This window comes from Esox lucius, chromosome 3 (assembly GCF_011004845.1).
Source record: "Esox lucius isolate fEsoLuc1 chromosome 3, fEsoLuc1.pri, whole genome shotgun sequence".
In the NCBI taxonomy this organism is placed as follows: Eukaryota; Metazoa; Chordata; class Actinopteri; order Esociformes; family Esocidae; genus Esox; species Esox lucius.
This window is the reverse complement of record NC_047571.1, coordinates 35,381,372-35,503,267: the sequence shown is the minus strand read 5'-3', so window position 1 is coordinate 35,503,267 and position 121,896 is coordinate 35,381,372. Positions and strand designations below refer to the sequence as shown.

Sequence of the window (121,896 nt, the reverse complement as noted above, 5' to 3'; positions counted from 1 at the left end):
TCCACACCCTCTTTTTCCACAATGTAACTTAATGGATATGAAATACATATTGACTCATACAGAAAAAACTATTCTACACGCCGCGGTGAATCTCAAATTGCATAGGCCCTAAGACACTAACCAACCACCTCAGACTCCCCCTTGTCATATGGTTTAGTCCGACGCCTCAGCCCATCGGTTTTGACGGAAAAATAATTGAAAATTTGAATTTTCAACTCACTTTTTTTATTATCTTTTTACGGATGTTAATTAGATTAATAAAAGCGTTACACTGACCCATATCGATCAAAAAAACTTGGCATCGAAGCTTGGCATCTCTCGTTTTGGTTTGATTATCAGTTCTTAAGCCAAGCTTATTTATACCATTTATAGTGCGAAATTACATATAGCCTACATTTTTTGAAGTAGCCAAACCGACAGTTAATTTAATTTGGCTAAATCGAAATCTGCTATAACAAATATACACACCGATTTCACTCCGTAATAACTTTACATTTAAATGTATTCAAATTACATTTCAGGTGAATTAGACAAAATGTATTTCACCCTTTATTTCCCGAAATGTATGTAAACATTATTAATACATTTCAATTTTCAATTCATTATGAAAGAACTATAAATTCTGAGCGTAAAGTTGAAAAGCTGACGAGGCGAAATACTAGCCATGTACATTTTCAGTAGCCTACTAGGGGTATGGGGATCTATCTATGCTATTTTTCTTTTTAATAAAATCGTTGTTTTACATTTAAAGTTATTTCATACTGAAGCTAAAGTATAGTCCATAACAAAATAAGATGGAAATATTATATTTGTGTTTCCTTTTACCGGGAATATTTCACAACCAGAATGCAGAGAACTATTGTTTTAACAATTTGAACATTAATAAATAGTTGTTTCACATTTAAAGGTAGTACATATATTTAACAGGATAGTCCATAACGAAATAGGATGGAAATAGTAAATTTGTCTTCCCACTTACCTGGAATAATACACAAAGAAAAGCAGGAACTAGGCAGATGATCTTTCAAACGGATTAGTAAATTTGACTTTCACTTCGAGGTAAAGATGAATTCGTATCATGCTGGCAGAGATTCCGTTGCAACAATAAGACTTCCGGTTTTCGGATTTTGCCCGCGGTAAAACGCGATTTTAATAATATTAAATGTATCTATTTTGACACTTTGCTTAGTATATATTGTAAAAATGTACTCTAGGAAATGTTCAGGAGACTCTATAGAAAAATTATATGCAAAGAAATCAAGGGGCACTGTGTATTTGCAATTGTTGCTGGCATTTTACTCCACCCATCCTACATCCTATTGGCCACAATGTAACTCAATGGATATGAAATATATATTGGCCTATAAAAAAAAACTGTTCTATACGCCGCGGTGAATGTATTGTAGGAAATGTTCAGGAGACTCTATAGAATGATTATATGCAAAGAAATCAAGGGGCACTGTGTATTTGCAATTGTTGCTGGTGTTTTACTCCGGCCACCCCATTGGCCACAATGCAACTCAATGGATATGAAATACATATTGGCCTATAAAAAAAAAAGCTATTCTACACGCCGCGGTGAATGTATTGTAGGAAATGTTCAGGAGACTCTATAGAATGATTATATGCAAAGAAATCAAGGGGCACTCTGTATTTGCAATTGTTGCTGGTGTTTTACTCCGCCCACCCCATTGGCCACAATGCAACTCAATGGATATGAAATACATATTGGCCTATAAAAAAAAAACTATTCTACACGCCGCGGTGAATGTATTGTAGGAAATGTTCAGGAGACTCTATAGAATGATTATATGCAAAGAAATCAAGGGGCACTGTGTATTTGCAATTGTTGCTGGTGTTTTACTCCGGCCACCCCATTGGCCACAATGCAACTCAATGGATATGAAATACATATTGGCCTATAAAAAAAAAAGCTATTCTACACGCCGCGGTGAATGTATTGTAGGAAATGTTCAGGAGACTCTATAGAATGATTATATGCAAAGAAATCAAGGGGCACTCTGTATTTGCAATTGTTGCTGGTGTTTTACTCCGCCCACCCCATTGGCCACAATGCAACTCAATGGATATGAAATACATATTGGCCTATAAAAAAAAAACTATTCTACACGCCGCGGTGAATGTATTGTAGGAAATGTTCAGGAGACTCTATAGAATAATTATATGCAAAGAAATCAAGGGGCACTCTGTATTTGCAATTGTTGCTGGTGTTTTACTCCGCCCACCCCATTGGCCACAATGCAACTCAATGGATATGAAATACATATTGGCCTATAAAAAAAAAACTATTCTACACGCCGCGGTGAATGTATTGTAGGAAATGTTCAGGAGACTCTATAGAATGATTATATGCAAAGAAATCAAGGGGCACTCTGTATTTGCAATTGTTGCTGGTGTTTTACTCCGCCCACCCCATTGGCCACAATGCAACTCAATGGATATGAAATACATATTGGCCTATAAAAAAAAAACTATTCTACACGCCGCGGTGAATGTATTGTAGGAAATGTTCAGGAGACTCTATAGAATGATTATATGCAAAGAAATCAAGGGGCACTCTGTATTTGCAATTGTTGCTGGTGTTTTACTCCGCCCACCCCATTGGCCACAATGCAACTCAATGGATATGAAATACATATTGGCCTATAAAAAAAAAAACTATTCTACACGCGGCGGTGAATGTATTGTAGGAAATGTTCAGGAGACTCTATAGAATGATTATATGCAAAGAAATCAAGGGGCACTCTGTATTTGCAATTGTTGCTGGTGTTTTACTCCGCCCACCCACATTCCAAATTGCTGAACAGCCTTTAGATCCATTATTCCTTTTGTTAATGGAGGTGATTATCACCACTTGCTGATTACTTAACAATTCAGCCAATGATCTAATGTTGTTGTCAATTACTTATATTAACTGGCCATTACCCTGCTGTATCACCTTTAGAGATGTAGATGTAGGATTTTATCTGTAAAAATATAAAATTAATGTTTAATGTGTGAATGTGATACTGAAAAGAAAGAGTATGTTTGCATACTTTCTCTGTAAGAAGTTTTTGTTCCAGTTTTTAGCTCCATCAGAACATTTTACTACTGAAAACACCAACATGTAATTACAGTGGGGCAGAAAAGTATTTAGTCAGCCACCAATTGTGCAAGTTTTCCCACTTAAAAAGATGAGAGACCTGTAATTTTCATCATAGGTACACTTCAACTATGAGAGACAGAATGAGAAAAAGAAATCCCGAAAATCACATTGTAGGATTTTTAATGAAATTATTGGTAAATTCCTCTGTAAAATAGGTTTTTGGTCTCCTACAAACAAGCAAGATTTCTGGCTCTCACAGACCTGTAACTTCTTCTTTAAGAGGCTTCTCTGTCTTCCACTCGTTACCTGTATTAATGGCACCTGTTTGAACTTGTTATCAGTATAAAAGACACCTGTCCACAACCTCAAACTGTCACACTCCAAACTCCACTATGTCCAAGACCAAAGAGCGTTCAAAGGACACCAGAAACAAAATTGTAGACCTGCACCAGGCTGGGAAGACTGAATCTGCAATAGGTAAGCAGCTTGGTGTGAGGAAATCAACTGTGGGAGCAATTATAAGAAAATGGAAGACATACAAGACCACTGATAATCTCCCTCGATCCGGGGCTCCACACACGATCTCACCCCGTGGGGTCAAAATGATCACAAGAACGGTGAGCAAAAATCCCAGAACCACACGGGGGGACCTAGTGAATGACCTGCAGAGAGCTGGGACCAAAGTAACAAAGGCTACCATCAGTAACACACTACGCCGCCAGGGACTCAAATTCTGCAGTGCCAGATGTGTCCCCCTGCTTAAGGCAGTACATGTCCAGGCCCGTCTGAGGTTTGCTAGAGAGCATGTGGATGATCCAGAAGAGGATCATACCTACTGTGAAGCATGGGGGTGGAAACATCATGCTTTTTTGGGGCTGTTTATCTGCAAAGGGACCAGGACGACTGATCCGTGTAAAGGAAAGAATGAATGGGGCCATGTATCGTGAGATTTTGAGTGAAAACCTCCTTCCATCAGCAAGGGCATTGAAGATGAAACGTGGCTGGATCTTTCAGCATGACAATGATCCCAAACACACCACCCAGGCAACGAAGGAGTGGTTTGTAAGAAGCATTTCAAGGTCCTGGAGTGGCCTAGCCAGTCACCAGATCTCAACCCCATAGAAAGTCTTTGGAGGGAGTTGAAAGTCTGTGTTGTCCAGCGACTTTAAAATGAACTTATCCCAATCGTTCTTTCAGTTGCCAGGTAGCATCTCGTTCACAAATCTCTTATTTAATACGCCAGGCAATTACCAAGAACTGCTGGCCCTGGAGTATGACACCCAAGCATGGGATCTGGATGTGACTTACGGATGGGAGACGTCCAGGGCCTTCCAGGCCCTATGAGCAGTGGCTAAAAAGATTCATTTGAGCAATGATTTTGAGACGCCAATTATGGCTACTCTGATCAAGGACACTTTGTTTAAGGAAATACAGGTAATCGATACAACTAGACCTCGTTGTGCTGGGATTAAAACTCCTCTTTGCAGATCTTCTCCAAGTCATTAAGGTTTCGAGGCTGATGTTTGGCAACTCAAACCTTCAGCTCCTTTCACAGATTTTCTATGGGATTAAGGTCTGGAGACTGGCTAGGTCACTTTGTTGCCTTGGCCATGTGTTTTGAGTAATTGTCATGCTGGAATACCCAGCCAAGACCAATTTTCAATGCCCTGGCTGAGAGAAGGAGGTTCTCACCCATGATTTGACGGTACATGGCCCCATCCATCGTCCCTTTGATGCGGTGGACAGTTGTCCTGTCCCCTTAGCAGAAAAACACCCCCAAAACATAAGGTTTCCACCTCCATGTTTGACGATGGGGATGGTGTTTTGGGGTCATAGGCAACATTCCTCCTCCAAACACGGCAAGTTGAGTTGATGCCAAAGAGCTCGATTTTGGTCTCATCTGACCACAACACTTTCACCCAGTTCTCCTCTGAATCATTCAGATGTTCATTGGCACACTTCAGACAGGCCTGTACACATGCTTTCTTGAGCAGGGGGACCTTGGGGTCGCTGCAGGATTTCAGTTCTACACGGCGTGGTGTGTTACCAATTGTTTTCTTGGTGACTATGGTCCCAGCTGCCTTGAGATCATCGACAAGAACCTCCCGTATAGTTCTGGGCTGATTCCTCACTGTTCTCCTGATCATTGCAACTACACGAGGTGAGATCTTGCATGGAGCCCTAGACCGAGGGAGATTGACAGTTCTTTTGTGTTTCTTCCATTTGCGAAAAATCGCATCAACTGTTGTCACCTTCCCCACCAACCTGCTTGGTGATGGTCTTGTAGCCCATTCCAGCTTTTTGTAGGTCTACAATCTTGTCCCTGACATCCTTGGACAGCTCTTTGGTCTTGGCCATGGTGGAGAGTTTGGAATCTGATTGATTGATTGCTTCTGTGGACATGTGTCATTTGTACAAAATCAGCAGGGGATGAATTTTTTTTTTCCTCACTGTACAATACAAGCCTTCATACGTCTCAATTAAAACATGTATCTTTCAATATAAGGACAAATACATATTCTTTTCACAAATTAAGCTAAGGCTGGAATGTAGTTGCAATAAAATATGTCCTTCTAATAGACTTGATGAAGTTGAACTTATTCAAATATGTAATAGTTGGATATTGGTTATGATTTGACTCTGTTGTAAAAATGTGTTTGTTAATCTAATAGGTATAAAACTGTAAATGGTCTTTTGGACTCCCCTACATCTCTAAAGGTGGTACAACAGGTTAATGACCAGTTAATATATGTCGTTGACAACTACATTAGATCGTTGGCTGAATTGTTAGGTAATCAGCAAGTGGTGATAATCACCTCCATTAACAAAAGGAATAATGGATCTAAAGGCTGTTCAGCAATTTGGAATGTGGCCAATGGGGTGGGCGGAGTAAAACACCAGCAACAATTGCAAATACAGAGTGCCCCTTGATTTCTTTGCATATAATCATTCTATAGAGTCTCCTGAACATTTCCTACAATACATTCACCGCGGCGTGTAGAATAGTTTTTTTTTTATAGGCCAATATGTATTTCATATCCATTGAGTTGCATTGTGGCCAATGGGGTGGGCGGAGTAAAACACCAGCAACAATTGCAAATACAGAGTGCCCCTTGATTTCTTTGCATATAATCATTCTATAGAGTCTCCTGAACATTTCCTACAATACATTCACCGCGGCGTGTAGAATAGCTTTTTTTTTTATAGGCCAATATGTATTTCATATCCATTGAGTTGCATTGTGGCCAATGGGGTGGCCGGAGTAAAACACCAGCAACAATTGCAAATACACAGTGCCCCTTGATTTCTTTGCATATAATCATTCTATAGAGTCTCCTGAACATTTCCTACAATACATTCACCGCGGCGTATAGAACAGTTTTTTTTTTATAGGCCAATATATATTTCATATCCATTGAGTTACATTGTGGCCAATAGGATGTAGGATGGGTGGAGTAAAATGCCAGCAACAATTGCAAATACACAGTGCCCCTTGATTTCTTTGCATATAATTTTTCTATAGAGTCTCCTGAACATTTCCTAGAGTACATTTTTACAATATATACTAAGCAAAGTGTCAAAATAGATACATTTAATATTATTAAAATCGCGTTTTACCGCGGGCAAAATCCGAAAACCGGAAGTCTTATTGTTGCAACGGAATCTCTGCCAGCATGATACGAATTCATCTTTACCTCGAAGTGAAAGTCAAATTTACTAATCCGTTTGAAAGATCATCTGCCTAGTTCCTGCTTTTCTTTGTGTATTATTCCAGGTAAGTGGGAAGACAAATTTACTATTTCCATCCTATTTCGTTATGGACTATCCTGTTAAATATATGTACTACCTTTAAATGTGAAACAACTATTTATTAATGTTCAAATTGTTAAAACAATAGTTCTCTGCATTCTGGTTGTGAAATATTCCCGGTAAAAGGAAACACAAATATAATATTTCCATCTTATTTTGTTATGGACTATACTTTAGCTTCAGTATGAAATAACTTTAAATGTAAAACAACGATTTTATTAAAAAGAAAAATAGCATAGATAGATCCCCATACCCCTAGTAGGCTACTGAAAATGTACATGGCTAGTATTTCGCCTCGTCAGCTTTTCAACTTTACGCTCAGAATTTATAGTTCTTTCATAATGAATTGAAAATTGAAATGTATTAATAATGTTTACATACATTTCGGGAAATAAAGGGTGAAATACATTTTGTCTAATTCACCTGAAATGTAATTTGAATACATTTAAATGTAAAGTTATTACGGAGTGAAATCGGTGTGTATATTTGTTATAGCAGATTTCGATTTAGCCAAATTAAATTAACTGTCGGTTTGGCTACTTCAAAAAATGTAGGCTATATGTAATTTCGCACTATAAATGGTATAAATAAGCTTGGCTTAAGAACTGATAATCAAACCAAAACGAGAGATGCCAAGCTTCGATGCCAAGTTTTTTTGATCGATATGGGTCAGTGTAACGCTTTTATTAATCTAATTAACATCCGTAAAAAGATAATAAAAAAAGTGAGTTGAAAATTCAAATTTTCAATTATTTTTCCGTCAAAACCGATGGGCTGAGGCGTCGGACTAAACCATATGACAAGGGGGAGTCTGAGGTGGTTGGTTAGTGTCTTAGGGCCTATGCAATTTGAGATTCAGCAATGTTCTTCAGACTCAATAAGGAATTAAAAGGAGAGGGAGTAGGCCTACTTCGTCTATCCACTAGTGATGGGCGTTCCCGAACCACTAAAGATTAGCGAATTTTGGAGAAAGATGCGTACTGCGTCCTTAAAACAGACCACTTCTCTCTACGTTTTAAATTAGAAAGAACTTTCTAAAAAAATGCTACTTAGGCTAAACCATGTATTTGACCGGCCGAACTAAGACAAAAGCATGTGAAAAGTAAACGTTAACTGTCGGATAGGAAGTTCAGGGATAGGCCTACATGGTATCATTGCATCCGCATTGCTACAAGTGGACCTTTTTATGGGAGGAAAAATTGTGACATGTGTACTAAGAGGAGCAGGTTTTCGATTGGGAGAGAGGTGTTTCAGCCACGCATTTTAACAGATGACGCCATTGTACAAACAAATGAGAAGGGAAGGTACCCATATGCTGAATATGCCGGCCATAAATTACATAAGGACCCAAACGAAAAACTGAGATTTTGGGGTAACGTTGGTTTGTCTTGCGGTGCCTTCCCTTCTAATTTGGGTGTACACTGGCGTCGTATGTTCAAGTGCGTGCCTGATACCCCTCTTTCCCTATCGACCAAGTACACGCTCCCCTTTAAATTCCGTCAAGTGAAACTCTTCCACTGCTTCTGAATTACACCCTCGTAATCATCAAGGACAGACACGTCTTCAAGCTTAACGAGCCGTACAATCAACCCCTTAACTGGGTCACATGCAGATGTAGGAACTTCAAACCTCATGTATATCATTCTAAATGTGGAAAACCCATATATTCATTTATTAATAATCAATCAATCAATGGAAACCCCTCATTTCTTCAATATCTTTTTCAGTGATTGTGATAGAATCTTTAAACCTGGTGCATATTTTTCTAAACATAGCTGGCATACGTGTTCAAGCTTTGCTTTGGTGAAAAAGCCATTATGGGTTAATTAATAATGGCCTTTTCCCCATTAATCAATAGATTAATGGAAACAGGTTCAATTAGGTATTTCTTCAATATCTTTTTCTGTGGTTGTAATAGGAACTTAAACTTAAAGTATATTATTATATTATTTATAATATATACCACAATCATTGAAAAATATATTGAAGAAATGCAGAATTAGAGGTGTTTCCATTGATTGATTGATTATTAATAAATCAATCAATCAAGTGTTTTTAACCAAAACCAAGCTTGAACAAGTAGGCTGTCTATTTGTAGAATACAATACACCAGGTTTGAAGTACCTATGACAATCATTGAAAAAGATATTGAAGAAAAGAGATGTTTCCACTGATTGATTGATTATTAATAAATCAATCAATAGAGTTTTTCCACCAAAACAAAGCTTGAACAAGTAGGCCAGCTATGTTTAGAATGATATACATGATGTTTGAAGATCCTATGAACAGTATTGAAAAATTTATTTTGCACTGATTGATTATTAGGGCTTTTGGACAAACGAATGGTCTCCAACCACTAGAGAAATATCTTTGTTTAACTACAACTATCAAGAAACTATTTTACAAACTCATAAAAATTACTGCTGAACCGCTACATCTACTTAAAATGCAATCCGGCACAGGCAAACGCGTACGTGCAAATGTCAATAATTCGAATATATTTTAAAGAGCCCTTTTTACATCAGCATATGTTACAAAATGCTTAGCTTGTTCAGATGCATGTTTTTTGTAGGAAAGTCAGTATAAAATAGAATGGACTCAACCTAATAACTTATTAGCTACGCTACATAGGTCACCAGATAATACCACCGCTTTTTAGCTAACATAGTAATTAATTCCATTACGTGATTTGCTCAATTGTAATTATTTATCTAACATACTTAAAAATACGAAGTTACTTGAATTACTTTGTTCTTTTGCCTGTTTTATTTTACGTTATTACAGGTTCCCAAAGCGAATACTGTAAAGCAGTGGCGTCGTTAGGCCTGGGCAGGCGGGGCTATAGCCCCGGCTCTTTTATGAATAGCCCCTAGGAGGCTAAACCATAGACATCATATATAAAGCCTAGATACCTTGTCCTAGATACCTTGCAAATTTTTCTACCGATTTTCAAACGGTTTGGTTTGTTATAAACGTCAGAGAAAGTTATGACACTGCATACATATGAACCATTAAAACAATGGACTTCCATATGAAAATATCATTGAACAGAACCAGATAGGTGTAATGAATATACAAACAAGGTATGCATGTTAAATCAATAAATAGGCTACAGAATGGCAACAAGACATATACACTTTTGTACTATTATAATAAAATTACTATTATAAAATAATTTTAATTACTACATGTTTTTTCTTTATGCTGGATAACAAGCATCTCTGAACTGACCACATTTCAGCCCTCTAGGTCACTTGATATAACTTTAGAAACAACTGAGCCCTAGCACCAGGTCTTGTGAAGCTGTGTGCAAAAGCAGATCAATATAGAATGAAATTGAGTACTTTAGACCATTATTTGCCAAGGTATGGTCATGCGTATTGTAAAATGCCCTATGGAAACTCCCCATAGGACTTTGTCAGACAAAATGCTGACAATAAAATGCCTACTGTGGGGCAACCTCTTCGTGTAGAAGCATAATGAAATCAAATCAAATGAAAGGTAACACTGATGTTACTTGTAGACTATTTGGATTGTATGTCAGGGGTTCTGATATAGAATGACTACAAAAAATATGGAATAATTACACAAGTCTCTATTTTTAAACTATTATAAGAGTGACATTTATTTGCACACAAAAAATAGGTACATGATTCCCCTTTACAAATATAAATAAATCATTTATATATACAAATAAATAAATGCTGTAGAGAGCACTACACTACTGTTGAAGTAAAAGAGGACAGTACCTTGAAAACACATACCTTGGGCTAATGCCCTTTGAAAAGGACAGTTTTATTAAGTTTCTGTTGCATGTTGTTGCTCTGTAAGCTGAGGATTGTAATTCTGGCAATGTGGTGCAGCCTTAACTTAAAAAACAGGGACAGAATTATTTTTAACAGCCTATGGTGGTGGATGTCTATCCCATACTGTCTATCCCAACACAAACACCCTCGTAACCGATCCTTTTTCAGACAATGTAAACAACCTCAAGCAGTTTGATGGGCTGTGATCGTTTGGTACTGCCTGATGACTGCCGAATGACCCACTCTGCTGCCCTGACGACACTCACGGTTCCCTCTGATGGAATCACCAGACCTCCATTGTTTTTTAAAATCAGCAGGTGGTAGCTCTGGTCCTTGATGGCAGATGCAACATGTCACCAGGCTGGCACGGCAGACATCACACGAAAGCTTCTTCAGAGCCTGTCGCACAACAAATCCTGAAATTTTTGTTAGTAATATCATAACTAATAACAACAATCATTAATAAGCATGGGGAAATTAAGGGAACACTTCCCTTTTTGGACAATCGTGAGATAGTTTTTCCCCAGATTGTGACTATTGTGACTTTCAGTTAGCCTTCACCTGAAATGTAATGAGAGCGTTGTCCACAAGACCATCGAAGTGGACGGGAAGGTAGCTGTGATCATGTACTAGGGCAGGAATGTCAGCAAACGGGGATGGAAGATCTTCTCCTCCTGCTGCAGAGGATACATCTACAGCTGACAGGCTTGTAGAGGTGTCGATGACAGCTGGTAGGGACTCTGTGTCATCCTGTGCCGTCACATTGCCTCTGCATGGTTTAACAACCCCACACTGGGCCATCAGCTTTACATCCTAAAGATGTACTTGAACTGGCTGGCATTAGGGTTGTTATTCGTTTAGGGGAAAAAAAGATATACAAGAATAGTACACAGATATTCAATACATGCTTTAAAATGTTTTATGCTTAAAACATTTTTACAAAAAAATAACTAGCCACCCCTGAATGATCTTTCCACATAAAATAGGTTGAATGACATTATCATACAATTCAGACTGTATCAGTGATGATAAGTTCTGCAAACAAATAGTCAAACACAGGCATTTTTCTAAATACTCAAAATGGTTTGTGACACTTCCAGGTATTGTGTGTCTTAGGGTTAAGGTGTGTGCAGAAAACACATGTTACCAAAAGTAAAAAAACATATGGACCGACAAACTGAAAACAATACAAGTCACTTAGTGTTGCGGCTGGTAAATATAAATTATGAACCCTACCAGATACTCTGAATGGAGTTGAAGAGAAGCTCCAAGTGGTCCTGGCTGAACCTGTAGGTCAGGACATATTGCTGTCCTTCAAGCAACACAGGAACCAACCGGATTGAAAAGCATGTGCAACTTTGCTGGTTAGCAGCTAAACTGTAACGTTAGCTGCCATAGGTCTCACTCAAAGCTTATTGTTATTAGCCAGCAAATAACTACAATCACATCCACAAATATTGTAATTTAGACAAAAGATTAGTTGTCATAAAATCGTTATTGGTGTAAGTAAAACCTCTATAATCGAACAGCTCGTTTGGGATATCTGCTTTGATAACTTGCGCAAGTAGCCGTGATCCAACTATGCTGCACGATTTAGACGTTTTTAGAAAAGAAAAGCTGCAATTTCAACATTTTCAAGCATTCAGAATTATAGCCACGTTAATAACGTTTGTAAGAAACCAAACTGTTTGTAACTCCGTCAAGGTTTCAGCGAGATAAGAGTATTTGTGTTAGTGCTGATCACTCACCTTATATTAGGTACCACAGAGCCCGACAGGAAGCCTGCCTGTGACAAGATGGCCACCGGTGATGCCGGAAGTGACTGCGCCTTGAGACGTCTAGCCTTTAAATAAGATGTCTATGGGCTAAACCCCTAATGTATTGTGATCCTAGCGACGCCTCTGCTGTAAAGCGAAGCTAGCTAATACTGTAACGCATCTGTAACACGTTAACTCAGTTGAGTCCACAGTGCCCAAGCACCGCCCACCAGCCCACAGAGTCCCGCGCAGCCAGACCTTTTGTGTGAAACACTCGACTGAGCAAAAACCCTCTGGTGCTATAAAGCACCAACATCTGGTGACATCCTAGATCTTTTTTTTGTTGTCAGTTAACATTTATTTATTTAATAAAATGAAACAGCATATACATTAATGTTACACCTAATTCACATTGATTTTATTGTACCTTATAGTGAGAAAAGGAGTCTAAAGCTAAAAGTATACCCAATCAGTTTTATGACCGAAAAGTGCTGTAGACCACATATAAAAGGAGATCATTAGTAATACATATATTTGCTTTGACTGTTCATGCCAGTGATCCACAAGAATGTCTGACCTGAGGAAGCTGGCAGAACTGCTGTTGGAAACACTGCAGCATCTGAACACTGCTGATCTGAAAACGTTCTGGTGGTACCTGAGAAATCACAAAGGGCATGGACTTGACGAGCCCATTAAAAGAGGCATGTTCCCTGATAACCTAAACAGGGAGGACACAGTGGATTTAATGGTGAACAAATATGAAGAGAAGGCTGTGGACGTCACTGAGGTTATCCTGAGGAAAATGAACTATAACCACCATGCTAATGAGTTGAAGAAGAAGGCAGACATTCTGAAAGGAGGTAACTAAATTATCACCACCTTGCAAGAGAAAAGAGCAATCGATTATAACAAATGGCACCTGTCTGACACATTATATTATTTTCCAAGTTGTAGTATGTATTTTTTACATAGTCTATACATGTAAAAACAGCTGAGATAGACGTTATCCATCCATCCATCCATCATCTTTGCTTATCCGGGGCCGGGTCGCGGGGGCAGCAGTCTAAGCAGGGATGCCCAGACTTCCCTCTCCCCAGAAACTTCCTCCAGCTCTTCCGGGGGGACACCGAGGCGTTCCCAGGCCAGCCGGGAGACATAGTCGTTAACTAATTTATAATAGTATCAGATAGTAGATGTTAACTCAGTTATAATAGTATCAGATAGTGGATGTTAACTCAGTTATAATAGTAGCAGATAGTAGATGTTAACTCAGTTATAATAGTAGCAGATAGTAGATGTTAACTCAGTTATAATAGTAGCAGATAGTAGATGTTAACTCAGTTATAATAGTAGCAGATAGTAGATGTTAACTCAGTTATAATAGTAGCAGATAGTAGATGTTAACTCAGTTATAATGGTAGGAGATAGTAGATGTTAACTCAGTTATAATAGTAGCAGATAGGGGTTAACTGTTCTCTGTGTTCCAGGTGGTTCTAAGCCGAGTGAAGAAAACCCCAACACGATGGTAACCACTCCTGCATTATTACCCTGTAGGCAGTTTGTTAGGGAACACACCAATATTACTAAACTGCCTTAGTATCTTGGTAAACACCTTGAGGTTGTTGTTGAATGTAATTGTAATTTTTATATGTAAATAGTATGTTTCTTTTTATTATTTTTCTGTTTTTAACATGCTGTATACAGGGCTCAGCTATAAAAGAAAGCCCGGTCTCAGTCTGACTGTCTCTGTATAAATAAAGGAAAAGAAGATACATTTAATAATTTAGGATATACAGAATCTATAACAGAATGGCTAATAATTAAGAATAAACAAATCAACCAGCATTATTGTTTTGTTTGAGGTAAACCTGAATAACAGTCATGTCAGTCTAAAACAGACTGTGAGATCATAACGGTACAGTAATACACTGTGTACCAAACTATAAGGCAACTTTGAGTAGTATGTGGGACAGGTGAATCCAGTGCTGGTAGTGGAACCCAAGACTATGAGTAGAACCCAGGGCTGGTAGTGGAACCCAGGACTGTGAGTAGAACCCAAGGCTGGTAGTGAAATAGTTGTGTGAACCCTGCCAACCTGTCTCCTTCCAGGATGATTGCTATTCAATGACCAGCCTACCCAGAGGCCTCTGTCTGATCATGAACAACCAGGAGTTTGAGGATGAACATTTGATGAACCGACAAGGGTCAAACATTGATGCTGGTATGTCAGAATTGTATTTCAACATCTAACTAGAGGTGTACTACAAAGCCGGACCAGGCAGTGAACTTGGATATTTAAGAAAAAAGTTTCTAGTTAATTCATAAATCTTGACTTGAACATCAGTTGTTTGAAAGAATATTCCCCAAAAATGTGAAGATAATTTGTTTAGTTTTTTTCCATTCATTGACAAGACAGAGCAGGATGTTTCAGTGCTCTCTGTCTTGTGCCGCAGTGGAGCTGGCCAAGGTGTTCAGCTGGCTGGGATTCAAGGTGCTGATGTCCATGAACAACACTATGAAGAAGATGCAGGATGTGCTGAAGTTCTGCTCTGAGCTAAAGAAGACAGAACTGCAGCAGTACGGCGTAATGGAGTGGGATGCTGAGCACAACGAGTTTCCTGTCCTGAAGGAGCTTCCACAACATGGCGACGCCCTCGTCTGCTGTGTTCTGAGCCACGGACGTGAGACGGGAGTCTGTGGCACTGACAGCCAGATCCTCCCCATCGATGAGCTCCTCTCACCCTTCAATGGATTGAAGTGCCCCGCCCTCAACAACAAGCCCAAGCTGTTCTTCATCCAGGCATGTCGGGGGGGGATTCGACTGCCTGGAGTGTTTGTGCAGACAGACGGACCTGCGGGAGCAGAGGCTGGGCTGGAAACAGACGGACCTGCGGGAGCAGAGGCTGGGCTGGGAACAGACGGTGTCTGGGATACCAGTAGCCCTGTGGGTGCAGATACTCTGGTGGTCAGGGCCACTGTGAATAACAATGTCTCGTTCAGACACAAAGTCACAGGGTCCTGGTTCATCCAGTCTCTGTGCCAAGAGCTGAGGAAGGGCTGCCCCAGGTAAAGCTAATTAATGGGGTTGTGTTTTCAGGAAAGAGGGAATTTTGTCACAAGCAGTGTTGCCAGGTTTGATGGCCACAGGCACTGTCCAAACACCACAATTCATTAAGTTACAAACTAGATTATCATATAGTCTTTATCTTTATTTGGTAACATACTCTATTGGCCAATTTTGCATACTCAGATCAAGCATACCATTTGCCAAAAAATTATAATCAGTAAAAAAATCTCTATTGAAGATGTTTTTTGTCCAGGACTATGCTTAATCTGTGTCCGGGAAACCATGTTAGTGTCTTCATGCCATGTTTAATATGTGAGGGCTGCATCACTTCTAGACCAAGCATTCCATTTCTACTTCAAATGTGGCACCTTCACGTCCTCCAGTAGATTTTCTTTAGCTGACTGTCTGAAAGGATGATTGCTAGTCCATCTTCGGTTCCATTTACAGCATTGTCTCCTGTTTCCTGCTCTCTTTAGGGATGACATCTTAACCATCATCCTTCGGGTCAGTAATGAAGTGAGCCAGAGGAAGCATAATGAAGCCAAACAGATGCCTGAGATGACATCAACTCTGAGGAAGAAGCTCTTCCTTCCTCTGCCACAGAATATCTGAAGGGCCAATGAGGATATTAATGTACATTTTCTAAATTGTCTTTTATATATATCGTTTATGGAATTTATATGCACGCTGAGATACTTACAAAGATTTAATCTCAATTATATTAACCAGGAATAACAAAATGAAATACAGTATTCTTTATTATGTAACACAGAAATGATCTGATCATTTATTATTAGCCAAGTAATCTAACATTAATTAACAGGTTTGCCAAACTTTATGTTTGATGTTATGCCTGTATATTGTCAGTGTCATATCAATGTAAGTGAGACATTGGTATGAACCAAACAGGCAGGTGGTCTGGGATGAAGGTTTGTGACAGGAAAAGAAATTGAACATGGAGGAACCATCATTTTTTTCATTCCCTCAGTCTATTTGTCCTGTTGCTTCTGAAACTCTAAATGTTTGGGATTTTACCAATGACCTTAACGTGGATGCAATAAAAAAAACATTTATTCTTCAGTGTGAAACAAAAAAGGACAATCTGATACAGATAATGAACTAAATAGAATCATGACAATGAGGCTTATTTACATTCAAAACTAGATTCTCTAACTTCCCCACTAGTAGGAGATTTGATGGTAACTATTTCCAGCTCTATGTGGCTCCGACAGAATAAAAAACCTCGGCGATGGATGTTAATAAATATCATATCTGGAATCCGACAGCTACGCCATCAGTCATGTGTGCGTTTCCCGGACAACACGGCTGCAGTTGCTGCGAAGCTGAGCCAGTAGAGTCCGGAAGCTTCCTCTCCTCTTCCCTGGCTCCTCGTCCGTTTGGGGCGTGGCCTCTTCGTGGGGCCGGGTTTCCATGGTTAAAGAGGACGGGAAAACCTGGAAGGTGAGGATCTCATGTGCCTCCGAAGCCCCATCACTGTTCTCCTATTGGTCAAAACACAACCGTTGTCATGGCTGGTTTCCTAGTGGTCAAAACACAACAACCATTCTTTTTTTGTTAAACTCTATTTTAAGAGGGAAAACAGACTTAGACCTGGATCTCTTTTAAGGCTGTGCTCTGTGTAGACATGTTTACATGTACAGTTAGGCAGAAAAACTAAATTAAAAACATCATGACATAAATGCAATTCAACAAAAACAATTGCCGATAACAACATATTGATCCTCCATAACATTTTAAAAACAGGCAAGGGACACCAGAGTATCTAATTTTAGTTGGATTTGCAGTTTGTTCCATAAATAAGGTGCGAAGGAACTGAAAGCAGTCCTACCCAACTCTGTGGAAACCACTGGAGTCTCTAATGTAATCCAAGGTCTGTGATCTGGTTTTGAAATTACTAAGTCTAGTGGAAATAAAATATGATATATATGAAGGTAATTTTTTAAGTGCTTTGTAAAAACAACTCCATTTCCAAATAAGTTGGGATGCTGCGTAAAATGTAAATCAAAACAGAATGCAACGATGTGCAAATCATTTAAACCCTATATTCAATAGAAAATAGTACAAAGACAACATCAAATGTTGAAACAGACATTTTATTGTTTCCTGAAAAATATATGCCCACTTTGAATTAGATGCCAGCCACACATTTCAAGAAAGTTGGGACAGAGGCAACAAAAGACTGGAAAAGTTGTGTAATACAAAAAAACAAAACCTGGTGAAATATCACAACTAATTACGTCAATTGGCAACAGGTCAGTAACATGATTGGGTATCAAAAGATAATTCCAGAAAGGATGGGTCTGTCAGAAGTGAGGATGGGTTGGGGCAAATAACAACAGTTGAAGAACGTTTCTCAACTTAAAATTGCTAAGAGTTTGGGGATTTTATACACAGTACATAATATCATTAAAAGACTAAGGAAATATCTGTATGCAAGGGACAAAACCGAAAACCAACATTGGATGGCCGTGATATTTGGGCCCTCAGACAGCACTGCGTTAAAACACGATTCTGTGTGGAAATCACTGCATGGGCTCAAGAACACTTTGGAAAACCATTGTCTGCGATCATAGGACATCACTGCATCTACAAATGCAATTAAACATAAACAAGATCCAGAACCGCTGCCACCTTCTCTGGGCCCAAGGCCATTTAAGATGGACTGAGGTGGAAAATTGGTCTGACAAATCAAAACGTGAAATTCTTTTTGGGAATCATGGACGCAGCGTTCTCCAGACTAAACAGTTGAGGGACCATTCAGCTTCTTATCAGCACCGAATTCAAACGCCAGCATCTGTTATGGTATGGAGGTGCATTAGTGCACATGGCATGGGCATGTGACATGGTAGTGGTTAACATGCCCCTGTCCCAACTTTATTGAAACGTGACGCTGGCATCAAATTCAAAATGGGCATGTATTTCTCCAAAAACAATAACATAAAAATTACAAGTTTCACCATTTGATATGTTGTCTTTGTACTATTTTCAATTAAATATAGAGACAAATCTGCACATCCTTGCATTCTGTTTTTATTAGCATTTACACAGCGTTCCAATGTTTTTGGAATCGGGGTGTACAACAAGCGTAGTGGTTGTAGTGGTACTGTGTTTGGGTCGAAAACCAGACTGATTAGCAGAAAGAAATGATTGCAACTGTTGACTAAAGACTCTAGGACCTTTGCCAGACAATGGAGCCTAGAGATGGCAGATAATGACCCAAGTCACTATCATCCCCTCCCTGATGTAATAGCAGAACAAGAGCAATATCATCACTGGTTCCCTTTTGGTCAAAACACCCTAACCGCTGTCATCACTGTTCTCTGGTTGGTCTCAACACAGCCCCAACACCAACCGCTGTCATTAATGTCCTCTGGTTGGTCTCAACACAGCCTTAACCCCAACCGCTGTCATTACTGTCCTCTGGTTGGACTCAACACAGCCTTAACCCCAACACCAACCGCTGTCATTACTGTCCTCTGGTTGGTCTCAACACAGCCTTAACCCCAACACCAACCGCTGTCATTACTGTCCTCTGGTTGGTCTCAACACAGCCTTAACCCCAACACCAACCGCTGTCATTACTGTCCTCTGGTTGGTCTCAACACAGCCTTAACCCCAACCGCTGTCATTACTGTCCTCTGGTTGGTCTCAACACAGCCTTAACCCCAACACCAACCGCTGTCATTACTGTCCTCTGGTTGGTCTCAACACAGCCTTAACCCCAACCACTGTCATTACTGTCCTCTGGTTGGTCTCAACACAGCCTTAACCCCAACCACTGTAATCACTGTCCTCTGGTTGGTCTCAACAAAGCCTTAACCCCAACCCCAACCTCTTTTACACTGCTCACAACACATCATTTTTAACATATCATCTTGAGAAAAGATTATTAGAAAACATCACGCTATGGTATTATGTAATGTAATATATAATTTTTCCATACGAATATATATATTTTTAAATATTTTCACATCCCCCTTAGCTAGAGGTTACCACAGGGAGCAAATATCTTTAGCTAAAACACATTAACTACAATCTCACATGGATCTAAGAGACATTAAACATTGTTGGCACACGTGGCACCATCTTGAGGTCCATTGCGTAACAAAGGATGAAATGACCAGAACCTAAAATCTGTAAATATTACAGTGGTTAAGAAGCCAGTGTTGTATGGACTGTAAATCGGCATTACAAGGTGACACACACAGGTGAAAATGGCAATTACAGGTGAATATCCCACAACTGTGGCTTTTTAAATCGCAATTAGTGTCTGTGTATATAGTGGTTTGTTAGCTCTCACGTGGATACACTGAGCAGGCTAAACACTGAGCCATGGGGAACAAAAAAGAACTGTCAAATGACCTGCGTAACAAGTTAATGGAACTTCATAAAGATGGAAAAGGACATAAAAAGATATCCAAAGCCTTGCTAGTCAGTACTGTTCAATCACTTATTAAGAAGTGGAAAATTCAGGGATCTCTTGATATCAAGCCACGGTCAGGTAGATCAAGAAATATTTCTGCCAAAACTGCAAGAAGAATATTTCGTGATACAAAGAAAAACCTCAGGTTAAATACAGGCTGATCTGTATTCACGATGGTACTTGAACAAAAATGAGCTGCGTGGACAAGCTGCCAGAAAGAAGCCTTTACTGCGCCAATGCCACAAAAAAGCCTAGTTAGAATATGCCCGACAACACCTTGACACGCCCCACAGCTTCTGGCACACTGTAATTTGGAGTGACGAGACCAAAATAGAGCTTTATGGTCACAACCATAAGCCTTATGTTTGGAGAGGGGTCAACAAGGCCTATAGTGAACAGAATACCATCCCCACTGTGAAGCAAGGTGGTGGCTCACTGACATTTTGGGGGGGGGGTGAGCGCTAGAGGCACAGGGTATCTTGTGAAAATGTATGTCAAGATGAATACAGCATGTTATCAGAAAATACAATGTGCATTCTTCTGCACGAAAGCAGTGCATGGGACACTCTTGGACTTTCCAGCAGGACAATAAGAACTAAGGGTATACAGACTTTTTAAAAGGGGTCAGTTCATTTTTTTTCGTTCATTTTTTTTTTCGTTGTTAATCGAACCTATCATTGAGTGGAAATTGTTCAAAGAAAAATATCTGCAGTCCACAAATAATTATTTTATTTCAAAACCTGTGGGAGACAATTATTGGCACCTCTGCGTTTAGTACTTACTGCACTCTCCCTTTCTGTAGAACATTTTAAATCATCATAGCACTAAGGTATTTACACACGTGAAAAATAAACTTCAAACTCAAGTTCAAAAGAGACATGTTGCATGAGCTAATGTTGCAGCTAGCAGTCTGTTCCCTAAAATCCTATCAAAACTGCAAAAGTAGTTATACCTTGCAGGAAAATATCGTAAGTACAGAATATGTATATTTGTTACAACCACAAATGTCTGCTTTCAGGAATTACTTTACACTGAAACAGCTGCTAGTAGATGCACACTTTGCAAAACAAGTGTTCCAAGGGGTGATCGTAGAGAAGCTAGCTAACGCCCGGCTTACAGAATACATCACTTTAAAGTTTCCCTATACAAATGAACGCCACCGATCAGCCATAACATTATGACCAGGTGAAGTGAATACATCTGATACAACAATCAGCCATAACATTATGACCAGGTGAAGTGAATACATCTGATAATCTCGTTATCATGGCACCTGTCAGTAGGTGGGATATATTAGGCAGCAAGTGAAAATTCTGTCCTCAAAGTTGATGTGTTAGAAGCAGGAAAAATGGGCAAGTGTAAGGATCTGAGCAACTTTGACAAGGGCCATATTGTGATCTTCAAAACTGAAGCCTTGGTTGGGTGTTCCCGGTCTGCAGTGGTTAGTACTTATCAAAACTGACCCAAAGAAGAAAAAGCGGTAAACCGGCGACAGGGTCATGGGCTCATTGAAGCACGTGGGGAGTGAAGGCTGACCCGTGTGGTCTGATCCAAACAGACGAGCTACTGTAGCTCAAATTGCTGAAAAAGTTAATGCTGGAACTGATAGAAAGGTGTGAGAACACACAGTGTATCACAGTTTGTTGCGGATGGGGCTGTGTAGCCACAGATCAGTCGGGCACCCTGGACCATGGAGCAATGGAAGAAGGTTATGAATCATGTTTTCTTTTACATCTCATGGATGGCTGGGTGCGTGAGCGGTGCTTACCTGGAGAACACATGGCACCAGGATGCACCATGGGAAGGAGACAAGCCAGAGGAGGCACTGTGATGCTTTGGTGTTCTGCTGGGAAACCTTGGGTCCTGCCATTCATGTGGATGTTACTTTGACACGTACCACCTACCTGAGCATTGTTGCAGACCATGTGCACCCTTTCATGGCAACGGTATTCCCTGATGGCATTAACCTCTTTCAGCAGAATAATGCACCCTGCCACAAAGCAAAAACTGTTCAGGAATGGTTTGAGGAACACAACAATGACTTCAAGGTATTGACTTGGCCTTCAAATTCCCCAGATCTCAATACAATCAAGCATCTTTGCTGGAAAACAAGTCCATGGAGTCCCCACCTCGCAACTTACAGGACTTAAACTATCTGCTGCTAATGTCTTGGTACGAGATACCACAGCACACCTTCAGAGGTCTAGTGGAGTCCATGCCTAGGCGGGTCAGGGCTGTTTTGGCGGCAAAAGGAGGACCTACACAATATTTGGCAGGTGGCCATAATGTTATGGCTGATCGGCGTGTAACTCCATTAGAATCTGAAATTGTCAGCATACTGACTGGTCTGAAGCAGTGTCACCTCCAACCATCGATGCTGGAACAATGAACACAGACTTTCGTTTCAAATGGGGTTAAAGTTGATGGGCCTTTTCCATAACTATGGAACACAGAATAAACAAAGTAAACAGCTAAACCAATCTATTGCATCGTTGATGGCTATCTACTGAACATGAAACCATAATCATGCTAGCTAGCGCTAGCAGGAACAATAATATGCACACTTCAACCAGTTTGCACAAGGGTAAATTTAGCTAAAAGGCAATATAATTGCTTATTCTGTGCAATATTCACTTATGCATTAGGTTTAGTCAAACAACTCGCAATGCATGTTCGTATAATTTTAACATTTTGCCGAGAACAACAGGTTGTAACACTATTTTCCAGCAAGAAATTAAATCAAGGAGTCTCCGCTCCGACACAACTCAGCTTGTAGGCATATGGTCTCGACCAAAGGATTTTGAGAAACCTTCCTAAAACGTATCAGCGCAATTAAAATCGAATAAACAAGAACATCAAATATTTTTCTACATAGTAAGTCACACAGATTTCCTTGACTGTATAGCCAACTAGCTAAATGAGGTGATGTAACCTACTTGTCAAGGTGAAAGGTAGCCAACTCTGCATCACTGTTCACACAAACTTCAGCTTTTACCATCAAATGCAAAATGTACCTTGAAACGGTGTGATTTCCAATCTCGAAATCAATTCAGATTAATTACTAAATAGCAAGACAACCTGTTTGGTGTTGTATAGCCTTTCCTTTTAGCTCCATCTTCAGCTGATTAGCCAGAAATTTTATCTCCTAATTTGCCTAAAGTTCATCTAGTGCTTCTTTGATCAAATAGTGATTGGAAAACAATAAGCTAAATGGGCCAATTCACACAGAATTTTACTTAAACCAAATACCAATAAGAAAATACCTGTACAAAATGATCAGTTTGTGACATGCCTAATATTCACTGTTGTGACTTATCAATCAATCACATTTATTTATAAAGCCCTTTTCACAACAGCAGTTGTCACAAAGTGCTTTTACAAAACACCCGGCCTTAAACCCCAAGGAGCAAACAACAGTACTGTTGGATTTCAGTGGCTAGGAAAAACTCCCTAAGAAGGCCGAATTTTTGGAAGAAACCTAGAGAGGACCCAGGCTCAGAGGGGTGACCAGTCCTCTTCTGGCTGTGCCGGGTGAGATATTAAGAGTCCAATTTGAATAATAAATACATTTATCTGGGCTAAATCCAGAGTCTATTTGATTCTAGACTAGGTCAAAAGTATGACCAGGAAAGGGACAGCAACGGGCCCCCCAAACCAGGTAATCCGTAGGTGTGGACCAGGACCTCATCTCCTCCTAAAATTTTAAACTGGAGGAGACTGAGAAAAGTTAGAAAGTGCATTCCTCATATCCCCCAGCACAATAATATAGCAGCGTAACACCATGGAACTGAGACGGGGGGGTCCGGCGACACTGTGGCCCTACCCGGGGGAGGCCCCGGACAGGGCCCAACAGGCAGGAAATCAATCCACCCACATTGCCAGGCATCAACCAAAGGGACACCCACCAAACTTATTTGTCCAATAAGTATCCAATTTCCCATTCCACATTCCTAGAGAATTTCCACAAATGGCTTTACCTTGGAGTGTTCATGTAGTGATTGTAAACATATTTCAGTAAGATTTGATACATATTGTAAGTCGTTAAAATAATTACACCAATCAACAAAGTGAAAATGGCTCGGTAATGGATAACGGATCGGTAACAAAGTACATTACTCTGATACATTACTCTGATACATTACTCTGATACATTACTCTGATACATTACTCTGATACATTACTCTGATACATTACTCTGATACATTACTCTGATACATTACTCTGAGTAATGTAGTGCTACCGGTGCATCCCTTTAACCCCACCCTATCAGGTTATCAGCCTCCCCACACACGATTTGAAACGACACCCTCCCGGTTACTGGTCTGTTTCTGTAAGCTCCTACCTACCGCCTCTATATCAGGATCACTATGGGGACCACTGCCCTGGAGACCGCTGCCCTGGAGACCGCTGCCCTGGAGACCGCTGCCCTGGAGACTGTGCCACTTGGTGACATGTTTTCCTGCCCTCCGATGACCTCCTCTTACACTGGCCTTCTTTCTCCTCCTCTTAATCTTCTTCCTCCCTTTGATCACAGCCAGTCTCTCATATCTCCTCAGGTTCCTACACACACAAGCTGTATGTTAGGGTGAGTTGACCTGCCATATTAAGACCAAAAGGGCCAACTAACATGTTTTTGTTTGGTTAATCAGAGTCTAACCAAATTAGAAAATAACATCATGGCTGTCACATGGAAACCTCCTCCAAACTCCAAATATAATTATAAAATGTTTTACATTAATCAATGCTAGTGGTTCCCCTTTATGAATTTATGAAGGTTTCAGGACCATAGACAATACTTTTTATGAAACTGAGCACAATATTTTGATGAAAACATATTCATCCACTAGCTTTAAATGTCAGGAAGAAACGGATGGTCTCTTTTTCAAAGATTATAATAAGATGGTCCCTTTTTTATTATAATGTTTGTGCACAGAAAAGTGAGCAGATTAGTAGATAGATAATGATTCCCAACACAAGATGGAATATTAAGCCTATTTGATGTGGCCAAGTGAGAAATTGCAAAGCTGCAGTAAGCAGACATCTCCTAAAATGTACCCAGGGTGCCAATCATTCTGGAGGGGACTGCAAGTGTGGGAGTGTTACCTCTGTAGGAAGATGTGCGGTCTGGAGCAGGCCACCTGTTCTCTCTCCCCTCCGGTCTGCTCTCTCTTCCTGATCCGTCTCAGATGGATCCACAACCTACTGACATTAACAAGAATAACGGTTTCAACAGTGTGGTCTAGACTGTGGTCAATACATGAGGTCTTACTGTGGTCTGTACTGTGATCAGACCGTGGTCATACTGTCATCATGACTGTGGTCAAACTGTCATCATGACTGTGGTCAAACTGTGATCACACTGCATACTGTGGTCAATACACGAGGTCAGTGTGGTCTGTACTGTGATCAGACTGTGGTCAGACTGTCGTCATGACTGTGGTCAAACTGTGATCACACTGCATACTGTGGTCAATACATGTGGTCTGTATTGTGGTCTGCTAGACCATGAGGTTCTCAGGTTAAATCCCACCTACACAGCTGCACGTGCACACACGCCATCAATGTAATAACAAACCCTTACCCTTTAACGTTCCACTTTATTCTGCTGGGCCTCCTTTTCTTGAGCACCCACTGGTCACATGACAAGGAAGTGGGATCTGTTGGGCCAATCAGATAAAAAGACATTAATCCCAAACCAACGCCTCGGTTCTACTAACTTACTCTTTGCTCGAGTACAATGAAAACTTCTGAGGTGAATTTCAGAGGTTGGAGAGTAAATCAATAAACACATTAAATTTAGGAAACACTCAGTTAATGAAAATATGGTCACATGGTAACTTAATGCAGTACATTGCCAGTTAACATGCACCAAAGGACTTCTGGATGTGTGTTAGGACATACTAGTAAAACAAGGTAAATCGTTAAGTGTTTACAGTCATCACTTTAACAAGAAAAGAGGGTTAAGTTTAGGCACTACAGGTTAGGTTTAGCAGTTAAGGTTAGGGAAAATATTTTTATGGTGCAAAATTGCTTGTCCTCAACTATGTGTGTGTCTGTGTGTGTGTTTACCATTGTCTGGAAGTGTGTCCAGTGGAGCGTCTCTTATTGAGGCTTCTTGGTAAAGTCTCAGACAGGTCAAACACAGACCAGTAGGAGGAGTTAAGTGAGGAGTCTGAACCATGAAGGAGGGGCCAGATGCAATGCTGTCCAATGAGCTGCAGGATTCAGCATCTGAGTCTCTGCCCTTTTCAGGCTGCGCTTTCAATTTTCCACCAATCACAGCCTCCGCTGGGCTGACTGGCAGGTCTCCTAGTGGTGACCAGCATTCTGAGACACTGCCATTTCCACTGTAATCATCAATTAAGTCAATCAGGTCATGGGGACCCTTGTCTGAGATATTAAAATGTGAGTCATCCTCACACTGGGCTGGCCGCCTGCTTCTCCCCACCCCCAGCTGGGCGGCAGGATCACTGGGGGTGCCGGCATTAGAAGCCTTGTTGGAGGAGGAGCGGCCCCGTCTGGAAGGACGCATGGAGCTTCCCCACCTTACACAACACTGCAGGTTAACCTGAAAGACAGGGACAGCATTACTTACACACACACACACACACACACACACACACACACACTAAGACAGGGACAGCCTTACACACACCCTACCCATTCACTAAGACAGGGACAGCATTACTTACACACACACACACACACACTAAGACAGGGACAGCCTTACACACCCCCTACCCATTCACTAAGACAGGGACAGCATTACACACCCTACCCATTCACTAAGACAGGTACAGCATTACACACACCCTACCCATTCACTAAGACAGGTACAGCATTACACACACCCTACCCATTCACTAAGACAGGGACAGCATTACACACACCCTACCCATTCACTAAGACAGGGACAGCATTACACACACCCTACCCATTCACTAAGACAGGTACAGCATTACACACACCCTACCCATTCACTAAGACAGGGACAGCATTACACACCCTACCCATTCACTAAGACAGGGACAGCCTTACACACCCCCTACCCATTCACTAAGACAGGGACAGCATTACACACCCTACCCATTCACTAAGACAGGTACAGCATTACACACACCCTACCCATTCACTAAGACAGGGACAGCATTACACACACCCTACCCATTCACTAAGACAGGGACAGCATTACACACCCTACCCATTCACTAAGACAGGGACAGCATTACACACCCTACCCATTCACTAAGACAGGGACAGCATTACACACCCTACCCATTCACTAAGACAGGGACAGCATTACACACCCTACCCATTCACTAAGACAGGGACAGCATTACACACACCCTACCCATTCACTAAGACAGGGACAGCATTACACACACCCTACCCATTCACTAAGACAGGGACAGCATTACACACACCCTACCCATTCACTAAGACAGGGACAGCATTACACACACCCTACCCATTCACTAAGACAGGTACAGCATTACACACACCCTACCCATTCACTAAGACAGGTACAGCATTACACACCCTACCCATTCACTAAGACAGGTACAGCATTACACACACCCTACCCATTCACTAAGACAGGTACAGCATTACACACACACACACAGCAAACACATCCTACAATCTGACTGGAGCAGGGAAAGGATAATACTCCTCCATATTCCTGAGGTAATTAATAAATTATCAGGTTCACAAATGATGAATAAATAAAATAAAAATGATATGTTGTTTCTCAATCACACTAGCAATTTAAAGATACTGCCTTTAGTTTAGTGTTGTTTCTTAAAGGGTAGCCTATTGGGCTGAATCGTTGGGCAAATAAACAGAAAGTCTAATTCCAGAGAAGAGGTGGAAAAACCTTGTCTGAGGAAGACAGTTAACTCAAGTTTCTCCCAGGTAGTAAATAATGACTGCTGAGTGTACTTACTCTGTACAGTAACCCTATCAATGTTTCTGCATATCTTGAGCTGGCTTTAATTGCTTTATTCTTGGGTTATTTGACACAATCTACCAGTGGCAGTTGAACATAACTGAAGGCACACGGTAACATTTGTTAAATAATCATTCCCCACAAAACCAAAACATTTTATTTAAAGTATGCTTAATGACCAGTGCACAAAAACAAAATATTTATCACAGAATGACAATGACTATGGAGGTAGATTGTTAACGTTAATGACGTTACATTTGCTGCCTACCCTGATGTAGCCGCCTGTACCATCTCCACTGCCTTGGTCTGTCGAATACTGAGACCTGCAACGTAAATGACCAGCTGTTAGCTAGATCCGCTAACTTTACCTCCAGCTATTTTACGAAACATACAAATAGCTATAGAAATGTAGCTATCTAGGTTATGTCGTACAGTACTGTAGCTGGGATTGACACAAAAACTTCCAGCTAGTTAGCAAACTTGTTTTGTTATGTTAGCTAGCTAGCCGGCTAATACAGCATCTATACTGTAGCTGCCAACTTACTTTGTCTCAAAATGTTCATATTTCAACCGTTTTGAAAGGATCATGCTTCGTGGCTGCAGTTTTTATCTGACCAGGTGGTGTACCTAGTGAACCAGAGTAACGGCCGGTGAGAGGGACACAACCAGACACACTTACCTCTCTCGCGCGCTTCTCTTTCTGCGCGTGCTGCTGCTGGTACGGTCAGAACAGCGCCACTGCTGAGCGGAGGCTGAACCCCACCCCGGGCACTGCGCCCCCCCGTAATGATCGGGAAAGTGAACACATTTTTGGGAATCGATTCTAAAAACATAGTTTTAAAGCTTTTGTTGGAAGTTATTTATGTGCATATTTCGGTTCACAATGATAACGCTTTCGTTTTAGTTAACTCAAATATGAATTGTAAAGGCCTGAGCTTACTTCCCAATTCACTCAGCAAATATGCAGTCTTGATTCTAGGCTTTGTATTTGTCCCTGGGGTCAGATGTTGGTGTCTGTCAACATGAGACGAAAGAGTTGTTGATGAAGGTCAAGGAAGTAATTACAAGGCTAAGAAATATGAAACACCTAAAAGCTTAGACTTATTGCATTATTAAAAAGAAGGAAGCTCAGAAATCAAGGACAATCTGGTAGGCCAATGAAGACCTCTGATGCTGATGACTGTAGAATAATCAACATATTTAAACAAATAAATAAATAAATGAATGGTCTGAAAAATCATGGTTTTCAATTTCATGCTGTCAATGTGACCTTTCCGTTCAAGCTTAACAGTGTTGTCATCTAACATCCACCAGGTACTCTTGGTGACTGTTAGATGACAACACACTAAGCAGCATGAACTCTTGGTGACATGCTGCATAGTTTATACCCAGAAGATGGTTCACTATCAGTTCATTTCACAAATTCCACAAATTAAGTTTTTTTCAATGCATTCCAAGTCACTAACTCATGAATCTGAATGAAAGAATGCTAAGAGCGTTACAAAGCTGTCATCAAGGCAAAGGGTTGGTACTTTGAAGGCTCTTAAATATAAATGTATTTAGATTTAACACTTTTTTGGTTATGATTATATTTGTTATTTCATAGTTTTGATGTGTGGTGCATCTCAAACATGCCAGTGTAAATTCAAACACTGCGAAAATGGCTGTGAAGTAAGACAGGTGTATCTAGCCTTTCATTTGGGTTAGGGGTTAGGGTTAAGACAGGTGTATCTAGCCTTTCATTTGGGTTAGGGGTTAGGGTTAAAACAGGTGTATCTAGCCTTTCATTTGGGTTAGGGGTTAGGGTTAAAACAGGTGTATCTAGCCTTTCATTTGGGTTAGGGGTTAGGGTTAAGACAGGTGTATCTAGCCTTTCATTTGGGTTAGGGGTTAGGGTTAAGACAGGTGTATCTAGCCTTTCATTTGGGTTAGGGGTTAGGGTTAAGACAGGTGTATCTAGCCTTTCATTTGGGTTAGGGGTTAGGGTTAAGACAGGTGTATCTAGCCTTTCATTTGGGTTAGGGGTTAGGGTTAAGACAGGTGTATCTAGCATTTCATTCTCTCGGAATGTAAACAAGCCCTAACATAGGGACAAGCAGTAACACTGGTCAAAGGTCCACTCAGTTTCAATAGCAAACTCTGCCCCACTGAGTGAATCAATCACAGGAACGTTCCTACATGACACATGTTTCCTCACTGGAATTCAGTCCAAAGGACAATAACAGAGAGAATGTAAAGGGGGCGACAAATAGAAGTCCAGATTGAGCAACTGTCAGAATATCAAGCTGAAAGACGGCATTCACATTTTCAGAACAACTTACAGTAGGGAGTGCAAACATTTTAGTAACAACTACATGAGAAAACAAAAATCAAAGGAGCTTCACTTGTGTGTAACTTGGAGTAACTTATCAAAGGCTGAGAGAGGGCAAGAGGTGAGAGATGGGGGTAAGAGCAGTGGCCAGTGTGTGTCTGCTATTACTGACTATTGCCCCGGGGCAGAGTGTGTCCAGAGATGCTGGTTCTGGTAGTGGGAGAGGGTCTGGACTGAGTAGCAGTAGCACTGAGACTGGCAGTAAAACCGACCATGAAGTTGAGGACACTACTTTAACTGGAGATTCTGGGGACACTACTTTAACTGGAGATTCTGGGGACACTACTTTAACTGGAGATTCTGGGGACACTACTTTAACTGGAGATTCTGGGGACACTACTTTAACTGGAGATTCTGGGGACACTACTTTAACTGGAGATTCTGGGGACACTACTTTAACTGGAGATTCTGGGGACACTACTTTAACTGGAGATTCTGGGGACACTACTTTAACTGGAGATTCTGGGGACACTACTTTAACTGGAGAGTACAATAATACTAATGTTACCATTGATAGTAGTCAGCTTGGTCGTACTAGTAGCCCAGAGATAACTGGTCCAACCGTAGATACTGGTAACAAGATAACTGGTGTGGGTGGTTCCGGCGGTTTCTCTGGGCGACTGCTGGTGATCCCGATGGATGGGAGCCACTGGGTTGGGATTAAGGCCATTGCCGAGGAAATGGGTCGTCGTGGACATCAGGTTACCGTAGTGATCCCGGAGGTGAGCATTCGTCTGGGCCCTAGCAGACACTACAAGACCGTGTCATATCCTGTCCCCTATGACCAGGAAATGGTAGACAAGCTGATGGACAATTCTAAAGAAAACATTCGTGCCAACAAACTGCCACTGGTGGAGCGGATGTGCCAACGCTTTGCTAATATTCAGAAAATCTCATCGTTCATTCACACTACAGCTGAAAGCCTGCTGTTCAACTCAACACTCATCACATCCCTGGAACAGCAGGTCAGTCTACAGTCCTGTGTTTGTGACTCCGGTTTCACTTTACACATGTGGGGACCAGAGACGTGGCCAAAGTTTCTCTCTGCAAAATGTCAAAATGAAATGCAGCATCCAGGGTAAATATGAAAAGAAAGAACTGTAAAGAAACTGTTGATATTGTTAATCAGCTTGATCTTACAATAAAAAAAATCACATGTATCTAACATTGAATTGAGAGAAAACTGAAGAAAAAAATGTGTCATCAAGAAATATTTATTATGCATGAGTGCCAATATTTTTACCTCACACAAGTTGATTTCTGAAAATGAGGAAACCCCTAATGAACATGTCATCACAGAATGGGCCGGGACCCTACAAGGTTTGAGAATCCCTGTGAACCTTTGTGTTTGAACATCCTCCCCTGTCCAGGGTTTTGATGCAGTGTTGACAGACCCCCTGGTGCCTACAGGGAACCTGATCGCCCGGCATCTGGGCATTCCGTCTGTGTGTCTGCTGAGAGGGCTCCCCTGTGGTCAGGACCTGGTCTCCGCTGCCTGCCCCTCTCCTCCCTCCTACGTGCCACGCTTCCTAACTCGACACACAGACACCATGAGCTTCTCACAGCGAGTCGTCAATGTACTGGTGAGGATACTGATGAGAAAACACACACACGCACGCACGCACGCACACACACACACGCACATGCACTCCCACATAATCAGTCCTTTTTCACCTGATCCTCTAGGTGAGCATGGTGGAGCCGTTGCTGTGCCGACTGATGTTCTGGCGCTTTGACCAGCTGGCCTATCGTTTCCTTGGAGAGGAAGTGGGCGTGGCTGAGGTACTGGCAGACTCCGCTATCTGGTTACTAAGGTACAATTCACATGCTCAAACACACATACACACACTGAACAGGGGGGATCAAGCTTTTTCAGTCACGGCCCCGAGGTTGTGGAATGAACTGCCTCTCCATGTTAGCCCCCAGTCTTCCTGTTTTTAAAACCTGACTAAAAAACCTCACCTTTACTCACTGGATTTTAACTCAGTATGAGAGTCAATATTGTTTGTTATTTATTTATTTGTTTTTACTGATTGATTTATGTGAACGTACAGCACTTTGGTCAACCTGGTTGTTTTTAAATGTGCCTTATAAATTCATTTGTATTGGATTGGATTGAAAACATACACATATGTACACTAACAGGGCATGTTGTTCTTATTGTTGGCTGTGGATCTAAGGTATGACTTCACAATGGAGTTTCCTCGCCCCCTCATGCCTAACATGGTGCTGGTGGGAGGAATCAACTGCCATGTCAGGAACCCTCTCCCCCAGGTCTGTGTCTGTCTGAGTGTGAGTGTGTGAGTGTGTGTGTGTGTCTGAGTGTGCGTGTGTGAGTGTGTGTGTGCGCACAGTGGACACCTACATCCTCAGAAGATGCTGAGGGCCCATGGGTCTGTCCTGTCTATTGGTTTAATTTAAATAATTCTGGTAGTGTTGTCCACATATCTACAAAGCAGTGGCATCACCTGAAACAGTGCAAGTAGGACAACTAGGTGTAGGTTAATTCAGAAAGGGAGAACCCAAACGCAGTCTGAAGATTTAGATCTGAAATGGGAAACCTGTTTTTATTTCAGTAAAGATGCACCGAGATACTTGAAGCCTCCCACTGTGGGTTGTACTAAGCCTGTCAATCAGACCTGGGCTGGGGGTTGTACGAAGCCTGTCAATCAGACCTGGGCTGTGGGTTGTACTAAGCCTGCCAATCAGACCTGGGCTGGGGGTTGTACTAAGCCTGTCAATCAGACCTGGGCTGGGGGTTGTACTAAGCCTGTCAATCAGACCTGGGCTGTGGGTTGTACTAGGTCTAAATTGAACACAATGCTGGACAGTATGGAAAGACCTGGGTTGTCCTTCATGAGGAATTATCACCTAACCAACTCCCAGTTGTCTGAAAGACCAGTAACAATGCTACTGCTGTATTAACATTAGTGTGTGTGTGTGTGTGTGTGTATGTGTGTGTGTGTGTGCGTAGGAGCTGAACCAGTGGGTATCCGGGGAGAATGGCTTCATAGTTTTCTCTCTGGGCACCACAGTGTCTTCTCTACCAGATGACATCACACATATCTTCCTGCAGGCCTTCGCGCTCATACCCCAGAAGGTATCGCTCTCATACCCCAGAAGGTATCACTCTCATACCCCAGAAGGTATCGCTCTCATACCCCAGAAGGTATCACTCTCATACCCCAGAAGGTATCACTCTCATACCATAGAAGGTATCACTCTCATACCCCAGAAGGTATCACTCTCATACCCCAGAAGGTATCACTCTCATACCCCAGAAGGTATCGCTCTCATACCCCAGAAGGTATCGCTCTCATACCCCAGAAGGTATCACTCTCATACCCCAGAAGGTATCACTCTCATACCATAGAAGGTATCACTCTCATACCCCAGAAGGTATCACTCTCATACCCCAGAAGGTATCACTCTCATACCCCAGAGGGTATCACTCTCATACCATAGAAGGTATCACTCTCATACCATAGAAGGTATCACTCTCATACCCCAGAAGGTATCACTCTCATACCCCAGAAGGTATCACTCTCATACCCCAGAAGGTATCACTCTCATACCCTTTCAGATCACATTCAGATTTAGACCAACCCACCAAAAAACGACCATGAACATTAACCTGTGTGTGTGTATATGTGTGTATGTATATATGTGTGTGTGTGTATATGTGTGTGTGTATATATGTGTGTGTGTGTATATGTGTGTGTGTGTGTGTGTAGGTCCTGTGGCGGTACACCGGGTCAGTTCCTGATCACATTCCAGACAACGTGAAGCTGATGAAGTGGCTGCCTCAGAATGATCTGCTGGGTATGTCACAGTGTTCTGAATGATCTGCTGGGTATGTCACAGTGTTCAGAATGATCTGCTGGGTATGTCACAGCGTTCAGAATGATCTGCTGGGTATGTCACAGTGTTCAGAATGATCTCAGAATGATCTGCTGGGTATGTCACAGCGTTCAGAATGATCTGCTGGGTATGTCACAGTGTTCAGAATGATCTGCTGGGTATGTCACAGTGTTCAGAATGATCTGCTGGGTATGTCACAGTGTTCTGAATGATCTGCTGGGTATGTCACAGTGTTCTGAATGATCTGCTGGGTATGTCACAACGTTCAGAATGATCTGCTGGGTATGTCACAGTGTTCAGAATGATCTGCTGGGTATGTCACAGTGTTCAGAATGATCTGCTGGGTATGTCACAGCGTTCAGAATGATCTGCTGGGTATGTCACAGTGTTCAGAATGATCTGCTGGGTATGTCACAGCGTTCAGAATGATCTGCTGGGTATGTCACAGTGTTCAGAATGATCTGCTGGGTATGTCACAGCGTTCAGAATGATCTGCTGGGTATGTCACAGCGTTCAGAATGATCTGCTGGGTATGTCACAGCGTTCAGAATGATCTGCTGGGTATGTCACAGCGTTCAGAATGATCTGCTGGGTATGTCACAACGTTCAGAATGATCTGCTGGGTATGTCACAGCGTTCAGAATGATCTGCTGGGTATGTCACAGCGTTCAGAATGATCTGCTGGGTATGTCACAGTGTTCTGAATGATCTGCTGGGTATGTCACAGCGTTCAGAATGATCTCAGAATGATCTGCTGGGTATGTCACAGTGTTCAGAATGATCTGCTGGGTATGTCACAGTGTTCAGAATGATCTGCTGGGTATGTCACAGTGTTCAGAATGATCTGCTGGGTATGTCACAGTGTTCAGAATGATCTGCTGGGTATGTCACAGTGTTCAGAATGATCTGCTGGGTATGTCACAGTGTTCAGAATGATCTGCTGGGTATGTCACAGCGTTCAGAATGATCTGCTGGGTATGTCACAGTGTTCAGAATGATCTCAAAATCTCCCTCCAAAATTTAAAGAAATGACAGATTGAGTGAGATGTGATTGACTAATATGTGATTGAGTGAGATGTAATTAACTGACTGATGGGTTATCCCTGAAGTAAAGGACCAGGATGACCAAGCCTTTGGCTACCTGTCTTGTCTGCCCGTCTGTCTATCAGCTCACAGTGGTGCCCGGGCCTTCCTGACCCATGCTGGAACCCATGGGCTGTACGAGGGGGTGTGTCACGCCGTTCCCATGGTGATGTTGCCACTGTTTGGCGACCAGTATGATAACGCCCACCGATTGGCTGGTAAGGGAGCTGGCATGGTCCTGGACATTAACCACGTCACCATGGAAACACTTATACAGGCTCTGGATGAGGTCATAAACAACACCAGGTGAGACTACCTTACCTGTATTCAGGTGTGTTTGTCTTTTGCTTTAATTCAACGTGTTTGTCTTCATTCCCTGTACTGTTAATTCAAAACCTTTCAAGATTGATTGTCCAGTGTGTCTTTCTGTGTGTAGGTATAAGTCCAGCCTATTGAAGCTCTCTGCCATCCACAAGGACCGCCCTATTGACCCTCTGGAGCTCTCGGTTTATTGGACAGAGTTTGTGATGCGCAATAAAGGCGCGGGACATCTGAGAGTGGCAGCCCAGGACCTCAGCTGGTTCCAGTATCACAGCCTGGATGTGCTGGGCCTACTGGTCATCGTGGTGATAGCCATTGTCACTGTGATTGTGAAATGTTTGTCGTTGTGTATTCGAAGGATAACCAGGAAGAGAAAGCAGGACTGACCAGCAGCACAGATCAACATTCTCCTTCAATTTTCTGTGTTTCTATAGAAATTGGGTATATCAGTGATCCCAATACAATATTTTGGGAATAAGTAGAAAATATCACATCTCATTCACAAGAGTTCAAGTTTGGCAACAGTAAACAAACAGGAAGACAAGACTCTGCATGAATGCAGCCCAGGTGTACCATTGGTAAAACAGTGAAAAGCAAAGCTGTGATGGAGAGAGAGATGCAGCAGGACTCATCCTAACCAAACTAATAGAAACCAGCCAGTCAGCAGATCAAATCACTCAACATTTATTATACAGAAAATACATTGGAAATGCTTCCTGGCGTGGGTCAGGGTGTCAGTGGTCAGACTTCTTTGGTGGGAAGAGAGTGTACTCTACAGCCAGAGCCACGGCAAAGGCAGCAAAGCCCCATTTAAATCCCCTCAGCAACACATCTCCCAGGGTTATGGGACGACTGAAACCTCCCATGAACCTCCATGCTTCATTACTGTGGGTGAGAGAGGGGAGGGAAACATTCATCACTGTGGGTGAGAGAGAGGAAGGAAACATTGCATGTTTATCTGGATCTCAATTAGTCCCGTCAGAAGCAGCAGCTTCTTGGGGTGCATTCAAAACACAGGCACATGAAATACAGACAAAAACACACTGAAATGCTGAGTGAGTACCATATTTTAATTCAATCCCACAAAAATAATATACAAATGTTGTACTATGTTAACTTCCTTTAGTGAAAGTGACCAAAACAATTTGATTAATAAAATCTGTTTTACTACATCTGAGTATAAAAAAAAGTCTAATTTCTTCAAAAACTGTCTAGAACTAAAACAAGCTCAATGGAGTTTTCTATTGAACTCAAAAAAAAATTGTCCTAGACATAGCTCAATCTGTGTCTGTGAACCCGGCCCTTAGTAATTAAAAACTGGGGTCAAAAGAGTGGTCTCACTGTCTCAGACATACCACCAATTACAATAAACAGTCAGTTGTTCAGCAGATGGATTGGTGGGAAGGACGAACTGTTCTGATAGGCTACAATCAGATGTCACTCCTGTTTTGCCAAAAAAATAATAATGATTTGTTTGTAATGGTGAACTTCTCAGCTGGATGATCAAGTGACCTGAGCGCACCTTTAACTCAGGTTAGTGGAGTTTGGTTCCACTTAACCTGACCAATCAGGTTAGTTCCTGTGGAAACTATGCTATAGAAAATGTACCTGGCTATAAGGTGAGCCACACTGATACAATACCCGAAAGGTTGAAAAGGGTTACCAAGCTAACACCTAATTTGCAATGTAGTACACCCATCAGAACAATCCCACAAACTGAAAAAACAACTAAAAACCAGGTGTGTCTATTTTGTTTGTGTGCATGTGTTTATCTACAATCCTCACTGTATCAATCACGTACACGCACACTCACCGGGCCCACGGGTCCTTCAGTCCTCTGGCTGCCAGTCTCTGCTGGGTGAACTCCAGAGGTGTTCCTTCTACCTTCCACTGCTTGTAGTCTGGCATGTGCAGCTTGTGCCCGTGGTCTCCTCCCATCCTAACACACACACACACACACACGCAGGGTTTTGAGTTGTACAGCTCACTGTAAGTTTGCTTGTTAGAAGTTCATCTCGATATGTTTATAGCTAACTAGCGTTAGCTACATAGCAGATAGTTCACAAAAACATTAACGCCCTGTGTAACATCGAACATACACCTTAAAGCTAGCACACGTCAACAGTACCTGATTTACATCTAGTCAAATATTTTGACCATCCGTCCAATATTAAATACTTTATGGACATTGTCATGTTTTAGCTAGATGAGGTTAGATTCTTAGCTGCTACCTAGCAACTACTTTAGCAGTGGACATCTGGAAGTAGCAATGACAGTCATTAATCAATAATTTAATCTTAGTCTTCAATAGTAATTAGAGTTAATGTATTTCAGTTTCCATACACACTATATAATCCATGTAGTTACCTGTCTGTTTGTTTGTTTGTGACCTCTATTGGGGATGAAGAACCACGACAACTCCTGCTGATGTACGGCTTTTTCGCTTCTACGGTACAACGGAGGGAACAAACTTAATTCTCCTTCGACTTTGTGAAGCGCATACATTGCAGTGTTTATGCGGTATATGGGAATAAAATGTGTATATCTAAAATGTGTCTAAGTTCATAAATCGCTTGAAGTAATAGTTGTTATACTTTCTATGCACGCGACTCTTATTCAGGAGAGAACGGTTGAGCTAGCCAGCGGGACTGCAGCGTTATATTATATTTCTCTTCCCCCACTGATGTGATTTAATAGAACAGTCAGCATTAAAAATTTGTATTTTGTAACAGCGAAAACACAACTGGGGAACCCTAATCGAGTTTGATACACAACATACAAAATGTATCTGACAAATGTTAGTCACGGATATTAAAGTTCAACTTTGCTAACATCCGATGGATGGCTGTCCTTCATGCTGGTTCCACCATCTCTGGAGAGAAACTCGAAAGCTCTGTTGCAGTGGCCCTTGCGTTCTTAGTCACCTCCTTAACCAATGCCCTTCTTGCCAAGTTACTTCGTTTGGCCAGACCGCCAGCTCTACCAAGTTACTTCGTTTGGCCAGACCGCCAGCTCTACCAAGTTACTTCGTTTGGCCAGACCGCCAGCTCTACCAAGTTACTTCGTTTGGCCAGACCGCCAGCTCTACCAAGTTACTTCGTTTGGCCAGACCGCCAGCTCTACCAAGTTACTTCGTTTGGCCAGACCGCCAGCTCTAGGGAATCTTGGTAACCTTCCTCAGATCCATGACTCCACAATTACATTTGCCATAGGTGGACTGTAATAAAGTTATAGAAAAAACAAGGATCACCAAATGACACATCTGAGCTCGGATTTATCGCAGTTCTAAACCTATGTAGGAGACATTTCAGTTTTTCATTTTCCATAATTTGGCACAAATTTCTGAAAACTTTTTTCAACTTTGTCATTATGAGATATTGTGTGTAAAAGTGAAGGTGTCTAAATAGTTTCAGAAGGTATTATGTTCAATGATTCTAGTGAGGTGTGATTCGAGTTCCTCTGGAAGAGTGGTTCTTTTGTGTAAGACTCAGGAGTAAAATATTAATTGCAGCTCTTGCTTAATATTCACATGTTCATGTGTGTATGTGAGCCGAGTTGAGAGGTCAGAAATCCACCTCACCAATAACTCTGCGGTCCCTACAGCTCTGGACAGTCCATTTCTCCGCTATAAAAAATGGTTTCCTACTCACAGCAAAAAGAACACAGCTTCATAACATTCATTTAACTGTTTTAAGCTGCTATATTTCTGTGCCGGGGGAGCAGTTCTCCTTCTCCATTGTCAATCCTTGTTAATCTAAGGAATGTGCTCTCTAAATTGTCAGTCTCCTGCTCCATCTTAATTTAGGAGGACATGAGGTCGTGGACCACACATCAGGAGTACCAGGCTGGATAGACTCGTAGCTGTCCCTGTCCTCCTGGTTGTGTTGTAGATCAAGATGATTCCAGCTGCCCTCCGCTGACCATTCCTCCCCCAGATTGTCCATGTCCTTGTCCATCTGGCCACGCTTCCAACCAGGATTGTTTTACAGACTCGAGACACACACCACATTCAGTTATTAATTACTACAATTTGTACTCATAAAAAGTTCACACGGCACAGTCAGAAGAGGACTGGTCCTAAGTTTCACCCCCTTTAAGTATTTTTTTCCTAGCCACTGTGCATCAACACTGTTGTTGTTTGCTCCTTTGGGTTTCAGGCTGGGTGTTTTGTAAAAGCACTTTGTGACAACATCTGATATAAAAGGGGCTTCATTAATACATTTGATTGATTAATTTTCAAAACAATTTATGTATTTGGTTTTGTAGGCAATTTGAGTAGAAGCACACAACATTTCAACCACATGTAGTATGCTATCTGTATGCTACCTACATCTGAAGGGTGAACTAGGAAACAAGCATGATCATGGCTGACTGGTACTGGAGTGGGACACCTGTTAAATCTCCTCTGTGCGAAATGACACGATCCTCCACCATTCCAGCTCTGCTCTGCTAACCTCCTGGGTTTGATAATATCAGTCATTTACAGTGATGTACAGGATATGTAGGTGAATAGGCTGTAGAGACCAGACAGACAGACAGAAGCTGAGTCCACAGGAATACTCCCAAAGAAACATTAGGTGCAAACAACACTGGGTGTGTTCAGTCTGTTTCACTTTAGACACATTTTACAAATAACTGAATGACAAAATGAACACACCCCAAGTAAATGTACTAGGTCTTGAGAAACTCTTCATCTCCCAATTACAAACATCTGTCGGTTTCCATGGGCATGTTACTGCAGCGATGATTTGTGTCCGCAGCGATGATTTGTGTCCGTAGCGACAACCGTGTTTCCGTATGTAGCTAGAGCTTGGACTAGGACTTCAGCAGGTCTTTCAGCGCATTCAGGTTCTCTCCTTCAGGAGCCTCAGGCCATGCGCTGTGGTCTACACACACACACGCACACAGGCATGCAAGCACACACACACACACACACAATGTAGAATGAAATGCATGTGAACATTTGCAAGTGACATACTGTGTGTGTGTGTGTGTGTGTCTACCTGGTATTTGCCACATAGCGTGGTAGAGACTCTGTCCGGCGTCGACCCTTAGAGTGGCTCCAGAGATGAATGAAGCAGCAGGAGACAATAGAAAACACACTGCTGGAGAGATCTAAAAACACATAGACACACATATAAACATACACAAACACACACACAAACACATAAACACACATACACACACAACAGAGAAAAGGTGTGTGTAACAAATACAATGATCAGCCATAACATTATGACCACTGACAGGTGAAGTGAATAACACTGATACACCCATCAGCCATAACATTATGACCACTGACAGGTGAAGTGAATAACACTGATACACCCATCAGCCATAACATTATGACCACTGACAGGTGAAGTGAATAACACTGATACACCCATCAGCCATAACATTGTGACCACTGACAGGTGAAGTGAATAACACTGATACACCCATCAGCCATAACATTGTGACCACTGACAGGTGAAGTGAATAACACTGATACACCCATCAGCCATAACATTATGACCACTGACAGGTGAAGTGAATAACACTGATACACCCATCAGCCATAACATTATGACCACTGACAGGTGAAGTGAATAACACTGATAATCTCGTTATCATGGCATCTGTCAGTGGGTGGGATATATTAGGCAGCAAGTGAACATTCTGTCCTCAAAGTTGATGTCTTAAAAGCAGGAAAAATGGGCAAGTGTAAGGATCTGAGCGACTTTGACAAGGACTAAATTGTGATGGATAGATGACTGGGTCAGAGCATCTCCAAAACTGCAGCCGTTGTGGGGTGTTCCTGGTCTGCAGTGGTCAGTACCTATCAAAAGGACCAAGGAAGGAAAAGCAGTAAACCGGCGACAGGGTCATGGGCTCATTGATGCACGTGGGGAGTGAAGGCTGGCAAGTGTGGTCTGATCCAACAGACAAGCTACTGTAGCTCAAATTGCTGAAAAAGTTAATGCTGGAACTGATAGAAAGGTGTCAGAACACACAGTGTATCACAGTTTGTTGCGGATGGGGCTGTGTAGCCACAGATCAGTCGGGCAACCTGGACCATGGAGCAATGGAAGAAGGTTATGAATCATGTTTTCTTTTACATCTCATGGATGGCTGGGTGCGTGAGCGGTGCTTACCTGGAGAACACATGGCACCAGGATGCACCATGGGAAGGAGACAAGCCAGAGGAGGCAGTGTGATGCTTTGTGCAATGTTCTGATTGGAAACCTTGGGTTCTGTCATTCATGTGGATGTTACTTTGACACGTATCACCTACCTAAGCATTGTTCCAGACCATGTGCACCCTTTCATGGCAACGGTATTCCCTGATGGCATTGGCCTCTTTCTGCAGAATAATGCGCCCTGCCACAAAGTGAAAATGGTTCAGGAATGGTTTGAGGAACACAACAACAATGAGTTCAAGGTGTTGACTTGGCCTCCAAATTCTCCAGATCTCAATCCAGTCGAGCATCTGTGGGATGTGCAGGACAAACAAGTCCAATCCATGGAGGCCCCATCTCGCAACTCACAGTACTTAAAGGATCTGCTGCTAATGTTTTGGTGCCAGATACCACAGCACACCTTCAGAGGTCTAGTGGAGTCCATGTCTCGATAGCTCAGGGCTGTTTTGGTGGCAAAAGGAGGACCTACACAATATTAGGCAGGTGGTCATAATGTTATGGCTGATATGTGTATACTTGTACAAGTATCCTCAAAAGTTTACAAAGCAAGGAAAATCTGTCAATTTGGTAATTTTAGTCTGTAATTAAGGATAAAGTGTCAGGGTTAGGGAATATATTTATTTGAGCAAAATCAAATACTGGTACTAAAGTATTGTAATAACAACATGTGAATGTGTGTACACACACCTCCTCTGGGACCCCAAGTCTTTTAGCAGGGCTGAAAGGAATCGACATCTGAAACAATGCTGGTCCATATTCTTTGTAGTTCTCCATGGCTGTCTTGGAGAAGATGGTTCCCTGAAAGACATGATGCGGAAATACCTCCTCACCTCAACACCCATTGGATGAGGAAACCACGGTCAATCCCTTCTGACCTTCTCCTCCAATGGGTACTGAGAATCTCCCATATGGCTTTGAGTCATGAGACAGTGTTGGTCTGCCGGGCTAGAGTCATGAGACTGTGTTGGTCTGCCGGACTAGAGTCATGAGACAGTGTTGGTCTGCCGGACTAGAGTCATGAGACAGTGTTGGTCTGCCAGACTAGAGTCATGAGACTGTGTTGGTCTACCGGACTAGAGTCATGAGACTGTGTTGGTCTGCCGGACTAGAGTCATGAGACTGTGTTGGTCTGCCGGACTAGAGTCATGAGACTGTGTTGGTCTGCCGGACTAGAGTCATGAGACTGTGTTGGTCTGCCGGACTAGAGTCATGAGACAGTGTTGGTCTGCCGGACTAGAGTCATGAGACAGTGTTGGTCTGCCGGACTAGAGTCATGAGACTGTGTTGGTCTGCCGGATTAGAGTCATGAGACAGTGTTGGTCTGCCGGGCTAGAGTCATGAGACTGTGTTGGTCTGCCGGACTAGAGTCATGAGACAGTGTTGGTCTGCCGGACTAGAGTCATGAGACTGTGTTGGTCTGCCGGACTAGAGTCATGAGACTGTGTTGGTCTGCCGGACTAGAGTCATGAGACTGTGTTGGTCTGCCGGACTAGAGTCATGAGACTGTAAAATCACGGTAAAGACACAGTAATACACGAAAAGGACACGGTAAAACACGGAGAACACACGTACCGGTGCGATGGCATTGACTCGGACGCCGGAAGATGCCCACTCGATAGCCAAGGTCTTAGTCAGGTTGTCTACCCCCGCTCGCGCTGCTCCAGTGTGACTGAACACAGAATACAAGGACCATGAGTCAGCGAAAAAGAAAGATGGTGTGTGTGTGTTTACAGGAGGAGAGTATGTATGTATATATGTATGTGAAGGAGAAACGTGTGTGCGAGAGTTCGAGACTCACGCCATGCCAGGGAAACCCTTCCACATGTCAGCGATGATGTTGAGGATCACTCCTCCATTCTCCTTCATCCACCCAGTGTACACTGCAGAATCACACACACACACACGTTACAAAAACAAACATACAAAGGTTACACAAAAAGAGGTTACACAAACACACACCCATGAACTTGATGTTGATGTTTAATCTATTTTATCTGATTACCACCCAGACAGAGACACACCCACCCAGACAGACACACACACACAGCCAGACAGACACACACACACACCCCCAGACAGACACACACACACACACACCCCCAGACAGACACACACACACACACACACCCAGACAGACACACACACACACACACACACACCCAGACAAACACACACACACACACACACACACACCCAGACAGACACACATACACACACCCAGACAGACACACACACCCAGACAGACACACACACCCAGACAGACACACACACAGACAGACACACACACACACAGACACACACACAGACAGAGAGACACACACACACACCCAGACACACCCACACACACCCACACCCACACACACACAAACCCAGACAGACACACACACAAACCCAGACAGACACACACACAAACCCAGACAGACACACACACAAACCCAGACAGACACACACACAAACCCAGACAGACACACACACACAGACACACACAAACCCAGACACGCCCAGGGAGGCAGACACACACCAGACAGACAGGCAAACACCCAGACAGACAGACAGACACCCAGACAGACAGGCTGACACCCAGACAGACACCCAGACAGACAGGTAGACAGACAGGCAGACACCCAGACAGACAGGCTGACACCCAGACAGACAGGTAGACAGACAGGCAGACACCCAGACAGACAGACAGGTAGACAGACAGGCAGACATCCAGACAGACAGGTAGACAGACAGGCAGACATCCAGACAGACAGACAGGCAGACATCCAGACAGACAGACCCTCCTTGCAGCAGTGGAAGGTTCCGGTGAGGTTGGTGTCCATCACCGCCTTCCACCCTTTAGAAGACATGTGTTCTGCTGGACTGCTGAATTGGCCTCCTCCGTTATTCACCAGGTAGTCGATACGATGATGCTGTTTCAGCACTGACTGCACAAGAGACTTCACCTACACACAAACAGACACGTACCCTATGTACAGAAGGAAGTGAGTGTATATCTCCTAAGAGTTTGATAGTGTGTCCTACCTCGTCCTCGTTGCGGATGTTGCAGGGTATAGGAGTGACCCTGCCATGACTGGATGGGGGTATACTCTTTTTCAACTCCTCGGCAGCAGTCTCCAACTGCCCCACCTTCCTACTAGCGATGACCACATTACAGCCTACACACACACACAAACAGAATTTTAATTTTCTTTTGTGTCCAGACCACAGACAATTTACATAGGACTGGTCATCCCACCAAATTTAGCCCAAAAGCTGATGGAAATCTCAAAAAGAAAAACAGGGTAACATCAAAGTATCACCAGGGTAACATCACAATAACATTAATGTATGCTCAAGGTAACACCAGGGTAACATCAACGTATCCTCAAGGTAACACCCGGGTAACATCAACGTATCCTCAAGGTAACACCAACGTATCCTCAAGGTAACACCCGGGTAACATCAACGTATCCTCAAGGTAACACCCGGGTAACATCAACGTATCCTCAAGGTAACACCAACGTATCCTCAAGGTAACACCCGGGTAACATCAACGTATCCTCAAGGTAACACCCGGGTAACATCAACGTATCCTCAAGGTAACACCCGGGTAACATCAACGTATCCTCAAGGTAACACCCGGGTAACATCAACGTATCCTCAAGGTAACACCCGGGTAACATCAATGTATCCTCAAGGTAACACCCGGGTAACATCAATGTATCCTCAAGGTAACACCCGGGTAACATCAACGTATCCTCAAGGTAACATCCATGTAACTACAGGTCTCTATTGCTACAATCAATGTCGAAGTATACCAGTCAACTTAGTCAACCATGAATACCAGAGAATTCTTGACAAAGCGAGGTCATCTGTTAAAATGAACCAAACATGGATCTGGTAACAGGTCAATGATCCCAAACACACACACAAACCTGCAACAGAATGGCAAAAAAAAGAAATTAGGGTTTGCAATGTCCAAATGCTGTGGGGGACTCAATGCGGGTTGTGGATATCAATGCATGAATTTCCACACGCATGCAACTGTCTACCTGTCGCTGTCAATGTTGCACTGACCCAAAGCTAAAGAAACCCCCAAACAAAGTATCTAGGGTAAAGTTCATTTTCATTGATGTGATCACCAAGCTTCTCCTGCAATGTCTAAACACCGTAGATGAAACGTCAGAACACACACTTCATGTACCTAGGTGCAGTAGCTCGGAAGAGATAGCTTTGCCGATGCCGGTGCCTCCTCCCGTCACAACAGCAACTTTGTGGTCGAATAACCCAGCTCTGAACACACTGGAAACGGACATGTTTCTTCCGGATACGCTACTAAAGTACCACAAGTCACGTGAGCTGCCGTACTTAGGAGCGCGTTTTGACGCCCACTCCAGCATTCAACGTGGTTTGACAGCCATAATGATCTTCCGTTTAAGTTTTATACACCTCCCAGAATGTTTGAGGTTACTGATAACGGCATCGAATGACCTTCCCAATAATATTCTAAAGGCACTCTGTACATTCACCTGACCAGGTAAACATCTTAAAACGTATAACCACACTGGTTACCTCGTCGAAGTCTACTTTCCTTTTTCAACCCACCTCACTCTCCTTAAAAATGTACTCCCTGACCAATCAGCACTTTGTGACTGGAGACGTAGGGGGTACGCCCTCAACTCCTGAACAGTAAAGCTTTTAAACATCTAAACACGTGTGAAGGAAAACTGTCACTCTTACTTCCGTTGACATATTTCATATAATTAGAAGACACTGGGCTGTTCACCGTCTTGCAACCCTAAAAATACACCCTAGATGTACCTACCACAACGGTTCTTGGCTGTCCCGGTAGCAAACGTTTCTTTTGGTTTTATTCTCAGCCACTGCAATTTACATGAAAACATTTTAATTCCCTGTGGGTCTCAAGGTCCAGTGCTAGCAACAGCTTACAGGTTCCACCCACCAGTGGCCATTGCTCTATTTCTAGGAAACCGTACTCATACACTTGCTCAGGTTAACATACCTATGAAGACATTTGCCTGAAACCACCTTAGTGAATGACTAATTTGGTGCCTGTCCATTACTAAGTATCTTGGCGATACCCAGGCAGAGGACTTCTGAATCACTATGGTAAATGTGTTGGTCAGAACATGACGTTTTATCATTATAGCAGATGCTGTAAGGCTCTCTGACTTGGAGCAACATTTAGGATGAAATGCCTTTCTGTAGGGCATACATTTCTTACTTTGCTGCCTCAGGGATAAGAACCAGCTACCTTTCATGGATTTGCTCATCCTAGTAGCCAAAACCTGTTTAAAAGGCAACAGCATCCAGAAACACCAAGACAGGATAATTGACAGGATAATTAGAGCAACAGAAAGACAGACTCCGTAGTTCCGCTCTGAACTTTTATTACGGTGGATTGTTTGACCCGATGTAGCGTCCAGTTTGGAGAAAAACTGTACAAAACAAGAGACAGTCTGGTCCAATAAGAATCTACTGGTCCTTCAGCTCCTTCAGCCTCCTGATGGCAGACTTCACTGTGACTGCAGACGTTGTGCTGAAACAGAAAGGTTGAACCATTTAAGAGAACGTTTTTGTATATCGTACAGAGATAGACAGGATCCCAAAAATAGAAGCAGACACCCATTTGCTATGGCAAAAATTACCCTAATAACACCTCACATCTTGTGGACTCCAAGGATTACAAACCAAAACACAGCATGCGTCCTACTAAGGTTTAAGGCCTGGTCTACCAATCTGAAATTTGCATTAAGCGTTTGGCTTCAACTAGGCTTAACTTGTCCGTAAAACAAGTCAGAGAGACAGTAACCGTGCCACAGAGATTAAAAACTGCCCCATTTAATTACTTAGGGATACACCCATGGACAAATCTGACTTAACATACAGGGTCATTTACATTTTGGCTGATCCAACCGGAGACATCCATCAGAAGATAAACCACCGCCACTTAACTGGTCAGATCAGGGTGGACATTGGAACAGCCATAATGTACTCCCCTAATGTAGACTTTTGCATCATTCACAGTTCAGGGGTATACTCTATTACAAAACATTGATTTTCACACCTAACAGGCCTTGATTAATATTCACAGACGAGAGCAACCAGGTAGAATGTTGTCCCCTTGCTTCCAGCTGACACTGAGCCTTTTGTTCCAAGCCAGCTGTAATACCCGCCTTTCAAGGGCAGTGAAAACCGACAAAGAGGACCAAACAAAGCCTTTACGGATTTCCTCACAGAACATAACACCAACACAACCAATCAATCAAAATGTATTTATAAAGCGCTTTTTACAACAGCAGTTGTCACAAAGTGCTTTACAGAGACACCCGGCCTTAAACCCCAAGGAGCAAACAACAGTAGTGTTGAATTTCAGTGGCTAGGAAAAACCCCCTAAGAAGGTCGAATTTTAGGAAGAAACCTAGAGAGGACCCAGGCTCAGAGGGGTGACCAGTCCTCTTCTGGCTGTGCCGGGTGAGATATTAAGAGTCCAATTGGAATAATAAATAAATTTCTCTTGGCTAAATCCAGAGTATATTTGATTTTAGACTAGGTCAGAAGTATGACCAGGTGGACAAGGACAGGAACAGCAACGGTCCCCCAAACCAGGTAATCCGCAGGTGTGGACCAGGACCTCATCTCCTTCTAAAATTTAAAATTGGAGGAAACTGAGAAAAGTTAGTAGTACATCCCTCATGTCCCCCAGCATGTCCCCCAGCACAATAATATAACAACCTAGTGCCAGTGACGGTGTAGAACAATGCTAGGAAGCCAAGTGCCTGGAGGGACATAGGAACCTGCAGGACAGCGTCTCAGCTGGACATAAGACCAGTCTGACCTCTAGGAGAACACCAGAATGTCTGAGAAGGGATTTCACCTAGTTCCCTTCAATACTGTGGTCAATAGCCATCTCTGAAAGATCCTAACAGCAAGGCTTCATGGGTCAATTGCGACACATTGATCTACGGACTCAACGGCAGTGATTTGAGACAGCCAACCGTTAGATGGATGGACAAAGCGTGCCCAGGCGTGCGCACACAAACTTCACTTTGCAACTTACTTGTATGTCCAGGCGCCCCCAGCAACAGTCTTCATGCAGGAACCACAATGCCAGATACCAACGGCCCTCCTCTTCATCTTTGTCTGCACATCAAACAAACATCAGTAAAACAGGAGCACTGTACACTGCAACAGGAGCACTGTACACTGCAACAGGAGCACTGTACACTGCAACAGGAGCACTGTACACTGCAACAGGAGCACTGTACAAGTGGATGTCTAGTTGTTTTGCCAGATTCATGGAGGCTTCTCGAACATCTTACCTTTCCGCAGAAGGAGCAGGTATACTTGGCGTGCTGGCTGATCTCAATCTTCTTCACCATCTTCCTGAGCGACGCGCCGTAACGCGTGCCATATTTACCCACGATCCCCACCTTCTTGGTGCGCTTGGCCTAAGGAAGAGGGACCCAACTTGTTTTACTCAAAGGGGACATGTATGGCAAACAGCTACAGAAACCCAGGCAGTCTTATGACATTAAACTTGTTATAAACAACGAAGTGTTTCCCAATCCTGGGTACCCAAAGGGGTGGATATTCTTGGCCTAACACACACACACACACACACACACACACACACACACACACACACACGTTTCAAATGTTGCCCAACCACTTACACATTAGATTGACGTTATCAACCCTATTAAGTCTTTCATTTGAATCAGGTATGCGAGTGCTAGGGCAAAAACATGCACACCTTTGGGTCCCGAGGACCAGGTTTGAGAAACACTAATAAAGCCATGACCATCTCCCATGTGAAGGAGAACTTCCAAACACGGCCAACAAGTTTACCCGTTAGGTAACTTATTCATATTTATACTATAGACCAAAGCATGACATTTAACTCATGGTCCTTGGCGTTGACAGCACAGAAAACCGGACAATAAATGTCTGGCAAACGCGCATGGTATTAATATACAAACATGCAGTTACCGGGACTTCAACATTAGCTCACATTAGCCGCTTCAGCGTAGCTCAGTGGGCAAAACATGAGCCGACATCTAAATCTAAACTTGGGTAACGTTATTGTGACTACTGTATGGTAAGGTTTCTCATAACATTCCACAACAATTAGTACGACCTTCGTGTAACTCAACGCCAGCAATGAAAATGGTGTAAAGCGGAGAACCATGCACATAGCAGCGGCCCTTGCTTGGACTAACAACTATATGCACGGAATTAATGTCACATCTAGTATTTTGTTCACAAAAATATTCATAATAACTTGTGGATATGATGGATAATTATTTCAATAGGATATAAGATGCACAATTCGAATACTACTCGCTTGGGATTAGTTAGATTGTCCAGGATTATGAAAAGGGCAATTTCGGCTCACCATTGTAGCTGAGGAGACGTAGGTCCAAAGAGGAAGAAGACAGGGCGCATGCGCAATTTACCCCTCTGGAATGTGTTGCATTCTGGGATGTTGGCGGTGTTTTGTGACTTCGGAGACTGCATGATCGATAACTAAAGAAGTCGGTAAATGTTTCTCACTTGTCTATATTGTATATAATTTAGCTGAGCCATAATCAATCAATTACGTTTTCATAATTCCTCATTATGGATCACTTTGGGAATTAAACTCAGAGCCCTGGCGCCTGAGCTATGCTCAACAAACTCAAATGCACAAGAAAAGTAGGACAAAAACAGTTTATTTTGAAACGTTTTAATATACACGTGTGATCTATAGCAGAGTCACAAAGAAGCACATTTTACACAAGATCGTGTGTGTTAACACAAATCACAGACATACAAAAACCGACAGAAAATCACACACTATTGCACTTGTGAGGATGGAAAGTTGGATTTTCAGATAAATTCTGTGTGTGTGTGTGTGTGTATTTGCTTGGATACATTTTTTTTTGGTAAACAAATCCCCTGGAAAGTTGTTTTTATTTTAAATACTTGGACGCAGATATTTAATCTAAATTCTAACCACATTCATTGATAAAGGTAACCCAAATGAAAAAATCACAAAAAATACTTTGAAAACATTTATGTAATTAAAATAAATATAATTCCCTAATGAGAATACGTTAGTACACCCATGCCTTCACCATCACATCAATATACAAAGGACAGTGGGTCCCACCAAATTCCAGCCAAATTTTCACTCAGAGAATTCTTGAGGAGAATGTAATGCCATGTTTAAAAAAGGACAATGCTCCAAAACACACAACCAAGCTACACAGCTGCTCAAAAAGAAGAAATGGAGGTGTATGGTATGGGCCAGGCAAATACAATTGAAATGTTGTGGGGGACTTAAAGCAAGGTATTCATGCAAGAAAGCCCTTGAACATTACAGTTGAACCAGTACGGTAAAGAACATTGGGGAAGAAATCCTCACAGTCAGTGAATGAGACTGATATACAGTTAGGCTACAGTTGTGCTCATAAGTTTGCATACCCTGGCAGAAATTGTGAAATTCTGGCACTGATTATGAAAATATGCAAAAACTGTCTTATATTTATAGGTAATGATCATATCAAGACATATTATCACATAGTTGTTTGGCTCCTTTTTAAATCATAATGATAACAGAAATCATCCAAAGGGCCCTGATCAAAAGTTTACACACCCTTGAATGTTTGGCCTTATTACAGACACACAAGGTGACACACAGAGGTAAAAATTGTCAATTTCCCACACCTTTTTAAATTGCAATTAGTGTCTGTGTATAATAGTCAATGAGTTTGTTAGCTCTCATGTGGATGCACTGAGCAGGCTAGATACTGAGCCATGGGGAGCCGAAAAGAACTGTCAAAAGACCTGTGTAACAAGGTAATGGAATGTCATAAAGATGCAAAAGGATATACAAAGCCTTGCAAATGCCAGGCAGTACTGTTCAATCACTTAGTGGAAAATTTGGAGATCTCTTGATACCAAGCCAAGGTCAAACAAAAATGAGCTGCATGGTCGAGTTGTCAGAAAGAAGCATTTACTGCGTCAGTGCCACAAAAAATCCAGGAGTGGCCATCACAGTCTCCCGAGCTTAATATCATCGAGCCATTCTGGGGAGATCTCAAATGTGCGGTTCATGCAAGATGACCAAAGACTTTGCATGAACTGAGGCATTTTTCCAAGATGAATGGGCAGCTATACCATCTGCAAGAATTCGGGGCCTCATAGACAACTATTACAAAAGACTACATGCTGTCATTGATGCTAAAGGGGGCAATACACAGTATTAAGAACTAAGGGTATGCAGACTTTTGGGGTCAGTTCAGTTTTTTTCTTTATTGCCATGTTTTGTTTTATGATTGTGCCATTCTGTTATAACCTACAGTTGAATATGAATCCCACCAGAAATAAAATGAATGTTTTGCCTGCTCACTCATGTTTTCTTTAAAAATGATACATATATTACCAATTCTCCCAAGGGTATGCAAACGTTTGAGTACAACTGTAAATAAACATCCATAAGTAAAAATAGAGACAACTTTTCGTGAGTGTACTTGACGAGGGGATATTGATCTAGGTAATTATTTAACTTGTTTAAGTGCAGAAAAAGTGAAACTGCAGTAAAACGACTTATTCTACAGTCTGAATTAAAGTATCATAAAGTAGGCTAGATATGTTTATTCACCATAATATTTATATAAATTACAGCAACATCCACGCAGGCAATGCGATTGAGTTCACGTTGGAGACGGGAGGAAGATGATCTGTTTATTATGGAGTAATTATATTTAGTAACAACGTTAATGTTCATATTTAATAGCACCGTGTATAACCACGAATGATAATTATTTTCCGGACCCACTTTTTGATGTTTTTGGCGTGTGTAAGTGCGCGTGTGCATCCAAGGGGTTAACCGGATGACAACCGCCGGGTAACTACAGACGCCACGAGAGCTCGCCCGTCTGCGCGTTCGTGGTGGAAACACATTTGATGTTTGCTGCAAGTGTCTAGACTAGCAGAAGCTATGAATGAGCGAAGTGCTGTTACGATTTTGTAGTTTGCACCGATACTTGGATATTTAGAGATTGAAATCCTCCATTACACGTCTTCGAGATGAAGCTAACCCGGAAGCTGGTTCTGGCCAAAGCTAAGGCCACGGATCTGGACAGCGTGAAGAAACTAAACTGCTGGTAGATTTCACTGTGATGCTATGGATAAATTAAGGCACTAACTGTGTATATAGTATGCAACTGTTATACGACAATGGTCATGTGCTAGTTTATTTAGCAAGGCTCTTAGATCCACGAAGAACTCATGTCAGCTAGCAGAGCCCAGAGTCCAAACTAAACATTGCCGAGCTGCGTTTAGCAGTTATACTGCACACAATTGGAATTAATTGCCAGAAGATCTTAGACACGCCCCAAACGTATACATTTTTAAATCCAGGTTAAAAGCACTTTGACTAGGTTAAAAGCCTATGACTGAGCGCTTAAGCTTATAGCTTTTATAGCTTCCTATGTTTTTATCTCATTTTTATTCTTTCTATCTTCACATTTTTTCTTTTTTTTTGTAAAGCACATTGAATTGCTTCTATGTATGACTTTATAAATAAACTTGCTTGCTTTAATGTCTCTTATCTTTCAGGGGCTGCAATTTGTCAGATGTGAGTATGATATTTCCTATACTATTCTTGCCTTCTAACTGCTTGTAGTGTAGCCAAGTTGACATCAGATATCCTGGTTGAAGTGGATTCTGGTGACCACCTAGTTTTTTCTGAAGTATATCATGCTCCCCTGTCTTTCTTCCCTCAACCTTTTTACATTCTCCACCTTTCCTGCTCTCCTTAGATCTCCATCTTTACCCAGATACCCCACATTGAGGTCCTCACTCTCAGGTTGGTGCGCACACACACACACACACTTTGAAAGTAGAGCTCACAAGTTAATATTATCACACCATATTAACCTAGTCTTGTCTCCCTGTGGTCTCCAGCGTCAACTCGATTTCATCGCTCTCCGCTCTGTCGGGGTGTGTGTGTCTGAATGAGCTGTACCTCAGACGGAACCAGATCCCGTCTCTTTCTGAGCTCTCTCATCTCCGCCCCCTCACACGCCTCAGAGTACTCTGGTTGGCCGAGAACCCCTGCTGCGGAACGGAGGCGGGCCAATATCGTCTTAACGTGCTGAGATGCTTGCCCCGTCTACACAAACTGGACAACCAGGGTCTGTTTCTGTGTTTGAGTAGTCCAGAGGCCATGATAGCTCGGTGTTATGGTTATAATTGCGTGTATCTGTGTGTGTTTAGCGGTGACAGAGGAGGAGCTTTCTCTTGCTCTGGAGAAGGGGGAAGAGATAACCACACCCCCTGCCTCAGCAAAGAACCAGCTGCCCACCAATGACCAGCCAGAGAACCTGAACTCCACCAATGGTCAGGCAGAGGCAGAGTCAGAGAACGACCCCCTAAACTACAGTATGGAGGAGACCAAGTAAGGCTCAACCCCTCATCAACACACGTCTTGCTGTCCCTGTGGGGACCTGCCTAAACTTAACTTAGCCCTAATCGACATACCTAAACTCAACCTCAGTTCAAACCCTCTGCCTATTTTCTGCCAAAAAATACCTTGTAGTCTTTCTCTCTGTAGTAAGATCCGGGAGCAGTTGGGAATGAGGCCTATTCCCAGAGACAAGTTCCCACCTCTCGCCTCTCCTACGCTTCGACCTGCAGCTAAGAAGGTAACACACACACACACACACACACACACACACACTCACAGACAAATGTGTTCTGTACTGTGTCTGTAAAATCCTGGCATGTGACACGTGAGGACGTGTGTTTTCAGTCCCACACTCTGGAGGCGGTGTTGATGCTGCTGAAAGATCTGGAGGAAGAGGAGCTGCACATTGTTCTCATGGCAACCCAGAATAGACTTCTAACTCACACACAACCAGAGCTGACACATTCAGTGGCAATCACTGACACACACACTCTGACAATCTCCAAAGAGAGTATGACAGACATCCAGCACTGACACACGCCAATAACAGACCGTCTCCCCACATTGACACACGCCAATAACAGACCGTCTCCCCACATTGACACATACCCAGATGGTATTCGTCACAGTCACGTCTAGAAGCTTTGTCTCTGCTGACTAGCCAGGAGTAGCTGAGGGGAAGTTTCCTGCACTTCCAGGACAGACCTCCCAAATCCTAAAAGTTACTGACCAGGGACAGTATCACCCTTCTCAAGCTCACGCTCCCCACCCTGTCACCCAGTACCCCCCCCCCCCACCAGCCTCCAGAATGTGTGAGATCTGGCTTAATAACAGTCAATGTCTTGCTACCGGTTTTGTGTAAATAAACATACGCTGATGTGCAAAAACTATTTAATAAATTTGAAATGGACAATGGATACACATTTAAACAGGAAAAATTTACAAACAATGACAGTGTTTGTGTTATGTCACTAAATTACATTCAGCAACATTTTAACAAGCAGTGTAATTCTGATATTTTCTCTTGTATTTGATATTTTGGCCAATCAGACAATGGATCAGAAAATATCTAAATTGGGCTGCCAGTGTGAATGCAGCATTTACACTACAGAGGGGCTTTTACAGAGGTGGTTATTGAGATCACTGTTGCCACAGCCAGTGCACTTCCTGGGGGACAAACCGGACAGATGAGAGCAGCATGGTGGCTGCAGATGACTCAAACACTGGTCCCTGATGTAGCTGACCGGTCTCTCTAATTTGCGAACACCAATGATCAGGGCTTGTATCACTGAAGTTATACAGCTCTAGTAAGAATGGAACCCGTATTCCAGGATGGACAGACCTGGGCCTGCATTCACATTGTAGTCTCAGATTAAGACTGTCAATCCAGGATCAGATCCCGCCTTATGGATCAGATTACATTACGGAACTCTGTCCCAGGGCTGTCAGCCACATCGTCCATGTCCTCGCCTTGCTCGCTCCTCACTCCACTTCCTCCTTCTCTAGGAAGTCAGTCAATGTGCTGGTCTCCACAGCAACTAGCAAGTACTCCACTCCATCGGCACCCTGGGGGATCATTGCAAATGCTGTCAGTTTCAACCGATGGTCGCTGAGCTGTGTGTTGTTGATAGCTGTGTGTGTGTGTGTGTGTGTGTGTGTGTACCTTACGCGTGCGGATCAGTTTGTGATCTCTGAACTCTGTGAGCTGGGTCCGGAGGGTGAGGTCAGAGTTCACAAGGAAGGCCTCACGACAGCGCTGGTAGAACTCCTGGAAGGACAGGCCTGTACAGACAGTTGTTGGCTGGTTCATTTCAGTGTGGTTCTTATGCTTATAGCTGTCCACATTCACCAATATTTACTTTCAGCAGGCAGTGCTGAGTCAAGATGGACTGTAGCAAAGAAATCAACAAAAATACTTCCAGGAGGGTGCCTGGTAACTGGAGGTTTTAACAGAGGTAACACGTTTTGAAATGTTTAGTTAGCTAAATCAACATCTTACATAATTAGGCTTTATTGCATAGACCTGGTGTTTTGGAGCCACTGAGTTGCGTATTGACTGGCATGTTAAAACTGTCTTGGCTACCTATCTGGTTGGTGTATTCCTCTGGACACAGCTTTTTGATTTACTTAGCTGCCAGTTCATGTTGTCAGAATGTTTTTTGGGGAGGTTCCCCCCATGGGACTGTGTACCTGTGTATGATGGGTTGTCTCGGTTCTCTAGTTGGAACTCCACCAGCAGCTTAAAGATCCCCCTGTAGACCAATCAGATCAAAAGATCCCCCAAAAGACTGGTCAAACATTTTCAAATGCCACAACAAAAGTCATAAAAAAAGACCAAACATGATGATGCTGTGTGTGTGTGTGTGTGTGTGTGTGTGTGTGTGTGTACCTGGCATTAGCCGTGAGGCTGCGTAGGACGTGAGTGAGGGAGGAGAGAGCCAGGGCTCCAGTCTGTTGAACCAGGAGAGAGTTCTCATAGGACGTCTCCTCAATGTAACGCTGGAAACAGACACACTCCCACCACAACCAGTTAAACTGGCTCAGAAGACTCTGGTCCCACACTGTAAAAACACACAACACAACCTTATACCAGACACACAGACTCTGGTCCCACACTGTAAAAACACACAACACAACCTTATACCAGACACACAGACTCTGGTCCCACACTGTAAAAACACACAACACAACCTTATACCAGACACACAGACTCTGGTCCCACACTGTAAAAACACACAACACAACCTTATACCAGACACACAGACTCTGGTCCCACACTGTAAAAACACACAACACAACCTTATACCAGACACACAGACTCTGGTCCCACACTAAAAACACACAACACAACCTTATACCAGACACACAGACTCTGGTCCCACACTGTAAAAACACACAACACAACCTTATACCAGACACACAGACTCTGGTCCCACACTGTAAAAAAACACAACACAACCTTATACCAAACACACAGACTTTCAGATGCCTGGCAGAAATACCGGAGGTTCAATAATGACTATCACCCACGGTTATGTACCTAGTGGTGCGTTTATGTGGTCGATGGATGCGACAAGGTGCAAGTTGGGTAGAGAGGCCAGTTGGCCCAGTGCATTCTGGGTCTTTTCTCCACGCAACATGGGACCATCAATGTTGTGGATCAACAGGTACACATGGAGGTCAGGCTCTGAAGGGCGCACAGACAAAAGGTTAGTCAACAGGTTGTTCTGGCAAAATCATCATATTCATCATCTTACTGATTATGCTGGCTTTCAAACCAACAGAAGACGAGCCTCACAAGCCCTTTAGTGCTCTGTGTGTGTGTGTGGGGACGGACGGACGGACGGACTCACGTTCTCTGAGGGTGGTGGTGATGTACTGTAGCTGGTCAGCAGGGTTCCGGAATGTTCCCTGGTATTCTAGAACCTCAGCTGATAGAGCAGTCAGGATCTTCCGAACAGGAGAACACACACACACACACACCAGGGGGATGTATGTGTGTTAGGTTCCAGAGTGATTTGAAGTTAATGAAGGGCTGTGTGTGTGTGTGTGTGTGTGTTAGAATACTGACCGATTTGAGGGTGATTGAAGGGAAGAATCCGTTGACCACCAGGTGTGTCTCCTGACAGAGCATCGACACTCTGAACTCCTCCAGTAAGGCCTTTTTACTGCCCAGCCCATACAGCAAAACACTGTAGCCTAGCCTACACACAGACACACGTTTCATAATACTTCTGAATACTTTTTGGGAACAAAAATGTATCTAATTAAAAATAATTTCCCCTAAATTAACCCCAAATCTAAACTAAATTCCTAACCACTAAGTTTGACACTAAACCTTATTCTGACCCCAAGACCAATACTAAATTACACAGACAAACCCAGTAATGCTCGGTAACACACTGTTACACCCAGTAACACATATTACCGTAACTGCAGCATCCACTTGCTGAAGTGTTCATGGTAACTGGAGTGGAGCACCTCAATCTCTGAAGAATAACAGGACGGCTTCTCTTCCAGCAGACGGAACAATGTGTCCTACACACACACACACACACACACACACACACGACACCACTCAGTTTTGTCTTAAAGTTTTGGTTGCGTGTGTGTGGTTGTGTAAGTACTCACCCAGTCTAGTTTAGGTGTGTGTAGTTACTCACCCGGTCTAGTTTAGGTGTGTGTAGTTACTCACCCGGTCTAGTTTAGGTGTGTGTAAACGCTGCAGGGTGCGGTCTGAGGTGAGGACTTTAGAACTGCAGTGAGCCTCAAAATACTCTTCCACTAGACTAGCCTGTAACAAAAAACAACATTACACACATTGGACGGTTCTGTCTACCTGGATGGCTGTCTCTGTCTACCTGGTTCTGTTTGTGTCTCTTACCTGGGGGTGGGGCGGTCTCTTACGGGGGGTGGCGCGGTCTCCTACCTGGGGGTGGGGCGGTCTCTTACGGGGGGTGGGGCGGTCTCTTACGGGGGGTGGCGCGGTCTCCTACCTGGGGGTGGGGCGGTCTCTTACGGGGGGTGGGGCGGTCTCTTACGGGGGGTGGGGCGGTCTCTTACGGGGGGTGGGGCGGTCTCTTACGGGGGGTGGGGCGGTCTCTTACGGGGGGTGGGGCGGTCTCTTACGGGGGGTGGGGGCGGTCTCTTACGGGGGGTGGGGGCGGTCTCTTACGGGGGGTGGGGGCGGTCTCTTACGGGGGGTGGGGGCGGTCTCTTACGGGGGGTGGGGCGGTCTCTTACGGGGGGTGGGGGCGGTCTCTTACGGGGGGTGGGGCGGTCTCTTACGGGGGGTGGGGTGGGTGGGGGTTGTGTCTCCTACCTGGGGGTGGGGCGGTCTCTTACGGGGGGTGGGGCGGTCTCTTACGGGGGGTGGGGTGGGTGGGGGTTGTGTCTCCTACCTGGGGGTGGGGCGGTCTCCTACCTGGGGGTGGGGCGGTCTCTTACGGGGGGTGGGTGGGGGGGGGGGTGTGTCTCCTACCTGGGGGTGGGGGCGGTCTCTTACGGGGGGTGGGGGCGGTCTCTTACGGGGGGTGGGGCGGTCTCTTACGGGGGGTGGGGCGGTCTCTTACGGGGGGTGGGGTGGGGGGGGGTTGTGTCTCCTACCTGGGGGTGGGGCGGTCTCTTACGGGGGGTGGGTGGGGGGGGGGTGTGTCTCCTACCTGGGGGGGTGGTTCAGGGCCGGCCTTGTTCTTCTTGGCAGGTGTTTTATAAAGAGCGGTGGCAGTTGTCTTACTGGGAGTCCTGGCCTGTTTCACACTCTCATCATCATGTTTCTCCTCTTCATCCTCCTCAGAGTCCGAGGGAGACAGCTCACTGTCACTGTCGGACCTCAGGCTGGGAGCTGAAACACAAACACAAGTATGTTTCCAGTCCTTACTGCAGAGTTCATAAAGGGGCCGTTGTAAAGGTCAATAGGTGATTTAAGGATAAACACCTGACAGTCTCTTGCTGAGCCTGTGGGGTGTCGTGGAAACAAACTGCCTCTTCTTTCCCTGAGAGTAAACAGGAAGTAGCACAGGTCATCACTCTGTGTGTGTTTGTGTGTGGTGTGTTTGTGTGTGTTCTCTCCATCACTCACCTTCTTAGGAGTCCTGTTGTTACTTCTGTTATGTTCTACAGATAAAGGGCAAGATTTCATCATGTACATGATAGGGTCAATATCAGAACCAATGTAATCACAAAAGATGTGGGACAGACAACCAGGAGTCACGACAGAGCAATGAAGAGGACTCACTCCTGTCGTCGTTGTCCGTGTCGGGGTTCGTACTGAAGCTCACACTTCTCGCTGGAGTCCGAGCCAGCTCTGATGCTACACACACACACACATTTTTTTTTCATGAAAACCAAGCAACACAAAAGAGGGCGTACTGTCTCTTGGTTTCCTCACCAGTCAGGGCCATCCTGTTGGAGCGTTTGACCTTCTGGAAGGTGAATACAGATGCACCTCCTACAGCCGACACACACTCCTCTCCCTCTGCAGAACACACACACAGTCAACAGGGCTGCGTGCAAAGTTTTGTTGGATAAATACACTCGACACACACACACCTGTTTCATCTGTGCCGAGGGCCTGGACATAGTGTTGCTCACTGAGCACCTCATCATCATCATCATCATCATCTTCCACTCGACCGTTCCTTTCTGCTGTCCTCTTCAGAGCGACCAGCCTCTGCACACTGTTGTTGGTCCGCAGGCCTACATACATTACGTACATTAAACATCAGTCAGTCACTCGGTCATTCGTGTGTCTGTGTCTTAGTGTAATTACTTTTACCTTCTTGTTTGTCCACAATGTGTTCGAGTGCATCTCCATCTCCCACAAACCTGACTTCCAACACACTCATACTGCAGAGACAAACACACCATCATTATCATATCCTACACGGTCATACTGCAGAGACAAACACACCATCATTATCATATCCTACACGGTCATACTGCAGAGACAAACACACCATCATTATCATATCCTACACGGTCATACTGACAACGCACATGGGAACATTATAATCCTCATCATAGTGGGTATCTTGCTACCGGGATTCTTGACTTGCCTGGTCACTATGTTAGGTGAAGTATTCCGTTATAGCGCACGTCTGAAGAGAATACAAATATCAGCCTTCAAAATAATTCAGACACGAACACAAAGCACGCACAACCTAAAACTGGTTTGACATATTTCCGCGCGCCAGCCTGAAAGTTTTTAAATCACGTGTTGAGTCAAAGGTCGTCGGAATAATTTAGACCAATCCTAAAGGTTTATGGCGAAAAACATTTCCCATGATGCCCCGCGCGGGACCGTCAAGTCTTCATTTTCTGCAGATTTTCTTCGTATGTGGTTTGTGACTGTGTGTTATATATCGTTGAGTTCCAAAGAAACTATTGTCGATGGTCCCAAGGCTGTTGAAAAATACTTCCCAAATGTAGCATCTAAGTTCTATATAAATGTTTTCCTCAACTGCTTATCAATGGTGATATATTGCCATCTGTCGGACAAAACAAGAATATGCAGACTGAATACCAAATGGAGGAAACTACCGCATGTTTTTCGCTTGTGTGCATCAGCAAACAAATCGTCAGCAATACAAGTAGCAGACACAAGTACACCATCACAAAGCATTCTGATGTCAAGAGAGGTTGAAATATAACATTTGATCTCAAATCTACTTATTACTTCAGACCTTGCTTCTAGCACTGTATGAGGATGAGCTAAAGGACCAAACAATATATTTCATAAAAACATGATTACCTGCACCCCTGACTTTAGTACTATGAGCCCCCAAGGTGACATCTCTGAATCATTGCCTATAATGTTTGATCAGGTATGAGAACACAGGCAGGGATGTGTGAACATTTATTATCCAGAATCAATCCAGATCCTTGTAGATTCTCCTCTTCAGCTCATCCCACAGGTTTATGTCAGGGAATCCCCTTAAATGTGCAGAGTATGTTGAGGTTTAAAAAAAAAAATCACCAATGATATGTTTTGTAATTGGGAGGAGACGGTAAAGAGATGCTCACTCATCTATAAGCAGAGGTCAACAATCCAGGAACCAGTTTCAGCTATAATGCATTTACCAACACAGAATGCATGCAGTACAATACTGATGACTGGTTATCAACATTTTACAAATCCAGCCCAAAATTGGAGGTTAAAAAAAATTATAATAATAATTTGTGTTTAATTGGAGGTAATACTGTCTGTCAAAAAGATTAGACAGATATTTGAAGATAATATTAAAATCTGAAGGAAGTCAAAGTTTTACAAAGCATCAAGGAAGATCAGGCAATAGCAATGTAGCTTCTGGGGAGAAAATAACATTATCATTGATGATGTTCTGTCTCACTCGGTCCGCATGGGAAAGAAAAACACTTTAGTTCAACCACATCTCCCAAGCAGTTTTCTAATCAGGCTGTCCCACACTACGACTGACTGTACCTACATGTAGACGTAAAGGTGACTAACTATCTGATGACCCAAAGGGGAAACCTGACAGTGTAATAAGGCACCCAGGATAGTAGATATAGGAGCCATTTCTCCTATAACTACAGGCTGGTCCATACAATACTACATATCCCATGATGCAACATTTCTGCATCACCAGCCTCGCGTGGGAATCCACTTCCCTACCAGCCGGCCGGCCGAGTGGATGTAGTACACAGGATGCATCATGGCTGTTGCACATGCCTGGAAAAACACACACACACACACACACACACACACACACACACACACACACACAGTTCAGTATTACTAACCTTTTGGGGACACAAATCTTTACCCCTAAGCTGAAAATACCATATTTCGTTATAGGGACCGGCAAAATAGATGAGTACTAACGTGGTAGGGGATGATAGTAGCGGATGAGTGCTAACATGGTAAGGGATAATAGGAGTGGATGAGCGGTAACATGGTATAGGAAGATTGTAGTGGATGAGTACTAGAGGGGTAGGTGAAGACAGTAGTGGATGAGTACTAACGTGGTAGGGGATGATGGTCAGTAGTGTTCCCAGAGGGTACTGGCTATAGTCTAGTTGTCCTAAGAGAGGCTCCACTCTGCCGTGCTCCTGGGTCATAGACAGCAACCTGCAGGGAGACGGATGAGTAATAACATCAGCTGTTATAATACTGAAGTAGTAGTGGTGATGTACTAGCATATTAGAAGGCATATTATAGAAGTAGTGGTAATAACAGTAGTAGTCCTACTCAGGGTTGTGTTGGTTACTTTTTAAATGTAATCAGTTATAAGTTACCTGTCCACATTTGTAATCAGTAACATAACTTTTTGATTACTCAATCTCAGTAACATAATCTGATTACTTTGAATCACTTTTAGATAACTTTCATATTAAAAGGCATTGGGAAAAAAGTAGGAATAGCCTATAATAAATTGAAACACATAAAAACACAATTAGCATTTTACCTTATTGGTTATGTACAGCCTTTGGAAAGGGTTTCTAAACCATTGCTTTCCACTTCAGTATGATTGGGCTACAACTCTATATTACAGGCTAAAGGTCTGTCAGATATTCAGTCATTCCAATTAAACCAATAACCCCCGATCTTCCTGAATCTGACTTTTTATCTGAACATAACCCAAAATCTAATGATGCGTAACCCTATTGTTTTATTCAAGTTTTTTTTAACAATGTTAACAATGTTTGTTTTTTTATCGTTGAAAAAGAAATGGCAATTACTCTAAAAGGGTATTGACATTGTTGTATATAAACATTAAGATATCCGTAGCTTTTAGCGCATAAACTAAATCTGCAATTGTCTGATTTGCTCAACCATCAACATTGTCAAAATTGTCACACCTTTTCTCCTCAAATGTCGTGGTAAATTCCATAAAATGTTTTATCTTGACGGCAGCACCATGATACAGCTATCTAACAAATAGTTGCCTAATCTATTAAACAATTCCTGTCTAAGTTCTTCGGTGCAACTCGTCCTGGCTCTGTTGTTTGGTGCATTTGACAAATACATTTTTACATTTGAAAAAGATATAACACCAGGTAGTCCTATCGCCTATCATTGTTCTGAGAAAAGATGCATAGAGTAGATTACGAAATAACATTTTATATGGCTCGGCTAATATTATCGTAGATATACTCAGTTTCTACCAACCATCCAACCAACCAAAACCAGAGAAAATTAAACAAGCGCTTCATCCGTCACTAATCTGGTTATGCGAGCCCACACAACTGAGGCTTGCAAATCATATTTTGGTTCAATTAACAATGTTTATAAAACAAAATAAACTCAAACATGCAACGTGTCATAATATTTTCGGCACCAAATCTTCTTCAATTGAAGTAATCCAAAAGTAATCGTATTTTTTCCCCTCAAAAGTATCTGTAATCCGATGACAATATTTTTGTTGGTAATTTAACAGATTACAGTTACAGTTTTTTGTGATTACTTGTAATCCGTTACTCCCCAATTCTGGTCCTACTAGTATATTAGTTGTGGTGGTAGTAGTAGAATAAGCAGTATTAATTGTATTATAGTAGTAGCATTGCTAAGTGTTAGTAGTAACATAGTAGTACTATCATTTGTATAGTACAACCCTATTTCCAGAAAAAGTTGGAGCGCCACTTAAAATGCAAATGAAAACAGAATGCAATGATGTGCAAATCATTTATATCTGTATTTAATTGAAAATGGTACAAAGACAACATATCAAATGTTTAAATTGTGAAATTGTATTGTTTTTGGAAAAATAAAACTTTCAAATAAATTGGGACAGGGCATGTTTACCACTGTGTTGCATCTCCTCTTCTTTCAACAACACTCTGTAAGCATTAGGGAACTGAGGAGACCAACTGCTGTAGTTTTGAAAGTGAAATGTTTTCCCATTCTTGCTTGATATAGGATTTCAGCTGCTCAACAGTTCGGGGTCTCCTTTGTCAAATAATGTTTCATAATCCACCAAATGTTTTCAATGGAGGACAGTTCTGGACTGCAGACAGGCCAGTTTAGCACCCAGACTCTTTTACAATGGTGCCATTCTGTTGTAATACATGCAGAATGTGGTCTGGCATTGTCTTGCTGAAATAAGTAAGGCCTTCCCTGAAAAAGACAGTCTGGATTGCAGCATATGTTGCTCCAAAACCTGTATATATATTGTTCAGCATTAATGGTGCCTTCACAGATGTGTAAGTCACCCATGCCATGTGGACTAATGCACCCCCATACCATCATGGATGCTGGCTTTTGAACTGTGTGCTGATCCCTCTCCTTTTTAGTCCAGAAGACGCGGCGTCCATGATCCCCAGAAATATTTTTTTTGATTTGTCTGATCACAGAACAGCTTTACATTGTCACAGTCCATCTTCAATGAGCTCAGGCCCAGAGAAGGCGGAGGCAGTTCTGGATCATGTTTATGTATGATTTCTTCTTTGCATGGTAACGTTTTTATTTGGATTTGTGGATGCAGTGACGTACTGTGTTCACAGACATTGGTTTTTGGAAGTGTTCCTGAGCCAGTGCAGTGATTTCCACTATAGAATTGTGTTTGTTTTTAATGCTGTGTCGTCTGAGGGCCTGAAGATCACAGCCATCCAATATTGGTTTTCAGAGTTGTCCCTTGCATAGAGATTTCTCTGGATTCTCTGAATCTTTTAATGATATTCTGTACTGTAGATGATGAGATATTTTGTGGTGAACCCCTCCCCATCCTAACTTCTGACAGACCCATCCTAACTTCTGACAGACCCATCCTCTCTGGAATTATATTTTAATACCCAATCATTTTACTGACCTGTTGCCAATTTACCTAATATTTTTGAGATGTTCCAGGTTTTTTTTTTTAACAACATTTCCAGTCTTTTGTAGCACCTGTTCCAACTTTTTTTATGTGATGCAGGCATCAAATTCAAAGTGGGCATATGTATTTCAAGAAATAATAAAATGTCTCAGTTTCAACATTTGATATGTTGTCTTTGTACAATTTTCTAATGAATATAGAGTTTAAATGATTTGCACATCATTGCATTCTGTTTTTATTTACATTTTACACAGCGTCCCAACTTCTTTGGAAACAGGGTTGTATAAGTATTAGTGTAGTACTGTAGTACCTGAGCTCAGGGTGTCCCTCTATAACAGCAAACCCGGTCGGTAGTTTCCCAGCTCCATCCAGACTGAAAGTGGTCAGTAGAATAGTTATACCAGTAATGCTGGTTTCTGAGTAGTAGTATTGTTGTAATACTAACAGTAATATCGGTAATGCTGGTTTTTGAGTAGTAGTATTGTTGTAATACTAACAGTGATATCAGTAATGTTGGTTTGTGAGTAGTAGTATTGTTGTAATACTAACAGTGATATCAGTAATGCTGGTTTGTGAGTAGTAGTATTGTTGTAATACTAACAGTAATATCAGTAATGCTGGTTTGGGAGTAGTAGTATTGTTGTAATGCTAACACTAATATCAGTAATGCTGGTTTGGGAGTAGTAGTATTGTTGTAATACTAACAGTAATATCAGTAATATATCACACAATGTTTTAAACAACTCAGGCAGCTGGACGAGTTAGACAATGGAATATATGGTCCTGAAGATGGACACCAAACACTACAGTTGCCAGGGTAGCAATAAGAGTAGTATTTACAGTATTATAGCAGTAGGTTTATGGTAGTATTGTAGCGGTATTACAGTACCTGAGTGCAGTCCAGCCACAGTCAATAAGCAGCTGGTTCCTGTGAGGACAGTGACCTATGACCCTGCTCAGAACTCTAACAGCAACATCCTCCAGACTGCAGGAACCAATCACAGACTGCTGCACGTCTACAGGAAGTACAAAGTCAATAAGGTAACAACACAGCTTTCTACTGGTGTGTTTTTTTCTTGTCTGCACTCGCAGAGGTTTCAAAATGTTGTAGTTCTGAACTAGCGCACCTGATCACTTCAAACACTTGATGATTAGCTGAATACTACAGATTCTAATGAGGGTTGCTAGTTCTGGGGTGAATCCAATACAAGGAAAGGGTGGACGTCCCCAAAAGGGAGGATTGACCACTGTTCTTGTGGTCACAAAGGTACATACAGAAACACACACAGACTAACCGTAAAAGACATAATTCCCAGGATGCACCTCACTGAGCTTGGCCATGTCACTGATTGGCTGGCTGCAGGAGGGGGTGGAGCCTATACTGGACTTACAGGTGATACCTACAGCCTTCAGTCTAGAGAAAAAGAGGGAAGGAGACTTCAATTACCTTTACACATGTTACATAACTGAAAACACAATCTCTGTTGTAACATACACTCACCTAAAGGATTATTAGGAACACCATACTAATACTGTGTTTGACCCCCTTTCGCCTTCAGAACTGCCTTAATTCTACGTGGCATTGATTCAACAAGGTGCTGAAAGCATTCTTTAGAAATGTTGGCCCATATTGATAGGATAGCATCTTGCAGTAGATGGAGATTTGTGGGATGCACATCCAGGGCACGAAGCACCCGTTCCACCACATCCCAAAGATGATCTATTGGGTTGAGATCTGGTGACTGTGGGGGCCATTTCAGTACAGTGAACTCATTGTCATGTTCAAGAAACCAATTTGAAATTATTCGAGCTTTGTGACATGGTGCATTATCCTGCTGGAAGTAGCCATCAGAGGATGGGTACATGGTGGTCATAAAGGGATGGACATGGTCAGAAACAATACTCAGGTAGACCATGGCATTTAAACAATGCCCAATTGGCACTAAGGGGCCTAAAGTGTGCCAAGAAAACATCCCCCACACCATTACACCACCACCACCACCAGCCTGCACAGTGGTAACAAGGCATGTTGGATCCATGTTCTCATTCTGTTTACGCCAAATTCTGACTCTACCATCTGAATGTCTCAACAGAAATCGAGACTCATCAGACCAGGCAACATTTTTCCAGTCTTCAACTGTCCAATTTTGGTGAGCTCGTGCAATTTGTAGCCTCTTTTTCCTATTTGTAGTGGAGATGAGTGGTACCCGGTGGGGTCTGCTGCTGTTGCAGCCCATCCACCTCAAGGTTGTGCGTGTTGTGGCTTCACAAATGCTTTGCTGCATACCTCGGTTGTAACGAGTGGTTATTTCAGTCAAAGTTGCTCTTCTATCAGCTTGAATCAGTCGGCCCATTCTCCTCTGACCTCTAGCATCAACAAGGCATTTTTGCCCACAGGACTGCTGCATACTGGATGTTTTTCCCTTTTCACACCATTCTTTGTAAACCCTAGAAATGGTTGTGCGTGAAAATCCCAGTAACTGAGCAGATTGTGAAATACTCAGACCGGCCCGTCTGGCACCAACAACCATGCCACGCTCAAAATTGCTTAAATCACCTTTCTTTCCCATTCTGACATTCAGTTTGGAGTTCAGGAGATTGTCTTGACCAAGACCACACGCCTAAATGCATTGAAGCAACTGCCATGTGATTGGTTGATTAGATAATTGCATTAATGAGAAATTGAACAGGTGTTCCTAATAATACATTAGGTGAGTGTATTTTAAGTTAAAACCACATCTAACCCCTAACCCTAACCCTTGTCCACTTACATAACAATCCCTAACAATCTGCCCCAGTCACTGTGCGATCGGGCGTCAGCCACTGATCTGGCGTCGGTCACTGATCTGGCGTTGGTCACTGATCTGGCGTCGGTCACTGATCTGGCGTCGGTCACTGTGTGATCGGGCGTCAGGAGTATGATTTTACCCGCTCCCACAGATAAGGAGTATGAGTCAATATGTCTGTGTGTGAAGGTGAGAAAGTATGTATATTAGTCTACTTACTTCTCCATGAACTGAAGTACAAGGGTGGTGGTTTCCTGAGCAACAGAGTGTATTTGCTCCACCCCTTTGCAGCTATAGGTGTTCCCACAGTGGGCGTACACTCCTGTCAGCTCCACCCCCTCTGACTCAAAGATGGCCTGTGCCAATCGCAGCGCCTCTGGCTCTGAGTGGAGAACACCGGCTGTGGAACAGAACCAGAACCAGATCTGTGCCTTAATTCATAATGTGGCTCCAACTTTTAAACATCTCAGATACCCCTGATTTATTTGTACCAGGAGTATATTACTTGTAAGATATTGGTGACAAACTGTTTTGCATCATAGCTATGGAAAACCTTTACTCCAAATAGAAGATGTTTTCAACAAATAATATTTTTTTGATAGGTAGGTAGAACTCTGTCCTTGACTACAGGAGTGTTTTGGAGTTGAGCTAGCTAAACAAGGAGGCTAGCTAATGTTAGATGATAGATAGCTATAGTTCACTAAAACAGTTGAGATGGTATGTTATTTAAACCAGATGAAATGTGCACACACATTACCTTAGCTTAAGCCGCACATCATTCAAAAAATACATGTATGGTGCAACTATCCCTCTTCCTTACTATGTGCATAATATGTTACATCATTTAGCTGCCTGGCTTGCTTGCTAATGGAGTTACAAAACTACACTGCACACCAAACTGTCAGAAACAGACTCCATGAGGGTGGCATGAGGGCTCGATGTCCTCTAGTGGGACCTATGCTCACAGCCCAGCACTGTGCAGCAATATTGGAATTAGCCAGAGAACACCAGAATTGGCAGGTCTGCCATTGGCGGCCCGTTCTCTTCACAGATGAGAGCAGGTTCAAACTGAGCACATGTGACAGACATTAAATATTCTGGAGACGCCGTGGTGAACATTATGCTGCCTGTAACATCATCCAGCATGACCAGTGTGGCGGTGGGTCAGTGATGGTCTGGGGAGGCATATCCTTGGAGGGTTACACAGACCTCCACATGCTAGCCAACGGTACCCTGACTGCTGTTAGATATCAGGATGAAATCTTCAGACCCGTCGTCTGACCTTACGCTGGTGCAGTGGGCCCTGGGTTCCTCCTGGTGCAGTGAGCCCTGGGTTCCTCCTGGTGCAGGACAATGCCCAGCCTCATGTGGCCAGAGTGTGTAGGCAGTTCCTGGATGACAAAGGCACAGATGCCATTGACTGGTCACGCTCCCCAGACATGAATCCAATTGAGAACCTTTGGGACATTATGTATTGATGCATCCGACACCGCCAAGTAGTGCCATAGACTGTCCAGTAGTTCACTGATGCCCTGATCCAGGTCTGGGAGGAGATCCCCCAGGACACCATCCAGCATCTCATCAGGAACATGCCCAGACGTTGTCGGGAGTGCATACAGGAATGTGGGGTCATACACACTACTGAGTCACAATATGAGTTGCTGTGATGAAATTCACGCAAGTTGGAACAGCCTGTGATTTCAATTGTTTACTTAGATTTACAGACTGAGTTTGAATCCAGCCCTCAGTCAGTTGGTGATTTTGTTTAATTTGTTTGCAAGATGGTACTTTTCAGCAGGAAGGACATTTCAGATGGATGATAGTCATGATGGAAGTGCACATTTAAGGGCTAGTTGGCTAGTTTCAGGGCTTTGCTGGCTAGCTTCAGGGCTAGCTTCAGGGCTAGCTTCAGGGCTAGCTTCAGGGCTAGCTTCAGGGCTAGCTTCAGGGCTAGCTTCAGGGCTAGCTGGCTAGTTTCACATATTCAATACTGGTGCCAAAACTAGTTCCTCAAGGGTAAAAAAGCTGGTATTATCAAACTGATTACATATTAAACTCCCGAATCAACATGTACACCTTGAATAACTATGATACACATTGATAGTTGTGTGGGAACGAACACCTGACCCACCTCTCCCATTGGCGCAGTCCAGTTTGAGCCAGACATGCCACAGCCCGCGGGTCAGTGGTCTCTTCCGTAGCTGGTCCAGAGCATCTCTGTGGTCCAACAGCACCTGGAACAGAGACAGGCGCTCGGCCAGCACCGCACACTGCTCCACCTGAACACACACACACGTCCGCAGTCAGGCATAAACACACACACACACACATCCGCAGTCAGGCATAAACACACACACACACGTAGGCAATCAGGCATAAACACACACACACACGTCGGCAGTCAGGCATAAACACACACACACACACGTAGGCAATCAGGCATAAACACACACACACGTCGGCAGTCAGGCATAAACACACACACACACATCCGCAGTCAGGCATAAACACACACACACGTCGGCAGTCAGGCATAAACACAAACACACACGTAGGCAATCAGGCATAAACACACACACACACGTAGGCAGTCAGGCATAAACACACACACACGTCAGCAGTCAGGCATAAACACAAACACACACACACACACACACACACACAGGCATTCAGGCATTAACAAACACACACACAGACACTTCCAAACTGGCCTTCAACTCATTGTAGAAACCTTATCATCCTAATAATCATTTAATCATATTCGACTGATTAAAACTCTCTGCCCCTTGGGGAAGTACAAAAAATATGCAATCAGTAATAAATTAAACTGCTCTGAATAAGAGTATTAGCAAAAATTCACTGAAATTAAGAGCCATAATTTGACGATAATGTAATTATTTTACTATGCTAGTCTGGTGATTGGTCAAATACGTATCCACTGCCTAATGTTTGGTGATGATTGACATAACAAAAACATGAGGAATCCTGGAGGACCTGGTTAAGGTGTACGGACAGGCTAGGTATTATGGTGTAGTGGATAAGACATGGATGTTAGGTGTTGTGTTCAGGATATAGAGGTTAGGGTGTGGGGGCAGGGTACAGATGTTTGGGATGGGGGTAGGGTATAGATGTTTGGGATGGGGGTAGGGTATAGATGTTTGGGATGGGGGTAGGGTATAGATGTTTGGGATGGGGGTAGGGTATAGATGTTTGGGATGGGGGTAGGGTATAGACGTTTGGGATGGGGGCAGGGTACAGACGTTTGGGATGGGGGCAGGGTACAGACGTTTGGGATGGGGGCAGGGTACAGACGTTTGGGATGGGGGCAGGGTATAGATGTTTGGGATGGGGGTAGGGTATAGATGTTTGGGATGGGGGTAGGGTATAGATGTTTGGGATGGGGGTAGGGTACAGATGTTTGGGATGGGGTAGGGTATAGATGTTTGGGATGGGGGTAGGGTATAGACGTTTGGGATGGGGGTAGGGTACAGATGTTTGGGATGGGGGTAGGGTATAGACGTTTGGGATGGGGGTAGGGTACAGATGTTTGGGATGGGGGTAGGGTATAGATGTTTGGGATGGGGGTAGGGTATAGATGTTTGGGATGGGGGTAGGGTATAGATGTTTGGGATGGGGGTAGGGTATAGATGTTTGGGATGGGGGTAGGGTATAGATGTGGGTACCTTGTCGAAAGGCACTGAGTAGGCATACAGGATGTCGTCGTATCCATGGTCAGCATAGAAACAGGCTTCTGCTAGTGTTGACACAACAATACACCGCCTAGATCCAGCTGTCATTATATCACCACACTCACTACACACACACACACACACACACACACACACACACGTCATTACATTACAGAAGAGAATAAACCACATTGGCCTTTGGCATACTGTATGTGTATATGCTGATGCTTCAAAATACATTCTCAGAGACCATAAAAGCTGTTCACAACACAACACGTAACACCTACTGGCACTATCTGGGATGTTTTGAGGAGAACTTTGCTAACTTCCATGAACTGACAGGTGTGGTTTCTAGTTATTTTACCTTTTGTGTTGATTTGGTGGTGCTCACCAAGACCAGCATAATATACACTAATAATAAACCCTGGGTGTCTAAGGGTTATGGTTAATAATAAACCCTGGGTATCTAAGGGTTATGGTTAATAATAAACCCTGGGTATCTAAGGGTTATGGTTAATAATAAACCCTGGGTATCTAAGGGTTTGGGTTAATAAAATACCCTGGGTATCTAAGGGTTAGGGTTAATAATATACCCTGGCTTTTTAAGGGTTATGGTTAATAATATACCCTGGGTATCTAAGGGTTAGGGTTAATAATATACCCTGGCTTTTTAAGGGTTAGGGTTAATAATATACCCAGGCTATTTAAGGGTTAATAATATACCCTGGGTATCTAAGGGTTAGGGTTAATAATATACCCAGGATATTTAAGGGTTAATAATATACCCTGGGTATCAAAGGGTTAGGGTTAATAATATACCCAGGCTATTTAAGGGTTAATAATATACCCTGGGTATCAAAGGGTTAGGGTTAATAATATACCCAGGCTATTTAAGGGTTAATAATATACCCTGGGTATCTAAGGGTTAGGGTTAATAATATACCCAGGCTATTTAAGGGTTAATAATATACCCTGGGTATCAAAGGGTTAGGGTTAATAATATACCCTGGCTATTTAAGGGTTAATAACATACCCTGGGTATCTAAGGGTTAATAATATACCCTGGCTATTTAAGGGTTAATAATATACCCTGGGTATCTAAGGGTTAGGGTTAATAATATACCCTGGGTATCTAAGGGTTAGGGTTAATAATATACCCAGGCTATTTAAGGGTTAATAATATACCCTGGGTATCAAAGGATTAGGGTTAATAATATACCCTGGCTATTTAAGGGTTAATAACATACCCTGGGTATCTAAGGGTTAATAATATACCCTGGCTATTTAAGGGTTAATAATATACCCTGGGTATCTAAGGGTTAGGGTTAATAATATACCCTGGGTATTTAAGGGTTAATAATATACCCTGGGTATCTAAGGGTTAGGGTTAATAATATACCCTGGCTATTTAAGGGTTAGGGTTAATAATAAACCTTGGTAATAATGCTCCCGGAACCACTCTTGGACTATTTGAACTTGATGAATCCAGGCATTGTTGTCCTGGAATATGCCCGTGCCATGAGGGAAGAAAATCCATTGTTGGGATAACCTGGGCATTCAGTACATTCAGGTACTCAGCTGACTTCATTTTATTGCCACAAAGTTGCTGACTTTAGACCTGACTAACTGAAGCAACTCCAGATCATGAAACCGCCTCCAGAGTCTTGTCCAGTGGGCATGATGGGTGCATTGCTTCATTCGCTTCCCTTTTTACCCTGATGTGCCCATCACTCTGGAATAAGGTAAATCTGGACTCATCAGACCACATTACTTTTCTCTATTTCTCCAGAGGTCAATCTTTATGCTCCCTAACAAAATCAAGCCTTTTTTTCTGATTAGCCTCACAAACAATTGGTGTTCTTGTGGCCACACAGCTGTGTAGTCCCAATCCTGTGAGTTCTCATCACACAGTGTGTGTGGAAATGCTCTTACTTTCTCTAATAAACACGGCCACGAGTTCTACTGTCGACTTTTGTAGGATTCAACTTCACCAAGCGTTTAAGTGATCTCCAATCACGGGCATTCAAGAATTTTTTCCTGATCACATTTATTCTGTGAAGTTGATGGTTCACCACTATCCTTCCAGGTTTTAATAACGCATTGGACGGTTCACCACTATCCTTCCAGGTTTTAATAACACATTGGACGGTTCACCACTATCCTTCCAGGTTTTAATAACGCATTGGACGGTTCACCACTATCCTTCCAGGTTTTAATAACGCATTGGACGGTTCGCCACTATCCTTCCAGGTTTTACTAACGCATTGGACGGTTCACCACTATCCTTCCAGGTTTTAATAACGCATTGGACGGTTCACCACTATCCTTCCAGGTTTTAATAACGCATTGGACGGTTCACCACTATCCTTCCAGGTTTTAATAACACATTGGACGGTTCTTAACTCCGTAGTCATTTCAATCTCCGTAGTTTTTTCAAATGTAGCTAGCTAGGTACATCATGCAACACAGTTGGTTGTATCTTTGTTGAAACCAAATAGTAGAAGATCACATCACTGTGTGCTTAGGTGATTGTCTGGAAGTCACCAAGATATTCTACTACATTAGAGATTTCAGCTAGTGGTCTCACTCACATTTGTGGATCGTTGACATGTGACCTGAACTTCAAACATAACTGCAAAAAGTCTGTGCACAAACGTAACCTCATCTATGCACACAACACCACAAAAGAACACTCAACAAGTCGCGTTGACTGACAAATCTGGTTGCATTTATACAAATACTACTTTAGAAATATGAGTCAGGTAGTTTGTTTGTGGATAGTGACTTACAGTGGGTATACACACCCCTGTTAAAATGCCAGGTTCTTGTGATGTAAAAGAATGAGACAAAGATAATTAATAGTCAGAGCTTTTTCCACTTTAAATGTGACCTACAGTGGGGAGAACACTGCCGATTTTGCAGGTTTTCCCACTTACAAAGCATTTAGAGGTCTGTAATTTTTATCATAGGTACTCTTCAACTTTGAGTGACAGAATCTAATCTAATTTGCATTAAAGTGACATATCTATGTGTATGTATATATCTATACATACATACATACACACACACGTGTATACATATATAGTAGGTAAAATGTTATCTCTCAAAATAAGCCAAGGAAGGCCGGCCTCACAGAAGGCGATTGTCTGGAACAGAATTGTCTGGAAAGTAGGGCATGCACCAAAAATCTGAAATTGACATTTCACTGGGACTGAGCTGTGTGTTACTAAACTCTAGAGGGCCTCATTAGCTTACGCAACATGTTCATCAGGGACAAAACCTCCAGCATGTGTCTGTGTGACTCAGGGCTCACAAGCCCTTTTTCTAGTGACACGTTCAATTGTTTCGTTCATTTGAACATTTGACAGTGGATTTCTACAACATGATCACTTCATACCCGGTCCTCCAGCTCAGTTCTCCAATCAACGTCTATGTACATCCACAGAGAAAGATAGATCACGGCAGCAACATCATTAAGACATGTTTATTGATAATTAATAATTTAAGGTAGACTATAATAATATAATAAGTTAGTTGATTACTGATGTCATGAAAAACACATGAATAGGCATTACTGACTCAAATGAACGAAATGACAGGAAAGATTCAAACTTTTTACTGAGCGACTTGACAAGATCTGAGTAGAACGAGCCAACCTTACTATCACTACAACCTAAGCGTATCACTACCATACGTTCAGAGGCAGGCGGAAGAAAACGGACTATCAAATGTAATGCCTTCTTGCAACAAAATTCCAAGGGTTACATGGTCATGTATTTTAATGTCCCCATAGGGATAATAAATCCATTATTCTTGTGAGTACCTAAGCGAGGACACCCAACCAGTCAGAGACAATGTGGTTTTGACGTTCATTAGTTAGGCGATTTTAGGGTTGCGGTATTATGATAATTATTATAGGTTATGGGGCGGTATTAATATAATTATTATGGGTTATGATTGGGATTTTGTCGGTGTTGGGTTGTCATGAACATACTGATGTCACCGCGTGTTTGTACCCTACATGGTCTTGTGCGTCTTCATGTGTGGTCGTAGAGTGACTCCCAAATTGCTCCAGCGTTCCCTCATTTTCTCAGCGTTCCTCTTCACTTTGTCCACATCCACCACCATGGCCGGGCTGCACAGGGAGCTTATCGGATCACCCTCCATCGTCCTAAACACACACGCTGACATGAGTACAAAGTATAATTCCAGACTTATAACAGCAAACAACATAACAGAGGAACACAATTCTGTGTAAAAGTATATCTGAATGTACCTAGTAATGATGCTTTACCGCTGAATGATATCTTCCGACATTTGAATTATTTCGCAAATCGTAGCCTACGTCAATTAAATTATTTTTGCATGACTTCACACTCATAGGCGCGAATTGTACAAAAGAGACAACTGAAACGTTAAACTACAATGTCTTTGCTAAAACTGCGTGTTTCATAAGCATACTCACTAAAATAGCTCACCCGCTCCTTTTTTAGGTTGGAAATGTTTTGGACAGATGAATAAGTACAAACTATTACAGATCAGCTGCTCTCTTCTACGGTATTCTTGCGTGACCAAACATTTAGTGAATGGCGTTTCGCGAACGTGTAAACCAAGCTTTTCAATGAACTGTCAGAACTGTGTCAGAATCCGACAGATTCGTTCAAATGAAAGAATCGTACTACACAAAGTCACGAGAATCAAGGCTGCTGGTTAAAGTCTAGGAATCAGAAATGCTTATCAGTTGTCCAAAGTCTCGATGTTCTCAATAATAACAATTTAATACATTTGATAAATGCTATGTTATGTCTCCTAAAGTCAAAATAATATTTCAGAACATTTCAGCAGGATTACATTAAAAATGAACATTAGGATTATCTATGAATGATATTACAATGTTTAAAATGGCGCTTATAACATGTAAATGTTCACCCTTCCTTTGTAAATATGCTGTATTTACCCCTAAAGTAGCTAGTCAATATTTTCTGTCATTCAACCGAAAGGCCATCTTTGTTGGCATTTGATCAGTTGATTATTCTTTATTCCATAAAGATAACTGTAGTGTGTTAGGGTTAGGGTTATTCCATAAAGATAACTGTAGTATGTTAGGGTTATTCCATAAAGATAACTGTAGTGGGTTAGGGTTATTCCATAAAGATAACTGTAGTGTGTTAGGGTTAGGGTTATTCCATAAAGATAACTGTAGTATGTTAGGGTTATTCCATAAAGATAACTGTAGTATGTTAGGGTTATTCCATAAAGATAACTGTAGTATGTTAGGGTTATTCCATAAAGATAACTGTAGTGTGTTAGGGTTATTCCATAAAGATAACTGTAGTATGTTAGGGTTATTCCATAAAGATAACTGTAGTATGTTAGGGTTATTCCATAAAGATAACTGTAGTGTGTTAGGGTTATTCCATAAAGATAACTGTAGTATGTTAGGGTTATTCCATAAAGATAACTGTAGTGTGTTAGGGTTAGGGTTATTCCATAAAGATAACTGTAGTATGTTAGGGTTATTCCATAAAGATAACTGTAGTATGTTAGGGTTATTCCATAAAGATAACTGTAGTATGTTAGGGTTATTCCATAAAGATAACTGTAGTGGGTTAGGGTTATTCCATAAAGATAACTGTAGCGTTATTGTTTGAAAACTATTAAGACCTTCGTGTTCTGGGTTGGAAGCAGCATCTGGATGGTATTATAGTATAACAGCGGCCCCAGCACCAGATTAAGTAATAACCGACTGGAAAAAACTATTAGATAAATGCACCAATTACTCAAAAGATCGTCATTAAAACTGTTAATGCAGAGTCTGTCCTCTGTTCAATCATCTTCAGCCAGTAAACTTCTGGAAAGGCGCACTCTGTTTCATTTTTGATCTAAAAGTAGACCCACTTTTAAACATAAAGGTCTCCATGTTAGATATCTTAAGGCTGTTTCTTTTACAGCACGTTTTACTTTCATTACTATGAAATTGATATATAATGACAGTGAATGAGGGCTCCGATGAATGTTACTGGACTAGAGTGTATGTCTGGTGCTTGTAATATAGTGATCTGCAGGTTTAAAACAGCAGGGGGCATCAGAGACAACTGTCAGTCTTTCTGTCTGTGTCTGTCTGTGTCTGTCTGTCTCTGTGTCTGTCTGTTTTGTGTGGCCTGTTAACAGTTTTCTTCTCCTGATCTTCAATAACTCTCCTCTTCATTCTCTCAGCTGGCATTAGTTAGAAACAGAATACTACTTGTGTGTGTATGTTTGTGTGTATGTGTGTGTAAGTCTGTGTGTGTGTCAAGTATGTTTGTGTGTATGTGTGTCTGTATTTCTGTATGTGTGTGTAAAGTAAGTTTGTGTGTGTGTCTGTGTGTGTATATACAGCCATAACATTATGACCACCTTCCTAATATTGTGTAGGTCCTCCTTTTGCCAAAACAGCCCTGACCCGTTGAGACATAGACTCCACTAGACTTCTGAAGGTGTGCTGTGGTATCCGGCACCAAGACGTTAAGCAGCAGATCCTTTAAGTCCTGTGAGTTGCGAGGTGGGGCCTCCATGGATCTGGCTTGTTTGTCCAGGACATCCCATAGATGCTCGATTGGATTGAGATCTGTGAAATTTGAAAGCCAAGTCAACACCTTGAAGTCATTGTTGTGTTCCTCAAACCAATCCTGAAGCATTTTTGCTTTGTGGCAGGGCGCATTATCCAACGCTATCAGGGATTACCGTTGCCATGAAAGCACAGGCACCCAGCCATCCACATGATGTAAAAGCAAATGTGGACATCAGTCTAGGCCACCTTCTTCCATTGCTCCGTGGTCCAGTTTGGATGCAAATGTGCCCATTGTAGGCGCTTTCAGCAGTGTACAGGGGTCAGTGACAGGGGTCAGCATGGGCACCCTGACTGGTCTAGGGCTACGCAGCCCCATCCGCAACAAACTGAGATGCGCTGTATGTTCTGACACCTTTTGATCAGTACCAGCATGAACTTTTCAGCAATTTGAGCTACAGTAGCTCGTCTGTTGGATCAGACCACACAGAAACAGCCTTCGCTCCCCACGTGCATCAATGAGCCTTGGCCGCCCATGACCCTGTCGCCGGTTCACCACTTTTCCTTCCTTGGTCTTTTTGATAGGTACTGACCACTGCAGACCAGGAACACCCCACAAGGGCTGCAGTTTTGGAGATGCTCTGACCCAGTCATCTAGCCATCACAATTTGGCCCTTGTCAAAGTCACTCAGATCCTAACACATCAACTTATGAGGACAGAATGTTCACTTGCTGCCTAATATATCCCACCCACTGACAGGTGCCATGATAACGAGATTATCAGTGTTATTCACTTCACCTGTCAGTGGTCATAATGTTATGGCTGATGGGTGTATCAGTGTTATTCACTTCACCTGTCAGTGGTCATAATGTTATGGCTGATGGGTGTATCAGTGTTATTCACTTCACCTGTCAGTGGTCATAATGTTATGGCTGATGGGTGTATCAGTGTTATTCACTTCACCTGTCAGTGGTCACAATGTTATGGCTGATGGGTGTATCAGTGTTATTCACTTCACCTGTCAGTGGTCATAATGTTATGGCTGATGGGTGTATCAGTGTTATTCACTTCACCTGTCAGTGGTCATAATGTTATGGCTGATGGGTGTATCAGTGTTATTCACTTCACCTGTCAGTGGTCATAATGTTATAGCTGATGGGTGTATCAGTGTTATTCACTTCACCTGTCAGTGGTCATAATGTTATGGCTGATCGGTGTATACAGCTCTGGAAAAAAAAAACACTGCAAAATTATCAATATCTCTGATATTACTATAAATAGGTATGTGTTTGAGTAAAATGAACAGTTTTGTTTTATTCTATAAACTACTGTCAACATTACTTTTGGGGAACATTGTCAGAGCAGAAGGAAGCAGGTGTTCTTCCAGGATAACCTTGTACTTGGCTTGATTCATGCGTCCAAAGACAAATCTGACCGATTTCGGTCCAGATCATCACAGATCCTACACCACGACTAGCTTTGCACGACTTCAGCCCTGCCCCTAGGAGCCTGTTTTGAACCATTCTCGCTGTGCACTTCACCTCAGCTGCTGTTTGCCATTCTTTTTGTAGGTCACTTGATGTCATCCTATGGTTGTTGAGTCACATTCAAATGAGTTTACGGTCATCTCGGTCAGGAGACAATCGTTTTCACCCTCTGCCAGTCTGTAGCTTTGTTGTCTCCAATGTCTGTTGCTTAACCATGTTCTTATGAACTGCCGTCTTTGACATTTTCAGGATGGAAGCAACCTGATGTTCACTGTATCCCTCTGCCAGTAAAGCCAGAATTGAACACTTCTTTTCCTCACTCAAAGTTTTTCTTTTCAACTCTTTTGTAATGCTGAATAGTATTTTTTTAAATTCACATTACCTTTGAGGTAATACTTGCACAGTTTTTGCCATCCAGCTGGGCCTATTACAAGAGGATAGTGATGACCACATTAGTGGTTTTTATACTTTTCCTCGTTAAATTAGATTTGGTTCAGGTAATCAACTAATCATTACCTCATTTAGTGAAATGAGGTGTGCCTGTGTTGGAATTTAACAGAAACTGTAATGGAATGGCTGCCATACATGTAGAGATGCTGATTTAAGAAATATTAGGAGTGGTCTCTTCATTTATTCCTGAGCTGTATGTCCCCATAGAATTCCACCCTACAACTTGAGAGGGCAGACCGACATCTGTTTAAGAGCCAGCTGCAACACAGATGTGCTGTACACACACACACACATGCATGCACGCACACATACAAATATGACACAGGTCAGAGTTCACAGGTCAGAGTTCAACAACACTGTCTTTATTACAACTTCAGCTTAAAACAAATGCATTTTCAATGTGCTGTGGCGGTGTGTGATTCTGTGTGTGTGTGTTGTCTGGCAGTATGTGATTCCATGTGTGTATGCTTGTGTTTATGTATGTGCATCTACTGTCTAAATTATTCCCTGAACTACAAAAATAACAGACTAAAGGCCAAGTTGGGGGGAAAATGCAAACCACCAAACATTTTTGAAACTAAACTAAAATGTATCATAACAACACTTGGCTACAGAAATGCCTTTCCTATCTTTGAATGTGATGTCTACAAATACTGTGGGAGTGAGCAGGATAAAATCAACATACCACTACTTGATACTTCAGTACTGTCTGTTCTGGCCGAGTAATAATTAACCTCAGCAATGAACAATCAAAGGCACATTTGTTGCCTGTTTTCAAACTTGGAAAGAGGTGGAGTTTGACAGTTTTTCATGCTCCAAGTCAGCCTCTTACAGGCACTCCAATTGAAATGACAAAGATTGAACAACTAAATTAAACTTTTTAAAATAAGACTGTTTAAGGATTAAGACTGTTTTAAAATTCAGACTGTTCTGAAGTTAAGACTGTTTAAGAATGAAGACTGTTTAAGAATGAAGACTGTTTAAGAATGAAGACTGTTAAAAACTCAAGACTGATCAAAACTCAAGACTGTTCAAAACTCAAGACTGTTCAAAACTCAAGACTGTTCAAAACATAAGACTGTTCAAAACTCAAGACTGTTCAGAACATAAGACTGTTCAGAACATAAGACTGTTTAGAACATAAGACTGTTCAAAATTCAAGACTGCTTAAAACTCAAGACTGTTTAAAACTCAAGACTTTTTAAAACTCAATAACATTTGACTTAAGACTGTGACGTTAAGACGGCCTGAATCTCCTATCATTAGAACAGCACCTTAGTGTGAAATACAGACAGATGCAGACCTCACAATGAAACACAATACACTAACACAAAAACAGAAAAATAGACAGTAACATTTTTACACATTCAATATCAGCAACTCTGATCAGAGAGAAGCTTTTTTTTGCTGAACTAGTTAAAGATGGAATCTGTAATTTCACTAATTTAAAAGGTTCATCAATCAAGTTAAGAGTGTGTTGTTTTTACATGTTTAGCTTCCAAGTTCTGCCATTTTAAAGCTTGGAAAGCCATAGAGCACCGTATTTGGAATTTAGAATCAAATCTGAGAGATCATTGATCTTTCTATTACTGAAAGGATTTAACAGCTCTTAGGAATAACTCTAAGAGGCTGTTAGCTGATTAGCAGACCCAACGGATGAAGCGTTCGAAGAAGGAAGGATTCTCCAGCGTGCTGAAGTCGTCCCCTCTAAAGATGGCCGACGTGTCTCCTAGGGCAACCTTCCTCAGAACTTCCTGGTCTGTATCGGTCCCCATGGCGATCACTGTGGGAACACCTTCAGCCCGTCGCATAGCTGAGACACCCTCCTCAAGGTTGTCGCTGGCAGTGACGCCATCGGTGATGAAGACAAATGACAGCTCCGCATTACGACGGGCCAGACGACTGCCCTGTTGAGCACATACCATACTGTTATATACCACACCATACTGTTATATACCACACCATACTGTTATACACCACACCATACTGTTATACACCACACCATACTGTTATACACCACACCATACTGTTATACACCACACCATACTGTTATACACCGCACCATACTGTTATACACCACACCATACTGTTATATACCACACCATACTATTATACACCACACCATACTGTTATACACCACACCATACTGTTATACACCACACCATACTGTTATACACCATACTGTTATACACCACACCATACTGTTATATACCACACCATACTGTTATATACCACACCATACTGTTATACACCACACCATACTGTTATACACCACACCATACTGTTATATACCACACCATACTGTTATACACCACACCATACTGTTATACACCACACCATACTGTTATACACCACACCATACTGTTATACACCACACCATACTGTTATACACCACACCATACTGTTATACACCGCACCTTACCTTTTTACACTACACCGTACTGTTATACACCACACCGTACTGTTATACACCACACCATAATGTTATACACCACACCATACTGTTATACACCACACCATACTGTTATACACCACACCATACTGTTATACACCACACCGTACTGTTATACACCACACCATACTGTTATACACCACACCATACTGTTATACACCACACCATACTGTTATACACCGCACCATACTGTTATACACCACACCATACTGTTATATACCACACCATACTATTATACACCACACCATACTGTTATACACCACACCATACTGTTATACACCACACCATACTGTTATACACCATACTGTTATACACCACACCATACTGTTATATACCACACCATACTGTTATATACCACACCATACTGTTATACACCACACCATACTGTTATACACCACACCATACTGTTATATACCACACCATACTGTTATACACCACACCATACTGTTATACACCACACCATACTGTTATACACCACACCATAATGTTACACACCACACCATACTGTTATACACCACACCATACTGTTATACACCACACCATACTGTTATACACCACACCATACTGTTATACACCACACCTTACCTTTTTACACTACACCGTACTGTTATACACCACACCATACTGTTATACACCACACCATACTGTTATACACCACACCTTACCTTTTTACACTACACCATACTGTTATACACCACACCATACTGTTATACACCACACCATACTGTTATACACCACACCATACTGTTATACACCACACCATACTGTTATACACCATACTGTTATACACCACACCATACTGTTATACACCACACCATACTGTTATACACCACACCATACTGTTATACACCATACTGTTATACACCACACCATACTGTTATACACCACACCATACTGTTATACACCACACCATACTGTTACACACCACACCATACTGTTATACACCACACCGTACTGTTATACACCACACCATACTGTTATACACCACACCATACTGTTATACACCACACCGTACTGTTATACACCGCACCGTACTGTTATACACCGCACTGTACTGTTATGCACCGCACCGTACTGTTATACACCACACCATACTGTTATACACCGCACCGTACTGTTATACACCACACCATACTGTTATACACCACACCATACTGTTATACACCGCACCATACTGTTATACACCACACCATACTGTTATACACCGCACCATACTGTTATAAACCACACCATACTGTTATACACCGCACCATACTGTTATACACCGCACCATACTGTTATACACCGCACCGTACTGTTATACACCACACCGTACTGTTATACACCGCACCGTACTGTTGACATTGTATGTATTAATTCCTTAGACTGTGTGTACCTGTGACATCACCAAGTTGTTGACAGCATGTATGATGGCACTGCCCAAGGAGGAGGAGGAGTCCATGTAATCCATCACAGCCAGTGAATCAGCGATCACTGTCAGGTTGTGGGTAAGGGAGAACTCCACCCTCTGTTCCGTGGGGCTGCCGTACTGCAGCAGGGCCACGCGGGCGTTCTTGTCATCTGATTGGCTGCTGGCCAGTGTGAGGTGGCGGGCCACATTCTCAATGAACTCCTTAGCCCTGCGGTGGTTCTCCACTCCCATTCTCTCTGACCCGTCCAGCAGGAACACCATGTCCACTGGGCGCTGGACGCAGCTAGCTACCGCCGGCTCTGCAACACACACAGACACACACGGCGCACACACATCCATCCAATTAAACTATAGACACACCCCAACGTTAAAGCCACAACTGTTACACAAACTATTGCAGAAACACTCCCACAGTCACACTAACAAATAGTTGTGCAGTGTTATCCACTGCGTCAGTTACTAACTGAGGTTAACACTGGGGAATGTTGAATCATGTTCTGATTCTAGAGGTTCAGTGACGGAGCATTATTAACATATTTGCCCTGTATTGTTAAGGAGAAACTAACATGACTGTAAAAGTAAGGGTCATGTAAATGCCTCGTACTGTAGAAGTGGCAACTCTTGTCTAGTACAGAAGTGTAGGGGTCCAAGTAATCTCTGGCTTTTTAACCTTCAAGTTAAATTAGCCAATGCTGCATTCACAGTAAACTGTGCATGAGTTAACTCAATCTTGCTATAACACATGGTCCATGCTCTGGATTCAATGTGAGCCTTACTCTCCATAGATGAAAGGTTACAAACAGAACTAGGAGAAATACAAGAACTTCATGACACTTTTCCCATTCCTCTGATGATTTATTTAATAAAGCAAATATTACATGTATGGAAACATTCTCTACTGAAGATAATATTATGAATGAGGTATCATCTTTATAAAACTCTACTAAAAATGATATTATACATGAGTTATTATACATCATCTCAATGGAACTTCGTGATGTCCAATACCAGATCGGGTCAGATCCATTGCAATTCAATTTCAAATCAGAAAATTCATAAACAAAATCAATTGTCTTCAGTGGTTTTCAGTGATGAACCATTTTGAATTTGGAAATGACCGCAACCCTGAATATAACTTTAGCAGAAGCTAAGCATTGCAGTCTTAGAGCTAAAATAAAATAGTACATTATGCAATTTTAGAAAGTTCACTGTGGTATTAGTTCTGGATGTATTCCTACCATTAATTATATTAAAAAACATTCATCTTTGGTTCAAAGTTGTATTTAAACCTTTTGACTCACTGTGGATTTATCCAAAAGATAATGTCCAATTATTAAGTTATTCACCAGTCACATATACCTAACCACAAGACTCCAAAATTAGTTCTGCAAAACTAACCAAAACATTTACATTCTCATAACATAGGAAAACAAAATGTCTGCTGTAACTACGGCGATGTGCAAAAATGCAAAACGTTGTCTTTGAGGACTCTCACTAATTCAGCAAGTGGTTTGAGTTGTTCACAGTGATAAAAGCGTTCAACATCCAAAACAAAAGACTGAATACTTGCTATGTCTAACACTGTTTGTTACAAACTAAACAGATAAACTCTAGAGCTCAAACTAAGCTGGTAGTAACCCTAACCCTTGGTTAGAGGAATACGTTATGATCTGCCTGAAATCATATCTACTCTGGCCAGAATCTCCCAGAGCAATGTAAGCTTAAAGCTAGGTGCTGATGTATTCTAAATATTCTAAGCAATAAACTAAAACCTAGAACTGATTGCAAAAAACGCTTTAAACATAAAACATTAGCCCAGCGCTAACACTATTTTCCGTACAGCCAATAATATTAGCATCAAGCTTTGAAAACTACAATACAGCATAAAGATAACCCCAATGCCATTAGCCAGCTTAAGCCCATCAGCGAGCATTGTTATTCCATGGGCTAGCACTGTTAGCTCATTTGCTAGCATTGTTAGCCTGTCAGCTAGCATTGTTCAGCTAGCATCGTTAGCTAATTAGCTAGCATTTTCAGATTTTTAGCATAATCCCAGTGCTTTGGTTGGGTCTCCCATGATGTCTCCGTAGACCAGTCTGAAGGAATCGATGAATAGGTTGGTCCACTGCTGCCTGTCAGGGCCTGGCTGAGCTAGCTTAGCCCGCTGAGCGGTGTAGGCCATGGTCGCCACGCCAACCCCATACGGCTGCTCCCGTAGGCTGCCCAGCAGGCTGGCCACTTCTCCCACCGAGGAGGGGACCATTGAGGGGGTGCCTTGCTCCGCCAGCGCCTCCCAGAGAGGAGGGGCCACACTATGAGGCACGGGCACGCCCACTCCTGCAACGAGCGGGAGAATAGTGGGCCGAGGAACGCGACACGACGCATCAACATCACGTGTGGCCGCCGGTGGGTTGGTTATCCGATTTACTTTTTAATTGCCATTGTACCTGTCTAGGTGGTGAATTTTTTCAATCTCTGGATAGTTGTCATTCAGTGATCAGTGTTGATGGACGAGGGGAACCTTGAAATATTTTAACGCTTCCGGTTTTTATTTGCCAAGCCAGCCTTGTGTCAGTACAGGGCTCTTAATCGATCAGTTCAGAGGTTCAAAATTCACAATAATCGTAGCAAAAGTTTTTTGCATCTTTTAAAATAAAATTTGATTTGTTTCAAATCATTACAAAAATGTTTGTCAAAATGAATTGTGTAGAATCATCTTACCACTCTTACAGGGTAGGTCTGGACACACGATGATGGGATCTGAGATGGAAAGAGAGAGGTGGAGAGATGGAGAGAGAGATGGAAAGAGAGAGGTGGAGAGATGGAGAGAGAGATGGAAAGAGAGAGGTGGAGAGATGGAGAGAGAGATTGAAAGAGAGAGGTGGAGAGATGGAGAGAGAGATTGAAAGAGAGATGGAAAGAAAGATTTGTCTCCAAAGTGCAACATGTTCATGCATTAATATGGGTGTGTTTATGTGCCTGAGCAGAGAAAGGTCTCTATCATAAAAGTTTAGGAGTCTGTGTATTTGTGTATGAGTGTGTGTGTGCATAAAAGTGTAGTGGTGTGTGTATCTGAGTGTGTGTGTGTGCGCAAAAAGGTTTAGAGGTGTGTGTACCTGGGCAGAGTCTCTATCATATAGGGTTAGGATGTGTGTGTGTGTGTGCATGCGTGGATATAGATTTAGGGTGTGTGTGTGTGTATATGTGGGGATATAGATTTAGGGTGTGTGTGTGTGTGTGTGGATATAGATTTAGGGTGTGTGTGTGTGTATATGTGTGGATATAGATTTAGGGTGTGTGTGTGTGTATATGCGTGGATATAGATTTAGGGTGTGTGTGTGTGTGTATATGTGTGGATATAGATTTAGGGTGTGTGTGTGTGTATATGTGTGGATATAGATTTAGGGTGTGTGTGTGTGTATATGTGTGGATATAGATTTAGGGTGTGTGTATATATGTGTGGATATAGATTTAGGGTGTGTGTGTGTGTGTGTGTATATGTATGGATATAGATTTAGGGGGTGTTTGTGTGTATATGTGTGGATATAGATTTAGGGTGTGTGTGTGTGTATATAGATTTAGGGTGTGTGTATATATGTGTGGATATAGATTTAGGGTGTGTGTGTGTGTGTGTATATGTATGGATATAGATTTAGGGTGTGTGTGTGTGTGTATATGTGTGGATATAGATTTAGGGGGTGTTTGTGTGTGGTATGTGTGGATATAGATTTAGGGTGTGTGTGTGTGGTATGTGTGGATATAGATTTAGGGGGTGTGTGTGTGTGTATATGTGTGGATATAGATTTAGGGGGTGTGTGTGTGGTATGTGTGGATATAGATTTAGGGTGTGTGTGTGTGTATATGTGTGGATATAGATTTAGGGGGTGTGTGTGTGTGGTATGTGTGGATATAGATTTAGGGGGTGTGTGTGTGTGTGGTATGTGTGGATATAGATTTAGGGTGTGTGTGTGTGTATATGTGTGGATATAGATTTAGGGGGTGTGTGTGTGGTATGTGTGGATATAGATTTAGGGTGTGTGTGTGTGTGGTATGTGTGGATATAGATTTAGGGGGTGTGTGTGTGGTATGTGTGGATATAGATTTAGGGGGTGTGTGTGTGGTATGTGTGGATATAGATTTAGGGGGTGTGTGTGTGGTATGTGTGGATATAGATTTAGGGGGTGTGTGTGTGTGGTATGTGTGGATATAGATTTAGGGGGTGTGTGTGTGTGGTATGTGTGGATATAGATTTAGGGGGTGTGTGTGTGTGGTATGTGTGGATATAGATTTAGGGTGTGTGTGTGTGTGGTATGTGTGGATATAGATTTAGGGGGTGTGTGTGTGGTATGTGTGGATATAGATTTAGGGGGTGTGTGTGTGTGGTATGTGTGGATATAGATTTAGGGGGTGTGTGTGTGTGGTATGTGTGGATATAGATTTAGGGGGTGTGTGTGTGTGGTATGTGTGGATATAGATTTAGGGGGTGTGTGTGTGGTATGTGTGGATATAGATTTAGGGGGTGTGTGTGTGTGGTATGTGTGGATATAGATTTAGGGGGTGTGTGTGTGTGGTATGTGTGGATATAGATTTAGGGGGTGTGTGTGTGTGGTATGTGTGGATATAGATTTAGGGGGTGTGTGTGTGTGGTATGTGTGGATATAGATTTAGGGGGTGTGTGTGTGTGGTATGTGTGGATATAGATTTAGGGGGTGTGTGTGTGGTATGTGTGGATATAGATTTAGGGGGTGTGTGTGTGGATATAGATTTAGGGGGTGTGTGTGTGGTATGTGTGGATATAGATTTAGGGGGTGTGTGTGTGGTATGTGTGGATATAGATTTAGGGGGTGTGTGTGTGGTATGTGTGGATATAGATTTAGGGGGTGTGTGTGTGGATATAGATTTAGGGGGTGTGTGTGTGGTATGTGTGGATATAGATTTAGGGGGTGTGTGTGTGTGGTATGTGTGGATATAGATTTAGGGGGGGTGTGTGTGGTATGTGTGGATATAGATTTAGGGGGTGTGTGTGTGGTATGTGTGTATATAGATTTAGGGGGTGTGTGTGTGTGGTATGTGTGGATATAGATTTAGGGGGTGTGTGTGTGTGGTATGTGTGGATATAGATTTAGGGGGGGTGTGTGTGGTATGTGTGGATATAGATTTAGGGGGTGTGTGTGTGTGGTATGTGTGGATATAGATTTAGGGGGTGTGTGTGTGGTATGTGTGGATATAGATTTAGGGGGTGTGTGTGTGGTATGTGTGGATATAGATTTAGGGGGTGTGTGTGTGGATATAGATTTAGGGGGTGTGTGTGTGTGGTATGTGTGGATATAGATTTAGGGGGTGTGTGTGTGTGGTATGTGTGGATATAGATTTAGGGGGTGTGTGTGTGTGGTATGTGTGGATATAGATTTAGGGGGTGTGTGTGTGGTATGTGTGGATATAGATTTAGGGGGTGTGTGTGTGTGGTATGTGTGGATATAGATTTAGGGGGTGTGTGTGTGGTATGTGTGTATATAGATTTAGGGGGTGTGTGTGTGTGGTATGTGTGGATATAGATTTAGGGGGTGTGTGTGTGTGGTATGTGTGGATATAGATTTAGGGGGTGTGTGTGTGTGGTATGTGTGGATATAGATTTAGGGGGTGTGTGTGTGGTATGTGTGGAGGGGGTGTGTGTGTGGTATGTGTGGAGGGGGTGTGTGTGTGGTATGTGTGGAGGGGGTGTGTGTGTGGTATGTGTGGATATAGATTTAGGGGGTGTGTGTGTGGTATGTGTGGAGGGGGTGTGTGTGTGGTATGTGTGGAGGGGGTGTGTGTGTGGTATGTGTGTATATAGATTTAGGGGGTGTGTGTGTGGTATGTGTGGAGGGGGTGTGTGTGTGGTATGTGTGGAGGGGGTGTGTGTGTGGTATGTGTGGAGGGGGTGTGTGTGTGGTATGTGTGGAGGGGGTGTGTGTGTGGTATGTGTGGAGGGGGTGTGTGTGTGGTATGTGTGGAGGGGGTGTGTGTGTGGTATGTGTGGAGGGGGTGTGTGTGTGGTATGTGTGGATATAGATTTAGGGGGTGTGTGTGTGGTATGTGTGGATATAGATTTAGGGGGTGTGTGTGTGTGGTATGTGTGGATATAGATTTAGGGGGTGTGTGTGTGTGGTATGTGTGGATATAGATTTAGGGGGGGTGTGTGTGTGGTATGTGTGGATATAGATTTAGGGGGTGTGTGTGTGTGTGGTATGTGTACCTGGGCAGAGCACAGTCTCTATCTTGTCGATGAACTCTTCAGCCACCAGATCAGCGAAGCGTCTCATCCCCAGGACTCGTCCATCTCTCTGACATGCTATACTCTTCAAGCTCTCATTTTCCTCAATCTGGTCAAACATGTCACCAATACCAATCGCACTCACATCTACACTGGGGTCACTGCACACACACACACACACACACACACACACACACACACACACACACACACACACACACACACACACAGAAACACATAGAAATGGAAACAAACACAAATTGTCAGAAAGAGTACACACACACAGCTGAAAAACAAATCAGACACTCTCTCACACAGACACACACACATACACACACTCCCCCTGGTGGAGTACCTGCAGAGGTAAGTGAGAAGTGAGTCGTCGTCTCTGGGGTCAAAGCGTCCGTCTGTGATCACCACCACTGTGACGTTGGCATTGGCCCGGCGGCTGTCCCTGATCAGGTGGTCGTAGGCGTACTTCAGAGCAGATGGGGTCCAGGTCCCACCCGCTATCCATTCCAGACGCTTCACTGCGTCCTGCAGACAGACAGACAGACAGACAGGCAGACAGACAGGCAGACAGACAGGCGGACAGACAAACAGACAGACAGGCAGACAGACAGGCATACAGACAGACAGAAGGCGTTATCCCACTGACCTAGTCCTCAGAAGTCGTTCCTCAGAGGGTTAGCCAGAGGAGTGAGACGTGTTGAGTGTGTGGTTCTGCGGGCATGTGTTTATGTCACAGAATGGGTTCAAAGGTTAACCCCCAGGCATGGGTTTGGAGGTTCACCCCCGTGTTGACTTGTCAGGGCGATTCTACCTTGAAGGCGGACAGGGAGTCAATCTTGGAGTCGTTGAGTCGGATGGCCTGGAAGGTTCCGCTGTGGCTGTACTGGACCACACCCACCCTGGTACCTGGGAGACCAGAGGAGAACTTACAGACGGAAAAATGTATTCTACTCAATAATACATTTTCCAAGAGTTACGATTCCCTATGAAATTACTATCAGGTCTAAGAAGTGATACACCAACTGGAAATCAGCTGTGTGTCTGTGTGTGTGAGTGTGTGTGTGTGTGTTTGAGTGTGGGTGGGTGAGTTTCCCCGGGGGTACCTGTCTCGGAGTTGGGGTCGTTTGCCATGGATCCCAGTCGGTTCATGGTGTTGATCACAAAGTTCTTCTCCAGGGTGAAGTTAGTCAGGCCCACAGACTCTGAGCTGTCAATCACAAACACGATGTCCAGCGCCCCACAACGCTTCTCACAGTCTGTCAGGCCACCACAGGGTCAGAGCGGTTAGCGTGTGCATGTTTGTGTGTTGGTTTTGTGTGTTTTTGTGTTTGTTTTGTGAGTGTTTGTTTGTGTGTTTGTTTGTGTGTGTTTGTTTTGTGTGTTTGTTTGTGTGTTTGTTTTTTGTGTTTTTTGTGTGTGATTGTTTTGTGTGTGTTTGTTTGTGGGTTTGTTTATTTGTTTGTTTCATGTATAACTCACCACAGCAACCGCAGGTTTCTCTGATGTAGGTCATGACATCACATTCCTAAAACAATTGTTTTCCAGTTAGTAGTCACCTTGTTTTGTAACAGAAAATCCCTAGGGATTCCGGAGAGTCAAAGATTGGGTCATGCATGAGCTGAAAACATTCTTACAAGAGTCTTCATCAGAAAGTAAGCCTTCCAGATTCAGAATTAAAATAACTGAATAAAGACTCCACTTACCACAGACCAGGGCAATGCAGGGGCAATATGATGAAGCAAAAGATAGAACAAGTTTCTTACAGTTAGGTCAATATGATGGAGTGACAGGTTGATAAATGTTACTTACTGTTAGGCCGGGATCTCCCTCGGGACCTGGATCTCCCTGTGAAGAGAAAACAGATGCTCTCACACTCAGAGATTCCTCAGATTCCTCACATATTACTCTGACCCTGAAAGTGTTTGTATGTACAGTTTTTACTATCAACAAATCCCAGCAAGAATACCAAAACATTTTTGAGGCAAGGGGAACTGCCCCTCCCTACCTTCCACTACAAGTCATTTTGCCTAGGGAGCAGCAAGGGGAACTGCTATGGAATGAGATTTCTGCCAAAAGGTTAAGTGTACATATTGTTAGGATCATAAGAAAATACATTCGTAAATTGGTATGATCGTAAAAAAACATGAAACGTAAGCGTGAAATTAAATTTGTGAACGTACAAACTCCCTTTTATGACTTTCCACATGTTACATTTTTACTTTACATCGCCATTTATTTGTTTACAAATGTTTCTACATACAAACTTTTGTCAGTAATCTGGCATCAGCAGAGATAAGACCCGAACGTAGCTCTTCGAAACAGTAAAGCTAGCAACAATAAGTTGGACCGCTAACCCAGTGTTCAACCATAGGATATCATGTTCAAAATAAAAGTCCATAGCTGTTTTTTTAAGGCTGCTTAACAGCATTACACCAGTAGGCTATCAAGTATTTAGGCGTTAGGCAAAAATACAATGGAAAATGACAAGGACACAGTATACTATTGCATAGAATATCCTTCTGAGTTGCAAAATATAATGAAGTGATTTAGGTCAATATATTTTCTTAAATATTAGTCTGGCATGTGCTATTTAATTGCTGTGTTCTGTCCATGCAATTTATGATGGCTGTATGTGGCCTGGAACTTCTGTAGTAATTGTAATAGCTTAACATTGCTTAACATTTAATTGCTAAACATTTCAGTATTTAAACAAATTAAAATTTTACAGCAACAAACCGGGGGGAAAAAACAAAGTTTTTTGAGTATTTGGGACCACAACAAGTGTGTAGTCCTACATGATAATAACATTTCTATAAGTTTGAGTGATTTTTATTACACATGAAACCTATGCACAAAGAGCAGTTACATACATGAAAATCAGTATTCAGTATGCATGCATGAAGAAAGAAGATACTTTAAAATTGAAATCTTGCAGGATACTTATTTCCAGTTTCCCTGATTTCCTGTTAGTCCTGTTGGTCCTGTTGGTCCTGTTGGTCCTATTGGCCTCTGCTTGTTATATTAGCACTCATCCCGGAAAGTTTTAGGAGGATGAGATTAAACTGCCAAAATTGTGATGCTGTATTTTAGAACTGTAAAACTAGATTTCTGTCATCGTAACAGGGTGTTTGTACGTTCACAGATCTAATTTCACGCTCACGTTTCATGTTTTGCATATACATTTTTTTACAATCATACCAATTTACGGATGGATTTTCTTACAATCCCAACAATATGTATGCTTAACCTTTTGACAGATATATAACTCCATAAACTGCCCCCCCTACCTTCGGGCAATGACACAACCCAACATCCCTCCCCAAGCTATTTGTTTACATTCAGGGGTTAAGGGTTAGCATTTTGAGGTCCAAAAACTGATTGTAAAATGTAAAATATGTATGTGTGTGGTACTTACGTCTCGTCCAGGCCCTCCTCTCGGTCCTCTGAAACCTGGCTCCCCGTGAGGCCCTGGTTCCCCCTCTTCTCCAAGGGGCCCCTTGGTTCCTGGTGCTCCTTTAGAGCCACAGTCACCTCTGGACCCCCTTGGACCAGGACTGCCCTTCTCCCCACGGTCCCCCTGAACACAAACAGGCCAGGCAGAGTGTTGGGGAGGGTGTTATGGACAGTGTTATAGAGGGTGTTAGGGAGGGTTTTATGGAGTGTGTTATAGAGGGTTTTATGGAGGGTGTTATAGAGGGTGTTATGGAGGGTGTTATGGAGGGTGTTATGGAAGGTGTTATGGAGGGTGTTATGGAGGATGTTATGGAGGATGTCAGGATGGGTGTTATGGAGGGTGTTATAGAGGGTGTTATGGAGGGTGTTATGGAAGGTGTTATGGAGGGTGTTATGGAGGATGTTATGGAGGATGTCAGGATGGGTGTTAGGGAGGGTGTTATAAAGGGTGTTATAGAGGGTGTTAGGGACGAGGTAGGGAGGGTGTTATGGAAGGTGTTATGGAGGGTGTTATGGAGGAAGTTATGGAGGATGTCAGGGTGGGTGTTAGGGAGGAGGTAGGGAAGGTGTTATAGAGGGTGTTATAGAGGGTGTTATGGAGGGTATGGACTGTCTGGTGTCTGTGTGGTATGATTGTTGTCTGTCTGTTGTATCTGTGTGGTGTGTCGATGGTGTGTCTGTGGCTTGTCTGTGGCATGTCTGTGGTATGTCTTGTGTCTGTGTGGTGTGTCTGTAGTGTCTGTGTGGTGTGTCTATAGTGTCTGTGTGGTGTGTCTATAGTGTCTGTGTGGTGTGTTGGTGGAGTGTCTGTGGTGTCCGTGTGGTATGATATTTGTCTGTCTCTTGTGTCTGTGTGGTGTGTCTGTAGTGTCTGTGTGGTTTGTTGGTGGAGTGTATGCGGTGTGTTTGTGGTGTCTCTTGTGTCTGTGTGGTGTGTCTGTAGTGTCTGTGTGGTGTGTTAGTGGAGTTTATGTGGTGTTTCTTCTGTATGTGTGTTGTCTGTGTGGTGTGTCTGTGGTGTGTCTGTACTGTTGGTCCTCTAGGTCCTGGGTAACTGAAGCCAGCTCTTCCCACATCGCCCTGAAGCAGCACAGAAAGATCAGATCAATGAATAATTGCCCTGTTACACCCCATCACAATGTTAACTTCAATGAATAAGTGCCCTGTTACACCCCATCACAATGTTAACTTCAATGAATAAGTGCCCTGTTACATCCCATCACATTGTTAAATTCAATGAATAATTGCCCTGTTACACCCCAACACAATGTTAACTTCAATGAATAAGTGCCCTGTTACACCCCATCACAATGTTAACTTCAATGAATAAGTGCCCTGTTACACCCCATCACAATGTTAACTTCAATGAATAAGTGCCCTGTTACACCCCATCACAACGTTAACTTCAATGAATAAGTGCCCTGTTACACCCCATCACAATGTTAACTTTAATGAATAAGTGCCCTGTTACACCCCATCACAACGTTAACTTCAATGAATAATTGCCCTGTTACACCCCATCACAATGTTAACTTCAATGAATAAGTGCCCTGTTACACCCCATCACAATGTTAACTTCAATGAATAAGTGCCCTGTTACACCCCATCACAATGTTAACTTCAATGAATAAGTGCCCTGTTACACCCCATCACAATGTTAACTTCAATGAATAATTGCCCTGTTACACCCCATCACAATGTTAACTTCAATGAATAAGTGCCCTGTTACACCCCATCACAATGTTAACTTCAATGAATAAGTGCCCTGTTACACCCCATCACAATGTTAACTTCAATGAATAAGTGCCCTGTTACACCCCATCACAATGTTAACTTCAATGAATAAGTGCCCTGTTACACCCCATCACAATGTTAACTTCAATGTCAGTGTGATGTGCAGACGTTTTACAATACAGACACCTTTGGTCCTTGAAGGCCGGGATCTCCTCTAGGTCCAGAATCACCAGGGTCGCCACGGGTACCCTGTTACACAAACAAAGGTTGGCATAGTTCCCCATTATACACGATCGTATATTACAAGCATTTTAAATGTTTTCAGGGACAGTGGGGTCAAATTATTCCTGGAAGGATTTCATGCAGGGTGTTTAAATCTCTCCTGTACACACAGCGAACTATGAGCTTCAGAGCTGTGACCTACGTTCTTCCCGGCCTCTCCTGGCGACCCGGGGGGGCCTCGGGGGCCAGGCAGCCCATTGTCCCCCTTGGTTCCTTTGGTTCCTGTTTCACCCGAAAATCCTCTGACGCCCTCAGGACCCGCTTCACCCTGAAACCCAGTGTCATATGAGATCTGCTTCACCCTAAAACACACAGTCAGATAAGACCCACATCACCCTGAAACATACAGTGTCAGATGAGACCCACTTCACCCTGAAACACACTGTGTCAGATGAGATCCACTTAAAACCCAGATGAGACCCACTTCACCCAGATGAGACCCACTTCACCCAGATGAGACCACCAGGAGCTTGGGAGTGCATATGCATATGCAGGGTGTGTAATGGGGGTGAAGGTGTTAGTTATACCTTGTCCCCTTTAACTCCATCAGGACCCTGAGCTCCCTTTGGCCCAAAGTCTCCTCTCCTCCCCTAGAACAAAACAACACAAAACCATCAGACAACCACACCACAACCATCAGACAGAAAAACAACATAACAACCATCAGACAACCACACCACAACCATCAAACAATCCCACCACAACCATCAAACAATCACAGCACAACCATCAAACAATCACACCACAATCATCAGATAAAAAAAACAACTGCCATCAGACAACCAAACCACAACCATAAATCAATAAAACAAGATAACCATTCTCACCAGTTCTCCTTTGACTCCTGGGCCTCCAGACGTTCCCTGGATAAGACAAACAACGTATTATACTCCATTACTATAAGTTTAATCAGTGCAATCCTACATTATTGTACAGTATAGTCATTGTACAACATATATATGTTGTATATAGTATTATAGTATTATTATTGCATGGTGGGGTTCGAATCCTGAGTGCTGATTGGTTGTTTGACAATCATTGCCTGCATTGCCAATATACCATGGCTTAGTCCTGTGCCAAGGCACTCTTCAATGCATCTTCCCTTTGAACAGCTCTTAGCCATTGTGACAGATGAGGTTGTTGGAAATGTACAGTCCTGGTGAAGTGGGCTATTCAGAACAGCAACTAAATAGTTTGGGGTTTGAAATGTGTTTGTTTTATGTTGTAATTATAGTGGGTGACCACTACTGGAGGTGGTGCTGTTCCTTTTCTGGCTCAGTGGAAGAACACTGTTTTGTGGTGTCCGACTTCTGACAGAGTGGAAGTAGGCCATCTTTAAAAGGGGGACGTTTTGCGGAGCACATGTGGTGGATGATGCAATGTTTAGTGTGAATTATTATTCAACAATGAAAATAAAGTTAACAAACTCAGAATACAAGTGGACATTTGAGTTCTTGAATGCACCCTCAACCATCTTGTACCACCATGAACCACACCCTTTAGTGCCTTATCGCCTAATTATACAATATTACACTGACTTGAATATTACTGTACTGTATTATAATTGTGGTACAGCACTGCATTTGTTCAGAACACCTAAGGGACAGCGCAGATGTCGCCAGGCCCAATATCCATTAAAAACCTGAGGCCACTGAGGGAATAACATAGGTGTTTAAAGCAATGTCCTTTGAATATATTATACTGTATTATAGTGTATTGGCCAGTATTATACAGCGTTGAATATATTACACTGTATTATAGTGTATTGGCCAGTATTATACAGCGTTGAATATATTACACTGTATTACAGTGTATTGGCCAGTATTATACAGTGTTGAATATATTACACTGTATTACAGTGTATTGGCCAGTATTATACAGCGTTGAATATATTACAGTGTATTATAGTGTATTTGCCAGTATTATACAGTGTTTAATATATTACACTGTATTACAGTGTATTAGCCAGTATTATACAGTGTTTAATATATTACACTCTATTATAGTGTATTGGCCAGTATTATACAGCGTTGAATATATTATACTGTATTATAGTGTATTGGCCAGTATTATACAGCGTTGAATATATTACACTGTATTACAGTGTATTGGCCAGTATTATACAGTGTTGAATATATTATACTGTATTACAGTGTATTGGCCAGTATTATACAGCGTTGAATATATTACACTGTATTACAGTGTATTGGCCAGTATTATACAGCGTTGAATATATTACACTGTATTACAGTGTATTGGCCAGTATTATACAGTGTTGAATATATTACACTGTATTACAGTGTATTGGCCAGTATTATACAGTGTTGAATATATTACAGTGTATTATAGTGTATTTGCCAGTATTATACAGTGTTTAATATATTACACTGTATTACAGTGTATTGGCCAGTATTATACAGTGTTGAATATATTATACTGTATTACAGTGTATTGGCCAGTATTATACAGTGTTGAATATATTACACTGTATTACAGTGTATTGGCCAGTATTATACAGCGTTGAATATATTACAGTGTATTATAGTGTATTTGCCAGTATTATACAGTGTTTAATATATTACACTGTATTACAGTGTATTAGCCAGTATTATACAGTGTTTAATATATTACACTGTATTACAGTGTATTAGCCAGTATTATACAGTGTTGAATATATTATACTGTATTATAGTGTATTGGCCAGTATTATACAGCGTTGAATATATTATACTGTATTATAGTGTATTGGCCAGTATTATACAGCGTTGAATATATTACACTGTATTACAGTGTATTGGCCAGTATTATACAGTGTTGAATATATTATACTGTATTACAGTGTATTGGCCAGTATTATACAGCGTTGAATATATTACACTGTATTACAGTGTATTGGCCAGTATTATACAGTGTTGAATATATTACACTGTATTACAGTGTATTGGCCAGTATTATACAGTGTTGAATATATTACAGTGTATTATAGTGTATTTGCCAGTATTATACAGTGTTTAATATATTACACTGTATTACAGTGTATTGGCCAGTATTATACAGTGTTGAATATATTATACTGTATTATATTGTATTGGCCAGTATTATACAGTGTTGAATATATTACACTGTATTACAGTGTATTGGCCAGTATTATACAGTGTTGAATATATTACAGTGTATTATAGTGTATTGGCCAGTATTATACAGTGTCAAATATATTACAGTGTATTATAGTGTATTTGCCAGTATTATACAGTGTTTAATATATTATAATGTATTATATTGTATTAGCCAGTATTATACAGTGTTGAATATATTATACTGTATTATATTGTATTGGCCAGTATTATACAGTGTTGAATATATTATACTGTATTATAGTGTATTTTCCAGTATTATACAGTGTTGAACATATTATACTGTATTATAGTGTATTGGCCAGTATTATACAGTGTTGAACATATTATACTGTATTATAGTGTATTGGCCAGTATTATACAGTGTTGAATATATTACACTGTATTATAGTGTATTTGCCAGTATTATACAGTGTTGAATATATTATACTGCATTATATTGTATTGGCAAGTATTATACAGTGTTGAATATATTATACTGTATTATAGTGTATTTGCCAGTATTATACAGTGTTGGAAAACACAGATCATATGTTCTAGTGAGAGTCTAGTGAGAGTATTATACAGTGTTGAATATATTATACTGTATTATAGTGTATTGGCCAGTATTATACAGCGTTGAATATATTATACTGTATTATAGTGTATTGGCCAGTATTATACAGCGTTGAATATATTACACTGTATTACAGTGTATTGGCCAGTATTATACAGTGTTGAATATATTATACTGTATTACAGTGTATTGGCCAGTATTATACAGCGTTGAATATATTACACTGTATTACAGTGTATTGGCCAGTATTATACAGTGTTGAATATATTACACTGTATTACAGTGTATTGGCCAGTATTATACAGTGTTGAATATATTACAGTGTATTATAGTGTATTTGCCAGTATTATACAGTGTTTAATATATTACACTGTATTACAGTGTATTGGCCAGTATTATACAGTGTTGAATATATTATACTGTATTATATTGTATTGGCCAGTATTATACAGTGTTGAATATATTACACTGTATTACAGTGTATTGGCCAGTATTATACAGTGTTGAATATATTACAGTGTATTATAGTGTATTGGCCAGTATTATACAGTGTCAAATATATTACAGTGTATTATAGTGTATTTGCCAGTATTATACAGTGTTTAATATATTATAATGTATTATATTGTATTAGCCAGTATTATACAGTGTTGAATATATTATACTGTATTATATTGTATTGGCCAGTATTATACAGTGTTGAATATATTATACTGTATTATAGTGTATTTTCCAGTATTATACAGTGTTGAACATATTATACTGTATTATAGTGTATTGGCCAGTATTATACAGTGTTGAACATATTATACTGTATTATAGTGTATTGGCCAGTATTATACAGTGTTGAATATATTACACTGTATTATAGTGTATTTGCCAGTATTATACAGTGTTGAATATATTATACTGCATTATATTGTATTGGCAAGTATTATACAGTGTTGAATATATTATACTGTATTATAGTGTATTTGCCAGTATTATACAGTGTTGGAAAACACAGATCATATGTTCTAGTGAGAGTCTTACTGGCTTTCCTTTGACTCCAGGTGAACCAGGTGCTCCAGAACTCCCTCTTTCACCCTGTGGAGGAAAACAACAACAGTATTGTTTACTCTATAACCCTGACCTTTAGACCTGACCTATAACCTTGACCTTTAAACCTGATCTATAACTCTGACATTTTGATCTAATCTATAACATTGACATCGAGATCAGACCTATAAACCTGACACCTACATCTGACCTATATCCCTAACCTAGATCCGATATATAATGGAATCTTTACTCACTGGAAAGAATGCTCTCTCTTGATTTCTACCTTGATTGAGCTCAAACTCGTCCAAGAATATACCCCAAATCCCAGAATGTACTTGCCAACTGCACTGCAATCCGTGCTTTCAATTGGCTCAGAGGGCCAACTACCTATTACCTTGACCTCTAATCCTGAACTATAAACCATGATCTATAAACCTGACTTTTAAGCCATGACCAATAACCCATGATCTCTAATGCTTACCTATTACCCTAATCTCTAATTATGACGATAACCCAGGACCTCTATCTCTGATGATAAACAAACGACCTATAACACATGACCAATTACTTCTAAATCTGCTAAACCTAAGATATATTAGTTAATACAATCTGTTTTACTTGTTTTAAAAGCCATTTAGGACTAACAAAGTTCAGGTATGAACAGACTGAGGTCAGAAGTTAGCTGCACAGAACACTGGGATGTAGGAAGTGACATCACATCATGTGACTTCCTGTGTACCTTAGGTCCAGAGTCTCCCACTGGGCCAACAGGTCCTGATCTTCCTTGACGACCGGGATCTCCCTGGAGACACAAACACACCAGATTGTGACTTTTCAGGGACTTAATGGATATTGTATGGTGACTATTCAGGGACAATATGGTGATAGTGTGGTGACTATTCAGGGACAATATGGTGATAGTGTGGTGACTATTCAGGGACAATATGGTGATAGTGTGGTGACTATTCAGGGACAATATGGTGATAGTGTGGTGACTATTCAGAGAAAACTTGTTGATTGAATGGTGACTAATCAGGGACAATATGGTGATTAAATGGTGACTATTCAGGGACTTGTGATTGTATGGTAATTTGTTGCAAATTGATTGGTTGTTGTAATTTGATTCTGATTCCTGTACCTTCTCCCCATTTATTCCAGGAAGTCCACCATCACCCACGTCTCCTGGGTGACCATCAGGGCCCTGTTGTCAGAAACACACAGGTAAATATATAACACAAACACACACACAGATAAACATATAACACAGACACACACATGTAAAAAATAACACCAACAGAAATACACATTGCACAATGACAAAAAAACAATTTCAACAGCATAATCAACACTAGTTATGTGTTTCTCCAACATACCCTGTCGCCTGGGTCTCCTTTGCAGCCAGGGGCGCCAATGCGTCCAATCTTGCCTTTCTGCCCATCTGTCCCGTTGCGTCCAGCAAGGCCGGCAACTCCTTTCTTACCCTCAGCTCCAATCTCCCCCTGAAACACAAACACACACACAGCATGAACACACACACACACAGCATGAACACACACACACACATACACAAGCATGAACACACACACACACACAGCATGAACACACACACACACACACAGCATGAAAACACACACACACACAAGCATGAACACACACACACACAGCATGAACACACACACACACACATCATGAACACACACACACACACAGCATGAACACACACACACACACACACAAGCATGAACACACACTCTCTAATAATTAATAATGTTTCATCAACAATACTTGCATATGATCTTTGATATTACCTTCACAAGAATCAATAAAAATCTAAAGAAAATGAAATATTGACCTCACCTTTTCACCCTTTAGACCAATTTCACCCTATAGGAAACAAGAAAGAAGAGAACAGTCAGTCAGTTAAAAAACAACAGTCAGCCATTCAGGTGAAGAACCACAGTCAGTCACTCAGTAAAAGCGGCCATAAATTAATTGTGTATTGTAACATAAGAATATGTCAATAGGTATTGAGTGAATGAATTTTAAGAATTTAGTACATTACTAATGGTGGTGTACTTAACATTATTAATGTTTTTTAATGCATTATTACTAGTTAGGTACAGCATTTAACACATTATTAATTGTGGTTTATTACCAAATGTTTACTAATCTAATAGATTATTCGTAGGATTGTATCTAACATATTACTAATGGTGGTGTATTTAAAGTCATTATTACAGGTAATGTAAGCAACACATTAAATGATGTATCCAACACATTACTAATGGTAGTGCTTTCCAAAATCACTTGACGGTAGAGTATATTAAACATCAGTATTGGAATGTATTTTACTTCAACAGCATTATTACAGGAAAATGCATGATCAAGGGGAAGGCCTTTAAATACAGTATTATGGGTAGTGTATTTAACACATTGTTAGTCATATTTTATTAATCACAGTAATAATAATTGTGTGTCTACCACATTGTCATAGTAATTTTACATATTAATAGTGGTTTTGTATTAATCAAATTATCAGCATGTTAATACATGTGTATTTAAAACATGTGTATTTAAAACATTATCAATTATAGTGTATTTAACCCATTTCGGGTTGTGTGTGTGTGAAATGGAGGAGGCTGTCGCCTGACCTTGACTCCTGGTTGACCAATAGGACCCTCGATGCCGGGGTCACCCTGTCTGCCTCTCTCCCCTTTGGGACCGGGATCACCATTGTCTCCTTTAGCTCCCTGGTACATACAACAGACACAACCGGGTCACAACAGACACAACAGAGTCAGAATAGACACAACAGACACAACCGGGTCACAACAGACACAACAGAGTCAGAATAGACAAAACAGACACAACCGGGTCACAACAGACACAACAGAGTCAGAATAGACACAACAGACACAACAGAGTCAGAATAGACACAACAGAGTCAGAATAGACACAACAGACACAACCGGGTCACAACAGACACAACAGAGTCAGAATAGACACAACAGACACAACCGGGTCACAAAAGACACAACAGTTTGTGTGTCTGTGTGTGTGTGCGTGTGTGTGTACCTTCTGTCCTCTGTGTCCTTTTGGCCCAGGAGGTCCAACTGTCTCCAGACACTTCACTTCATAGCACTAAAACATGGAGGACAGAATCAATCAATCAATCGATGAATCAGACACACACATACGTTATCAATCAATTGATCAATCAAGCAGCCAATCAAGTAATGTGTAATTCAAGCAATCAATCAGATAGTGACATCTGGCATCAATCAATCAGTCAGTGACAGTCATCAAGAATCACTCAGTCAGTGACAGTCATCAAGTATCACTCAATCAGTCAGTGACAGTCATCAAGTATCACTCAATCAGTCAGTGACAGTCATCAAGAATCACTTAGTCAGTGACAGTCATCAAGTATCACTCAATCAGTCAGTGACAGTCATCAAGTATCACTCAATCAGTCAGTGACAGTCATCAAGAATCACTCAGTCAGTCAGTGACAGTCATCAAGAATCACTCAATCAGTCAGTGACAGTCATCAAGAATCACTCAGTCAGTGACAGTCATCAAGAATCACTCAATCAGTCAGTCACAGTCATCAAGTATCACTCAATCAGTCAGTGACAGTCATCAAGAATCACTCAGTCAGTGACAGTCATCAAGAATCACTCAGTCAGTGACAGTCATCAAGTATCACTCAATCAGTCAGTGACAGTCATCAAGTATCACTCAATCAGTCAGTGACAGTCATCAAGGATCACTCAGTCAGTCAGTGACAGTCATCAAGAATCACTCAGTCAGTGACAGTCATCAAGAATCACTCAATCAGTCAGTCACAGTCATCAAGAATCACTCAATCAGTCAGTGACAGTCATCAAGAATCACTCAATCAGTCAGTCACAGTCATCAAGAATCACTCAATCAGTCAGTGACAGTCATCAAAAATCACTCAGTCAGTGACAGTCATCAAGAATCACTCAATCAGTCAGTGACAGTCATCAAGAATCACTCAATCAGTCAGTGACAGTCATCAAGAATCACTCAATCAGTCAGTCACAGTCATCAAGAATCACTCAATCAGTCAGTGACAGTCATCAAGAATCACTCAATCAGTCAGTCATAGTCATCAAGAATCACTCAATCAGTCAGTCACAGTCATCAAGAATCACTCAATCAGTCAGTCACAGTCATCAAGTATCACTCAATCAGTCAGTCACAGTCATCAAGTATCACTCAATCAGTCAGTCACAGTCATCAAGAATCATGTAAACATTACATGCAGCGATTTTTAATGCTTTCACTTAGTTACAGTTCAGTCCACTGAAATGAGAGTATGGAAGATGTCTGGGATGTTTTCATTCTGTTCATGAAAAATGGTACCAACACTTCGTATAAACACATTATTATATTTTAGTTCAGTGTAAAATAATCTGCATTCACAGATGGTAAACTTTAAACCATTACTTTTATTTGACAAAGGTGATCATATTTTTGTACCATTCATGTGTCATAAGTTGCTTGACTATTTTTAGCCAGCATGTTAACTGAGCTAATGAGTACAGGTTGCTATTGCAACCCTAACAGAATAATTAGGTGACTACAGTTGGTTATGGTTGCTGTGACTATTAGTCTGGTGGACTGCAAACCTGTTGTATTCAATGGTCACCAAATACATATGCATTTTCCTTCACATTGTTTTGCAATCTCGCTTGCTCAATTGGAAAACTGCTTTTCAAGCAGTTAGCTTTACTCTGGGTATTTTACCAATCAATCAATAACATTTATTTATAAATCCCTTTTTACATCAGCAGTTGTCACAAAGAGCTTTTACAAAACAACCGGCCTTAAACCCCAAGGAGGAAACAACAATAGTGTTGAATTTCAGTGGCTCTTTTATGAACTTGGGGTTGCACATCGCACAAGTTTAAAATATTGAATGCATGCAGTACTCCAAAGGTGCTGGAGCATTGTCCCGCTACACAAAGGTACCTTTGGGGACTGCTTTTGGGACTGCTTTGGGGATTGCTTTGGGGACTGCTTTGGGGATTGCTTTGGGGACTGCTTTGGGGACTGCTTTGGGGATTGCTTTGGGGGATTGCTTTGGGGACTGCTTTGGGGACTGCTTTGGGGACTGCTTTGGGGATTGCTTTGGGGATTGCTTTGGGGACTGCTTTGGGGACTGCTTTGGGGATTGCTTTGGGGGATTGCTTTGGGGACTGCTTTGGGGACTGCTTTGGGGACTGCTTTGGGGATTGCTTTGGGGATTGCTTTGGGGATTGCTTTGGGGATTGCTTTGGAGATTGCTCAGTTGTACATGAATGACTTCTGGCAACACAATGCATTTAAATCATTATGTGGATTATGCGTAACCCCTCATAATAGTCTGGTTAATATTGGTTACTGTGGTAACAGCATTGTTTTCTCACCTCCTGATATGCCATGTGGGTCTGTGAAGGGAATCAAAATACATCATGTTAACGGTCTCATAAAACATAAATACAACATGGTAAATACCTCATAAAACATAGAAATAAGACGTTAAATACCTAATAAAACATAGAAATAAGACGTTAAATACCTAATAAAACATAGAAACAACACATTGTCCAGACCATTGTGTGTAACCATGGTCTGGATAATGTCACATTACACGATGTGTTACCATGGCCTGGATAATGTCACATAACACGATGTGTTACCATGGTCTGGATAATGTCACATAACACGATGTGTTACCATGGTCCTGATAATGTCACATAACACATTGTGTAACCATGGTCTGGATAATGTCACATTACACGATGTGTTACCATGGCCTGGATAATGTCACATAACACGATGTGTTACCATGGCCTGGATAATGCGGTCAATGGTGTCTTCCTGTATAACGGCCTTGCTTCCGGTGAGATCCACGGCCAGGAAGTCATTCCTGTAGACAGTGGCTGGTGAGTTAGCGATCTCCCGAAGACCAGTCTCATCCACGTTCTTCGTTGCTGCGACCACAAACATTTTGATGCCCTCATCACGCGCCCGCTCAGCCATAACCTTCACTCCACCACACGGGTTTCCAGTCACGTGACCGTCAGTGATGATGACAGCGAATCGCAGTGCTTTGGGGTCAGAGGCTGAACGTATAACTTCCTGTGTCATGTTGGCGAGGGCGCAGTCGATGTAGGTTCCCTTCCCCAGGTAGCGGATCCCTCTGACCCCCTGAAAACAACAACAACAATAATGTCAACAACAACAGTCTTTAAATCCCTCTGACCCCCTGAAAACAACAACAACAATAATGTCTACAGCAACAGTCGTTAAATCCCTCTGACCCCCTGAAAAAAACAACAACAATAATGTCAACAACAACAGTCTTTAAATCCCTCTGACCCCCTGAAAAAAACAACAACAATAATGGCAACAACAACAGTCTTTAAATCCCTCTGACCCCCCTGAAAAAAACAACAACAATAATGTCAACAACAACAGTCTTTAAATCCCCCTTACACACTGAAAAGAACAACAGAAACAACAATAAAAACAACAACCGAAAAACAACAGAAATGATAACAACAACAACATAAACAGCAACAATATCAACAACAACGTAAACAGCAATATCAACATAAAGAGAAAGCATAACAACATGTTCACCTGTACGTTATGTGTTTGTGAGACCCACCTGTATGAAAGTTTTCTTTGTGTGTGTGTGTGTGTGTGTGCATACGTGTGTGTGTGAGTGTGTATGTGTGTGTGTGTGTGTGCGTGCATACGTGTTTGTGTGAGTGTGTATGTGTGTGTGTGTGTGTATGTGTGTGCATGCGTGTGTGTGTGTTTGTTTAGGACGGGAGGAGTTTGGGGCTGGCAGCGCTCCAAGGTCTTCAACTCTCTTCTCTCTTCTCTCTTCTCCTGGGACGCTGATGCAGGTGAAGGAGTGTTTGCACCACTGTGTGTGTATGTGTGTGTGTGTGCATGTGTGTGCGTGTGTGGGTGTGAGAGACCCACCTTTATGAAATCTTGCTTGGCTTGGAAGGAGCTGAAGACCTTTTGTGTCTGAGAGAAGTGAAGTCCACCGAACTGCCATCTGATGTGGACCACGCCCTTATACTCCACATCCTCCAGGCGCTCTGCAAAACGCTCTGTAAACATCTGCACACACACGCATGTACAGACACATGCACACATGCACACATGCACACATACACACATACACACATACACACACACACACACACACACACATACATTTCAACTGAAACATGCATTAAAGGTTGTGCAAGAAAAATAAACTTTCAAAATCATTAAAAATAAACTTTCCAAGTCATTAATCAATCAACCAATAACTGATCAATCAACCAATAACGGATCAATCAACCAATAACGGATCAATCAACCAATAACGGATCAATCAAACAATCCACCAGTGAGCACAATGTGTTACATCAATAAAACCCAAAGTTCTGGACAGTAGGATGGAATGAAGCCATATTGTAGTTAAAAGGAACGGGACAGAACAGTAGTTAGAAGAAAAGGACAGAACAGTAGTTAGAGGAACCGGACAGAACATTAGTTAGAGGAACATTCAGAACAGTAGGTAGAGGAACAGGACAGAAGAGTAGTTAGAGGAACATTAAGAACAGTAGTTAGAAGAACAGGACAGAACAGTAGTTAGGGGTCAGGGGTCAGGGGTCAACCTTGATGCTCTCCACCAGGGAGCCAGGGGGTGGCTCCTGCAGGGCGATGGTCTCAGATGTGTCGATTGTAAAGTACACGTTAATGGGACAATCATGTTTCTCTGCAGGACACATGTACAGGTTAGAATAAACACACATAAGAACATAAATACTGTGAGACCAGAGGAATAGTATTTACTACTACTACTGGACTTGATATAAACTAGTATTGCGTACAGATTTATAAACATTAAGATCTGACAAATCCAACAAATATGTTCCATGCATTAAGTTCAATAGAGGGAACATCTTTGGACATGATTGTGTCTGTGAAAGCACATAGGACTTTAGACAGACTGTGGTCCAAGACTGCCATTAGTCCAACTCTGCAGTTTTAAGTCAGAATGACTAGAGAGATGCATGATGGGAGCGGAACTCACTGTTGCATTCTGGGACTGACTGGGCATATGTTGCCACTCCGAACAGGAAGCACAGTGTGATGACCTCTGCCCTCATCATCATAATCTCCTACCTGCACTGACACACACACACGCACGCACACACACACACACACACACACACACACACACACACACACACACACACAGGTTATCAACACTTAAATCCACCAATTACAGATGTACATATTTCATGAATGCCATATCCTGTAGATGGTTGGCTCTGGCACACTGCCAAGCTGTCCATATACCAGCTGGCAGATCAAAAACCATACAGTCAGGGCCAGTCAACCACAGGCATCTAAAGAAGCATCCTGACCGACAGGGGAGCTTGAGCCCTTGTTCTTGTCTGCATTAATTTGTTCACCACGAGCAGTGGTGTCTGATGGGAGAAGAAGGCACCCTAATTGTGTAAAGAACTATATTATGTTTACATCCTATGGGCCCACCACTCATGGGAGGAACCGCTGGGGTCGGGTGCGCTGCCATATGGGTGGCAGTGAAGGCCAGGGGCCTCGACGGACCAGACCTGGGCGGCAAGGGCTGGCTCTGGGGACGTGGAACATCACCTCTCTTTTGGGGAAGGAGCCGGAACTTGTGAGGGAGGTGGAGCGCTATCAGTTAGATCTGGAGGGGCTTACATCCCCTCACAGTCTCTGTTCTGGAACCGTACTCCTGGATAGGGGATGGACTTTATTCTTCTCTGGAGTTGCCCAGGGTGTGAGGTGTCGGGCGGGGGTTGGGATATTCACAAGCCCCCGGCTGAGTGCCGCTATGTTGGAGTTTACCCCAGTGGATGAGAGTATTTGGCCTTCTTGGAGACCCTGAATTGAGTCCTGTATGGGGCTCCAGTAGGAGACTCCATAATTCTGCTGGGGGACTTCAACGCACACGTGGGCAATGATGGAGACACCTGGAGAGGCGTGATAGGGAGGAACGGCCTCCCTGATCTGAACTCGAGTGGTCGTTTGTTGTTAGAGTTCTGTGCTAGTCATGAATTATCTATAACGATCACCATGTTCAAACATAAGGATGCTCATAAGTGTACGTGGTACCAGAGCACCCTAGGCCGAAGGTCGATGATTGATTTTGTGATCGTGTCATTGGATCTGAGGCCGCATTTTTTGGACACTCGGGTAAAGAGAGGGGCGGAGCTGTCAACCGATCACCATCTGGTGGTGAGTTGGGTCAGGGGGTGGGGGAAGACTCTGGACAGACCGGGAAAACCCAAACGGGTAGTGCTGGTGAACTGGGAACGTCTGGAGGAGGACCCTGTCCGAAAGAACTTTCGGTCGGCACCAAGGTGTTTCTGGAAAACCGTCCGCCACCTCAGGAGGGGAAAACGGGGAACTGTCCAAGCTGTGTACAGTAAGGAGGGGACACTGTTGACCTCAACTGAGGAGCTAATTGGGTGATGGAAGGAACACTTTGAGGAACTCCTAAATCCCACTAACATGCCCTCTATAGTGGAGGCAGAGCTGGAGGCTGATGGGGAAGAAACGTCAATCTCCATGGCAGAAGTCACTGAGGTAGTCAAACAACTCCACAGTGGCAAAGCTCCGGGGATTGACAAAAACCGTCCAGAAATGTTGAAAGCTTTGGAGGGGATGTCTTGGATGACACGGCTCTTCAACATTGGGTGGGAGTCGGGGAAAGTGCCAAAGGAGTGGCGGACCGGGGTGGTGGTTCCCCTGTTCAAAATGTGGGACAAGAGGGTGTTTGCCAATTACAGGGGTATCACACTTCTCAGCCTCCCTGGGAAAGTCTACACATAGGTACTGGAAAGGAGGGTTTGGCAGATAGTCGAATTGAAGAGGAACAATGCGGATTCCGTCCTGGTCGCAGAACAACCGACCAGCTCTTTACTCTTGCAAGGATCCTGGAGGGGTCCTGGGAATATGCCCGTCCAGTCTACATGTGTTTTGTGGATCTGGAGACGGCGTATGACCGGGTCCCCCGGGAGATACTGTGGGAGGTGCTGCGGGAGTATGGGGTGAGGAGGTCCCTTCTGAGGGCTAACCAATCCCTGTACGTCCAAAGTGAGAGCTGTGTTCGGGTTCTCGGTAGTAAGTCGGACTTGTTCCAGGTGGGGGTTTGCGCTTTGTCACCAATCCTGTTTGTAACTTTTATGGACAGGATATCGAGGTGTAGTCGGGGTGGGGAGGGGTTGCAGTTCGGTGGGCTGGGGATCTCATCGCTGCTTTTTGCGGATGATGTGATCCTGATGGCATCATTGGTCTGTGACCTTCAGCACTCACTGGACCGGTTCACAGCCGAGTGCGAAGCAGTTGGGATGAGGATTAGCACAACTAAATCTGAGGCTATGATTCTCAGCAGGAAACCGATGGAGTGCCTCCTCCGGGTAGGGAATGAGGCGTTACCCCAAGCAAAGGAGTTCAAGTATCTCGGGGTCTTGTTCGCGAGTGAGGGGACAATGGAGTGGGAGATTGGCTGGAGAATCGGAGCAGCGGGGCGGTATTGCATTCGCTTTACCGCACCGTTGTGACGAAAAGAGAGCTGAGCCGGAAGCAAAGCTCTTGATATACTGATCAATTTTCCTTCCTACCCTCACCTATGGTCATGAAGGCTGGGTCATGACCGAAATAACTAGATTGTGAATGCAAGCGGCTTAAATGGGTTTTCTCAGAAGGGTGGCTGGCTTCTCCCTTAGGGATAGGGTAAGAAGCTCAGTCATCCGTGAGGAACTCGTAGAAGAGCCGCTGCTCCTTTGCATCGAAAGAAGCCAGTTGAGGTGGTTCGGGCATCTGGTAAGGATGCCCCCAGGACGTCTCCCTAGGGAGGTGTTCCAGGCACGTCCAGCTGGGAGGAGACCTCGGGGTAGGCCCAGGACCAGGTGGAGAGATTATATTTCGACACTGGCCAGGGAACGCATTATGTTTAATTGTGCAAAGATCTATATTATGTTTAATTGTGTAAAGAACTATATTATATTTAATTGTGTAAAGAACTATATTATGTTTAATTGTAATCAGCGACATTAGCAAAAACCCACAGCCACTTGTGACAGTATACTAGGGTTAAGATGGTCATCAACTGATCCTCACAGAATCCCCCTGAACGTCTGTGGAACAGGCTACAAGCAGAACATGCAGGCACGCTTTTGTAAAATATCCTTCTGGGGCCACAAAACGTATTCCTATGCCATTTTCCCTCTGAAGGTGAGCAAAGATAATCAGGGCCGCTGACTGGCTGGCTACGACGCTGACCTTCATGCGCTCCTGCAGCCTCCTCTCGCGGTAAGACCCGGTAACACACACTGTTCAACACCGAGGACCAAACCGTTTTTTTTCTTCCCAGATACAAGGGTTGCGTGCCAGAATAATAAGCACACTCGCAGCGCGAACCTGTGCAGAATATCATCAAATCTTTACAATAAATGTTACGTGACGTCAGCATTGGTCCATGTCTGATCTGCACTGGCCTGTATCTGGACAGCATTTTGGACAGAACAACTTTCAACTAAACTAAAGCAGATTCAGCATTTTCACAACTAAGACGGGAACATTATATTTAGCACAAATAGTTCACAATAAAACTGACGGGCGCCGACGAACCGTGCGTGGAGACGATGCACTTTCGTGTATTAACCATACATCACAGATATGTACAGAGCTTTATAATTACCTAGACACATATTTCAGTAAGATATGACGATATATATATCACATATATAAACGATATAAGGCGACAATGGGAAAGAGGTAGACAGAGAGAGAAATTTAGAGAGGAGACAGAGAAATGCAAACTAATTGCATGATTGTAACTTTTTCGAAACTTACCCAAAACTTTCGAAATCCAGAACCTAGGAAACAGCGCTTTGGAACCGGTTCTAGATTAGTCTCTCATCTCATGGGTAACAGTAAGACAGAAGAAAAGAAGTGAAAAGTACAGAATAAAATAATAGTCCTAGATGCGCGCGAGGTCCGGTCGTCCCACAGAAGAAGAGGCGCTTGCTCTCGTTTCAGCCCGTGATCTCAAACAGATCTGATCCCTCCTACTGTTAAACCAAGTACGTCCGCGTGGAGGCGCCCTGGGTCCACAGGAGGTGCGTGCGTGTGTGTTTCTGTTTTCCCGCTAGCTGGTGCTTCGTGCGTCCGTGTTTGCGCGCGCCAACCCGGGAGCCTGTTAATCTCCTTTCAGCATTATCTGATATTATTTGTTGTTATTGTGCCTTGCAGCGGGGCTCGAAAGATCAGCATGGTCTAAGTCGACCATATGAATGCTTATAGCAAGACCTGTGGCGCATTCACACACCTAGCTTATACACACTGAAGGCCAGAGTGTGCAGTGATGGTTTGAAGTCATACAGGAGGTCATCTGGTTGTAATGAAACACACATGGCGGAAATGGACTGGGACTGCACATTTGGAGTACAGTATGACATATGGACACACACATGCACATACAAAAGTGAGACAACTGTACACAGGCCATAAAATACAGGTGTTATGTTTAGAGAACAGATGTTTGTATTCTAAACCACATATTGTGTGTGTGTGTGTGTGTGTTTGTATGCACTGCATCTGTTCGGCATCATTAAACTTACAGTTTTTCAAAATAGCTGACAAACATTCATTTTATGTGTACTACATTTTCTGAACATTTTAAGCACAACTTAACAGTCACACCATATTTTAATTAAAACCCAGACTTATCACAGAAAATGAAACATTGTGGTCCAAAACATATTTTCTGCTGTATAAATTAAACTTTGCACTCAAATGCCACACAAAGCACCAAATGAAATGACACTGCTGAATACTTGCTGACTGGTCAGAGAAATATAAATACAATGAATTTAAGAATCAATAAACATAAGGTGTTCAAGAATTTCACAAGAATTTTCCCTTTGCATGACATGTCATGAAGTAAATGATGTCTAATGAGTGAAGTTTACAGACAATACAGTATGATGTAAATACAATATGATGTTAATACAGTATGATGTAAACACAATAGGATGTAAATACAATATGATGTTAATACAATAGGATGTTAATACAGTATGATGTAAACACAATATGATGTAAATACAATATGATGTTAATACAATATGATGTTAATACAGTATGATGTAAATACAATATGATGTTAATACAGTATGATGTAAACACAATAGAATGTAAATACAATATGATGTTAATACAATATGATGTTAATACAGTATGATGTAAATACAATATGGTGTTAATACAGTATGATGTCAATACAATATGATGTTAACACAATATGATGTAAGTAAATGGTCTTCTTCTGGAACCTTCCAAATGGTTTTGTGTATTTTGGTTATAGAACCAGATTAATTATGTTAGACATCGTTGTGTGTGTTCAGTTACCTGTGGGAGGTCTATTTAACAGATTATTAAATTGCTGTTAACACTCTTCAAATACGCACCAACATATTTACACACACACACACACACACACACACACGCACACACACAAGCGTACACAAACGCACACACACTTTCACATGTATATACATATATATACAGTATTATTTCCTGTTTATGTCACAGATTTAGTTAATGTGCATAAATCCCTTCAGAGTTTGAGCAATAACAAAGTGCATCTACTGTAAATATAATCAGTCTGTATCACCAGTTGGTTTCTATCTGGCAAGAGATTTTCAACAACATACAGAGGGTTTTCAAGCTTCGTAAAGGGTTCGTTAATATTTACAACTGTGTTCTAAAACCTTCATTAAGGGTTAGTGTAGGTGTTCAAAAACTGCGTAAATAAAATAATTGTCATTATCTCACCACTGGTATTTCCATTAAACTGACCTGTATACTGTAAATAAAAAGATCACTCTATTTACTTTACATTTTCAACCATACCAATAGTTTGGTTACAAAAATCTATCATGATATCTCCTTGAATTAATATTGGGCAGGAGAATCCAGCTCATTCTGTACATGTTCACCAGCCTGAGTTCATTACAACTCCATACATCAACATTAAATACATAGTCTATTAAAATAAATGCTGTTCAGAGGACCACAGAATCAAAATCATTGTGTGACTCCAAGTTTACTTCCATATAATGGTCATCCTGTCAATATTTACATAGAAATGCATTTCCACTGGAGAGGAGATAGGAGAGGAGATAGGAGAGGAGATAGGAGAGGAGATAGGAGAGGAGATAGGAGAGGAAAGGAAAGGGAGGGTAGAGAAGGGGAGGAGGGGAGTGGAAAGGAGATGAAAGAGAGGGAAGAAAAGGGAATGGTAGAGGAGAGGGGAGAAGAGTGGAGGAGAGGGGAGGAATGAGGAGAAGAGGGGAGGAGTGGGGAGGAGAGGACAAGGGAGAAGATGGGAGGAGAGGGGAGAAGAGGGGAGGAGAGGACAGGGGTGGGGAGGACAGGGGAGAAGTGAGGAGGAGAGAACATGGGAGACGAGGGGAGAAAAGGGGAGGAGTGGGGAGGAGAGGACAGGGGAGAAGTGAGGAGGAGAGAACATGGGAGAAGAGGGGAGAAAAGGGGAGGAGAGGACAGGGGAGAAGAGGGGAGGAGAGGGGAGGAGAGGGGAGGAGAGAACATGGGAGAAGAGGGGAGAAAAGGGGAGGAGAGGGGAGGAGAGGGAAGGTTTGGGTGGCTGTTAAGCCTGGACAGGGGTTTTTGGAGGATGCGTTTTTCCTTAAAAAGAGAGGAGCGAGTGTGTGTGTGTGTCTGTGTGTGTGTGTCTGTGTGTATGTGTGTCTGTGTTTGTGTGTGTCTGTGTGTGTCTGTCTCTGTGTGTGTGTGTGTGTGTGTCTGTGTGTGTGTGTGTGTGTGTCTGTGTGTGTGTGTGTAAAGAGGGGGCACTGCTCAGCTCTGTTTCAATGTGACTCATATAAAAGGAATTCCCATCTCCTCCCCCTCCTCTTTCCCCTCTCCTCCCCCTCATCTTTTCCTCTCCTCCCCCTCATCTTTTCCTCTCCTCTCTTTCTAAAAGTGAAAACTGTGCTCTCTTTCACCCACTCCCAATCTCCCCCCCAATCTCCCCCCCACTCTCCCTTTAATTCAATTAAGTGCAATAATCTCTCTCTCCTTTTGAATGTCTCCACCTCTCTCTCAAAAACTCCTGGCTCCAGTCAAACGATAAACCACGCCCATAGCCATTCGTTTGTTCTCCACAAGATGACTGAATCCTCCTTCACAAGGGCTCCCTGGTCTCAAAAATTATGAAAACATTTGATTGGTTCCAGAAAATGATGGGTTCTGTCTGATTGATCCCAGAAACCGATGGGTTGAGCCAGAACACACTAGGAAAAAGCAACAATAAAACATTTTTTTTTGGCATTATTACTCTGAATAGAGATATATTTTGTAAAAAATCCCTCATCTTGATGTCACCTGCACGGGAATTAGTCTCTCTCATTCTCTTAACCATAACCATAACCCTATCCATAACCATAACCATAACCCTATCCCTAATCATAACTATTACCCTAACCATAACCCCATCCATAACCATATCCCTAATCATAACCATTACCCTAACCATAACCCCATCCATTACCCTATCCCTAATCATAACCATTACCCTAACCATAACCCCATCCATTACCCTATCCCTAATCATAACCATTACCCTAACCCTATCCCTAATCATAACCATATCCCTAATCATAACCATTACCCTAACCATAACCCCATCCATTACCCTATCCCTAATCATAACCATTACCCTAACCATAACCCCATCCATTACCCTATCCCTAATCATAACCATTACCCTAATCATCACCATTACCCTAACCCTATCCCTAATCATAACCATTACCCTAATCATAACCATTACCCTAATCATAACCATTACCCTAGCCGTAGGCCCTTGATGATGAGACACACTATAATAAAACCAACAGGGAGGCTTGACTGTGTGTCTATATGTGTGAGGCTGTAATTAGAGGTGTTAAATCAAAGGGCCTGGAAGAAACAACCTGGCAGAACCAGCCTGTTAGGGAAAACCTGGCAGAACCAGCCTGTCAGGAAAAACCTGGCAGAACCAGCCTGTCAGGAAAAACCTGGCAGAACCAGACTGGCAGAGACAACCCGGCAGAATCAACCTGGCAGAACCAGCCTATCAGAAAAAACCTGGTGGAGATAACCTGGCAGAACCAGCCTATCAGAAAAAACCTGGCGGAGATAACCTGGCAGAACCAGCCTGGCAGAGACAATATATCAGAACGTGCCTGCCAGAAACCAGTCTGGCAGAACCAGCCTGGCAAAACAACTTGGCAGAAACCAAAAAAATCTGTAAGGTATGTCTCTTACTCCAAAGGAGGCGCTTGTGTGTTAGACTGAGTTTGTGTGTGTCTTAAACTGAAGGAGAACTCTGCATTGACTAAAAACAACAGTAATGGTTTCCATGGTTTCAGAGTCCTCTAAGTAGTAACAAACATGAGTAACGATGCTCAGACAGTTCCATTAAATCACTCTGCAAACGGTAGAACTCTGGCTGGAGGGGTGTGTGTGTGTCTGTGTGTGTCTGTGTGTGTTCCTCTATTTGTGTGTCTATGTGTCTATGACTGAGTGTGTTTCAGTTTATTATGCCTAGATTATTCTCTCTGTAGTGGAATAAACAATTTGAGCAAACAAGTTGGGTCAACAACTTCGATAAAGTAAACCTGAGTAATCAAGTGGAACAAAATAGTGGAGTAAACAAGTTGTCTCTCTTCATATTTCACTAATTCTTTATTTCTCTCCTTTTTTATCCAGGGACCATTTTCTTATGTTAAGCCTGTATTAGTGACTTAATTAATCATTAAATATAAATATATTTGCTATTGATATACAATGGTTTCTGTCTCTACACAGAGAAATATGAGGTATGTCTCTGTACGGCTGTCTCTGACTCCTTCTCTGACTCCTTCTCTGACTCCTTCTCTGACTCCTTCTCAGACCCCTTCTGTGACTCCTTCTCTGACCCCTTCTATGACACCTTCTCTGACCCCTTCCATAACTCCTTCTCTGACTCCTCTGACTCCTTCTCTGACCCCTTCTCTGACTCCTTCTCTGACCCCTTCTATGACTCCTTCTCTGATCCCTTCTCTGACTCCTTCTCTGACTCCTTCTCTGACCCCTTCTCTGACTCCTTCTCTGACTCCTTCTCTGAGTCCTTCTCTGAGACCTTCTCTGACCCCTTCTCTGACTCCTTCTCTGACTCCTTCTCTGACCCCTTTTCTGACTCCTTCTCTGAACCCTTCTCTGACCCCTTCTATGACCCCTTCTATGACTCCTTCTCTGACCCCTTCTCTGACTCCTTCTCTGACCCCTTCTCTGACTCCTTCTCAGACCCCTTCTCTGACTCCTTCTCTGACTCCTTCTCTGGCCCCTTCTCTGACCCCTTCTATGACTCCTTCTCTGACTCCTCTGACTCCTTCTCTGACCCCTTCTCTGACTCCTTCTCTGACTCCTTCTCTGACCCCTTCTCTGACTCCTTCTCTGACCCCTTCTCTGACCCCTTCTCTGACCCCTTCTATGACTCCTTCTCTGACTCCTCTGACTCCTTCTCTGACCCCTTCTCTGACTCCTTCTCTGATTCCTTCTCTGACCCCTTCTCTGACTCCTTCTCTGACCCCTTCTCTGACCCCTTCTCTGACTCCTCTGACTCCTTCTCTCTCCTTTTCTGTCTCCTTCTCTGTCTTTCTTCAGATGTATTCCAATGGAACCGCTAGGAGTTGTCACCCTTTTGGACTCTGGCAGCACGCTGTCCCTCTCTCTCCCTCTCCCACACCCTCTGTCTCTGCTGCTCTCCCTCTCTGCTTCTATCCCTCTCTCACTATCACTCTCTCTCTCCCTCTCTCACCCCACCCAGCAGACACACACACTGATACTCAATAGAAGTGTCTCTCAGCACATAAAGGACTACTATATAGATTATAGTAGATAGTGGATGTCTCACCTCATGGCTTGGCACTAACCAGAATGAGACTGAATTGACCTGGATGTCTCACCTCATGGCTCGACCCTTAAATCAAAATAAAGATAAAAAGTAAAATATACGCCAGTAAGTTACAGAAAGGGTTATTCCTTTAGCACACATGACCTTCTGCTTAAATATCATTAGGAAAGTCACTTTGGAATCATTCTGTCCACTAGGGGTCTAGCAATCATCCATAAGGGGTCTAGCAATCATCCATAAGGAGTATAGCAATCATCCATAAGGAGTATAGCAATCATCCATAAGGGGTATAGCAATCATCCATAACGGGTCCAGCAATCATCTACATGGCATTGTTTTGTAAAAGAGGATCGTAAGACCCAAACACTGGAGCTGCTTAGAATATATCCAGAACCAGAGCCCAGTTGTAGGCACTGCCAGGCCACTGCCAGGCTCTGTTACAGGACACCTTGACACCAGGTTTGGGAGTGAAGGGTGATTCTGATAACCGGACTTAAATGCAAAGCCCTCGCTGGAGGAGTGGATTTTGGGTTGTTTCCAATCCTGCAGCCATGATCCTGCCAGAGCTTCCCACATGCCTACAAATTCTTCGGTCAACCACTGACTCCTGGGCCAACGAGGGGAAGTGGGTCCAAGATCACTGATCTACTAGCACACCCTGTCCAGAGGCCTGGGTCATGTCCCTGGTGTAGCTAACTGAGACGGACAAGAACAGCCGAAACATGACCAAGCCAAAACCTCTTGGTTCATCTTATGAGAAACCGGTGGAAAGAGATTGTCAAAGTGTGAGATAGAAGTCCATCCCTGGGCACACACGCACACACCCACACACGCACACACTCGTGCACGGTGGGCTGGCTTGGTAGTGCTTGTTTCAATCCCTGTGGATGGGCCTTTTGTCCTGTTTGTCTGATTCAAGAGAATATGAAATGTAATCATGTGTATTGGCTTGATTGAATTATTGTACTTAATCATGGTATCTACTGATGGGAGGGGCTTCCCTTACAAAAGGGGGGAAGCCATTTTGATTATGAGGTGGACAGAGAACTATTAGCTGGGTGAGACACTGAGTGTATTGTGCAGTCTTTTTGTCCGTTTTTTTTATCACCTCATAAATAAATTCCTTTGCAAAGAACATTTGCGGCTTTTGCCATAAATGATCGGACTAGTGTACGTGCATCCCAGCCTTCAGACCATGTCTACCTGGCCGAAAGCCACATGATAAGTAAAAGAGAACGGTCTAGAACTGGGGAAAACGGGCAACATATTGTTCAAGAAAGTTAGTGGTCATATGTAGAATTGTTGCATTGGTAATAGTGGAAGAAAAGTGTTTTACACAATGAAAACACATTGTAAAATGCAGAATTTCTATTGGTCAACAGAAACTGTCAAATATCCACCTCTATTTCCAGCACCGACATCACAATGAAACCTGATCACCTGTTTCTGAGCCTGTAGATAAACAATGGTGAGTGGGGACAACTTCCTCCCTCTTAATGCTAGGCTGGCTGGCTGACTGACTGACTGACTGGCTGGCTGGCTGGCTGGCTGGCTGGCTGGCTGGCTGGCTGGCTGACTGACTGACTGACTACCCACCCACCCACCCACCCCTTGTTAAATAGCGTAGTGGTTAGAGACGCGGACTCCAGGAGAACAGGTCCTGCGTTCGCCTCCCGAAAAAGTCAAAACGCATTACGCCTGTTCAGGACCGGCACTTCACTGGTTATAACCCTACATTCAAGTTCAAAAGGTTTATTTGTCATTTACAATAACAAGTTATGGAAATGAAATGCTTTTTGTCCTACTCCCAACAGTGCAGTTAAAATAAAAAAAACAAGATAACACAATCAATCAGTAATAACACTAAACATAAACACGCATCTATAATAATAAATATACAACTATACAACCGTAGTGCAATGTAAAAGTGACAGGTGTGCATGATATAAAGTGACAGGTGTGCATGATATATAGTGACAGGTGTGCATGATATAAAGTGACAGGTGTGCATGATATAAAGTGACAGGTGTGCATGATATAAAGTGACAGATGTGCATGATATAAAGTGACAGGTGTGCATGATATAAAGTGACAGGTGTACATGATATAAAGTGGCAGGTGTGCATGATATAAAGTGACAGGTGTGCATGATATGATTGGCAGGTGTGCATGATATAAAGTGACAGGTGTGCATGATATAAAGTGACAGGTGTGCATGATATAAAGTGACAGGTGTGCATGATATAAAGTGACAGGTGTGCATGATATAAAGTGACAGGTGTGCATGATATGATTGGCAGGTGTGCATGATATAAAGTGACAGGTGTGCATGATATAAAGTGACAGGTGTGCATGATATAAAGTGACAGGTGTACATGATATAAAGTGACAGGTGTGCATGGGACTATGGATGGAAGGGAAGAGGGGTTCATGAGTTGAGCAGCCTTACAGCCTGTGGAAAGAAACTGTCCTGTTTGTTTTGGACTGAATACTCCTGTACCTTCTGCCTGACGGCAGCTTGGTAAACAGTCCGTGTCATGGGTGGCTGGGATCTGTAATGATCCGTTTGCTCCTCCTCCTACACCTCTCTGTGTAGAGATCCTGCAGGGTTGGCAGGTCAGACCTTGTGATGCTCTCTGCTGTTTTAATCACACACTGGAATGCTTTACGGTCGAGGGCGGTGCAGCTGCCATACCAGGCGGTGACACAGCTGGACAGGATACTCTTGATAGTGCTTCTGTAGAAGTTGGTGAGGATCCTGGAATCCATGCCAAATCTCCTTAATCGGCGTAGGAAGAAGAGCTGTTTCCTGGCTTCCTTCACCAAGATGTTAGAGTGATGAGACCAGGTCAAATCATCACTGATGTTGACCCAGAGGAACTGGATGTTGTGAACTCTCTCTACTGCAGACTTACTGATGTGTATGGGGGCGTGGTCTCCCCGCCGCTGCTTCCTGTGATCAACAATCATCTCCTTCGTTTTGCTGATATTGAGCTGGAGGTTGTTTTCCTGACACCACAAAGTCAGTGACCTTACTTCGTCTCTATAGGCTGACTCATCGTTGTCAGAGATCAGG

At 42.4% G+C, this 121,896-nt stretch overlaps 10 protein-coding genes across 30 annotated transcripts; 3 read left to right on the top strand and 7 right to left on the bottom strand.

The window, feature by feature from the left end:
- The first annotated feature begins 6,786 nt into the window (after nt 1-6,786).
- Nucleotides 6,787-16,189, top strand: LOC105009870 (caspase-8). 4 transcript variants are annotated; one of them, XM_010869287.3, is made up of 6 exons: nt 6,787-6,881; nt 13,036-13,339; nt 13,967-14,004; nt 14,589-14,700; nt 14,933-15,545; nt 16,023-16,189. In XM_010869287.3, the coding sequence occupies exons 2-6, from the start codon at nt 13,048-13,050 to the stop codon at nt 16,156-16,158; spliced, it is 1,191 nt and encodes a 396-aa protein (XP_010867589.1). In that variant the 5' UTR covers nt 6,787-6,881; nt 13,036-13,047; the 3' UTR covers nt 16,159-16,189. The 4 variants fall into 4 exon arrangements, with proteins under 4 accessions (XP_010867589.1, XP_028974890.1, XP_010867590.1 ...); XM_010869288.3 differs by having other exon boundaries at nt 6,799-6,881; nt 13,206-13,339; XM_029119056.1 differs by lacking the exon at nt 6,787-6,881 and adding an exon at nt 11,021-11,039.
- A 410-nt stretch (nt 16,190-16,599) lies between these two features.
- On the bottom strand, nt 16,600-28,649 carry si:ch211-227n13.3. 4 transcript variants are annotated; one of them, XM_013132238.3, is made up of 7 exons: nt 28,483-28,649; nt 28,207-28,261; nt 26,060-26,558; nt 25,572-25,647; nt 25,094-25,192; nt 24,337-24,550; nt 16,600-17,048 (listed from the first exon to the last, which is right to left on the bottom strand). In XM_013132238.3, exons 1-7 carry the CDS (start codon nt 28,524-28,526, stop codon nt 16,845-16,847), a joined length of 1,191 nt encoding a protein of 396 aa, XP_012987692.1. In that variant the 5' UTR covers nt 28,527-28,649; the 3' UTR covers nt 16,600-16,844. The 4 variants fall into 4 exon arrangements, with proteins under 4 accessions (XP_012987692.1, XP_012987693.1, XP_012987694.1 ...); XM_013132239.3 differs by having other exon boundaries at nt 25,094-25,189; XM_020044927.2 differs by having other exon boundaries at nt 16,935-17,048; nt 24,333-24,550.
- Nucleotides 28,650-30,164: 1,515 nt separating this feature from the next.
- On the top strand, nt 30,165-36,143 carry LOC105010391 (UDP-glucuronosyltransferase 1-1). The gene is made up of 8 exons (XM_013132237.4): nt 30,165-31,274; nt 31,680-31,892; nt 31,996-32,123; nt 32,490-32,583; nt 33,284-33,409; nt 34,044-34,131; nt 35,340-35,559; nt 35,690-36,143. Exons 1-8 carry the CDS (start codon nt 30,378-30,380, stop codon nt 35,958-35,960), a joined length of 2,037 nt encoding a protein of 678 aa, XP_012987691.3. The 5' UTR covers nt 30,165-30,377; the 3' UTR covers nt 35,961-36,143.
- Nucleotides 36,144-36,241: 98 nt separating this feature from the next.
- On the bottom strand, nt 36,242-38,020 carry ndufb3 (NADH:ubiquinone oxidoreductase subunit B3). Of its 2 annotated transcripts, none has more exons than XM_029119061.2 (3): nt 37,942-38,020; nt 37,388-37,513; nt 36,242-36,459 (listed from the first exon to the last, which is right to left on the bottom strand). In XM_029119061.2, the coding sequence occupies exons 2-3, from the start codon at nt 37,510-37,512 to the stop codon at nt 36,309-36,311; spliced, it is 276 nt and encodes a 91-aa protein (XP_028974894.1). In that variant the 5' UTR covers nt 37,513; nt 37,942-38,020; the 3' UTR covers nt 36,242-36,308. The 2 variants fall into 2 exon arrangements, with proteins under 2 accessions (XP_028974894.1, XP_028974895.1); XM_029119062.2 differs by lacking the exon at nt 37,942-38,020 and adding an exon at nt 37,703-37,863.
- Nucleotides 38,021-39,799: 1,779 nt separating this feature from the next.
- On the bottom strand, nt 39,800-46,830 carry pecr (peroxisomal trans-2-enoyl-CoA reductase). 4 transcript variants are annotated; one of them, XR_003781643.2, is made up of 9 exons: nt 45,943-46,830; nt 44,781-44,914; nt 44,536-44,701; nt 43,552-43,633; nt 43,326-43,422; nt 42,441-42,551; nt 40,578-40,689; nt 40,232-40,460; nt 39,800-40,088 (listed from the first exon to the last, which is right to left on the bottom strand). XR_003781643.2 is itself a non-coding variant. In XM_029119058.2 (8 exons), exons 1-8 carry the CDS (start codon nt 46,136-46,138, stop codon nt 40,390-40,392), a joined length of 969 nt encoding a protein of 322 aa, XP_028974891.2. In that variant the 5' UTR covers nt 46,139-46,830; the 3' UTR covers nt 39,800-40,389. The 4 variants fall into 4 exon arrangements, 3 of the variants coding, with proteins under 3 accessions (XP_028974891.2, XP_028974893.2, XP_028974892.1); XM_029119058.2 differs by having other exon boundaries at nt 39,800-40,460; XM_029119060.2 differs by lacking the exon at nt 45,943-46,830 and adding an exon at nt 45,583-45,929 and having other exon boundaries at nt 39,800-40,460.
- A 302-nt stretch (nt 46,831-47,132) lies between these two features.
- rpl37a (ribosomal protein L37a) lies at nt 47,133-50,262 on the bottom strand. Its single transcript, XM_010866895.3, has 4 exons — nt 50,158-50,262; nt 49,082-49,210; nt 48,820-48,902; nt 47,133-47,298 (listed from the first exon to the last, which is right to left on the bottom strand). Exons 1-4 carry the CDS (start codon nt 50,158-50,160, stop codon nt 47,235-47,237), a joined length of 279 nt encoding a protein of 92 aa, XP_010865197.1. The 5' UTR covers nt 50,161-50,262; the 3' UTR covers nt 47,133-47,234.
- Nucleotides 50,263-52,618: 2,356 nt separating this feature from the next.
- cfap410 (cilia and flagella associated protein 410) lies at nt 52,619-55,109 on the top strand. 2 transcript variants are annotated; one of them, XM_010866906.3, is made up of 7 exons: nt 52,619-52,912; nt 53,367-53,385; nt 53,570-53,616; nt 53,715-53,944; nt 54,027-54,207; nt 54,349-54,454; nt 54,562-55,109. In XM_010866906.3, exons 1-7 carry the CDS (start codon nt 52,836-52,838, stop codon nt 54,748-54,750), a joined length of 849 nt encoding a protein of 282 aa, XP_010865208.1. In that variant the 5' UTR covers nt 52,619-52,835; the 3' UTR covers nt 54,751-55,109. The 2 variants fall into 2 exon arrangements, with proteins under 2 accessions (XP_010865208.1, XP_010865209.1); XM_010866907.3 differs by having other exon boundaries at nt 52,620-52,912; nt 54,364-54,454.
- Nucleotides 55,110-55,173: 64 nt separating this feature from the next.
- orc2 (origin recognition complex, subunit 2) lies at nt 55,174-61,475 on the bottom strand. 3 transcript variants are annotated; one of them, XM_034291456.1, is made up of 17 exons: nt 60,774-61,475; nt 60,494-60,564; nt 60,268-60,414; nt 60,107-60,193; nt 59,954-60,028; nt 59,798-59,832; nt 59,654-59,711; nt 59,379-59,560; nt 58,412-58,510; nt 58,145-58,254; nt 57,788-57,920; nt 57,570-57,666; nt 57,257-57,403; nt 56,606-56,777; nt 56,407-56,468; nt 55,885-55,998; nt 55,174-55,782 (listed from the first exon to the last, which is right to left on the bottom strand). In XM_034291456.1, the coding sequence occupies exons 2-17, from the start codon at nt 60,561-60,563 to the stop codon at nt 55,727-55,729; spliced, it is 1,644 nt and encodes a 547-aa protein (XP_034147347.1). In that variant the 5' UTR covers nt 60,564; nt 60,774-61,475; the 3' UTR covers nt 55,174-55,726. The 3 variants fall into 3 exon arrangements, with proteins under 3 accessions (XP_034147347.1, XP_034147346.1, XP_034147345.1); XM_034291455.1 differs by having other exon boundaries at nt 55,176-55,782; nt 55,880-55,998; nt 60,715-61,475; XM_034291454.1 differs by having other exon boundaries at nt 55,176-55,782; nt 55,880-55,998.
- An 85-nt stretch (nt 61,476-61,560) lies between these two features.
- On the bottom strand, nt 61,561-76,539 carry zgc:162816 (uncharacterized protein LOC571260 homolog). 6 transcript variants are annotated; one of them, XM_029118840.2, is made up of 11 exons: nt 76,430-76,539; nt 76,241-76,305; nt 75,986-76,135; nt 71,959-72,088; nt 70,407-70,554; nt 68,495-68,675; nt 66,785-66,903; nt 66,379-66,505; nt 65,800-65,862; nt 62,701-62,806; nt 61,561-62,407 (listed from the first exon to the last, which is right to left on the bottom strand). In XM_029118840.2, exons 3-11 carry the CDS (start codon nt 76,129-76,131, stop codon nt 62,318-62,320), a joined length of 1,110 nt encoding a protein of 369 aa, XP_028974673.1. In that variant the 5' UTR covers nt 76,132-76,135; nt 76,241-76,305; nt 76,430-76,539; the 3' UTR covers nt 61,561-62,317. The 6 variants fall into 6 exon arrangements, with proteins under 6 accessions (XP_028974673.1, XP_028974674.1, XP_028974672.1 ...); XM_029118841.2 differs by lacking the exon at nt 76,241-76,305 and having other exon boundaries at nt 75,986-76,148; XM_029118839.2 differs by lacking the exon at nt 76,241-76,305.
- A 4,250-nt stretch (nt 76,540-80,789) lies between these two features.
- On the bottom strand, nt 80,790-112,890 carry col6a2 (collagen, type VI, alpha 2). 3 transcript variants are annotated; one of them, XM_013132235.4, is made up of 28 exons: nt 112,712-112,890; nt 108,894-108,990; nt 108,475-108,575; nt 107,786-107,929; nt 106,637-106,999; nt 106,216-106,236; nt 103,853-103,918; nt 103,429-103,527; nt 102,635-102,661; nt 102,151-102,276; nt 101,916-101,978; nt 101,517-101,579; nt 100,769-100,822; nt 96,874-96,909; nt 96,574-96,636; nt 96,189-96,314; nt 95,951-96,013; nt 95,060-95,110; nt 93,993-94,154; nt 92,387-92,422; nt 92,057-92,102; nt 91,681-91,833; nt 91,389-91,483; nt 90,921-91,102; nt 90,548-90,726; nt 87,034-87,072; nt 84,277-84,611; nt 80,790-82,356 (listed from the first exon to the last, which is right to left on the bottom strand). In XM_013132235.4, exons 2-28 carry the CDS (start codon nt 108,973-108,975, stop codon nt 82,090-82,092), a joined length of 3,042 nt encoding a protein of 1,013 aa, XP_012987689.1. In that variant the 5' UTR covers nt 108,976-108,990; nt 112,712-112,890; the 3' UTR covers nt 80,790-82,089. The 3 variants fall into 3 exon arrangements, with proteins under 3 accessions (XP_012987689.1, XP_012987688.1, XP_012987690.1); XM_013132234.4 differs by having other exon boundaries at nt 108,894-108,985; XM_013132236.3 differs by lacking the exons at nt 80,790-82,356; nt 84,277-84,611 and adding an exon at nt 84,632-86,649 and having other exon boundaries at nt 108,894-108,985.
- Nucleotides 112,891-121,896: the final 9,006 nt, after the last annotated feature.

Coding starts and splice junctions, on each gene's coding strand:
- LOC105009870 (XM_010869287.3), top strand. CDS start 13,048: ATGTCTGACCTGAGGAAGCTGGCAGAACTGCTGTTGGAAACACTGCAG. Junction 14,005..14,588: donor AAGAAAACCCCAACACGATG/GTAACCACTCCT, acceptor GTCTCCTTCCAG/GATGATTGCTATTCAATGAC. Junction 14,701..14,932: donor AGGGTCAAACATTGATGCTG/GTATGTCAGAAT, acceptor CTTGTGCCGCAG/TGGAGCTGGCCAAGGTGTTC.
- si:ch211-227n13.3 (XM_013132238.3), bottom strand. CDS start 28,526: ATGATCCTTTCAAAACGGTTGAAATATGAACATTTTGAGACAAA. Junction 28,262..28,482: donor TATGAACATTTTGAGACAAA/GTAAGTTGGCAG, acceptor TTTACGTTGCAG/GTCTCAGTATTCGACAGACC. Junction 26,559..28,206: donor GTACAGGCGGCTACATCAGG/GTAGGCAGCAAA, acceptor CCTGTCTTTCAG/GTTAACCTGCAGTGTTGTGT.
- LOC105010391 (XM_013132237.4), top strand. CDS start 30,378: ATGGGGGTAAGAGCAGTGGCCAGTGTGTGTCTGCTATTACTGACTATT. Junction 31,893..31,995: donor AGCGAGTCGTCAATGTACTG/GTGAGGATACTG, acceptor CTGATCCTCTAG/GTGAGCATGGTGGAGCCGTT. Junction 32,584..33,283: donor TCAGGAACCCTCTCCCCCAG/GTCTGTGTCTGT, acceptor GTGTGTGCGTAG/GAGCTGAACCAGTGGGTATC.
- ndufb3 (XM_029119061.2), bottom strand. CDS start 37,512: ATGGGAGGAGACCACGGGCACAAGCTGCACATGCCAGACTACAAGCAG. Junction 36,460..37,387: donor CTGAAGGACCCGTGGGCCCG/GTGAGTGTGCGT, acceptor TCTCACCCACAG/TAATGAAGCATGGAGGTTCA.
- pecr (XM_029119058.2), bottom strand. CDS start 46,138: ATGCTGGAGTGGGCGTCAAAACGCGCTCCTAAGTACGGCAGCTCACGT. Junction 44,702..44,780: donor ACATCCGCAACGAGGACGAG/GTAGGACACACT, acceptor GTTTGTGTGTAG/GTGAAGTCTCTTGTGCAGTC. Junction 42,552..43,325: donor GAGTCAATGCCATCGCACCG/GTACGTGTGTTC, acceptor CATGTCTTTCAG/GGAACCATCTTCTCCAAGAC.
- rpl37a (XM_010866895.3), bottom strand. Junction 48,903..49,081: donor CCTGCTCCTTCTGCGGAAAG/GTAAGATGTTCG, acceptor TTTGATGTGCAG/ACAAAGATGAAGAGGAGGGC. Junction 47,299..48,819: donor GGGGGCGCCTGGACATACAA/GTAAGTTGCAAA, acceptor TTTCTGTTTCAG/CACAACGTCTGCAGTCACAG.
- cfap410 (XM_010866906.3), top strand. CDS start 52,836: ATGAAGCTAACCCGGAAGCTGGTTCTGGCCAAAGCTAAGGCCACGGAT. Junction 53,945..54,026: donor ACACAAACTGGACAACCAGG/GTCTGTTTCTGT, acceptor GTGTGTGTTTAG/CGGTGACAGAGGAGGAGCTT. Junction 54,455..54,561: donor TTCGACCTGCAGCTAAGAAG/GTAACACACACA, acceptor GTGTGTTTTCAG/TCCCACACTCTGGAGGCGGT.
- orc2 (XM_034291455.1), bottom strand. CDS start 60,563: ATGAGTGTGTTGGAAGTCAGGTTTGTGGGAGATGGAGATGCACTCGAA. Junction 57,404..57,569: donor CACCACCACCCTCAGAGAAC/GTGAGTCCGTCC, acceptor TGCGCCCTTCAG/AGCCTGACCTCCATGTGTAC. Junction 55,783..55,879: donor AACTGATCCGCACGCGTAAG/GTACACACACAC, acceptor ATGATCCCCCAG/GGTGCCGATGGAGTGGAGTA.
- zgc:162816 (XM_029118840.2), bottom strand. CDS start 76,131: ATGGAGGGTGATCCGATAAGCTCCCTGTGCAGCCCGGCCATGGTGGTG. Junction 66,904..68,494: donor GTACTTCAGTTCATGGAGAA/GTAAGTAGACTA, acceptor CTTTTTCTCTAG/ACTGAAGGCTGTAGGTATCA. Junction 62,807..65,799: donor GAGGGACACCCTGAGCTCAG/GTACTACAGTAC, acceptor GTCTCCCTGCAG/GTTGCTGTCTATGACCCAGG.
- col6a2 (XM_013132235.4), bottom strand. CDS start 108,975: ATGATGATGAGGGCAGAGGTCATCACACTGTGCTTCCTGTTCGGAGTG. Junction 103,528..103,852: donor AAGGACACAGAGGACAGAAG/GTACACACACAC, acceptor TGTATGTACCAG/GGAGCTAAAGGAGACAATGG. Junction 92,103..92,386: donor AGGGAGATCCCGGCCTAACA/GTAAGTAACATT, acceptor CAATTGTTTTAG/GAATGTGATGTCATGACCTA.